Below are 136,179 nucleotides of genomic sequence, written 5' to 3'. Positions count from 1 at the left end.
CCAACCTCTCAGCACTGTGTGGTTCTGTTTGCTTCCAGCTGGCTGTGAAGAGCTGCCTGCTGCTGGGCAGGGCTGGGCAGGGCTGGGCAGGGCTCAGCTACTCACTGGTTCAAGTAGAAGCCTCTGGTGGAGGCGGTGATGCTGACGTGCCGGTCCTCCACCGTGATGACGTAGAGGTACATCAGGTCCCCGTGCATCTTCCGGTTACCGGGGGGAGGGTTCCAGCCACTCATGGTCAATACCTTCAGGCACTGCAAGGGCTGCAGGGGAACACAGCAGCAGCAGCAGCTTGGTCAGCAGGAGTGAAACAAACTCCCTGGAGTTCCAGAGCGTTCAGTGCTCCTTTGACCTCCTGCCCTCGGCTTGGTTCCGGGCCCGCAGCTTACAGCGCAGCCTGGGCTCGGGGCAGAGCTTTCCTCCAGCTGCTGCAGCTCTCTGACCCCCCTGGGTCTGCTGCCTTCCACCCCACAGGACAGGGGTGGAAAGAGGCACCCTGGGCCTCTGGGCTGCAGAGGGCATGGGTTTCTTGCTGTACTGGTTTTCAAATGGCAGCTTCTGAGCTGGAGTCTAAGGGGGAGGCTATGGGCAAGCCCAGGGTAATCTGTGCCGGTGTGCAGATCCTGCCTCCAGCACGCTGCAGAGCAGCAGAGCTCTGCCCTCCCTGCCACCCCTCCCACCACAAGTGGCCATCTGACACCCTGCAAGTGTCCAGAGTGGGTGTCCAGTGCTCTGCACACAAGCTCTTGGACTTTATTCCTTTGGCTGATCCGTGCTGGCCCAGCGCTCATTAAGCACCAAAAGCAGAGCAACTCCCAGAGTCCAGCGCAGCCTGCAGGCCCTGAGCACCACTCTGCTGCAAGGAATGTGCCAATAGCTCTTTGAATGACAGAGGAGAACTCTACCTTCCAGTCTCTGTTCTGGGGCTGAAGGGCACACAGGGGTCTCTCTTTGCTACCTGGCAGGATATGTTCAGGAGGGGTGCAGTCAATTTGTTCCATTTCGGTACCTTTCTTCTTCCTTTTGCCACTGTCTGCAAGGGGCAGAGACAGACAGACAGTCAGTGCTGCCAGACACAGCACTGCCTCCCCCAGCGCTGCCCCAGCAGCCAGCCAAGGAGCAGCGCTCCCAGCGCTCCTCTGCAGGCCTGAGCCGCGTGGGACGGCCGAGCGCTGGGACCAGGCTGAGCCCAGCGGGGAGCCGGGGGAGGGAGGGGAAAGGAAAGGCTGACCGCCCCAGGGAAGCCTTTCAGCTCCATACCTCCAAGGTCTCCTTCAGTGAAAACACTCAGGAAGGAGAGTGAGTTGCAGTCCACACCATTGAAGGCGTCGGAGGGGTCGAGGCTCTTCAGCAGGTCCCGGATGTGGCGCACGTGGATCCTGGCCTCCCGCACCGTGTAGGGCTCTGGGGGGGCAGAGGGAAGGGGAGAGGCTGGAAGCTCACAGCTGCCTGCTCCTCTGGCTCACAGGGCTCACAAAGGAGGAGGGGGGAAAGGGCTGCCAGGTGGTCAGAACCACGCCTGCCCCCTGCCCCCCTGTCTGCAGGGACTTGCCTTCCACCACTTTGAGCAGCGAGCCCTCCTGCAGCCCTTCGATGGTCTTCAGCTCGGCAAAGTTGTCCAGGACGTTGCCATCCAGCTGCAGGGAGAAGCAGGTCCTGTGGCAGGTGTCCTCACGGTCCATCAGCACTTGGTGGATCTCCTGCACCATCTCTTGAGGAGAGACCTTGAGAAGGGAAGGGCCCAGGCAGTCACTCCCAGTCCCTGCCAGACTCTGCCCCTCCGCCGCAGGCTCAGAACACCTCTCCAGGCTTGGGAAGGCAGACTGCAGCTCCCCCTCCCAGGAGATGCCTTGCTGGGGGGGCAGGGTCACAGCCTGGCACTGTGCCAAGAACTTGCCCTGGGTCAGAGGTGGCAGAGAGGGCAGTGAGGGAACAGTGAGTGGCACTGCACACCTGTGGCGAGGCTCCGAGCGATGCCCACGGCCAGCAGGCCCCAGCGCGGTGTGCCCCTGCCTGTGCCAGCCCTCCAGGCCGTGCCACCAGCCAGCACGGGGCTCCTGCGAGGCAAGAGCTGTGCCAGAGGGGCTGCTCTCCTCCCCCTGTGCTCCAGCAGCAGGGGCACTGCTGGGCTGGGAGGCCTCAGGGTGGTTTACATAAGCAGCTCTGGCCGCCGCGGGCTGCTATTATTAGCTCATTAACACCAACAGCCAAGGGGATTAGAGGGGAGCAAAGCTGGGCTGTGGTACAGCTCCTTCCACGGGGGCTGCCACTTGGCACTCTCTGCCAGGCTTGGGCAGATAAGGCTTCCCACTGGGTTTAGCTCCAGATGCCTCTCCCTGCAATGAGAGGCACTTGGTGCCCATGGCTTCCAGGGCAGTATCAAGCTCCATCAGAGTATCAGCCAGGCGTGCCAGAGCCCGTCCTCAGCTGCCAGCACAGCCCTGTCCACATGACACATGCAGAGGGGGAGCAGAGGCAGCATTGTTTCCTTGAGCTTCAGCCTGCTGCCTGAGCTCCCTGAGCTGTGCTGGCACCTGTGGTGGCTCCAAACCCAGGCTAGCCTGGAGCAGCTGTCAGGCCAGAGGGATTTCCCCTTCCTGAGACCCAGGGAAGCAGCCCAGGCACGGGAATGTCACTTGCCCTGTGCTCAGCTCCACACCTGAGCCCCTCTGTGATGGGCAAGCAGCTACACGTCAGCCAGCTCCTGCTCCCCTTGCTCCACAGCTGGGACCTGGAGCAGAACACCCTCCCTGTCCCTGCAGAGCCTCTGCAGGCTCCTGCTCCCCTTGCTCCACACCTGGGACCTGGAGCAGAACACCCTCCCTGTCCCTGCAGAGCCTCTGCAGGCCCCTGCCCCAGCCTGCTGCTCCGTCTCCTCCTCTCCAGAAGCCCCTTGGCAGGCAGCATCTCTCCCGCACCCTCCAGGCTTCGCTGCCTCCTTCCCCACTTCATCCCACGGGGGGACGGCCGGGTCAGGGAGCTGGGAGCAGCCTGAAGGTGCTGCCCAGAGCAGAGGGGCTCCCTGGGCGCAGCTGCCTGCCCCCCTGGCTGGAGGGGGAGCGCTGTGTGTGGCCTGGCCCAGCCCCAGGGGTACCTGCAGGGAGAAGGGCTCTGTGCCCGGGGCGCAGATCTTGACGGTGAATCCCGTGTCCTGGATGACAATCACCTCCTGGTCGTTCCCCTCTTCTCCTGCCTCAGCCTCCTCGTGCCCATTCTGCCTGGCATCCTTCTCACCCTTGAGGCTCTCGTGTGGGCCGCTGCCATTCATCAGTGCCAGGCCAGAAGGGTGCTCTGGGCAGGGAGAGAGAGGGTCAGAGGAGGCCGGAGCCAGCCGCCGGCCCCTTGGTGCGGGCAGAGAGATGCTGCTGTGGACCACCTCACCACCCCCTGGCCAGCCCCAGCAGACAGGCCTCTACAGGTGTTTGACTCTGCACTGGGTGTCTGTCAGAGCCAGCAGTGCCAAGAGCTGCCCCTGGCAGCACAGCTGAGGCTGGGGGGCTGGCATCTCCCCCAGGCCCAGGCAGAGAGGGCAGGGAGGACGGGGCAGGCTGCACCACGCTCAGCCCAGCACTAATGAGCACCTCAGCCAGAGAGGGGGTGTGGTGCTGGGCGGCCAGAGGCAGCTGGCACCTCTGCACCTCCACATTCCACAGCTCCAGCCCCTCCTGGGGGCTGCTGCCCAGCCAGGGAAGGGAGGCAGAGCCAGGGCTGTGCTGCTGAGCTCATGGCAGCAGCCAGGTTACTCCAGCAGCACACAAACAGCTCCCACGGCCCTGCCTGCTCCTGGGCACCCTCTGCACTTCCAGCATACCTCCTGCAGATGCCAGGATGCCAGGGTGAGGCTCTGCCCAGGCAGTTCTGCTCAGGAGAAGGTGCTGACGCTTCAGATGTGTCATGGGGAGCTCTCTGCACCTCCCTGGCTGCTCACACAGGGGCTTGGTTTCGTTTCCACTTAAGGTGGATGGTGCCAGAGAGGAGACTGAGGAAGCTGCAGGTCTCCCAGAGCAGCCTGCAGCCACCAAACCGGGCAGGGGAGCATGCTGCAGAGGAGACACTGCACTGCTGGGCCAGGGTGCTGCCAGGCAAGCTGGAGAGAGCCACTGGGGGCAGCCTCTGCGAGAGGGGAGAGAGCCCCTGGGCCCCAGGGTGGCAGCTGGGCACTGCTCTGACCTGCCCAGGCTGCTCTGACCTGCCCACCCTGGGCAGTGAAGGCTGGCAGGGAGCAGGGGCTGTGCCCCACCAGCTGTGTTGTTGGCACAGCTGTCCTGTCCCAGCCACCCACACCCTGGCACCGACCTCCCAAGCCTCTCCTGGTGGCTCCAGCTTGGTGCTCCCAGGCACCCAGAGCAGGCTGAGGCCTTCCCCCAGCACTGGGAACAACCTTTCCAAAAGGCTGCATGGGGTCAGGGCTGCTCAAAGCCAGAACAGTGCCCTGAGGCTGCCAAGCACCAAGCTGCAGCCCTCCAGCCAGCTCTGCCTGGCAGGACTCCTTCCTCCTCCTAGCAGGACACCAATCCCAGCCCAGCTGTGCTCCAGGGGAGCTGGCAGCTCCCCCCCATCACTCCTGACACACAGACTGGGGCTGCAGCTTCGAGACCTGAAGCTCTGCTGGCTGGCACTCACCCACCAGCCCCAAGTGCTCCAGCAGCTCAGAAAGCCACTGAAGAGCCAGCTGCAGTGAGAGCAGGGCTGGCAGCGCTGCACCCCCTGCACATCTCTGCAGCCAAGGGGAGGCTGCAGCGACAGAACCTGCTGGGGTGTCCCCAGAGGGTCACACACCACAGCTGGCAGCAGCAGACCTGCCACAGGGCCACTGCCAGGCTGGGTCAGGACAGGGGGGAAGGCAGGATGGAACCCCAGGAAAGCAAAGCTGCTCCACCAGGCAGCAGGTAGCAGCGACCTGAGCAGCCCCTCAGCAGCTGCTGCTCACCTCCCTGTCACTCAGGGCCTGTCCCCAGCACCAGCCATTCAGGTCTTTGACAGATGACACCAGAGGCAGGCCCGGGGAGAGGCCTGGCCCTGGCCCTGGCAAGCTGCAGGCACGCCAGGAAAGGAGGAAGAAAAAGCTCCACACAAACTTGCCCTGAGAGATGTGGTTCCAGCAAAACCACAGCATGCCCAGGGGGCTGGGGACAGCCCCGGGTCACACCCTGCAGCCAGCACAGCCACCCTCCTGGGCTGCCTGAGCACGCAGGGACGAGGAGGCAGAGCAGGGCGGCTGCTGCTGCTGCTGAGGAGCTGCTGCAGAGGAGCTACTGAGGCTGCTGCAGAGGAGCTACTGAGGCTGCTGCTGCTGCTGAAGAGGAGCTGCTGCTGCTGCTGCACCTGGGATCCCCAGCCTCACCAACAGGACAACTCAGCAGGCTCCCCAGCCAGGCTTGGCCCAGCCCCTGCCCGCCCAGCAGGGCAGCATCCCTGAACTGCAGCCCTGGTCTGCAGGCACACAGCACTCTTCCCCTCCCAGCCCTCCTTCCCCAGCTGAGTGCAGCCAGGGCTGGTACAGCCCTGCACTCTGCCAACAGCACAGACAAGTAGAGGCAACAGCTCCCTGCCTGCTGGTGCCAGGAGCTCCAGCTCCAGCCAGCACTGACTGCAGAGCAGGAGCCCAGGCCGAGGCCCAGCTGCGACCCAAGGGCAGCAGGGCTCGCACGGAGCGGGGCAGCTCCAGCAGCCTTCTGTTCCCAGCCCAGCCGGTGGCACCGCAGGGAGCTGGGAGCTTGCCTGCTGGGTGCTGACTCACGGCTTGTGCTCTCCCTGCAGGGCGCAGGGCTGCACCCACCCGCCTCAGAACTGGGTCACCAGCGCCCGCTGCCCGCCGCAGACCGGCTGCGCCGCGGCTCAGCGCTGCCGGCAGGGAGAGGGAGGCAAAGCCGCCAGGCAGGGGGCGGCAGCGTGGCCAGGACGGCAGAAGAGCAAAGGGGGCGCCTGGCAGGCACCCGCAGAGCCCTCCCTGCTGCCCCTCGCTCTCAGCTCAAGCCCCAGGAGCTGCGTTCAGCTGTGTGCCGCCCGCAGGAGAAGCTGCCGTGCCCCGGCTGTGCCCCGGGAGGTGGCTGAGGCACAGGGCCCTGTCCCACCCGCTCCTCAGCCAAAGGCTGTGACCTGCAGCTCCCCCCAGCGCCCCCAGGGATGTGCCAGGCACCCAGCAAGGACCCTCCTGCCCCCGGTGCCCGGCCTGTGCCCGCGGGCACGGCGCAGGCTGCCGAGCGGCTGGCTGCCAGCCCGGCTGGGACACCATGCTCCCAGCAGGCTCCCGGCACAGCCTCAGCAAGCCTCCAGCACGGGCAAGGCCCAGGCAAGGCAGAGCAGGGCTGAGGGGGCACAGCACCCCCTGCCCCCGGGCATCGCCCCGCGCCTGGCAGAGCATCAGGACCGGGATCGAGTTTGCTCTGTGCCCCTGCACACACCGAGGTGCCAGCCCCTGCTCCACGCACACCTCCTGCAGGGCTGGGGGCACCTCGAGCCCAAGCAGCCAGGCCCCTGGCACACAGGAGGGTCCTCAGCAGAACCTGAAGGCTGCTGGCTGCGCCCCCCGGCAGAGCACAGCTCAGGAGAGCCTTTGTTAATGGCTAATTGCCGCCCGGGGGCAGCTGCCGGAGCCCAGGCAGTCACCGATCCTCTCCTCAGCCCAGCAGCTCCGAGACAGCCACGGAAGCTGCCGTGAGCTCAGCTGCTCTGCAGGGCCTGCTCTGGGGATGGAGTCTCCTGCCCTGCAGTCAGCAGCGCTGGAGGTGCAGAAACCCCAACCCCTTCCACCCCTGCGCTCAGCACTGCTCCTGGCCAGCAGCTCCAGGGGCACTCTGCGGCCCCAACTCTGCCCTCCTCTCCTCAAAGGCACTTGGAATTCTGAGCAGCAGCAGAGAGCTCCTGCAGGCTCCCACCCAGCTGTGCCTGCAGCTCCAACAGCTGCTGCTGGCACAGGGGAAAGCAGCGAGGAGCTGAGGCAGACAGCGAGCAGGCAGCTCAGGGCTGTCTCCCTGCACATCCCCAGCCAGAGAGAGTCTGGGGCCAGCACCCAGCACTGCACACAGCAAAGGGAAACAAAACCTGGTGACAGACAAGGCAGAGACTGACCTTGAGACTTACAAACCCAATAACCTGAGCTTCTCACAGCCCAGAGTCCTGCCAAGGACAAAACCCACTCTGTGTTACCATGTGGTGGCACACTGCAGAGACTGGCATGGGCTGCAGCAGTGCTGTGCCAGCTCATGGAGGAGGAGAGGAGGAAAGCAGGATGTGGCCCAGCAGCTGCTCCCCTTCCACACCACAGCCAGGGCCCCACTGTCCCCACAGCTCTGGGAAGATGCACGGAGAGGAGGAGGAGGAAGAGCTCACCCCTGTGCCCAGGGCAGCTGCAGAGCTGCTGCATCCCCACAGCCTGGGCATCTCCCCTGACCCGTGAGCCAACACTGTCCCCCACTGCTCCCTGCCCTGGCAGGGCCACCCCCAGCCCCCAGGGTCTGTGCCTGCAGTCACAAAGCAGAAGGCTTTGCCTGGTGAATTAAGGCAAGAGCCAGCAGAAGCCTTCGAGCTTGCTTGGTAAGGAGGGCAAGGCACAGGCAGCTCCCTCCGTGCTACACACCCTGGGGGGGGCATCTCACCACCTTCCTCCTCTTCCTCCTCCTGGGAAGCCAAAGCATCACCTCCTGCCCCCTCTGTCCCTCCTGCTGCCCCATCCACCGCCAGCCACCCACCCCCAGCGCGGGCACACAGTGTCTGGCCACAGGAAGCACACCAGTGCCAGGCTGCTGAGCACCTAGAGGGGTGAGCTTCTTTTTCTTCCTCCTCTTCTTCTGCTGCTGCTGCTGCTGCTGCTTTGTGGGCAGTGCCAGGGCCGGAGGGGCAGGATCAGAGCCCGGCCTGCCCGCGGGGCCTGCGTCCTGGGGCGGCACAACTTCCCTTTGGGCTGGGGAGGTTTTCCCCACGCTTGCTGGAGGAGCAGAGGAAGGTGTCCCAGGGCTCCCCAGGGGGGCAGCGGCACCCCCCCAGCTCGGCACCCTGTCCGGTCCCAGCCAGGCCGCTCGTCCCTCGCCGCGGCCCCGGCCGGCTCCAGGGGCTGCATCTCCCCCACCAGCTGCAGCCACCTGCCCGTCCCGGCGGCAGAATCCGCGGTCCGAGCCATCGGCCTCAAGTTTCAGGCAGCTCCGGAGCGACTGAGCATGATCGGCCCCAAGGTCGGCTGGAAGGGCAGGCGCTGCCCGCCGGGGAGGGCCCGCGCCGTCGGGGACGGCTCCCGCGCAGACAGCCACGGCTCCCGCGCCGTCGGGGACTGCTCCTGCACCAACAGCCACGGCTCCTGCACCAACAGCCACGGCTCCTGCACCAACAGCCACGGCTCCTGCACCAACAGCCACGGCTCCCCCGCCGCCGGGCACGGCACACACCGCCGCTGATCCATCAGCCTCGGCCAGGGCTGGGATGTGCCGAGGGCACCTCTGCGGGCTTCCAGTCGCAGCCGTGCTGGGGATGATGTCCGGATACAGCCCGGCGCACGGCGCAGCTCCTGGCCCCTCGGGGCGGTCGGCAGGAGGCTTCGGCAGGAGCGGAGAGCTCTCCTCGGGCGAGTCGGAGCGGCGCGGCTGGAAGATCAGCTCGGTGACATGCCTGCAGCAGCTGGCGAGGAGGCTGTTCCCCATGCTGCCGGGCAGCCGGGCTGGACGGTCTGTGCCGCTGGCAGCGGGGTGCCGAGGTGCCCGGCGGGCAGGCTCCCGGGCGCCAGCCCTCGCCCTCCGCAGCCCGGCCCCGCTGGCCTGCCCTGGCGGTCCCGAGGCAGCTCCTCCTCGTCCCCAGGGCGGCAGGAGGCAGGGGCCCGGCAGCTGGCTTCGCAGGGCGCCCCGCACGCCGAGCTCGCCCCCCGCCTGCTCACCACACCCAGGCCGGCAGCAGCTCTCCCCGGCGCCCCCCGCTGACCTTCACCGCCTGCGCCCCTCCGCCGCCGGCGCCCCCAGGGGCTGCGGCTCTGCCGTGCCCGAGCCAGCCCGGGGGTGTGCCCGAGGGGCCGGCGGGGCAGGCCGGCAGGGGGGTGCCAGCCCCAGCCCTGCCCGGTTATAAATAGCCCCGGCCGGAGAGCAGAGCCGCAGCGGTGCACCACGGGATGGGCGCTGGGGCACCCCGGGGCTGCCAGCCCTGCCAGCTCCTCTGAATGCCAGGGCCTGGGCAGTTACTATGGCACGCCTGGGCCCGGGCACAGCCATCCATACTAAGCAGGCGAGCACAAAACAGCCGGGCAGGGAAAGCAGCCGGGCAGGGAAAGCAGCGAGCGGGCTCCAGAGGCAATTCTCTGTCCTCCGCCGTATCAGACACAAACCAACCACAAACCACACAGACAATCCCCCGAGGCCTCTCCTCTCCTCTCCCCACCTCCACTTGGGAAATCCCAGCAAGTGGAGCAGGGATTCAGGGAGCTGGAGGCTCCTGCAAGCACCGGGGAGGCCGCAGCAGAGCAGGTCACAGTGTGCAACCAGCCAGGCTGTGCCACGGCCACCAGCTGCCTGCCTCCCCCTGGCAGCACTGCCAGGCCCCAAGGCCCCACCAGCACCCCTCCACACCGACACCCCACTGCTTGGGGTGGCCCTGATTCCCAGGAGGCATGCCAAGGGTGGGATCTTCCAAACATGGGCTGTGATGTGCAGGCCCTGGCCCCGCTCAGGAAAGCCCTGGTGCCCGCTTGGCAAAGCTGAGAGCTGCCCCATCCTGGGCAGCCCAGGCTCCAGCACAGGCTCCCCTGGCAGGGCTCCCAGGCACTCAGCATGCCTCTGTGGATGGGAAGGGGCACAGCTCCGCACTGGGCAGGAGATAAATACGTGCCACATGCCCAGGACAGGATGTCAAAACTCAAAGCCAAGAGCACACAGCTCACGTGAGCCCTTGCTCAAGGCCAGCACAGCTCACGTGGGGCAAGGGCAACCCCTTCTCCCAAGGCAGCCCTGGGAAGGTCAGGAGCAGCCCCTGGAGCCCCCATCCCAGCAGGCCACCTGCCAGGAGAAGGGCAGAAAGCAGCTGAAAACCAGACAGCAGAAACACCTGGCTAGCTTCTGGTGTCCCTTGAAGGAGAAGAGGAGCCAGGAGAGGTCTCTCTCCCGCTCCAGCTCCTTTGAGTTGCTGTCCCAACAAGCAAGGGGCCCTGGGGTTGGCTCCTGGGCCTGGGAGCCCCAAAACAAGGCACCCCTGGGCCTTGGGAGCCAGCACCAGCTTTCAGCTCACATCAGCATCAGCACCTGGTGTTTTTCTGATGCCTTCTGAATGCCTTCAGAAGTGTGAATAGCCTCAGCTCTTCCTCCTGACAGAGAGACCTCTGAGAGCAGGTAAAACAATCTCTCCCTGGTCAGGAGGTCTCCTGAAGCCGAGCAGCACTTCCTCAGCTCAAGCCACAGCAGCTCAGAGCAGGGCAGTGCAGGCCAGCTCCAACACGTGGAGGCTGGTGGCAGTGGAGCCAATGTCAGCTGCAACTCAGATGAGTAACACATGAAAACAAACAGCCTAGTGAGGGTTGAATGAAGTGACTACACAAAGAGGCATCACCTCCAGAGGTGGCCCTGGTGGCCTGGTTCCTGCAGGACAGCCCAGCCCAGCCAGCAGGCAGCTGGGAGCCACGGCAGAGCAGCCTCCTTCCACCTCCTCCACGGAAACCACAGCTCCCCTGAAACCTCCAGCAGCCACAAGCACCTCTTCACCAAGCACCACAGGGACTCCTCAGAGCTGCTCAGGAAGCTCTGGCTGGCTGTGACCCCTCTGTGGGCAGAGGGACAGCACCACCCTTGCTTTCCAGTGGCTTCCCAGTGCTGGGGACTGGGCTGCAGTCTGTGGCCCTCAGCAGGGCCCTGGCACCCACCACCCACGGGTGCAAGAGAAGGAATTGCTCATTCTTAGCTCCTCTGCATCCAAAGTTTGGCTGGTACAGACTGAAACAGCTCCAGCCACATTCCAGCCTGCTCAGAAGCTTGTGGCTTCCCTGTGTTCATGTTGGTGCTGGACTGGTGCACCCCAGCTGTGCCCTGGGGCACTCTCAGGGTCCCACAGCTGCAGGCTCAGGCACTTACAGGCACCAGAACGCCTCCTGCTTTGCATCTGGCACCCCCAGTCACCCACACTGTGCTCTCCACACCTGGGAACTCCACTCCAAGCCCTGTGCAAGCTTCCTGCCTGCCCAGAGCTCAGCCCTGAAAGGAGCTGGCTGGGTGACCCTCCTCCAGCAACCTGCAACTCAAACACCACACAGGCTGGGAGCAAAGAGTAGGACCTAAGGCAAAGGGCAAAGATCAGCACCAACAAAAACATCAACTCTGCTAGAGGAGCACGTTTCCCAGAGGCCAGGAGAAGAGCTGTGAGGAGGGAGTCACACTTCAGACAGCAGGACGCGGCTGAGGGCTCTGCCAGAGGTGTGCACACCCCTCAGCTGCAGAAGGCTCCCCAGGAGAGCCCAAGACCATGAACTGCCCTGCTGGGCTCCACATGCAGCAGAGCATCAGGCCTGCAGACAGGAGCAGGCACAGCTGCAGGGGGTGCAGTGCTGCCCCAGCTTCACCCCATGCTGCCCTCCCCCCCTGCGGCCACAGCAGCTCCGCAGGGGACTCCGCGCAGCGCAGACCCTGCCAGACCCTCCCCAGACCTTCATGTGGCCCCCAGGACCCCCAGAGGTGACAGAGAGGGCTCTGGGTAGGGTTAGCAGGGCAGAGCTGATGGCTGTGATGTTGTGCCCAGCAGCTCTCTCTGCCTTCCTGCATCCTGTGGCACAGATGTGCCAATTAGCCCACAGCCTCCCACTCGGCCAGCCCTGTGCCAGCTGCCCACAGCTGCCCCAGGCCAGCAGCAGCCTGGGAAACTCTCTCATCCCACAGCAACATCTCTGCCAGGGACACTGAGCACCCTGTCCTACCTCACACAGTGCCACAACCCAGCTGGCACCACAGCCCACCTTAGCCTGCACACCGAGCGGTCAGGCTGGCAGAGGCTTTGGCACCTCTGGCAGCAAGGTGAGAGCCTTGCCCCCCACACCTGCATGCAGGGCACCACTGAGAGGCAGCACCCACATCACCACCCCCAGTGCCACCCAGCCACCAGGCAGCACCCACATCACCACCCCCAGTGCCACACAGCTACCAGGCAGCACCCACATCACCACCCCCAGTGCCACACAGCCACCAGGCAGCACCCACATCACCACCCCCAGTGCCACCCAGCTACCAGGCAGCACCCACATCACCACCCCCAGTGCCACACAGCCACCAGGCAGCACCCACATCACCACCCCCAGTGCCACACAGCTACCAGGCAGCACCCATATCACCACCCCCAGTGCCACACAGCTACCAGGCAGCACCCACATCACCACCCCCAGTGCCACCCAGCTACCAGGCAGCACCCACATCACCACCCCCAGTGCCACACAGCCACCAGGCAGCACCCACATCACCACCCCCAGTGCCACCCAGCCACCAGGCAGCACCCACATCACCACCCCCAGTGCCACCCAGCCACCAGGCAGCACCCACATCACCACCCCCAGTGCCACACAGCCGCCAGGCAGCACCCACATCACCACCCCCAGTGCCATCCAGCCCAGCAGGAGGGCAGCAAGGGAGAGCCTGGGAAGCAGGGCTGGAGTCAGGCTAATCCCAGCCCCAGGAGCTGCAGGCAAGCAGGGCAGGAGCCACCCTCCTGCAGCTTTATGTTGCTGGGCAGTAGCTACACAACAGTGCTCTGGGCCTGCAGCTCTGCCAACAGGTTGCAGCAGGGCTCTGAAGAGAAGGAGAAGGGCAAGCTGGGGAAATGGCTCTCACAGCTGAGCCATTAGTGTCATGTCACTGTGCTGGAGGGGACCTCCTCCAGGGCTTGCTTCACAGGCTTCTTCCCTCAGGACCAGGCAGGCAGCAATGAGCAGCAGTTATTTCTTCAGCCTGAGAAAGGAGCTTGCTGCTGCCAGCACAGAGGTCCCACCCAGAGGTGGGACAGGCAGGGCTGCTCACCCCTGTGAGCACATCCCTGCTGCAGTGTCAACAGAGTGCCAGGCAACCACTCCTGCCAGGCTCACTAACCTTCACAGCTGGAATGCAGAACAGAAAGTTCAGCTGGCAGAGGGGCGAGCTCTGCTGCACCAGCCACGTGCTGCTGGGAGCTGAGAACCAGGCACTGACCCTTGGACAGCCCTGCTGCTGCTGCAGGAGTGACCTGCTGCCCGAAGAGCCACAGCCACCTCCACCGTGCTCTGCTCATCAGCTGTGGTGCTCTGTCCAAGCACTGCCCCCGGGGCACTGGGTTTGGCTCCTCCAATGCACAGACCTTCAGAGCCCTGGGGAGTGACAACCAGCAGAGCACAGGGCAAGGGAGCAGAGTGAGTGCTGGGAGGCTGTGGCAGGACAGGGGTGAGATGCCAAGTCCAGCAAACCCAGGAGTCTCTCCGGAGGGCTGCCTCTGCCGCGCAGGAGGCAGTGCTGCAGGTGGGTTTATCTAGGTGCATGCTCCTGACCTACTTCCTTCCACTCTTCAGCTGGGAAGCCCAGGAGCAGGGCTGCTCAGGCAGAGCAGTGAGCTTCCAGCAGGAGCTCAGCACTCTTATCTCACCGGCAGAACCACCCCAGACACCATCCCCTGGGCTCCCTACCCCGTCCTGCTGCACAGACACTGCGTTATCAGGCTCCTTCCCTCTCCTCACCCTTGTAGCAGGGATCAGATTTCTCTTGCACAATGTCCCTCTGATTCTCCCCCCCGAGTGCCTGTTCAAACTGCACACTGAGAGCCCAGCTGCCAGCAGACCAGCCCTTTCCAGGCCTCCAAGGTCGGGCGGCACAGAGACAGCAGATCCCCCGATTAAGAATCAGCCTCCTGACCTTGCTCCCAGCGCACAGCCGCTCCTGTGCCTCCCAGCGGTCTCCCCCTGCCACCTGCACCCCCTGCTCCCCTGACACAAGATGTGGCTGAAGATAGGGGTGGCTGGGAGCACAGGGCCAGGGAGCTCTAGCTGGGAAAAGCAAATCTTTGGGCAGGTCAAGGTTGGAAAGCATCTTCTGGCAGCCAGAAGCACTGCTGAAGCGGCCTGGGAGACAGGCCTGTTCCAGGGCAGCAACAAGTGCAGGAACAAAACCAATCCAAGAGTGGCTGTGCCTTGATCTCCTGCTAGCTGATAAGGAAGGTGATTAAACCTGTAACTGCCCCCCCCGGAGTCACTACAGCAGCCCCAGCTGGCCCTGGTTTTGTCTGGCCCTGCACACAGCATCCCTGATGGTTTTGTCTAGCTTGGAGGTACAGAGAAGCACTCACAGCCCTCCCACCAGCCACAGAGCACAGCCCCAAGTCTCCAGGCCTGGCACAGCAGCAGGGTGCCTTCCCTCAGTGAAATGCCCACCCAGGGCCTGCCCACTGCCCAAAGGGTGCCCAAGCTGGGCGCTCCGAGAGCCGCACAGGCAGCACTGGGTACACCAGGGCAGAGCCCGAGCTGATGCCCCCTGCCTGGCAGAGCCAGAGCTGATGCCCCCTGCCTGGCAGAGCCAGAGCTGAGGCTCCCTGGCCGGCAGAGGCCTAGGAACCAGAGCCTGTCCCACCGCCGATGCCAGAGGACAGGCTGCCCCCAGCTCCAGTGCAGCACAGCACCTCTCTCATGCACCGCTCCAGCCCCAGGCTCCCAGGCAGGACAGGAGCCCTCCTCCCCCTCCTCCCCAGCCCCAGGAGGGGACTGAGCAACCCTGCAGGGCTGAGAGCCGGTGAGGACTTTCCCCCCTGCCCGCTCCCTCAGCAGCCTGCCGAGGCTGGCATGGGAGCACATCACTCTTTAACCCAGCTGCTGGCAGGGGCCGCCCGCCGTGCACCCAGCGCAGGGGGCAGGAGGCGCTCAGCAGCCTGCTGCCAGCTCCTCAGCGGCATCCAGCCCGCTCCCTGAACTTTGCTTCGGGTGGCAAACTCCAAAAACTCCCCCGGCCCCCATAAACCCCGGGGCGGGGGGGGAGGAAGTGGCAGTCACTCGCTCGCAGCTCCGCGTGGTGGCTCGGGCCGAAGGCCAGCCCCAGGCCATGCTGCTGCCACCCTTCTTTGCCTTGCACAGCAAAGGTCAGGGGAAAGAGCTGAGCTGCAGAGCAGCGCTCAGGACCGTGACCTCCCGAGGATACAATGCACCAAACTCAGACAACTGCAGAGCAGGCGATGGTCTGCCCTGGCCTGCACCCAAAGCCACGGAGGTGGTGCTGGACGGTGGTGCTGGCTGCACTTTGTCCCCGGTCTGAGCCACTCAGGCTCCGGTTTCAAAGGAGAGCAGGCAGCAAAACGGGAGTTAAGGCGAGCAGCTTTCAGCCGAGGGCCCGACCGAGCCATGTGCCCTTCCCAGGCAAGGCAAAGTTCTTGCTTTTGAGCGTTTCCCAGCGTGCCAGCAGCTCCTGCGCGCCAAGCGCCCTGGGAGAGCCAAGCTCCCTCCTGCCCCTCGCAGCGGGGACGCCAGCAGCGCAGAGCGGGGCAGTGCCCGCACCCCGGGTGCCCAGCGTGCCCGCAGCGAGCCTCGGGCCCTGCCCCGCACCAGGCCCCCCGCCCGCTCCCAGCAAGGGCCCCGCACGGTGAGCGGCACGGCCGCCGCTTCCCCGCAGCCGAGGCCCCGGCGGGCCCGGCCCCGTGGATCGCCCGGCCCGGCCCGGCCCGCAGCGGCGCCTGGCGGGCCCGGGCCTGGGCAGCGGCGGGGCCGGTCGGGGGAGCTGCGGGGCCCCGGCGCGGGCACTCCCCCCCCGCGGCCGCGCGGTGGTGCGGCCCGGTGAAGGTGACCTTCACCGGAGCCCGGGGCTCCCTGCTCCGCCGGGACAGGCCCGGCCGGGCCGGGGCCGCCGCACGCCGCGGCCGATCCCTCGCCGTTACCTCGGGTCCCGTCCTTCGGCTCGGCCGCGCCGGGACACGGAGGAGCTGCAGGAATCAGGCGTCCCGGCCCCGCTGCCAGCGCCGCGGCCTCGGGCCCTGGCAGCCAGCGGCCTCCCCCGGCACGGCGGCGGCCCCGGGGAGCGCTACGCGGAGCCTCCCTGAGCCGCGGCTCGGCCGTCGGGGCCCGACTCGGCTGCCCCGCAGAAAGCCCTGCGCCGGGCGGGGGGGCCGGGAAGCCGGCCCTGAGCGAGGCAGCTGTGCCGGGCCCGGGCAGCCCCGGCGGGGTCTCCCCTGGCGGGACAGCCCAAGTTGACAGAAGCGCCCCAGCTCCCCGTGACGGCCCCGCTCCCCGCTCCCCTCTCACCCCGCCACACCCCCGGCGGGCCCCGTGCGTCGCGGCGCCGGGAAGGGGACGGCGGCTGCGCCCCGCTGGGACGTTTCCCGCCCCGGGACGGGCACCCCGGCCCCGCCAGTCCACTCCGCTCCCGGCCAGCCGCGCTCCCGTCGAAGGCCCCCGTCCCGGCCGAGCCGCGGCGATCCCCTTACCGGGGCGCTGCTGCGTCTCCGCCGGCCTCCTGCCGCGGGGCCCCGGCTCCTGCTGCTCGCCGCCCTGCGCGGCAGCCGGCACGGCGGCCGGCGGCATCTCGTCCGCTTTAATGACCATGGGGCCGCGCCGAGCCCCGCGCCCGCCCGCCCGCCCGCCGCGAAGGACAGCGCCGCTCCGGCCCCACGTGGTGCGGCGGCCCCGCGCCGCTACGGCAGCCGCCCGGGACCAACCCGCGCCGCCCGGCAACGCCTTAAAGGGGCAGCGCCCGGGGCCGCGCGAACCGCCCCCGCCAGCGGGCAGCGAGCCGCGCCTGGCGCCCGGCCAGGGAGGAGGAAGCGGGGCTCGGGCAGGCCCCGGGGAAGGTCACCCTCTGCTGCAGCCGCTCGCTCCCGCCCAGCTCCCTGCGACCTTCCCGGAGGCCGCAAGGTCGCCCGGCGGGCCCGGGGGTTGGTGGCGCCCCGGCCGCAGGCGCTCGGGGAGCTGCTGCGGCGGGGCCCCTGCGCCCGGTGCCGCACGGCCACGGCCGCTTCTGCTTTCGCCGCAGCTCTGAGGGCTGGCCCGGGGCTGCCGGGGGGCTCCCGGGGCAGCGGGGAGCCGGGGAGCACGGCCCAGCCCTCTTCCTGAAGTTGGGGTCCCGAGGCAGGAGGGGCTGCAGGGACCGGGGGAGCGCTCCCGGGGGCTGTGGAGGGTGCAGTGGGGCTGCCCGTGCCCTCGCCAGGGCAGGGGCTTGGCCGCGCAGCTCTTGCTCTGTGTGAGCGGGGCTGGGCACGGACCCAGTGCCGGGCGCTGCTGGGGCACGTGGGCTCCATTGGCCCTCTGCAGCCCAGCAGCTCATAGAATGGGTTGCATTGGAAGGGGCCTTCAAGATCGTCTAGTTCCAGCCCCTCTGCCATGGGCAGGGACACCTTCCACTAGCCCAGGTTGCTCAAGGCTCCATCCAGCCTGTCCTTGAGCACTCCCAGGGATGGGACATCCCCAGCTCTGGGCAAACTGCTGCTGTGCCTCACCCCCCGGACTGTGAAGAATGTCTTCCCAAATATCATAGAATCAGTAAGGTTGGAAAGACCTCAGAGATCAAGTCCAACCTATCACCCAGCACCTCCTGACTCCTAAACCATGGCTCCAAGTGCCACGTCCAATCCCTTTCTGAACACCTCCAGGGACTCCACCACCTCCCTGGGCAGCACATTGCAATGGCCAACAACTCCCTCTATGAAGAACTTTCTCCTCACCTCAAGCCTAAACTTCCCCTGGCACAGTTTGAAACCACTACTCCTTGCCCCATCACCACACTCCCTGGTGAAGTTCCTCCCTGTCTTCCCTGTAGCCTCCTTTAAAAGGAGATCAGTTCTTTACAGGATGCTGTAAGCTCTGCCCAGAGTTGTGGAGCAGCTCTGGGTGGTGAGGCAGGAGTCAGAGATCTTTGTGGTGTGCGGTTTGGAGGTGCTGGGGCAGGACAGGACAACCCTGTGCAGATTTCAATCTCCTTTATTAAGAAAGAAAGGCAATATTACAACAACTCCTAAAAGTACAGCTCCATACTCTAGTCTCTGGGTACGGACAGGGTTGGGAAAGCACTTGGTTGGAAAGCAAAGTGGATGCTACCATGGGCCCGGCCGGGATGGTGACACGGAGTAAGATGAACATTCAGATAGAGCAGAGCAGGATCACACCTTTGGCATCTGTCCCACCACAGTGGCTCTCCCCAGCACGAGGCACAGGCTTCTGTTGTTCTCAGCTGAGCTTCACAAACTCAGCCAAGGAGAAGGTTTCTGCTCTGAGAGAGCTGCAGCTGCTCTGGGACCAGGGGAGCTGCACCCAAGGGCTGCTTCCCTCCCTGTCCCCCTGCCAGAGTGCTCCTCAGGGCTCCAAGCATGGCTCTGGCCAGGCAGAGGTGTTGTCCCCACCTAAGGAGGCCTCTCACAACCTTGGCAAGCTCTGGGATGACAGCAACCTTCTGTGTCACCTTGGAACGCCCAAGCTAACACAGATGGTGCCCACCCCTGCAGGGCTGAGGGGCTGTGGGTCTGCTGGGGGGGAAAGGGCCTCTTTGTTCAGCCATACAAAGATCTGAGGGGTTCCCATGGCCTGAGAGCTTTCATTCTCAGTGACAGGGGCAGGGACCTCTTTTGGAAGCCACAGGATCAGTGAACTCAGTATGAAAGAGGCTGGAGGCATCACCACAGCCTGTGGAGGACCGGGCGCCACATGGGCTGCTGTTGGGTGCAGCCAGGGGAGGCAGGGCAGCCGTGCCCAGCGAGGGGACAGGGCACCCTCATGGCTGCGCTCTCGCAGGCCATGCTGCATGCCAGGATCCTCGGCGGCTGTGCCCATTGATCCCAGGGCTGCCTTGCTCACCAGCCTGGCACGCTGGCAGTGCTGATCTTATCTGCAGCGTGAGGCAACCCACGGACAGCAGGGAGGGAGGGAGGGAGGGAGGGAATTCTCTCTCCCCTCCTATCGTGTTCCCTGCAGGACCTGGCAGCCAGGCGCCGAGAGTGCAAGAGGGTGACAAGAACAGACGTGCAGCGAGGCGGCCCTGGCGTCACTACAGCCAGACTGGCTTGTCAGGAAGCTGGGAATGCCAGGGCTGGTGCTCCCGGAGAAGGGCAGGATGTGGCAGCTTCACCAGGCCAGCAGGAGCCTCGTGGCAAGGCTGCACATGAAGACCTTGTGAGGTCCACCTGGGTCCCCGAGATGGAAGCCCATCGGCAGGCTGCTGATTGACCTTCCCGGCGGGCAGAGCAGCGCCGCAGTGCTGTCTTCCCTCTGCCTCCTGGGAGCTGCTTCTGGGCAGCAAGGGGAGGTTTGGGCTGGATGCTAGGGAGAAATTCTTCACAGAGATTGGCCATTGGGATGTGCTGCCCAGGGAGGTGGTGGAGTCACCATCCCTGGAGGTGTTTAGGAGGAGCCTGGGTGAGGCCCTTGGTGCCATGGTTGAGTTGATCAGATGGTGCTGGGGGAGAGGTTGGACTCGAAGGTCTTTTCCAACCTGGTTAATTCTGTTCTATGATTCTGTTCTAACTCATGCCTGGAGATGCACTGTGCAGAGCACAGCAACCCCTGGCCATGGCTGGCTCCAGCTCTCCAGCCACTTCAGGCAGATGTTTCTTGCTGTGTCACTGCTGGCTTTCCTGGTCACCCAGGAGAGACCACCCCTTGGCCCCTCCACGGTGGCTGCCCCTATGCAGCACCCAGAGCTGGGCTCTGCACCCAGCCTCCCCTGCACTGAGGGGCTTTGCAGAAAGCCTTGGGGTCACACAGAATCAACCAGGTTGGAAGAGACCTCCAAGATCTTGCAGTCCAACCAACCACCCAACCCTACCTAATCAACTAAACCATGGCACTAAGAGCCCCATCCAGGCTCTTCTTAAACACCTCCAGGGACACTGACCCCACCACCTTCCTGGGCAGCCCATCCCAATGGGCAAGCTCTCTGCCTGTGAAGAAGCTCTTTCTGGCTTGGGGAAAGCTGCCCAGGACAGCAGGATTGGGCTGTGCCAGGGACAGGCCTCTGTGCAGTGCTGGGGGGAGGCTGTGCAGCCCCCTGGGGTGTTCTGGGGGCAGCTTTTGCAACGGCACCCTGGCAGCAGGGAGCACCTAGGGTATCCCCAGCAAACACATTCAGCAAATATGGCTTTTTAATTCATGGAGGGGGGGGCAGGAGGAACAATCCCCTGACTGCTCTGCCCAGGGCTGGCATGGGCACAGCGCAGGGTGGGCAGTGGGCACGTCTCCTCCCCACCTGTGCCTGCTGTGAGGTTGCACAACGTGAGAGGTTGCTTTCTCAGACAGCATTAGGAACAAAACCAAACCAAACCAAACCCAAACATCATCATCATCATAAGAAGAAGAAGAAGAAGAGAGTTAGCAAACCAAAGACATCAAGTCCACGAGCCCCCCCAGAGCTGCAGCAGGAAGGGGGTGCAGGGGAGCGGTGCCCGGCTGCTGCTCTGTAGGCAGCAAGCCCCCAGCAGGTCGTGGCTCACAGAGGGGGTGGCACAGCCGAGCAGTTATTGCATTGCACCCACTGCAGGCTCCCAGCTCCACCAGTCCAGCTGCCACCTTGCTTGCTCCACACGAGGCTCAGAGCTGTTGGCAGGTGCCCACCTCGCTCTCTGCCTCTCGGGCACCCAGCACAGCTTGAGGCCCTGTGTGCCCTTTGGACTCTGGTGGCACTGCCAGCTCCCTGCTGCACCTCACAGGCCGAGGGCTGAGCCCAGGGGAGGGCTGTGAGAGCCCCCTCCCAGCCCAGGGAGAGGTGGGCAAGCGCTGGCCAGGCTCCCACTGCTCCCTGGGGCTCCCTGGGGCTCGCAGCAGCAGCAGGAATGCTCTCAGCTCTTTCATGGTTGTCTTCCCTCTTTTTGTTTTTTTCCCCTTTTTGGATCATTTTGATCCCTTTGATCATTTTATATAAATACAAAGATTAAAATAATTTATCTCAACCTCAGCTCTATTACAATCATACAGTGTTTTCCCTTCAAAACAAGTGCATGTCTCTGTGTATATATATATATATATAAGTGTATATATAATATCTCTAGAGCTTCCCCCCCCTCCCCCTCCAAAAAGCAGCAGTGACTGAAGCAGGTACAGCATGGGGGGGCCTGATCCTTCCCCCAGGGGAAGGGCAGGGCTCAGCCCCACAACTCATTTCCAAGCATTGGTGAGAAGAGGGATGCAGGGATGCTCCCCCTCCGCCCTGCTAGGAAGCGAGCCCCCCGCTGCAGGCAGCTCTGCCAGGGGGGCTCAGGGCCTGCCCAGCTGGCTGCCAGCACTGCAGAGCACTGGGAGAAGCCATGGGGGCACTGGAAATGAGATCAGCTCCTTGAGCAAGCTGCTAATTAGTGGTGGAGAGGGAAGGATCCTGCAGATCAACAGGGTTGCTTCATTTACGTACTAGGCACTAAAAATGATGATTGCTAGGCAGGTATTTACACAGAAGAAGGCTCATCCCTCCCCCTCCCCTTTCCAGTGCTCAGGTCAGTCGTGAACACCAGGATCTTACCCAGGATTTGATCATAAAAATGCCACAGACTCATCTCTTGGGATTGTCTGGGAAGGAGAGGGGAAGGCAGCTGTGCACACCACAGCTCAAGGGACAGCCAGACATTGCCCTCTTCCACGTCAAGAGAGCAGAGACAAATCCTCAGCAGCCCCTCTCTGAACCTGAGAGAAAAGCCACTTCCAGAGGCCAAGTGTCACCTGGCTTGTGTGACACCCCCGGGGAGCAGGTGGCCAAGGAGCTGCACCCCCAGGTGCTGCTTGTGCCATGCAGAACCAAGAGGAGGGAAGGATCCCACAGCCTTGCCCTGACCCAGGCTTGGGGCTTTTCTCCCTTGTGCCCCCACACCCAGGTGCTCATGCCCCAGCTGGGGGTTGCAAGTGCTGTGCTGCCCCTGCCCCCCACCTGCCAGGGCTCTGCAGCTTCCACAGAGGGTGACAGCTGGGGAGGGTCTCTGCTGGGTTCTGTGCTCCTGAGGCAGTGGCCTGAGGATACATCAGGGGCTGCAAAAGTGTCCTGCTAGAGCTTTGCCTTCGCCCCCAGGAGCTGCCCACTTCTGCTGGGCTCCAGGCAGGGAGACCACTCCCTGGGCCCTGGGCAGGCAGGACCCAGGCACAGCTTTGCTGGCTTCCTTCCCAGGTGTGCTTCAGAGACCATGGCAGCAGCAGGGGAGAGAGGGTGGGGGTGGGGGTCCCAAACCTCCCTGGGGGGAGCAGCAGGGGTCTTGCCTGCTGAAGCCTGACTATTCACATCACAGCCAAAGGAAAGGGACAAAAGCTGCTAATTTTCTGCCCTGCTAGTGCAAGTGCTACACATGGGGGTTTGGGTTGCCCCCAGAGCTGGCCTGGGGACTGCTGCTGAGAGTCTCATCCAAGCAGTTGAATGGAGGCTATAAATACTGAGCTACAAAAATAGACACCTCTGCCTGCACGGGCACGCAGCGGGGGCTCAGGCAGCCCCTGCCCGGCCAGCCTGCCAGCAGGGAGGTTTTGGAGGGGCTGCAAACTGAGAGGGAATGAAACAGGGCTTGATGCCGGCCCCTGGCATCCTCCCACCTGTGCCAGCTGCAGTGGCACAGCACTGGAAGCTGCCACCCACCCCAGCTGGGCATTGCCATCCCATCCTGCCAGGCCAGCCAGGGCTGGCAGCCAAACTGCCAGGCTGAGACCTGCCCCTCGGTGCCACTCAGGGTCACACAGGTCCCACCTGTACCTGAGCAGCAAGGCCTTTGCCCTGCCCAGCCACCAGAACCCTCCTCTGCCCCTTTCTGCTGCCTCACAACACCCAGGGCATGGATGTCTGAAGCTGGTGGCTGGGTCTGGGCATCAGGCAAGGCTGCCCTGGGGGGGCGAAGGCTGCGAGCTGTGTGGCTGTGGTGCCAGGATGCAGCAGGGGAGGACTGGAGGTCTGGTCAGGCCCTGGCTGTGGACATGACCAAGAACCAAGATGCTGGTGCCAGACAAGGCCTGGGCACGAGTCCAGCAGCACAGGAAGCAAGGCTGCAGCAGGCAAGGAGCCACAGGGGGTGCCCGGCGTGGCTGGCATTCATGGTTCATGTCCATCCACCTTGTCCAAGTGCTGGGTGTAAATGTAACACAGGAAGAACCCGAGCTGGAAGCAGCAGGGGAGCAAGAGCCTGAGCCCTGGCTGGCATGGCTGCACCATCCCCTTCCAGTGGGAATCCCTCCTGCATCCACAGCACCAGCTGCCATTCAGCTGCCTGCATCCCAGAGGATCTTTCTGCTGATGTCTGGGGTCCTTTCCAGCCCAGCTCCTGTTTGGGTGATGCCCAGGGCTGGAGGCCCAGCTGAGCTCACCTTGCTGTGCCAAGCCATGTGCCACACAGCCTGCTGCTTGCTGCTGCACACCCACCTCCTGGCATCCCTGGCCAGGGCAAAGACACCCAGCATCCGCCCTGAGGAGCAGGAGCAGCAGCAGCAGCAGATCTTCTCATCCCAGAAATGCCATCTTCCTTTCTTTCTTTCTCTTCCTTCCTTTCTTTCTTCCCCTGGAAGCTCTGGACAGGTGCCTGGACGTTTACCCTCCACAGCCCCTGTGCTGGGTTGCCTGTCTGCCCCATGGCACCCCTGGCTCAGCCCCTCGGGCAGGGAGGATCCTCCCAGGTCAGGAGGTTTGAGCAGAACATCCTCCTTCCACTGCCCCTTCCCCTCCGAGAGGAGAGGGCAAAGCAGCCTTGGCCAGCGCTCACTCCAGTGCTGCTGGGCTCAGGCCATCCCAGCCAGTCAGGCCATGCCAGCCACCTACTCCCGGGCCCGGGGGGCACCGTGGGCACCAGACCCCTGCCTTTTGCCGGGCTCGCCCTTGGCCGACCTGGCCCTGGCCACCGGCTCCTGCGTGGGCTGCCGTGGGGCCCTCTGCACTCGGGGGGCTGCGCTGGCACCGGCGGTGCCACGGGCCTGGGCGGGGGGCTCCGGCGGGGGACGCTGCGGGGCATGCGGCCGCGCCGTGTAGAGGAAGAGAGCCGGGTCGGGCATGGCGTCGTGCTCCTCCTGCACGGGGTCCCTGGGCCGGGCACCAACGTCCCCGGGTGGGCGCCGGGGGTGCGCCCGGTGGCCGCGGCGCCGGGGTCTGCCCTCGGCTGGGGGTCCCGGGGGAGGCTGCTCGGGGGGCGGCCGCCCGGCCGGCCGGGGGCCCGGGAGCCGCTGGGCCGTGGCGTGCAGCTGCAGGGAGAGGTAAGCGGCAGCCTCCGTCTGCTTCTGCAGCTCGGTGTCGAGGATGGTGACGCGGTGGCTCCGCCGCTTCAGCTCCTCCAGGAACCGGCGCTCCTTGCTGCGCAGGCTGGAGCGCAGCGCGGCCACCAGCGTCTCCTTGTGCTGCAGCTCCTTGCGCAGCTCCAGGTTGTCCTTCTCCTTCTCCTGCAGCTGCGCCTCCATCGCCCGGCACTTCTCCTCCAGCTCCCTGTCCAGGACATCTGCGGGAACGAGGCACAGAGAGGGCTCAGAGGAAGCCGCGGTGGTGGTGGTGGGTTCAGCCCAGCGCCAGGGCCTCAGCTCCCAGCAGGTACCTGCGTGCTCGCAGCAGGGCTGTCAGGGCACATGGACATAGCTGCTGGCCATTCCCTGGTGCCAGCACGTCCCAGCTGTGCCACTGAGGCTGCTCGAGTGCTTTCTGGGAGCTGAGGCAGGGAGAGGGTCCCTCGGCAGCCCGAGCTGTGGTGCTGTGGCAGGGTGTGATGTGTAACAGCCCGGCGCAGGGGCTGGAAGCAAAGGCAGCGCTGGTGCAGGACGCCGTTGCCATGGAAGCTGCCGCCTCTGCCTCGCTGCAGCCTCACGCTGCAGCTTAGCACTTCCCAGCTAACTCGGGTTTCACCTAACAGTGACTTGGAGTCTGTGCGGAGAGCACAGGGGAGCACACGGGCTGGAGAGAGAAGGAAACAGCAGGGAAATCATCAGCCCAGGAGGGGCTGTTGACCCCCAGCCCCGAGACCCCACAGCCTGATTGGAGACGATGGAGATGCTAATCCAGGCTTATGGAGGAGCCGGGGCCAGGCTGTGCTGGGCAGGGAGGGAGGAGTGGGCTCGGGGGAGCAGGCTGGGCAGGCCCCAGCCCTCCCTGGCTGCTGTGTGCTCACACCCAGGACCTCTGCTTTCTGTCCTGCTCAGCGCTCTGCTCCTGCCAGCGCCGGGGCGCGGACTGGACTTGTTAAAACAGAGGAGCTGCATCAGGGCTCCTCACGGCTCACATCACCTTCCCTTCCCACACCTCGACAGCTGATGGATGCCCTCCCTGCCCTTCCCACACCTCAGCAGCTGATGGATGCCCTCCCTGCCCCTGCCCTTCTGAGTCACAACACAGGCACCCAAAAAAGGATGGCATGGGCCCTGTGCACTGCTCCTGCACACCCTACGGCCAGCCTGTGTGGGCTCCTTCAGCCTGCAGAGGATAACACCTGACAGCCAGCCAGCCTGCCTGCCTTCCTTCCTTCCTTCCTTCCTTCCTTCCTTCCTTCCTTCCTTCCTTCCTTCCTTCCTTCCTTCCTTCCTTCCTTCCTTCCTTCCTTCCTTCCTTCCTTCCTTCCTTCCTTCCTTCCTTCCTTCCTTCCTTCCTTCCTTCCTTCCTCCCTCCCCACCTGCCATGGTGGCACTGGGCACACACCTGTAGAGCGGTTCAGCTGACAAAATTTGGCATTCCCAATCCATTCTGCTAAAGATGCAGGCAGGCAGGAGGAGGTGAGGGATGGAGGGGGAGCACTGCAGCCACACTGATTCATTTCATGGTGTCTGGGGGATGGGGCTGCTGGGGAAAGGGACACATCCCACCCGTGGGTGCGAGGCGGCAGCTGGAGCCGCTGGCACGGGGGATTGACACCACTGCAGCAAAGGGGCTGAGCTGTGCAGCTGTGCCACGAGCCTGGCATGGGCACACAGGGGGGCAGACTGCCCTGGTGCATCCCCCACTGCCTGCAGCCAGACTGCTGCCCCTGGCAGCGAGCTCCTGCGGCCAGCCCCTGGTGGGGCACAGGGAGGGGAGCAGATGCTCCCTGCCAAGGCTGGCAGCCACAGGCTCCCCCAGCCTGCCCAGGCCTGCTCCCATTGTCTGCACTAATCCTGCTTTTTACGATGAGGTTTGCAGCTGCCCGAGCCCCAGCTCCTCCTGCTGAGGAAAACGCTTTAGGAGGAGACCTCGGGGAGGCAGCTGCCAGCTGCAATTATTCCCTGAGTGGCATTTGCAGAGCAATCATTTGATGGCAGCTTCAATGAGGTGGTTGCCCCATAAGCGTGGCCAAAGTGGTGCTGCTCTGTGCAAGCTGTGCAGAGGCAGAGCCCCGTGGGTGGGACTGGCTGCACAGGATGGTCTGTGTCACGCTGCTGGCACCCACAAGCTGGGTGCCAGGTGCTCCCAAAAGCAGCAAGGCAGCAGCCTCAAGCTCAGCAGCAGGAGGGAGGTGAGGTGGGAGCAGGGGGTGGGCTGAGAGGGGCTTGTCCCCTCCTAGGGTCAGCCCAGGGGCTGAGAGCGCCAAATCCCTCTGAAGCTTGCCGTGGCACTGAGCAAGGGTGCTGCCAAGGGAGGAGACTGCTAATGGCCCTGGTGAGGGCAGCCCCATGCCCACCAGGCACTGCCCCCATGGCACTGCCAGCCCCTGCTCTGAGGATGAAGAGCAGGCTCAGTGCTAGGGACTGTGCCCAGGCAGCACCAGGGATGAGTTTCAGCTTCATCTCTGGGATAGAGGATGAAGAAGGGCTGGGCTGCTCACAGAGCATGTCTGGCAGGCACCACTGCCTGCTTATGCCTCCCCTGGGTGGTGTTTGGGACAGGGGTGAGTCACCTGGAGCTGTGTGGTGGCATCATGGCAAGGGTGGCCTCAGTGTGTGGCACCCAGGGATGGAGGCAAGGAGGGAGGCCCTGGGGACACCGGTGTGCACCCACTCCCCGCCGGGCTGTGGACAGAGTGAGGCCATGGCTGGCTGTGGGATCCAGGAAAGGCAACAGGAAGGGTGGATGAGCCAGGGAAACCCTCGAGGGAGAGCCCAGCTCCTACCTGTGGGCCCCACTGGCCAGAGTCCACCTCTCAGAGGGTTGCCCAACACAGCCTGCGGGCGCCAGGCTGGCCAGAGCCTGCTGCAGGGGTCAGGGGTGCAGGTGGGAGTGAGAGGCGCTGGGATCTGCCTTCAGACAAGGGGCTGAGGCACAGGGATGCTCAGGAGGGAGGGGGGCAGCAGGACGTGGTGTCTGAGGTGTCTCTGCTCCACTGGTGTGCCCGTGTGCAGGAGGGCACAGCTCAGCACACTGCCAGGCACAATCCTGCCTGGCTGGGCACTCCTTGCTGGAGGAGAGGCTGAAATCAGGGTCCTGTGTGCCTTGGCTTTCAGTTGAAACCCTGCCCTTGGCCATCAGGCTGCAGGGTGCATCGCTGAGATGCCAGAGCCCTGTGCCATGCTGGTCTGGCAGGAGGTGTCCTGCCTGTGGCAGCCTCGGGGGGGTGGGGAATTCCAGTTACCCCCAGTCCTTCCTGCCTGTGCTGGGCTCTCCAGCTGGGCAGGGCTGTCTGTCCCAGCCCCGGGGCTGCAGGACACAGGGACAGGTGGCCCCTAGGGACAGGTGGCCCCTGGGGACGGTGCACTGTGAATGCCTTTTGGGCAGCACTCTGCTGCCGGTCGCAGGCCGGCGGCGGTGCCTGGACCCCGCAGATGCTTTCCGTGCCCCAAGACATTTCTGGCCCTTGTTTTGGAACGTGAAGGATGAGCCTGTGGGCAGAGCTGCCTGCTCAGTGACCCAGGAGTGCTGGCAGGCTTCTGAGCGGTGTCTGGATGGCAGGGAGCTGGGGGCAGGGCAGGTCGTGTCCTTGCCGGCTTTTCCCTGGGGATGAAGGGTTTGCAGGCTTTGAGTCTCCACCTGGGGGTCTGTGAGCTGACCCCCCCGCTGGGTATCGGTGGGGCTGTGTAGGACCAGGAGCAAAGCCGACGCAGAGGTGCTGGCTTTCATGTGCAAAACCCTCCAGGGTGGCGGCCCAGGCATTTGAGAGGCTGCCAACGGGCTGTGAATGTGCTCACCGGCTTCCCAGCCCAGCCCTGCCCTGCAGACAAGGTCCACGTCCCCTCCTTGGGTGTCTTGATAGGGCCCCCTCCAGCTCCAGGCTCTTCGGGTGCCCCCTGCACCCAAACACACTCCCCCCTTATCTTATCTCTGCACAAACCTGTGCTCTTACCTTGCTGGCGGGCTTCCAGCTCCTTTATTTCCAGGTCATGGGTGAGCTCTGGAAGAGAAACGGCAGAGGACTGAGAGGGAGCAGCCCCCCATCCCTCCTGCGTGCTCCCCGACTCCCCCGGTGCCAGGGCAGCGACCACCACCGCGGCTGTGGTGTGGTCCCTGCCCAGCCCAGGGGGTGAGCGTGGCCAGCTGGGAGCAGCGGCCCCAGGCTGAGCCCAAACCAGATGATTCCAGCACTTTAGACCTTGTCGAGCAGCCCTGGGACCTGGCATCTGCCGTGGCACTTGCCCCCCGTGGCGTGGCCACGGTGGCGCCCGCGGGTCCTGCCCCGCGGGGCTGTTTCTCCAGCGCTGCCTTTGCTTTCCTAAGAGCCCTGCTGGACCGCTCCTGGGGCTTCAAAGCAGGAGAAAGAGCAGAGCCAGGGGCTGAAAATAGACCAAAGTGTGAGCTGCCACCCGACCTAGTTCATCATTTGCTGCTCCCAGGCTGCTCCCAGGCTGCTCCCGTCTCTGCCTGGCATGAGCAGAGCAGCCTCGGCACCCTGTGCCCGCGGGAGGGTCCTGCCCTGCTCCGGGGGCACCCTGCGCCTTCAGAATCCACTCTCAGCCTGGCACCGAGCCCCTGCCTGCCCGCTCGGCTCCAACACGCTGCCTGCTGCTGCCTGCTGCTGCCTGCTGCTCCCTGCGCCCTGCCGAGCCCCTGGCTACGAAACCAGCTCGCCGAGGGCAGCCAGGGAGGGAGCCCAGGGACTTTCCAGAGTTCCCTTCTGCAGGCAGCCTCTCCCGAATTCATCATCACAGCCCACCAAAGCTCAGAGCAGGACGAGAGCGCTGGGAGAACCGTTTAGTTGCTCTGGAGCTTCCATACCCCCCCCAGCCCCCCTCGCCCCGAAAATGAGTTCAAATGGTTAATCTTTGCCCTACATTTTTCTTTTAATCTGCTTTCATGTTGCCTCTAATCCTCACCACCCCATCCTTCTGCAACAGAGCGCTGGGCTCGGGCTGCTCTGCCCCGGCTGCCTGGGGAAACAAGCCTGCAGTGAGAGGCAGAAGTTACCGGGGAGGTAATGCAGCTTCTGGAAAGCTTTCAGCACCCTGGCTGCCCCCCTGCAGATCGATGGCTGCTGCGTTACGTTGCTCAAGCCAGAGTAATAGCTTTGGAGCCTCAGATGTGTCGCAAATGAAGGGTGAAGCTGATTCTGCCCTGCTGAGCGGGGATGGTGCACAGCCTGGGCTCCCAGCACCTCTGCTGGAGCCACGGGGGCCGGTGGGCACCTGCCCCACTTCCAACCCCATGAATCCTGAGGGGTGAATCCAGGGCAGAGCACCCACAGGGCTCTCAGGTAGTCCCAGCGCGGTGGGATGGATCCAGTCATGGACTGAGACATAGTGGTCTGTGTCCCCTGCCAGGGGCTGTGCCAGGCTGGTCTGTGTCCCCTGCCAGGGGTGGTGCCAGGCTGGTCTGTGTCCCCTGCCAGAGGCTGTGCCAGGCTGGTCTGTGTCCCCTGCCAGGGGCCGTGCCAGGCTGGTCTGTGTCCCCTGCCAGGGGCTGTGCCAGGCTGGTCTGTGTCCCCTGCCAGGGGCTGGGGCACATGTGTCAGCCCTGCAGCAGTCCCCCAGCTGTGTGACCCTCCTGCTGGTGGCTGTGTGCCCCTTGGAGGGGCCAGGTGCCTCTGGACAAACTAGAACTGGGTTTATCGAAGGCACAGCTTCTCTCCATGCTGCATTTCCCCCTTAGCTGCCTGGGAGGAGCCTCCTGGTGCCCCGAGGTTGCAGGGTGCAGAGGGGGCCATTGGCACAGCCCACCTGCGGGCTCCGTGACCCCCTGCCCCACTGCAGGGATCCCCCCGCCCGGCTCTGCTCCCCCCCAGCCTTCCCTGCACGCCCTGCTGGCGCAGCTGAGCAGGCTGAGCATGGCCACAGGGCCTGAGCTCATCTTCCAGGAAAAGGAGAAGGAGAGGAGTCAGGAACCCATCGCTATTTCTGCCGTGCTTGTACCTTGCAGATGAAACAGGAGTGGGAGGGAAGCCAGCCCTGCTCTGTAACGCCAGGCTGCTTCCAAGAAATGAATCACAGCACGGGGCTCTGGGCTCTGCCACCTTCCTGGGAAGCCTCCAGCTCGGGACACTGGGCTCTGGGCTGTGCTGGGGCCAGCTCTGCCCTGCCCTGCAGTCAGGGCTGTGGCACAGGCCCACAGCAGCTGCTTACCTTCCCTGCCAGGCTGTGGCACGGGGCACAAGGCTGCCAGGGGTCAGGGGCTCGCAGGAGCTCAGCACATGGAGGCTCCATCCTGACTTCAACTCTTGAAACCTTCCTGATTACTTGCTCCTTGGTGTTGGAGTCTCCCAGAACACTGGGAATTGCCCTGTGTCCAGGGGCAGCACATCTGGGGATCTGCTTACTTGAATAAGGTCCTTTCTGAACCCAGCTGCTCTGCTGCTGGATCCAGGCTGGATCCAAAGCCTCAGGCTTGCTGTGTGCCACCCCCGGGGTTCCATGGCACATGGCCAGCTCAGCTGCCCCTCTCTCAGCGAGAGTCTGGCACCTGGATGGAGCCTCTCAGGGTGTCAGCTGAGCAACAGAATTGCAGGAGGGTGACACCTCAGGGGACTGAGGGGATGGGGCAAAAGTCTAAGGCCAGCCAGCACAGCCCTGTGGGGCTGCAGCAGGGTATGTGCTGGGTCACCAACTCCTCCTGCCCCAACCACCAGCATCCACCTCCTGCATCCAAACCACCAGCAAATCCACCCTGAAACGAACCAGGGCTTGGTCCCCACCACTCCTAGCAGGAGGCACTGCAGGACCCCACAGCTCCCAGAAGAGGATGTGACTTGTCCAGGCAGACAGCGCTGGGAAGGAGGTCAGTGATAACCAACCGGGCAGCAGGCTCCCTTCTGCCCCTGGGGCCCCCAACCCCCCCAGTCTGACTCAGGCACCAGGACTCCGCTGTCCCAGCTACCTGGAGAGGCCACGGATGGAGCCATAGGAACAATGAAACAGAGCAGCAAAAGCTGGGAAAGGCTGGGGGAAGCCAAGCAGTGTTCCTGATGCAGCCATGCCTTTGTTTCCCGGGAACCAGGGAGGCTGCAGACGAGGAGCAATTAGCTGTGCCTGAATTATTGATGAGAGCAGCGGCACGAGCTGGAATGAGCTTCGGCGGCAGGCAGGAGCCTGGGGAGCTGTGGCTCTTGTGAGGCTGGCTGGCTGGAGGGCAGGGTGACACTGCTGTGTGGTGGGGGCTGGCTCTGTGCACCCCACGGGCAGGTCCCCAGGCCCCATGCCAGGCCTGTGTCTGTGCTTCCCGGGGGCTGGAAATGGGCAGACCCCCAGCGGGGGCTGCAGGGGCTGCTGTGACCCCGGGCAGCATTTGCCCTCTTCTTGAGGCTCCTGCTGACAGCCTCTCATCTTGGGCAAGGCTGGGAGGCTGCAGCCTCTGCAAGGGGCTGCTGGGGATGCCTGGCAGGGTCCCTCCCTCCGGAGCAGGGAGCAGCCTGGGACAGGGGAACAGATGTGCTGATGCTGCTGGCATCAGTGCTCGTTCAGCACAGCACAGGAACAGATTTCACCTCTCTGCGTGCAAGAGAATAAAGAGCAACAGAACCTAAGCAAGAAAATCACATCTCCTCCTCTCTAACGCGGCCTTGGCATGGTCTGATACATCCCCACTGCCAATGGTGTTCAGCCCTCCTCCTTCCCCGAGCCTGCTGGCACCTGGCAGCAATGATGAACGACTCTTCCATTTTCATAACCAAACCCCTCTGTGGGCACAGACCCCTGGAGGAAAAGGCAGGAGCACCTTGCTGGCTGAGGCTGGGCTTTTCCCTTCCCCCACACCAGTGAATGAATCCCTTGGGGCAGTGTCTGCTGCAGCCAAACCACTGCCAGGGGCAGGAGCACGCAGCCAGGCAGAGCACTGAGCTGCTGCAGCGATCCTTGTGCCCTGGGCATGGTGTGAGCTCAAGGCCTGAGCTGAGGAGCTGCCCACAGCCTCCTGTCCTATCGCCCCCCTGGAGAGCTGAAGTCCAGAGTCAACCCCCCCTGGTTCTTTGGAGTTGCAGCTGCAGGAAGCTGCTGGCACCCACTCACAGAGCAGCAATCTCAGGGTGCTGCATCCACACCAAATCTGGTCCAGGGAGGTGCTGGTGGCAGCTGGGCCAGGGGTGCAAGTCAGAGGCTGAAGGAGCTGGGGATCCCCTGGTCCCACACCGAGCAGGATCCCCTGTGTCTCACCGCTCACCATCTCCACCTCCTGCCAAATGCTCCCCCAGGAGACCATCCCTTGGGTGCCAGCAGCAGTTCTGCTGCCCACCGTGCTCCATGGGCACACAGCTGCCCCACGCCGTGGCCAGCCCGGGGCTCACCTGAGCAGTGCTTCTGCAGGCGGAGGATCTCCAGGTGCAGGTCATGGAGCAGCTCCATCTGCTCCTTCTTCAGGAAGGCGATGTGGCGCTGCACGCTCTGGATCTGGTGCTCCAGGGACACCGTCTCCATCGCAACCAGATTCACAGTCCAGGCCTGTGGGGAGCAGAGAAGGCAATGATCAGGCACACAGCAGCACCCCGGGCTCGGCTGCCCCATCCCTGGAGCCCTGGCTAGGGGCAGAGCTGCTCCCATCTACCCTTCCCGCAGGGAGGTGGCTGGGGGGGAGGCAGCTCCGTGCAGAAGATCCCCGAGGAATGGTCCCCAGGCCATGCCACGCTTGGCAGGGCCAGCTCCCATCCTGCCTGCTCTGGGGCTGGGAGGCTCAGGAGCTTTCTGAACAGAAGCTGCTGCTGCTGCTGCACGGACCCCAGCCTCAGTTCTGGTTTGAATTTGGCCCTGGGAAGTGTTTTGTCACCGAGCAGGATGGCATCTGAGACAGGACTGCTCCCCGCGGGCCCTGGCTGGGAGCTGCACCGGAGGGGAGCTTGGCTCTGGCTCGACAATCCCAGCAGGGCGAAGCAGTGACTGCAGTGAGAGATCTGACACACGGAAAATGCAATATGCTCTGTCTGACCTGATCAGCATGACGTGCCCAGGACAGTCGTGCTGCCCTCCAGAAGCAGGAACGCTGTCCCTGGCACCCTCCTGGCAGAGCAGAGCTGCTGGCAGCGCTGCGCCGGCACCACGCCTTCATTAATGGCTCCAGCGAGCTGCCTACCTGCGCTGCTGCACCAGGCAGACAAGAACAAACCGCTGAAGGAACTCCTAGTCCCGGGAAACACCATCTTGGGTGGGTGTGGATTGTGTCCTTCCTCCCCACGCTCAGCCCAGGAGCACAGGAAGCTGCGGCAAACCCAGGCGGTGCCAGAGGGCCAGCAGGCACCATCCTGGCCCTGGGAAGCTGCTCCTGATCCCTCCCCCATCACCCCCTGAGTCCAGGTTTCTGCCTGCAGAAGTTCAGGGGCAGTGAGTGCCTGGCTGCAGTGCTGGCACACCCAGCTGGCAGTGCAGGCGTCCTGAGAGGAGTCCTGCAACCAAAATCAAATCACAGCCCAGTTAAGCTCCGCTCCACAGCAAGAGATCTTGGCAGCGCCCCGAGCCCAGAGCCTGGGGCTTGCCAAGGCCTCTCCAGGTCCGTGAAGTCCTCCAAGCCAGCTCTGCCTGCTCCTGCTGCTTAATGGAGGGGGGGAGTAAGGTGAGCCTCCAGAACTGATGGGTCTGGGTGAGGGCACCACTGGCACTGCCAGGACCCCAGGGACCCTCAGTGCTGTGCATTTCAAAATGGAACCAAGGGGGTGAAAGAAAAGAAGTCCAGCTCCAGACTTAAGTTCCTCATCATTCCTCTTCTTCTGGGTGGAGAGCTGATGGCTTTCAAGTCCTGTAAGTCCCCCAACACTTGCTGATGACATCCTAGTTCATAGAATCACAGACTCATAGAACTGTCAGGGCTGGAAGTGACCTCAAGGCTCATCCAGCTCCAACCCCCCTGCCATGGGCAGGGACACCTCACACCACAGCAGGTTGCTCACAGCCACCTCCAGCCTGGCTGCAAACACCTCCAGGCAGGAGGCTTCCACCACCTCCCTGGGCAACCTGTGCCAGGCTCTCACCACCCTCCTGGGCAACAACTTCTTCCTCACATCCAATCTCAATCTCCCCACTTCTAGCTCTGCTCCATCCCCCCCAGTCCTATCCCTCCCTGACACCCTCAAAAGTCCCTCCCCAGCTTTCCTGTAGCCCCCTGCAGATCCTGGAAGGCCACAATGAGGTCTCCTCAGAGCCTTCTCTTCTCCAGCCTAAACAACCCCAACTGCCTCAGCCTGTCCTCACAGCAGAGGTGCTCCAGCCCTCTGCTCATCCTGGTGGCCCTAACAGACACAGCCCTGGCACTCACCCTGTGCACCACCAGAGCTGGCAGCGACGGGCATCGGCTAACGGCGCAACGGCATCGACTGACTTGTGCCAGCACAACAGCCATGGACGTGCCTGGCACCTGCCAGCGGGCTGGGGGCATCAATCACAGCATGGCACAGACCCTCTGCCAGCCCCAGCTGCAGTGTGCTGGGTGCTTGGTGGGAGCTCATCTCAGGAACCATCAGAAAGTAGGTTGGAGGGAGCCCGGGGGACATGTGGAGCTATTTTCAAGCACTTTGTTCTGCCTAGTTGAAATGTCTCTAGAAGGAATGGCTGCAAATTTTCCACTCAACTTTCCCTCCTCCCTGGGAGGAGGAGATTCCCTCCCCTCCCCCCTCCCCCCCTTTCTTTGTTTTTACCAATGGAAAGGTTTTCCCTTTAAAAACAAATGGTTGATAAACATCAAGCTGCAGAGGGAAGCCAAAGGAGAATCCTGGCACCGAGGTCTGTGTGTTGGCTCTGATTTGGATGATAAAATCCCTGCCTAATGTACCTGTGCCTGGTTCCAAGCTCACTGGGGGAAATCCCTGGTGGGTCTGGGCCAGCTTTGCCTGGCCAATGTGACTTCCACCCTGCCCCTCGAGAAACAGCTCTCAGCTGGGGGCAGGAGTGCCAGAGGTGAGGTGTCTGGGGCAGAGCAGGGAGAGCAGCTCAGCTTAGCCGCACATGAAGCTCCTGTCAGCACTGAGCATGATGAGGCAGGCAGGGGCAGGAGCTGCCTGCACAGAGGTGACAACAGGGATGTTGCTGGTGACAGTCACACTGCTGCCTGAGAGCACTGATGGGGAGATGGCTCCTGGGGCTCCTGTGCCTCTTGCAGGAGCCAGGGGAACACAGGCTGTGACCTGAGCCTGATGCTGCTTCACCACCCCAGGGGTGAAGGAGGAAGGTGTTTGGTGTCCCAGGCAATGATGCAAGAGCCAGGAGCTGTTACCAAAGCTGCAGGTTGGTGCTGAGGCTTCAGCAGCAGCTGCCTGAAGCTCTTGGAGCATCTCTAGCATCACCAAGGCAGGGGTTGCTCTCTTGCCTCACCAAGGCTGTGTTCACCCATAGCCCCAAGGCTCTCAACTGCTGGAATCTTCCCCCCTCTGCTTCTGGAGGCAGGTAGGGCTCACAGCAGCATTCTGAGCCCTCAGCTTGGGGTGTGCCTCTGGGCCTCTCATGCAGCACAGTTGCCTGGGAGCAGTTGGGAGCTGATAGGGATTAGCTGCTGCTGCTGCCTGACTTAATGATGCTTCACAGGGCTACCACATCTCCCAGCTAGTAATGCCAAAGCTCCCCATGTTGAGGGCTTCAAGGCACCCAGCAGGTGCTGATGGCCACATCTCTATGTGGTGAAGCAAGGTGGGGGCCCTCAGCCTGGGCCAAAGACACAACAGCCAAAGCACAGTGGCAGGGGATGCCTCTCAGGGATGCTGAGGAACAGCAGCTCCCCTCACCCTGGCCTCATGAGCACAGCTCCCAAAAGGATGAGACTGGAAGTGACCCTGCTCTGATCCCTGCCTTGTTGCTGCAGCTGTTGCTTTTCTTTTCCAGACTAGTTCCAACCTGCCCAAGCAACCAGTGGTGGCAGCCTTCACAGTGACCTCCTCCTCTGAGGAGTTCTGTGTGAGGCTGCAACTCCAGAAAGCATAATGAAAGCCAAGGGCAAGTGACAGTCCTCTGGAGCTGGAAGGATGCTCTGTGCCCTTGTGCTCCTGACAGCTCTAGGTACAGAGACACAGAGCCAGGGAGGAGGCAGTGGTCAGCTGAACAGTTGGCTCTGCCCCTGTTCAGAGGTGACCTCTTTGTCCTAAGCTGATCCTTGCTCCCAGCAGAGCTGTGTCTGAATGCTGCCTCAGGTTCTGGAGGGGACATCAAAGGGACTTTGCTCCAGCACTAAGAGCTTTCCAGGAACAAGCTTCCCTTGCTGGCAATCCACACAGGACACAGGACACAGGACACAGGAGTCCCAGGCCCCTCTCTGGAGTGGTGGGCCCCTCAGCAGGGCCCTTGGGAGCAGATCTTTACATTTAAAAATGCACTTTAAATACCTCAGTTCCCAAATTTACTCGGAGGAGCTGTGAAAGCTCAGCTCCAGAATGGGCCACAGAGTGCTGCTCCCTGCAGGGGAAGCTTCCCTGCTGTGCTGGGACCTCCCAGGCCCTTGGCAGAGGCTCTCCAAGCCCTCAGGAAGAGTCACAATCTCATCTTAATTGATCAGAACTCTTGTTCCACAAAGCAGCAGGACTGGAGCAGCCTCCTGAAATAGCTATAAGGAGTGACTTAGCCCCAAGTCCACGAAGAGTTTGATGTCCTTTGCACAGACTGTTTGAGAATCAGCTTCCAGACCTCTGCTGGAGTCTGTCACCGAACACCAAGCAGCATCCCAGAACTCTGCCCCCAGGGAAGCCCTCATCTCCCAGCGATGCCCTGGGAAGGCAGTGCAGGCACACACGGCCCAGCACAAACCCTGGAACGCCAACAGAATCATTTCCCCCCCCCCCCAAATGGCAAATTATCTGGGAGTCAGAGGGCACAGAGGAGGTTTGCAGGAGCAGGTCGATACTTCATCCTGCTGTGGGTGCCAGCAGCGCCCTCCCCATCAGACTGGGACGCACGCAGGAACAAGCACTGACACACCAGGCATCCATACTGCTCCCTGGCTATGAGCTCAAGCATCAACACAAACTTTGCAGCCACGCCAGGCAGCAGCTCTGCCTTTCGGCAGGAGGGAGAAAAGGAAGGCAGCAGGAAGCTGAGAAACTCGCAGAAGGTCACAGAGGGAGCGGCGGTGCCAGGAATAGAAACCAGAGGTGAAATCCCAGCCTGGGGAAAGTCACTGGGAAATGTCCTCTGATCCCAGCAGGGGCAGAATGACACCTGGAGCCCTGTCTGTGCTCACCATCCACCAGCATCTATTTAAAGGCAAATCGATGCAGACCTGATCATAAATGATTGAGTTTTGCCACAATTCCCTGCACGCAGCCGGCTGCCTAGCGGCCAGAGCCCATCGTGTGGCTGCAGATGCTGGAAGCAAGGCCACGCTCTCCCCTGCTGGCTCCCGGGGAATTAACCACGGACCCAGCTCTCCGTCGGGAGCAGCACTTGGCCCACCACCAGCACTCTGAATCAACCCTGCCCCTAAGTGGGTGATCCTCGTGGCGCCACCCTGCACTTTGGGAATTTTGCAGCAACGTTGTCTGGTCCCCAGCTGGGTCCTTCCGCTGGCGCTGAACTCGGCAGCTGCCAGTGCACACCGGCAGAGCCTTGCCGGACCTGGAGCTGCTCCCTGCAGCAGGAGGTGAACCAAGCCACGGGAGGAGAACCGAGCCAGGAGAGGGGAACTGAGCCATGATGGAAGAACCAAGCCAGGAGAAGAGAACCGAGACATGGGAGGAGAAATGGGCCAGGAGAGAAGAACCGAGCCAGGAGAGAAGAACCGAGACACGGGGGGAGAACCGAGCCGTACGCGGAATGAAGCAACTTCCAAAGAGCACGAGTGGGCAGCTCCCGGAGGACCGGTTCCCCCCGAGCCGCAGCCCCTTCCCCGGGCCGGTCCCCGCTGGCTGCGTAGCCCGGCCCCGCGCCCCGCTCCAGCTCCCGCATCTCCGCTGCTAGCTCCGCCGCCGCCCCGGGGCCGCGCTCCGCACCCGCCGCCGCCATCCCCCCGCGCCCGGCCCCGCCGAGCCCCGGTCCCTTACCTGGGGGGAGCGGCGGAGCCCCGCGGGGCGCCCGCTGGGCGTCATGGAGCGGACGGCGGGGCCGGGGCCGGGGCCGGGGCCGCGCCGGGCTCCCGCGCTGCCCGCGCTGCCTGCGGCGGCCCCGCCTCGCCCGGCCCGGCCCCGCCACCCGCCGCCCGCCGCGCCGTAAACAGGCGGCAACGTGACCGGAACTGGGGAGCTCCGCCGGGGCGGGCGCGGGCGGCGGGCGGGGAGCGGGGCGCAGACCCCCGCGCTGGGAGCACCTCCCCCGCAGCCGGGCTGGGGCTCCGCGGCCCCTGGCGGGAGCGGCGTTCAGGATGCGGCTCCGCTCCCTGGGGACTCCTTACCGAGGACGGGGCTCCGCGGCCAGGATTCGGCTCCCAGGGACCCTCGGTGGGACCGGGACTCCTCACCCCGGGGACCCCCACAGCCATGTCGGATCACCGGTCCCCAAGTCCCCGGTGCGGCCTGCTCTCGGCTCCCCGGGCCCCCTGTGCCCGGGCTCCGTTTCCCGGCCCCGGTGCCCCCGACCTCGGCCGCCGCCCCGCCGCTGTCCGCGGTGCTGAAGCCGGCCTGGCGGAGCAGCCGTAGCCCAGACCCTGGACCTGGGGTCCCCGAGCAGCGGGCCCGGGGAGCTCGGGACTTGCTGGGCAATAAGCCGCGCTCAGTCCCGGTGGGGGTTTCAGTGCTGGGGGGATGCGAGTGAAAGGGGGGCGGGGGCGATGCCTGCTCCGGGGAGGAAAGAGTCAAAAAAGAGACACCACCCCCCTACACCCCGTCCTTGGTGAGCAGAGGGGTGGCAGGGAAAGGCCGGGGCTCGGAGGTGTGGTGGGGTTTGCCGGGCTGGGCACCGACTACTCCCTGCCCTTTTGCTTTGTCTGTAGCGGCTGGGCCGGCTCCCCGGGCTGGCTGACCTCGCTGTGCCTCCTTCCCGGTGGGAACCTGGGGCTCATGGCTTGTTCCATGGCGCAGGGAAGTGGTAGCGTCCTCGCCGTCAGCTGACAGTCTGCTGATTGCCTTTCCCTCAACCCAAACCTGCTGCAGGCAGCGCAGCCTTCCTGTGCTGGTGCTCAGGGCACCGAGCTGCCAGTGCTGCTGCTGCTGCTGCTGCTCTGCCTGGCTTTAAGCTGGAAGAGGGAGGATTTAAACTGGAGATTAGGAAGAAATTATGTACAGTGAGGGTGGTGAGGCACTGAAACAGGTTGCCCAGGGGAGGCTGTGAATGCCCCATCTCTGGAGGTGCTCAGGACCAGGATGGAGCAACCTGGGCTAGTGGAAGCTGTCCCTGCCCCGGGCAGGGGGGTTGGAACTGTTGTAACCGTCGGATCAATGCTCACCAATGTGTCATTTGTCCCTTTCTTGTGCAGTGTACTAAGTTTGGGGTGTAGGGGGGGGGCTGGTTTAGTGTCTCTCTGGGCCTCCCCCAACCCCTAAGCTGACTTGGGTGGCAGTGAATTGCAGAGGGAGGGAGGGGGAGGAGGGAACGGAGGCTGCTGGGTGCATCATGTTTCACCAGGTTTGTACAACTGGCATTGATTTTCCACTGAATAAAAGGGAGGCCTGCAAACGACCAAGGTCAGGCACTCAGGGCCAGAGCTGCTGCTGTAAATGAGGTCATGGCTGCAGGACCCAGTGTGTGGGCAAAGCAGCAGAGCACAGCACATCCCCTGCACCCAGCATGGCGCTGGGTGAAGCCTCTGCAACCACTGCCTGGCGCCTGGGGTTCAGCCACCACACACACAGAGCACTGCCCACCTCCTGGCCTGCTGGTGCTCAGCCTTCCTGGTTTCACTGGCAGCTTTTTGCTGGGAGAGCTCCTCTCAGCCTTTCTGGCTGGGACATGAACCCATGGCCCCTTCGGTGATGCCTCCAGCAACCACCACGTCCTGGCGCTGCAGCTGTTCCTCCCTGCTGCCCCCTGGCACTGAGAGCCAGGAGCCACTTCTCTGAGGGCTCTGAGGTGGGTCCTTGATCAACGTAAGTAGCCAAAAATGCCACTGCAGCCTCGGGAGGAGCTGAGGGGTTCCTGCTGCCAGCCCAGCCCGGGTGGTGACCCAGCTCTGCAGGCTGCCAGGCAAAGTTGTACACCAGTTGGGAGACATCCAACCACAGCGACCTCCGAAAGAGGGCACCGACAGCACCCGTGGGTGCAGGCAGGAGATGAAGTGACAGAACAGCAATGGGGCTCGGGGGCTGGCAGCTGTAGGGGGGACTCTCCTGGGAGCCCTGGGCCCCGACTTTGCTGCAGATATCCTGCTGCAGCCCTGGGGAGAGAGCGGCGGAGGCGGCTGCGGGGGAGCTGCCGGCAGCCGCGGCTCCGCCGTGCGGGATGGGCGCGGGCAGCTGCGGCAGCTCCCGGACCGGCACCGACCTCTAGCGGTTGCGGCACCGGCAGCGGCAGAGGCAGAGGTGCGGGAGGCGGGACAGGCAGCGGTGCGGGCAGCGGGAAGGGCATCAGGACAGGCATCCTGCACAAGCTCCATCGCCAGGCTCGCTCCGCTTTAAGGGGCCAGTCAGAAAGCTGGGGACGCGTTTTTGAGCAGGAGGTGCGTTGACAGGACAAGGGGGGATGCTTTGGACTTAGAGGGGGAGATTCAGACTGGGTATTAGGAAGGGATTCTTTACAGTGAGGGTGGTGAGACACTGGACCAGTTTGCTCAGGGAGATTGTGGATGTCCCATCCAAGCTGGATGCAGCCTTGAGCAACCTGGGCTACCAGAAAGTGTCCCTGCCCGTGGCAGGGAGTTGGCATTAGCTGATCTTGAAGGTCCCTTCCAACCCAAGCTGCTCTGTGAGTCTATGGATGCCTTGTGTTGAGTGAGCCCAGCTCACATCCTGAGTGATCCCAGGGTAAACCAACCCCTTCCCCAAGGGACCGTGCATCTTGGTGTGCTCTGAACCCACAGCCTGCACCCTTCTAGCCTAACTACATGGAGTCCTTTGAGACCACTGCTTTCCCCTCCACCCACACCCCCACAGCCCCCCAAGTTATTTATTAGTGGAATGTTCACATTTAATTTGAAAATGAGTTTAACTTTGCCTCAGATATTAGTTTTCAGCCTAATTGAAATGGGGAGTGTGTGTGTGTGTGTGTGTGTGAGAGAGAGAGAGAGAGTGTGTGTGCCCCTCCTAATTGCTTTGGAGAACCTAATAAGCAGCTCCTTAAAGCGACAGAGGGCTAAAAGCTGGAAGGTTTTGATAAATTTAACATTAGCTTAACATTTCCACCGGGATTTGAAAGTCTCAGGCTCTCAAGGATGTTTGCCTGAGCTGTGAAATGCAATTTGTCCTTTTTCAGAGAGCTGTGGCCGTGCCCAGCTGACTGCAGGAGGGCTGCAGTGTGCTGCAGCCGAGCCAGGGAAGGACACAGGGGCACATGGCCCTGTGACACGGGCTGGTGGGGCAAAGCTTTGGCAAACACCAGGCCAGAGCTGGCAGCTCAGCTGGGACCAGCATGGTGCTGGCAGCACAGAGGCTATGTGAGGGATGCCAGATGCATCAGTGTGTGCTCTCCAGGAGCACTCCACTGTTCTGGAGTTCTCGTTGCTCCAGAGCTTTTCTCATTCTTTCCTTCCCTCTCTCCCTTCTTTCCTCCCTTCCTCCCTCTCTCCCTCCCTCCCTTCCTCTCTCTCTCCCTTCCTCCCTCCCTCCTTTCCTTCTCTCTCTTCCTCCTCCTTCCTTCCTTCCTTCCTTCCTCTCTCCCTCCCTTTCCTTTCATAAAAGTTGAGTTTGCTCTGCCAAACCCCATCTGTGTTCTGAGATGGGGTGGGTTGGTTCCTCATCTTCAAGGGTAGAGCTTCTGCCCCTCTTGTACCCACTTCTCTGGCCCCACATCCTCACAGGGTCCCACTGCTGCTTCCCACCCATGGCCTCTTAAGTGGAGACTCACCCATCAGGCCTCAGCCTCTCTCTGCTCATGAGAGTGAAACTCAGCAGGGCTCCCAGGCTCTGCAGAGCAGGGATCAGATGTTCGATCTGCCCTTGGCTCTGATCCTGATGGTCAGCAGCATCTCTCCAGGCTAAGCTGGTGCCTGCTGCAGGGCAAGCAGCTCATCACACAATGCTGCATCAGCCACTTCCTGGGCATGATTTCAGCTGAAGCACCCAGCTAAGGAGCACGCCACCAGCCCCAGGTGGCTGCCACAGCAGCACATGGCCACAGCCTCTCTGGGAGGTTCCAGCCTCTAGCCCATAAGGTGTAAGAGGTGACAGAGGGCAGGTAGCTCACTGCCCAGAATTTGGAGACACCCCCCTGCTGAATTCCCTCTTTGTGACCCTGGGCAAGGCTCTGCCTCTCCAGCTGACAGTAAGGCACCTGAGGAGGGGCAGCTGAGAGAGAGCTCACTCAATGCCCTTCAGATGTGGTTGGGCCCCCCGCAGGAGTGGGGCTCAGGTGTTACCAATGAGAGGTATTTACCTGGTAATTAACATCACTTGATTTAAGTGAAGCTGTGGGGGCAGCACCTGGCTTTGCTGAGCTGTGAAACTGAGCTCTCCACTGGCAGAGAAGTTGGGGGTTAGGGTCAGAACATTGCTTCTGACAAAGAGCTCTTAGTGTGGTTTGAGGCTCCCTGAAATAGCATCTAGATGTGCCTCCCCTGCGTTTCCTGGGCACTGCGGGCCATCCATAAATGGAATACACCTTTCAGCTCCTGAGGATTTTGGCAGAGGAGCCCCAGCCCGGGCTGGTGTCAGCTCTGAATCTACAGCAGCCTTTCCTGGCTACCTCACAGGCAAGTTCTGCTGGGTGCTTGCTTGCTCTCGAGGGTGAGCAAGGAACAGGAGCAATACCAGGTTCAAGGAGTGGGCTCCAGCCCCCCAGCCTGCACTGGTGTGGCTGTGCACCTCTCTGCAAGGGGAAGAGGGTGACTGGCAGGGGGGCGAGGGGGGGTGGCTGGCAGGACCCAGTTTCTGTGCTTATTTCCTCCATTAATGGTTCCCGAGGAACTTTGTGACACTGCCCAGATTTGTTCTGAGCGTTCAGGGGTGGAAAAGGAGCCTTTCCCTGCAGACTCCAGAGGGACCCAGCTGGTCGGAGTTTTCCCTCTCGCAGCCGGGGCCGGGGGCTCCGGTGTGCGTCGCACACCCTCCCCTCCACCCCCACCCCTCAGGCTGCACCCCTGCTTCCTCCGGCATGCCCGTGGGGGGGAGCGGCCATTGCATAAGGCTTTACATAACCGGGCACGGTGATGTGACCCCCACGGGCCGGGCCAGGTTTCCCCCGCCCGGGTCCTCCCCGGGTGCCGAAGGAGGCGGGAGCGCGCAGGAGCCGCCGCAGCCGCCCAGCCCCGCGGGGAGCGGTGCCGGTGCTCGGGCGCTGCCCAACGCTGGGACAGGTCGGAGACGGAGCGTGGTAGGGGGAAATCCCCCCTGCCCCGGCCGGACCGCTCGGCCCCCGCCCACCCTGCGGCAGCGCTTCCCGCCAGCCGAGCTACCGGCCCCGCCACCGGCATGGCCTCGGGCAAAGCGGCAGGGGAGCGGCGCTGGGAGCTGGTGCGCTGGTGAGTGGAGGGGGTCCGGTCCTGGGCTGGGGGTCCCGGCAGGGGAGGGGGAACCCCAGCAGGCGGCACTGGTGGGTAAGTTTGCAAGGGGGGCACCCGGCTCTGGTGTGGGGAGGGGGCGCCGGGGCGTGGCCCAGCCCAGGGGAAGTCCTGGCTGCTGCTAGGGAAGAGAGGAATTCCGACCGGGAGCATCTGGGGGCTGCTGGAGGAGACCTAACTCCGCAGCCTCGGGTCTCCGGGGCACTCTGAGGGTCGCAGTGTTGTCCTGGGTGTGGGGATCTGGGGGGGTGTCCCACTGGGGCGGCTGCTGCGAGGGGCACCCCGGCACTTGGGGTCCCGTTGAGGTGCAAGAGTCGAATCCCAAAGCCGGACCCTGCTGCGGGGAGATGTCCCAGCCCCGGAACGGGGGTGCAGCGGCAGCAGCGTGGCTCGGGCACTGCCGGGGTGCTCTGGGGACGCCCTGGTTGGCATCGTGGGGTGGAGGGTGCCGAGGTTGCCCCCGGCTTTGCCTGGGGACCTGCTTCACCGCCCTGGGGACGGGGCGATGTCGGTGAGCGGAGCGGCGGGGCCGGGCTGGCATTTGGAACAAGCTCTCCCTCTCTGTTGTCATTTTCAATTGTGCAGTTTGTGACGTCCGGAGCTTGTGACTTTTGAGCAGGGCGCTGTGGCGATGCCAGGCTCTGACTGGGGTGACTCCGGCTGCAGTGTGGGGCTGCTGATGTCAGAGCTGGGAGCGGGCCCGGGACTCTCCGGGGAGGGGGGAGCAGAGCCAGGCTGGACGCTGGGGCTCCCGGCTTGGGGAGGGATCCCTGCAAACACGGGGGAAGCAGCAGAGGATTGCTCTAAGCTTGTGAAGTCGCCTTTTCTTTTCGTTTGTTTCGTTTTCCCCCTCCTCAGCAGCCTGGGGAGATGTTCTACTCCCACTTAGAGCAAAACAGTTCCAATGGCTCCTTGGCTGCGCCGTTCTTGTGCCCCTGCACCCTCACCCCACCTCTTCCTCCCCAGAAGCCCTCCTGACTCTCCCGCCCTTGCTTTGTGCAATGCTCTCATATGCAGGAGCTGCAGGGGAGCGCTGGGGCTGCACTGTGCTTGGTTGCTTTTACCAGGAGAATTATCAGGTCAGTCTGTTCCAGGGAGGCTCAAGGAGCTTCTCAGGCTTCCTTTGCTGAGAGCAGCAGGTCCTGATTCGAGTCCTGCACTGCCACTGCCCCTGGTTCTGGCAGGACCTCATGCCCCTGGGCTGGGCAAGTTTTGGGTGTGCAGCAGAGCCCAGCAGCAGCTTGTCAGGGCTTTGGGGGGCCAGGAGCACTGACATGACCCCTTGGAGCCAGTGCAGTCAGACCCCTGCAGTTAATGTTGGGAAGGTACCAGCTGGGGCACCCACAGGCAGGGAAGAGGATCCCTTAGGCTTGGCCCAGCACTGGTTTGGGTTTGTGGGTGAGCAGCTGTGTGTGTGCCTCCAACCAGGATGAGAGGGGCTTTGAATAATTAATCACTTGCTGATGAAATTCCATGTCCAGAGGAGGGAGTGTGAAGTGCAGCTGCTGCTGGGACAGAGCAGGCAGCAGGACTGTTCTGAGAGGGGGATAAATGTGGCTACCCACGTTTTGCCCATGCTTCTCCGACCCCAGTGACTGCCATCGACTCACCACATCGATACTGCTTAATAAGCCTCAACATCTGGCCTGACATTCAGAACGATGTTAGAGAGGCATCAGCCTCCTGGAGCCAGTGATAATGCTGAGGGTAGGGCTGCTGCTGGGCAGAGGCCAGGTGGGAGCTGCTGGAGGCGAGCTGGGTGTGCCCGGGGCGATGGGGGCCACAGTGAGAGGGAGCACGGGTGGCTGGGAAGCTGCTGTCCCCCTCCTCTGGGGGATGCACTGGAAGGGACGCCCTGTCCCAGCCCTGGTCATGTGCAGTGGGAGTGTCTGCTGCTGACCGGGGGGGACGGGGACGTCGCAGGGATGCACATGGATGGGGCTGGAAGGCCAGCTCGCTGCTCCCGCTGAGGAGCACGCTGCTGCTGCTGGTGCTGGACGCGCAGCGCCGCCGGGCCAGCCGCTCCTGCAGCTCCCCCTGCGCGCTCCTGCGCTGATAAATATTTCAGTCTTCCCTGCTGTTATTTTTAGGTACGTGCGAGAGGGACGGTTCCGGATCGAGGAGAGGACGCTGACAGCTTTCCAGTGGCTGTACTCGCCCCACCAGCACCGCATCGTCAGCCGGGCGGACCTGGGCTCACCCAGCAGGTAAGGAGGGCGGTGGGCACAGGGCTGGGGGCCACGGGGAGCACTGGCACGTCCCCTGCCCATGCTGCCAGCAGCCTGCCCTGTTACAAGCCTCGTGGGTTTGGTGTGGGTGTCTTGAGCCTCAGCCTGTATCTGGAGCCCTACAAACATCTGAGCGTCTCGGGGCTCACTTTGAAGTGAGGTTCCTGAGGCAGAGCTTGCAGCTGGGGGCTGCCGGTGTCGCAGGAGCAGCCCTCTGGTGTAGAGCAATGGAATGGACGAATCACTGACTGCCTCCCCAGACTCTGACTTTTAAGTCCCCCAAGCACACAGCCTTGTGAGAACCTGCTGTAGGCAAGTGGCACACCTGAGATTTACTTTAAAAGCAAACTGGGAGCCAGGGTCTGCACATCTCCTGGCCACAGGGGACCTCTGGAGAAGATTTCTTCTGACACCAGGATTTCATTTGGTGTCTAAGCTCTCCCCTTAGCAGCCCCATGGGGATGGGAGCCACATCCTGGCCATGATACCCTGGGCACACGCTGTGGCTCTCCTGCTGAGGCTGGCATGCTGCTGTCAGTTCAGATCCCAGGCTTTGGTGACCAGGCCTTGTGGGCATCACAGCTCACACCGTGCAGTGTCTGCCCCCTGCCTGCTAAGAGCACTGAGACACGGCCAGGCCCCACGTGGCTGCATGGGTAAAAGCTTTTCCCTCTTTATTTCAGCAGCAGTCTTGCTCTGAGAGCCCTCAAAGCTCTGAAGTGTTTATCTGCTGGAGTCACATGTACCGAGCCCATGGCAGGAGGGAGGGAGAGCTGCCTGCAACCATGCCGCGTGGGGAACATCTCAGAGGCTCCCTGCAGGATGGGGAGTCTTGGGGAGGGGACGATGCTGCAGAGCCCCTGGGCTGGGTGGGGAGGACATCCACACCTTGAGGAGATCTCCTGGAGCAGGAGGGAGGTGTCCCAGCTCCCTTGGCAGGAGCCATGGTGTGTGCCACGGCCGGCTGCTTTCCCAGGGCAGCGATTCCTCCGCCTGCCACCGGAGAGGCTCTCCGAACCCTGGGATGACTCTGCTGGTCCTTGGCTTTAATCTTTGCAAATTGCTATCAAAGGCTGCATTCATCTCCCCCCTGCTGCACACACATCATGGCCATGTGGAGCTTCAACCTGTGTTAATGCCATTCATAATTAATGCCAAGTGCCACTGGGGTTAATTCCACTGGATTCGTTTGATTTCCCAGGGGGGTGCTGAGAAGGTACCTGGGAAAGTCTGGTGGAGGGTGTGGGACATCTGTGGCCTGATGGTGCCTGCATCCCTCTTACAGGGATGAAATCTTTACCCAGGTTGGAAGTGGGGCTCCCAGAGCAGCCCAAGGGCAAACTCCAGCTCAGCAAGTCCTGGGTTTGCCTGACTCTAGAGCAGCCAGGGGAAGCAGCTGGCTCGGGGAGCAGAGCTGCCGGCCTCACTTGGGCTACAGTCCTGGAACCATGGAATCATTAAGGTTGGAAAAGACCTCGAAGGTCATGAAGTTCAACCATCAACCCAAAGCCACCATGTCCCAGGGGCCAAGCCATTTGCTTCAGCAGCTGCTCCATGGGACAGGAGCAAGGAGGAAGCTGCACTGGGGACCTGGTATCACCTTTAAGCTCCTTGTCTGCCCTTGGCAGCAGGGAGGTGTCCTGCAGCCTCCTGGCCCTGCGTGTTCTCGCTGGTGGGTGAGGAGCAGGGCATGGCAAGGGGACAGCCATGCCCACACCCAGCACTGATGCTTGTTTTGGCTGTGGCACATCACTGTGGAGGATTCAGCTTGGGGATGTTGATGTTTCAGTGCCCTGGGTGGCATCCTGACACGGGTGCTCTGTGGCATTTCAGGCTGTCACATTATTTATCTGTCACATTAATTGGATCTCTGTCGCTGTTTGCACTTGCTGCTTTTCCTCTGGGTAATGGTAGTGACAGAGCTGAGCAAGAGGCTGCCTGCCCTGCTGGGGAGGGATCCCACAGGGGGGTGGGAGTTTGATTAGTTTCAGTATTTATGGACATTCATGTGCTCACTGGTCCTACCTGAGCAGCACTTTCTAGAAGGTTTGAGAGCTTGGCTCCTGCTTCCCACAGCCAGGTTGGTTTTGCTGTGGTCCTACACACAGTGTTCTGTCTGGAAGCAGCAGCTGCTGTGGGATGAGCCTCTCCTGGGGCTCAGAAAGGCTTGGAGCAGCTGGGCCCTGCTGCTGGGGACAGTGTGGTGCCCATGGTTTTCTTCTTACACCAGGTTTGCCCTGTGCTGCAGCCTGGAGGGTTTGGAGCTGCGCGGCTGTTGGTCACCTTGTGCCACGTGAGGTGGATGCCCCATGAGTCAGAAAGAATAGGCCTGATGGTGGGGATGGAGCCTGGGCCTGATCCTTCCCTGGGTACAGATTTTGGCCCTGGAAGCTCTTCTTTTGTCTGGTCCAGGCTGTATTTGCCTTTACAGGCAAAGGGGCTCACATGCAAGACCAAAGCCTGCTATGAGGAGCAGCTGAGGGTGCTGAGGTTGTTCAGCCTGGAGAAAAGAAGCCTGAGGCTTCTTCTGAGGCAACCTTCTGGCTCTCTCCAACTCCTTGAAAGGAGGCTGGAACCAGGTTGGGGTTGGCCTCACCTCCCAAGGAACAACTAACAGGACAAAAAGGAATGACCTCAAGCTGCCCCAGGGAAGGTTTAGGTTGGACATGAGGAACAATTCCTTCCCCCAAAGGGTTGTCAAGCTCTGGCTCAGGCTGCTGAAGGCAGCGGTGGAGTCCCCTTCCCTGGAGGAGTTTCAGAGCCTTGTGGATGTGGTGTGGAGGGACATGGTTCAGTGGAGAGCTGGCACTGCTGGGTTAATGGCTGGGCTTGGTGATCAAGTCTTTTTCTCAGCCAAACCGACTCTGATTTCCCAGTTATTTGTTCAGTAATCGTCTCCTTCCCTCGAGAAGCCCCAGGCAGGTGTCATGGGCAGGAGCCTCACCTTTCCTGGTGGCTGTGGCTCCAGGGATGCTTCCCAAGTCCCCGTGGTCTATCTCGAGCCTCATGCTCTTCCCTTCAGCCCCATAAGGGAACCCAGTCCCAGTTTTCAGTTTGCTGACACACTTCACCCGAGCAGCGCTGCTCTCCCTCTGCAGGGGTGATGCGTAGGGGGGCAGGCAGGGCAGGGCTGGGCAGGCAGGGCTGGGCAGGCAGGGCTGGGCAGGCGGAGGTGTAGGCAGGGCAGAGCAGGCAAGGTGCAGGAGGCGGCTCTGCCCCCCGGCAGCCTCCATCTCGGCGCTGTCGTGGCCGGGGCTGCCAGCTTGTCCCCGCCGGGGGTCGCGGAGCTCCGCGGGTGCGCAGCGGCAGGCGCAGGCTCAGGCTCCTCCGCGGGCGCGGAAGCTGCGGGGCTGGGTCCGCAGAGCGCAGCGAGGAGCGGGAGGTAAGGGGCTGCGAGCTGCCCGAGCCCGGCTGCGGGCGCGACGCACGGAGGGGTCTGCATGGCGGGGGGCGGCTGGGGGGCGGACGGCGGGGGTGAGGCTTCGGCAGCCGAGGCTGAGGTCCCTGGTTGTCCTTTTCTTTCGCCTTGCCTGGGCGCTCTGGATGCAAACGTGCCGTGGAACCGGGAGCTATTGTTGGAACGCTTGGCAGTCCTCAGCTTCTCTGCTTGCATGTAAATACGCGGTGGGGGCTCTGGGCATGGGGGGGCTCGGGGACAGGGACGTGGGGGCTGTGTTGGGGGGGCTCGGGGACAGGGATGTGGGGGTCTGTGCCCTGCTGTTACTGATGTGGTGGTGGCCAATGCTTCTGGGCAAATAAGGAAGATTCGAGGAGGCAACTTCCCAAGCTCTGCCCCTCGCCCTGCTCCCATGGCTGGGGGGAGTGGGGTGTGTGTGTGTGTCTGTGGAATTAGGGCTGTGGGGTCACAGTCCTGCCCTGGGAGGGCACCTCCTGTGCTGGGGAGTCCCAGATTTCGGCATTTGACAGAAGCAGGGCACAGAGATGGTTCCCAGCACCCTGTTTACTGGGGTGATCCCCTCTCGGGAGTGAGATTGCAGCCTGTCTGCAGGATGTCTGCTCAGCAGGCTGGGCAGAGCAGAACATTCCTCTTCACCCCCGCTCTGGTGCGACCCAGCGTGAGCCCACGGAGCTGGGAATGTGCCACCGGCACCCCCGGCAGACACAGGACCCGAGCTGCACCCTGCCAGGTGCTGCCTCCTCTCCTGTGCACCCCCCTGTTTATTTTAGAGCTCTGGTTGTTTGAGCACACAGGGGAGGTGAGAGCTGTCCCCCTGCAGGATTTACTGGGCTTGGAGGCAGGCCAGGGAGTCTCAGGTCAGAATCAGCAAGCAGGGTGACCCCCAGCCAGCTCACCCCAGGTCTAGCAGATCTCTCATCCTCCTTCTGTTGCTAGTTCCCTCCAAGGGGCAGCTCACCATTAACCACAGCAGCAAAACTGCCTTTTGGGGTTTGTTTCCTTCCCCCTTATGTTTGTTTTATCATCCTTCCTCCTTCTCCATCCCTTAGAGTATCCATATGGCAGCAGGCTCCCAGGGGCTGCTTGCAGAGCCCCTCTGCTGCTGCCTGTTGTGCACCTGAAGTCAGACTCTGCTTGTTGTTAGTGGCTGCTGTGGAAACAGGAACAGGACTTCAGCAGCAACAGTAGGCAGAGACATTTTTTCCAGGAGCTAAAAACAGCTCATTCTCCCCAGACCTCTTTCCAATTTCATGGGGGCAGATGAATCCCTGCTTAGAGCTAACATCTGCCTTCCAGTAGGATGCCAAACCAGGGAGAGCTGTCTCTTGGTTCTGCTTTCACTCTAGCCCAGCTCCTGCAAAAGCCACCCAAAATGGTGGAAAAATACAGGTGATCTTGGCAAGATGTGCCAGGGCTGCCAAAAGCTCCAGCCCCAGACCTGTGTGCCTGGTTTGCAGGGTTGGGAGGGAGCCACGCACGAGTTTGGCCTCGACTCTGAGCCCTGGTGCCTGCCTAAATCTATCCCACGCCAGCTCTTCTTGGCTGCAGCAGCCACTGCTCACCCACCTGCTGCTGGGGGGGCTGGGGAGTGGGGCACAGCATGGGGGTGCCACCCAGCCCTGCTCCCTGCTGCTGTAGCCACCAGCTCCTGTAACCCCTTCGTGCTGAGCATCACTTAGGGTTTAGGTTTTTTTCAGGTTTCTTTTCCTTTACTTCTGTTATTAGGAAACAGTTCCAGAGTCTGTTTGTATTAAAGATTAGGAAGCTCCTCGTTTCCAGCCAAAGCATGCTCAGGTCTCTCTCATGCCAGTGCTTTCCTGCCAGCCCTGGGTTTCAGTTTAAAGCAGATCTTTCTCTGCCTCCCCGGGCTGCAGTCACGTTCCCCCGGTGTCTGCTGTGTGAATTGGGCCAAATGCTGCCCAGCTCCTCTGCTCCTGCTGCGTGCCAGCACCAGCAGCAGTGGGGCTTTGGTGGGGTTGTGCCCAGCCTCTTCCCTCCACCAGCCCCTGTGGTGCCCAGGCCAGCAGGCAGTGAGCTCCTGCTCCTCTGGGCTGCAGGAGCAGGGCAGGGTGGTGTGAGGTGCATGGTGGATGTGCAGGTAGCCATGGAGACGGTGCTCAGGGACCTGGCACTGGGCACGGCCAGCTGCCTGCCTGCTCACCCTCGTGCCTGGGACCAGGCTGTCTCTGGAGCATCCTCAGCGAGGCAGCCTTGTGTGTGCCACAGCACAGAGACACCTTGGTGCTGGGTCCTCAGGACAGGCACGGTGTGTCTGCTGGCTGCAGCATCCTCTGGCTCAGCCTGCATGGGGAAGGACATGGCTGGAAGAGGGGAAACAGAGAGGGCAAAACCAGCGTGCTTGAGCAGCTCTTCCTAAGGGAGAGAGCCTTTCCCCCCCTGCTAGCAAGACAAGGCAGTCAAATGGGTGGATCTGAGAAAACAAGCAGCTCTGCACCTTAAACCCAGAGTGGGCAGAGGAGAATTGCAAGAGGCTGGAAGCCTGTGTGGAGGTTTTGTGCTGTGGTCAGACAGAGCTGTGTCACCTTGCAGTAAACAGCTGGCTCCTGTGATGCTGGCAGCAACCAGCTGCTGATGGATGTGAGGCTGCATCCCTGCAGCATCTCCAGAGCCAGGGACTACAGCCTGGGCAGGGCTGGTACCCATGGGCCTTGGGGCTCCCCTGGAAACCCTGCAGGAACCAGAGCTGTTAGCTGCAGGGTCACAGTGGCTGCTGGCTCCTTGCAGGAGAAGTGGTGGATGTGAATTTGCACTGCTGCCCACTGCTGCTGTGCTGCAGGTCATCAGCTGCATAAAACCTCCATTCCCAGGATGGGCACAGTTTGCCCTGTTTCCCAGGCATGCTCAGAGCACTTTTTCTCCCTGTTTTCTGCTCCTCAAGTTAGGAGCCCCAGGAGACTTTCTGAAGGAGGCTGTTCATGCTCTGAACTTGTTTTTTTTCCTGGCCAGCTAAGCATTTTCTGGGATGAGATCTTCATTTCTGGGTGGATGTTTGCAGCTCTTGCTCTGTTCTGCAGCCTGATCCAGTTAAGGCTCATCTGTATCAAGCCCTCCATAATGAGTTTAAGGAGCTGTAGATAAGCAGCTGTGTGGCTCAGCTCTGCACCCCATCCCTCCCTGAGGAGCAGAGCCACACAAATCAGGCTGTTGAGAGGAGGTGGACAGGGAGTGCCCTGCAGTGAGCAGCCTCTGGCCTGAAGGAGGCACGGTGTGGATTCTGGAAGCCCCCCCCTTGGCTTTCCTGTCCTTCTGCTGACAGGTGATGGTGTTCCCCCTCCCCAGGGCCACGGCTGGGGCTGAGGGAAGCTGGGTGCTGCAGACCTGTTGATTCCTGAGCAGTAAAGAGCCACCCTGCAGGGCAGGCAGGGAAGCTGCTTGTTTAAGGCACCGAGTTTCTCACTTCGCTGTAGTTCAGCAGCCTGGGGAAGGGGAGAGGATGCTGTGAAGAATATTCCATGCTCTGAGTCAGAGTTAATTCAGACACTGTTTGCCTTTGCTTTATACATCGAGGCTGATGATATGCACAGCCTGTTCTTCCTGCCAGGACCAAATCTAATCTTTCTGGGTGCCCACAGCCTTTCCTTGCCATCATAATGGAAAGATGAATGCCCTCAGCTCGCCGCATGCAATATTAAAGCACTAATGATGCAATCAGTCTCTCTTAGCCCCAGTAACAAAGGAAAGAATTACTCTGCCCTTCCTGGGCATGATTCTGCTCTGCAGTGTGGGCTCTGACTGCTGCCTACCTGCTGCAGCCCCTGCCTGTGCCTGCTGCCTGTCCCTCATCCGTGCCAGGGGCTCATGCTGGAGCACCCCATGGGCAGGTCACCTTTGCATGTCTGCCCCAAAGGCTGGAGCCTGCAGCAGCCCTTGGGACTGGAGCAGTGAGTACCACTGGCACTGCTTCCTTGTGCTGCTGGGGGCTGAACTGTGCCTGTGTGCCAGGGGCTGGTGGCCTGGCTAAGCCATCCTGCAGCTGGCATGTTTGCAGGGGGCCAGACTGGCATCTTCAGCTGCCTGGGAGGAACGTGTCTTTGGACTCTCCCTTTCTCTGCACCACTGCCTCCTGCATCAGCTGGTGCTGTGCTGCACAGACCCTCAAACCCCTGGGTTTGGGTGGCCACACTGCCAGCTGTGATGCCAGGGGCAGCTGGAGCCCTGTGGTTCCCTGTGAGGAAGTGATGGCAGAGCTGAGTGGGGGCCGGGCAGAAGGAGCTGCTTGCTTTGGTAAACAGAATGGCACAGTTGGTGCTCATTAGGCACTGCTGGCGTGTGGCTGGCAGTGTGCTGCTGCTGCTGCCCTGGCTCCTCTCAGCTGTGCCTGACTGGGGGGGCTGGAGCTGGGCACCTCTCCCCTGGGCTGCCCCAAGGAGCTGCAGGTGCCTGCTGCTCCAGGGCACTTTGGCTTTATTAGTTAGCTGTTAACAACGTGCTCTGTGGCACCACCTCCCTGGTGTCACCGGTGGGGCTGCTTCTTAGGGGGAGGAACACAGCCAGGGTTGGGCTGATGGGCTCCTGGGTCTGGCAGGGAGCCCTGGCAGTGTTAATTTTGGCTGGTGCAGATGGTGCCAAGGAGACATCCTCCCCCAGGCCTTTGTTTCTCCATCGTGGCTGATGGGTTCTGGGCTGTGCCTGCTCTGAAGGCAGGAGGCTGTTGGTAATTTTTTCCCCCCCCCTTTTTCTTTTTGAGTCCAACTGTGAAATAACCTCCAGGGGGAAGTGAGAAATGTCATTGCAGACAAACTATTTCTGGATGTGAGGTGGTGCTGGGCAGGCACTGATATGGTGCCCTGGAGCAGAGGGAGGCTGGGGGTGGTCTCTGGGGACCTGGAGTTGGGTCCTTGGTGTGTTTTTGACCTTTGTTTGTAGCCTGTCTCTGTGGTGGCCAGCATGGCTCTGGGGGGGTGGGGGAAGGCTGCTGGACTTGTAGGGGTGGAGAGCAGGGGGAGATCTGCTTCTGTTCCCCCTGGCCATGAGCATCCTGGGTGCTGGTCCTGCTGGGGAGGTTGGCTTCACGTGAGGGCTGCCTCCTGCCTCTTCAGGGCAGGGGGAATGGAGACAGGGCCTCTGTGGCTGCAACCAGCTCCTGCCCCTCCTGGACTCTGAAATCCCAGGGGAGGTCCACAAATCACCCCGAGGTGCAGCAAGGACCTGCCAGAGCAATTCTGACCCACTGTCTGCTAGGAGCTGCAGCGGAAGGGGGGCCTGGCCCTGTCTCCCTGTCACCCCCTGTGCTGCCGCTGCCTCCAGCAGCGAGTTCACCTCAGGCCTGGAGCAGCAGAGCAGGACCTGATGCTTGCAGCACCGCCAGAGTCAGCGCTTCAGTGGAGAGCTGGCTGCCGTCCTGGGGCTCCCCGGGTCGGCCCTGGGGTGGTGCCAGATATGCATCGATCTCCCCGCGGCTGCTGCCTGCCAGGCTGGAGCTGCAGCAGAGGGCTGCTGCTCGGAGAGCTCAGCCGTGCTGGGAGCTCCCTGCTCCCGGTCTCAAAGCCCAGCGAATTGTGAGCAGCTCGCTGGAGCCGGGCAGGAATCAACTGGTGCCAGTGTGAGAAGGATGTGACCTGGGGGAAGATGAGGCAGAGGATAACGTCACCCTGCTGCTGATGCAGAGCTGGAACGTGGAGCATGCAGGATACAAATGAGCTGCCAGCAAATGTCTGCTTCCAAACGTTTCATGGCACCTGAATTGTGGCTTTAGAGCCTGCAACGTGCTTGGGGTTTTTTCTCTCCTGCCCCCCCTCTTCAAAATAATGTCCTTAAGAGCTCTAAAATGCAAAGGATTCTATCATTTCTTTAAGGAGAGAAGGCTGTGGGCAGGAAAGTAGGAGTTGAAATAGCTGGATTTCAATCCAAGCTTCTTCACTGGAGTTGAGTGATTTCTCTCTCCAACTCCCTATCCCACCACTCCCCCCCCTTGATTCTTTCACACATCAGACAGAGTCCAAATGTCTCAGTTTTAAAGCTCTTGGGTGCTTTTGGGATGAGAGTCTGATTCCTGCAAGTGCCAAGCGCTGGGCTGAGAGCTGCCTCCAGTCCCCGGGAGCTGGGCAGTGCCCGGTGGTGCTGAGTCCAGGGGATGCCCTTGGTGTGCTGCAGGTGCCACTTCAGCTCATGCCCACGGCAGGAGGTGAGTGTTCAGGGAGCTTGAGGGCTCCCAACCTTCCTCCTCACTCTGACCACCCTGCTGCAGCCCACTTGGTGGACACTTGGTGGCTGGTTTGGGAAGATGAAGGGTGGGAGGCCAGGGTGGCTGGAGTGGGGCAGGCACCGTGCCCAGCCTCTCCATGGGTTCTGCTTGGCCTTGTGGAGCCCAGGGGCAGATGCCAGGGGGTGATGGCCTGTGCCCTTGGGGCTCTGTGGCTGATGGAAGCTGGTCAGCTAGAGGTCAGCATTTCCATGGAAATGGGATTTCTGGAGCCTGGCTGGGGAAGTCCAGGGGGCTGTGGTGGTGGCCAGGCTGCAGAGCCACATTTCAGTGTCATGAGGCTGCCAGGAACCAGAGGAGAGGAAACCCTGAGTGCTGCAGCTGTGCAGGGGCAGGGTGGGAGCTGCCTCTCTGGGGATGTGTTAGCCTGCAGGACCAGGGGATGGGATTTTCACTCGCTGAGGTTTGATGCTTTTAGTGGGGTGTCCCCTGGCATGCACTGCGGGGGGGTCCTATGGAGAACCCCCTCCCGGGGAGCCAGCCTGGTGCAGTGAGCACAGCCCTGCCGTTTCGGGGGCAGCTGGGGCCAAAGGCAGACCGATGACCCTCTGCAGCAGCACCAGCAGCCAGCTGGGCTGACAGGGTGGGGGCAGCCCTGTGGCACGATGGCTTCCGTGCCCCCGTGGCTCAGCCCCGGTGCCCGTGGTGGCCGTGCAGGGCTGCCCACGGCCCCAGCCCGTGGGAGAAACGCGCCGTTTGCAGCGGGAGGTTGTGAAAAGCCTGGGGCCGCACACACACCAAGAGCCCAAACCGAAGAGGAAATGACTTTTGCTGGTGGTTGTGTGCGCCTGTGCAGGCTGCTGCCCGGGGGGGCTGCCCGGGAGGCGCTGGGGTCCCCCTGCCCTGGCACAGCGCTGGCAGGAAGCGCCTGCCGTGGCCATCCGTCCTCTGCCAGCTCCGGCACAAGCGCGCTGCCGGTCCTGAGCTGCGGCTGCCGCCGGCCCCGGCGCCGTGCCCCGCATGGCCGGAGCGTCCCGGCAGCACCGGGCTGCCACCATGTTCCAGAGGAAGCGCAGCGTCTCCTTCGGCGGCTACGGCTGGTGGGTGCCTTTCCTTTCTAGCCTCCCTCCGCTTTGCTACCAGCGGCTTTTCGGCCCTCTGCAGCTCCGAAGGAGGAAGCACCGCGGTGCTGTGGCGTGGTGCCCTCAGCAGAGCCCTTCCTGCTGCCCCATGCCAACAGCATCGCGTGGGAGTTGGGAAGGACTTTCTCCCCTCATGCTCGTGGGGATGTGCCCTTCCAGCTGCTGTGTCCCAGCCATGTCCCTCTTGAACCCCACGGGTGCCCACTGGTCTTGCGGTGGTCTCCCGTGGCCACCAACTGCCTGTGGCTCTCCCTGATGCCTTTCTCTTGCTGCTGGGGACCTGCTGTCTGCTCCTCTTCTGCCTGGCTTGTGATGCTTGCAGCCACTTCTGGCAGACATGGTGAGGTCCCACCTGGGCCATGGCAGGTTCCTGGTTCTTCTCCTGGCCCTCAGCAGAGCTCCACACCTGCTGCTTGCAGTCTGGGTTCTACAGGGCTGCTTGAATCTCGTGTCCCTCCCCTCTGAGAAGTGCTGAGCTATAGGGAAGCAGCTGGAGAAAATTCCATGGCTCTCCCCTCTCTTGATGCCATTTTCTTTGCCCATTCCAAGCCTGTGCTCTCTGGCTGTGTGGGAGCTGGTGGTCAGCTTGGCAATCTTGTACCGGTTTTGGCAGTGGGGCAGAGGGGGTTGCTTTGCTTTCCCTTCCCTGTGTTACGGTGCCTGGAGCTGGGGAGCCCTGGGGGCTTTGGGAGCAGCTCTGTGCTGGTGAGCTTGGAGCTGCTTGAAAGCTGCCGGGGGAAATGCTGAGTAACAGAGACGGTTGTGGGAGGGCAGGGAAGTTGTTGAGGGTTTGGGTGAATCTCCTGGGATTTCAGTGTGCACCTTGCTGAAACCAAGGGCTTTATCTCAGCTGGGATCTTTTTGTTCTTTGCACAGAATGGGAAGGAAGCAGTCGGTGAGAAACTTTTGCACCAGCACGTTGGGTGAAGGGGAGGGCAGAGAGAAACTGCAGCTTGGGGGCAGGGGCACAGGGGGCACAGCAGGCACATCCTGGGGGCTGCTGCTGTGGAGCACAACCCTCAGCCCTTCACAGGGGCATTTGAGGCCAGCTGGGCTTTGCTTGGCTGTTTTCCTTCTGTGCTCTGGCAAAGGTGCAGGGGGAAGATAACCAGGAGCTGGGGAGCCGCGCAGGAAAGTGCGGTTTGTGGGCTGCTGGGGGCTGTGCTGCCGTTGCAGTCGGGGCTGGGGGGACTGGGGGCGCAGCCTTTCCTTTGAATGCCAACCTCCACCTCTGCAGAGTGAGGAGAGCAGATGAGGAGGTACGGGGGGAGCCCTGTTCTCTGCGCTCCCGTGCAGAGCTTCCGAGGGGAGTTAGTGACAGGGGGTCCCTGGGGAGGACACCCCCTTGCAGTCGTGCACCATGCAGGGTGGTTGTGAGAAAGGAAGGGACCTGCCACAGCCCTGTACCTGCAACTGCATCTTCTCACAGCCGCCTCACGGGTGGGTGTGGGCACACCCTTCCTGTGGGCACCCTGCTGGGGTCCGGGCACACCCAGCCGCTGCTCGCTGTGGCCACGGTCGCTGTTCCCAGCCCCTGGCTGGGGTTTGGTGGTTGCCTCTGCCACTGGCCAGGGCCCAGGGGCGTCCTTGTCCCGGCTCGGCCACTCTTGGTGCCTCCCCCTGTAGGCTGTGGGATGCAGGCTGCGGGCGGTGCGGAGCCGTGGGTGTTTCGCATCGCCCCAGCCCGGGAGGGGTCACAGGGCAGGGCCTGGCCGAGCGGCTCCCGTGACTCAGCCGCGGCGCAGCTGCGGTTTCCCGAGCAGAGAGCTCCTTTCTTCCTTTCTTCCTTTCTTCTCTGCTGCTTTTGTGTGGCGTTTTTTCCCCCTCCAAACTCTCCCAACGGACTTTTCTTCCTGTGGCTCTGGCTGGAGCTGCTCGCTGCGGCTTCTCGCTCCCACACAGGTCCTGCCCCAGCCACCTCCTGCCCTCCCCCATAGCCCAGCCGCTGAGTTTAGCAGCAGCCATCGGCACCAGGGGGCTTCGATGTCCAACCTGATGTAGTGATCAAGGAGCCCAGCAGATGGGCTCGTTAAGCGTTCAGTGACATCAGCAGGTGCCCCAGGTCTGTTTTCAGGAGCAGGAGCTCCAAGATCAGAGCACAAGGAGCTGATGGTTTGGGACATGCCTGGAATGAAGCACTCAAGGCTGTGGGGGGGCTGTGTGAGCTCAGTGTTGGCCCAGGAGAAGGGTTTCAGGGAGGTCCTGGTGGGGTGGGGTGGCTTCAGCCTCACCCTTGGGAAGCAAGGACACCCCATACAGAATTCCTAATGGTGCATTTGGGATCTGGTGTGCCAGGAATCCACCCCCATGGGTACAGCCTCCTGGTGATGGAGGAGTCCAGGCTGGCAGCCTGGATGGGGAGGCAAGCAGAAGAGGGGAAAGCTGCCTTTCTGCAGCCTGGCTGCATCCTCTGTGCCCGAGGTGTAAAACAAAGGGGGGGGGACGGGGCTTGGGGGTTGTTTGATGTTTGCCTTCCTAACGTTGTTGTGTTGGAGAGCTGTGGAATTCATTCCAGGAGGCAGACAACAAGCAGAGCATTCACAACGGCTGCCAAAAGGCATCGGTTTGCTTAGGGAGGCATTACAGTGATTTGCATTAATTAATATGAGGATGGCTTTAAGCACAGTGATTCTGTGCAGATAGGTGCTTATTATGGGTGCCAAGTCAATACATGAAGTCGCTGGGGGCTCCCAGCCCCCTGTGAGCTGGCAGGGACTGGGAGGGATGGGACAGCTCTCTGTTCCACCCCTCCATTCAGGGCTCTGGCTGCGGGTGAGGGAGAGAAGCAAAGGGCAAGCCAGCAGCTGGTGCCCAGGCAGGGATGGTGCAGCCCTGCAGGGAAGAGCCTGAGCTCAGGCAGCGAAGCAGCAATGGTCCAGGCATGAAAATCCTGCCCCTGGCTGTATCCTTGTTCCTTCCCCACTGGACTGGGCTCAAGGTCGAGGTTGGGGTGTTGGGCACCTTCCTGGCATGGTGGATCTGCCCTGGGTCTGTGCTCTCTAAACATGTGTGTTGTGGGAGGCGGCAACAGTGTGCTGGAGAGGGGAATGCCCTCCTCTGGTGCTCAGTTCACCCCTGGTGTGTTGGCTCAGGAGGCAACAGCCCTCCACTGGTCACCAGCAGGACATACCTGGGAGGGGTTTGGTTTACTGCCCACTGGGCTGCACTTGGGGTTGAACTTTGGTGATTTGTTTGTTTCCTGGTGAGGTCTGTCTGTGGTGATTGTGGTGCCAGCCAGACCAAAGGAGATGCTGGAGCTGGGTTTGCCAGCAGCCCTGGGTGGGGAGGAGGGAGAAGCCCAGATCCCCCTGCCCTGCAGTAACCTGCTGCTCTGCTTTCCCCCCAGGATTGACAAGACGATGCTCGCCAGCCTGAAGATCAAGTGAGTACCCACAGCCTGCTCTCCTGTGGTGGCTCTCTGCAGTGGGTGGTGCTGGGGGGGTGCTGGCTGTGGGGGGATGCTTTCTCCAGGGCTGGGCTGTGTTTCCAGCTCTGTGCTGCAGTGGTAGAGCAGCCAGGAGTGCCCATTCCTGGAGGCAGCCTGGTGCCTGTCCCACAGCTCCTTCTCCTGTTGGAGTCCAAGGTGCTTCAGGCACTGGGTGGTTTTTAGCAGCCCTGTGAGCCAGGGGCATGGGTGGTGCAGTCCATGGGGCACCAGCTCTGCCTTGGGGAAGGGCAGGATGGGCCCTACTGAGCTTCTGGCTGTAAATGTGTTGAAGTCTGGGGTTTGGTTTGGTTTGGTTCTGGCATTGTTCATGAATCTTGCAGCCTGGAAGAAGGGTGGGTGGTGGTGGATTCATGGCAGCCAGTGTGTGCCTCTGGATGCTGCTCTGGAAGGAGTGAAGATGCTCCCTGGAGGGCCTGGGAGCTGGTGCTGTTGCTTGGTGGGTCTGTCTTGGGTTTGCTGTGGACTTGCTTGAAGGCTGTCAGCATGGGTTGTGTGGTGCCTGGTGAGGCAGTTGCTGGGCCAGATCCTGCCCTGTGATGGAGTGAGGTGTGTGGGGTCACCACCCCTGCTGGGAGATGCTATCAGCTGGGTGGTGCAGAGAGGTGAGAAAGGGCTGAGTGGGTTGTAGTGCTAACAGGCACTCCCAGCTCTCTGGGACCTGCTTCCCATTCCTGCTGGACCTTTGCCTCCTGGCTATGGGACCCGGGGGGTGATCCCTTCCCACCCCCTGTGGAGCATCCCTGGCTCTGGATAAAGTCCCCGTGCTGGGAATCAATCTCTCAAGCACGCATGGCTCCGGTGTTGCTGGTGTAACCGTGTTCTGCTGGGGCAGAAGTGTCCTGGCCAAGCCTCCCTTGAGCTCAGGGAGCAGCCCCTGCGCTTCCCTCTCTAATCACTGCTTGTGCAAATGACTCATTAAGGGAGAAGTCGACAGAAAGCCTCAGGGGTTGTCTGAATGAGCCTGCCCGTGCCCCTTGTGAAGAGCACCACAGGCAGGGGCTGCTGAGCTCATTGCTGGGGATTTTGCTGGACTAATGAGAAGTTTAAATCGCTGCTTACCACCTCTGGGAGCAGAGAGAGGTCTCAGTAGACTTCCCTTTTCCCTTGGAGCTGAGAAGGGTTTCGCTGCTCTTTGTTTGCCCAGCTGCAGAAATGTCATTTCCCCTCCTGCCCCCCCCAGTGCCAGGCAGTCAGTGCCACGCTCAGGGCCCAGTGCTGGCGCCACGGGACGTGCTGCTGTGCCAGGATGAGGGTCTGGGGCCGCGTTTCTCTCTCCCTCCTGCTCTGAGCCGAGGAGCAGGTTTGCTCAGGGTGTCTGATGAGCATCCTCTGGAGCTGGTTTATCCTCACTTAATGCTTTCCACAGCCTCCTAACGCTCCTGCTTTGTGGCCAGATTGCTTCGTTAAGTGGTTCTGTACTTGGGGCCCAGCCAGAGCCACTTTGGGTATTTGTTATAGGCTTTTAAAATTTAAAATAGATATAGTTTGGGCTTTTCTAACTCCCTCGCGACTGCTGCAGCCTTGTTAACAAGCAGGCAGCTGCTCCCCGTGAGCCGAGGAGCCCCTGACCCCAGCCCTGTGCGCTGCAGCCAGCAGCACTGACCTGCAGAGGCCTGGCGGGGGAGGAGCAGGGCAGGGTGCTGGATGTGGCCCCAAGGTCTCTGCTGCGGGGGGGGTCACAGTGTGCCGGGGGGCTGCAGTTCCCATGCCTGCCCCTCCACCCCAGGGACCGAGGCCAAAGGAAGTGTGTGTGTGTGGGGCGCTGCTTTTGGGGACAAGGTCCTGCGCAGGGATGGTGTTTGGTGGGACCAAGCGTGGTGCCAGGCTGCAGGCTGCTCCCTGCCCGCCGCTGTCGTCGTTTGTCACCGTAAGCTTGCACACACAGGTGGCACTAGAGCTTCAAAGCGGTTTCCCCTCTGCCTGTCTTTTAATTTGGTTTCATTAGTTGCCATGGTAACCACGGACATGTCTGAGGGACTCACCGGGGAGGGAGAGTGGAGGCTGCGGAGGGGGAGTGCCGAGGAGAGGGGAGGGATGGATGGAAAGCCCTGGCGGCACGGCCAGGGGCTCGGCTGGCCCCGGTTGGTGACGGGCACGGCGCGGAAGGGACCGGGGCTGCACTCGCCGGGGACGGTGCCGCAGAGGACCCAGCATCCCCGGGCAGCCGCTGCTGAACGGACTCGCTCGCTGCTCAGCCTCCGAAATGCCCAGGAAGCCCTGGTGAGTTTGGCTCTGCCTCTGGGGCTGTGCCCAGGTCCTGGCAGCGGCGGCCCCTGTGCGCCCAGCCCCACCACATCGGGTTTCAATACGTGGCTGGCAAAGGGCCACCCTGGCTCTCACAACCTGCTGCTCTGGGGTGGGAGCTGAGTTTCTCGCTGCTGCGGGGAGGTGTGGGCTGCTTTGGAGAGCCTGGGCACGGTCCCACCTCTGGGGGATGTTCTTGGGAAGCTTTCAAAGCTCCTAAAGGCAGCCGATGGGGGTGGAGAGTCTGGGAAAGGGACTGGGAATGCTCTGCTCGCTGGTTTGAGGGATGCAGGTGGCAGCAAGAGCTGGGGCTACGAGGCCTGGGTGCCGGGAGAGGGGCCAGGGCCGCTGACAGCCATTGGGACTGGGGCCAAGGTGGGATGAGGTGGAAGCGATGGACCAGTGGAAACCCTCCTCTGACGGGGATGAACCCGTGGGGACTTTCCTCTGGCATCCAGCTGGGCTTCTTGGGGAGGAGCTGGTCAGGTGGTGGCTCACCCCGGAGGGCAGCAGCCCTTTGCCTGCTGCTGGCTCCCCAGCCCTCTGCGCTCTGGCATCACTGGGGGACATGTGCTGAGAAACCACGAGGTGTTTAGAGGGGGGGTGGGGGGTGGTGAAATTTCAATCAATCAATAAAAGGGGGGGGTGGGGAAGTCTCTCCTTCAGGCAGAGAGTCATCTCTTGCCTTAGCCTTGTACGGCAAAAATAGCAACAAAATAATCACGTCTCTGTGGACACAGGGAGCAGCCTCTACACCAATTACCCAGAGTCAGCATGTGTGGGGCTAAAACTCAGATGAAAGAGCATGTGATGCTCATCTGATGGTGGGAACAGCAGTGGGAGATAAAGGTGGGAAGAGATGAAAGGCTCCGCTTGACCTTCGTAAAATGAGCTGTGTCCAGGCTCCAGGCTCTTTAATATTTGATGGGCTGGAGCCCGCTTAATGGGAAGATGTGGGGATGATTTAGCAGCAGCTGCACTGGCCTGGTGCAGTAATCTTGGAGGTCTGCACTTGGGTCTTGTGAGGACAAGGTCTGGAGAGCAGATTGTGCCTTAAATAAATCCCTGTGACTTTCCTGGCACCTTTTGCAATGAGTAATTGCATGCAGCGGGCTGGTCTGCAATTATCCCTCAGCTGTAGCAGCATCACACCGCCAGGAAGATGCTCCAGAGCCTGGCAGAGCAGCCAGCAGGGTGGGCAGGATGGATTCTCACCTCTCTGCGTTCCCAGCTGCTCATCTCCAGGGTTGTTGTCTCAGCTCTGGTGCAGGAATGCGAGAGCAGAGCTGGGGGTGTGAGGCTGGGGAGCAAAGGATGCACTGGGACTTGGATCAAACCTTAATGTCAGCTAAGGGCACTGCTGGAGGGGCAGAATGAGGTGTGGGCTGGTCCAGGCTGCCAGCTGGGTGCTGGTCTGTGTGCTGGGTGAGTGTTGCTTGGGTGCCCAGGTGAGGGGAGGGTTGTTCAGTGTGCATCCCCCCCCCAGCTTGGATGCCCTTCTTGCTCTGGGAGATGCCACTCCCTGCCTGCCCCTGCTGCTGCCCATTGGTGCCCATGTGGCTCATCACAGCACATTCTTCTGAGCTCTTCCTGAGCCATTGGTGTTTTGGTTTCCTGACTCTAGCCTCTCCCTGACTTTCCCCTAAAGCTTTGCTGGAGACTCCAGCTGTCTGTGATGGGTCACGAAGCAGCCCTCCCCTTGCCTGTGCTCATGCACAATGAAGAGGCAAAGTGTGCCCTGCCCAGGGATGGCCCTTCCAGCAACGGTGTGACCTCAGCTCACCTTGCTGAGCATCTCCCCAGCTCTCCCCCTGCTCCTGGGAGATCCTTGTGGCACCGTGGGCATGTGAGGCAGTGGCAGCCTGGGGGGAGGTGGCTGGACATGGCATTCGAGGCAAAATGAGTCCTTGTGCCGGTGACAGGTCTTGTACCCAGGTCCCTGCTGGGACAAAGTCCCTGACGAGAGCCAGGGAGGCTGCAGGGGGAGGCCGGGGCTGGTGACAGGTCCCTGCTGCTGCCGCGGGCTCTGGCTGACGCCGTCCCCGCTCGCCGTCTGCTGTCTGCGAGCTGCCTCTGCCCTGGCCAGCGCCGGGGGACCCGCGGGATGCTCGGATAAATGTCAGCGCCGAGGTGACAGCTCTGCCTCGCAGGAGGCTGCTGGCACTGGCACGGTGAAGCACCTGCCCCGCGGGCTCCCGGGGCAAACGGCTGGCATATGGCTGGAGCTGCTCCTGGCTTTGGCCGCCCGGGCCCTGATCCGAGCCCCTCAGTGACACAGGGATGTTTGCTGTTGCCCCAGGATCCACTCTGAACAGGTTTGGGGGCATGTCCAGGACCAGGCAGCACGTTGGCTCCCCCTCCCACGGGCTGGCGTGGAGGTGTTTCCCAGTCCTTGATCGCAGTGTGGATGTGAAGAAGCAGGAGAGGCTGAGGAGGGTCACTGCTGAGCAGCACCAGCCTGGGACCTTTCAGAAGCTCCTTCTCAGCCTGGCTGCGGCCCCTGGCTGCTCGGCTGGGCTCCCACCCGGTCTCTGGCGATGCTTCCCTGGCTGGCTGGAGCCTCTTCCAAGCCGTGCCGGCAGTCGGCACACGAGCGCTTGGCTGCTGCTGCCGCTTGGTCCTGCTGTCAATGCATGCAAGAGAGGGGACCCCAGGCTTTGCTGTCGCGGTCCTGCTGCCCTGGGCCCGTGCACCGAGGGGCTTCTGTCTGATAGTCCCTCCCTTCTAGGGGGCTTCTGTTAGTGACCAGGCTGCTGCAGGTTCTATCACCCTGCCCTTGCTGGAGCTGTGGTCGATCCCCTGTGCTCTGGCTGCAGGGGATGGGGCACTGCTGAGTGCTCTGGAGAAGAACAAGGACCAGGCCCTGGCTTTTGCATCCAGGGGTCCTGCCCAGGAGGTTCTGCTCACTGCTGTGCCCTGGGGTATGCCCACAGCAGGTGCTGCTGGTCCCCGTGCCACTGCTTGTGCCACCCCCAAGCTGGAGAGCTTTAGCAGGAGGTAGCAGAGGCAGGAGCCAGTGATTTAGAAGAGGAATGGGAAAGTGGCAAAAGGAGAGGGGAAAGCGTGGCAGCACCACCCATGACAAACAAGGTGACAAACGAGGTCGTGCTGGAGACATTGGCTGGGAAGTGGCAGGGTGCAGGTGCTGCCCAGCCAGGATGCTGGCCCTGGGAGAGCAGCAGCGGTGGCAGGAACACAGCTGCCCTGCCTTGGCCAGCCCCGGAGCTGCAAAATCCAGCCGGTCCCAACGTCTCTGCCCTATCTCCAGCGAGCAGGCAGCGGCCCGGGAGGGCGGCGACCGCCCCGGCCCCCTGCAGGCGCCCAGCCCTGCCCCCTGCACCAGCCTTGCCGCACGTTTCACAGCCTGCCTGGGACGGAGGAAGTCTTCCCAGGAGGAGAAAGGGGAAGTCAGCCTTGGGGACTGTGGGGTCTTTCAGCCACTTAATCTGGTGAGCCTTATCGCTGGGAAATCCTTGGGGGGAGGCACTGGCACAGCTCTACTGATGTTCCTACCCTGGGAGACTTCCCTGGAGAGGCTCAAGGCCAGGCTGGATGAGGCCTTGAGCAGCCTGGGCTGGTGGAAGATGTCCCTGCCCATGGCAGGGGGGTTGGAACTGGATGACCTTTAAGGTCCCTTCCAATCCAACCCAACCCATTCTAAGATTCTATGGTTTGGCCAGGCTCCTCTCCATGCCTGCTGCAGCTGCTGGGGTTTATTGGGGGGGGTTATTGGCCCAGATGTTTGGGTTTATTGGGGGAGTTATTGGTGCAGCTGCTGGGGTTTATTTGTACAGCTGCTGGGGTTTATTGGGGGGTTATTGGTGCAAATGTTGGGGTGTATTTATGCAGCTGCTGGGGTTTACCTGGGGGGTCACTGGTGCAGAAGCTCCAGCTGCAGAGGGGAGGCAGCAGGCAGGGACCCAGCGGTGCAGCCACTGCTCTGCCATTGGCGGTGGCACCGCTGTGTGCTCTGCCTGGTCCCATATGCTCAGTGGTTGCTGTTGCTGTCAAAACAGCCTTCACATATTCCAAGCCAGATTATCCACAATTACATCTGCCCAGAGGATTTAGCAGCCCCACGTGGGGCTATTTTTAGCTGTCTCTCAGAACCAATGCCCTGCTGTGTCCCTTTCCTCCAGCCTGGCAGAGCAGGAGCGGTTTGCAGGCCATGGAGAGGTGGCTGCTCGGGGGAGTATTCTAAGAGCAAATCTTCTTGTGGTAGGGGGGAGGGAGCCTGATGGCTGGAGGGGTGGAGATACCACCTGCCTGTGGGTGCTTGCTCCCAAATGCCCAGGGTGCCAAGGATGTGCCTGTCTGCAGGAGCTGCAGAGTGCAAGGTCCCCTTTTGTCTGGTGAGTGCCAGCAGCTCAGAGGGGCTTTGGCCCCCCTGTGTCAGCCTGCTGGGCTCCCCTCAGCTGTGTGCCTGCTTGCCACAGGGGTGGGTGCGGTCTGGGGAGCGCACTCAGCCTCAGCTCTGCCGAGCCAAGGAGCCCAGAGCAGGTAAGGAGCGCTGGCACAGGAGCACAGGAGCTGTGCCAGGGGCCTGTGGTTTGTTCCTGATGATAATTTGGTTAATTACTGCACTGCTCCCTCCGGCTGTCGCTTTCCCTTCTGGTCACTGCGGTCCTGGCCTCCCGACGGCACCCGGCGCCGGCGAGCCCTGCGGTGCTGCCAGGGATGGGCAGCCCCTGGCACTGTGCCTGCTGCCTGAGAGCTCTCCAGCAGCTGGTTCGGTGCTGGGTGGTGCTGGCAGGACCCTCTGCTGCCTGTCTGCAAAAGGCCCTCTCCATCTCTGGTGGTGTGTTTGCAGTGGGGTTGGTGATGCTCAGCAAACACCAGCGCTGGTCCCGTTGCTGTCCATGGACCTCACATCCTCCAGAGCTGGTTGTGGAACCCTGCCCTGTCCCAGGCTCCCACCCAGGACAGCCTTGTGGAGACTTGACAGGAAAAAATGGAATTAGGTAGATTCAGCTTGGATGTGAGGAAGAAGTTGTTCCCCAGGAGGGTGGTGAGAGCCTGGTACAGGTTGCCCAGGGAGGTGGTGGAAGCCTCCTGCCTGGAGGTGTTTGCAGCCAGGCTGGATGTGGCTCTGAGCAACCTGCTGTGGTGTGAGGTGTCCCTGCCCATGGCAGGGGGGATGGAACTGAATGATCCCTGAGGTCCCTAACAATTCTATGATCCTGTGATTAGGAAGTCTCCATGGAGACTCAGAGGTCAGTCTTTTCAGACACCATCCTGTCTCATTCCTCTCTAAGGCTGCTGGTGTCGTGCAGGGGACTGTGACTCTGCCTGAGGTGCCCCCCTGTCCCCACATCCCTCACAGCATCCTCAGGATTGCTCATCACTTGGCTGAGGTTGGAGTTTGGGCCTAATCCTGATCTTCCCAGCTGGATGCCGATGGCAGTTGGTTGCAATGAGAGCAGCAGGGCTGGACTCTGGGGAGCTGAGGGGGGTGCTGGAAGTGTTGGGCGTGTGGCTGGCGCTGGGTTGCTGTGCATCCTGAACCTGGCTTCATTAGTGATGTTAATGAGAAATGATGGCATTTAGCTCCCTGATTTGCTGGTGAAAATCAGAGGATCTGCTCCTGCTGTAAAGACTGATTTCCTCTGCTGATTTGATCTAATTTAATTGAGCCCTGAGATCCTGGGAGCTCATCTCTCCAGCGTGTCCCTGTGAGGGCAGGCTAACACCCCCAATGACCAGGGATGCAATTCCCAGCTAACTGTGGTGCTGTCACAGCCATGACTGCCTCATGCTGTCTTTAGCCACCACAAGTGATCCAGTCACTGCAGGAACACACTGGGCAGTGGCTGGCTCTGCACCCCAGCCCTGGGGCTCCCTGCCCACCCCATGGTATGATTCATGCCCACCCTGATTCACTGCCCAGCTTGATGCCTCTCCCTGTGCCACCTCTTTCCTGCCCACAAACCACCTCTGGTTTATGGTGGTGCCCACTGGCCCCACAACGCACCAAGGAGCCAGGGCCAGCCCTGATCTGCTCTGCTCTGCCCTCTGGCTCTGCAGGGAGGGCTCAGCACCGAAACGTGGCTCTGGTTTTGAATTCCCAGCTGTGTGTGATGGGAAGGTGCTTTCCAAGGGCTCCTCAGCAAAGCTGTGCCTCTCTGGAGGCTGCTGAAGGAGGAATGGTTGCAAAAACAAACCCAGGAGAGCATCCAGGTAGGCATCTAGGTGCAGGTAGCCAGATCCTGTGGATGTGGAGACAGAAAGCTCTGCATGAAGCAGATCCAGCTGCCTGAGCCCCCTGGACTGGCAGAGATGGTTTGATCCCCAGCTCAGAGCAGGGAACAGAACGTTCCCATCTGCCCCTGTGTTTGCTCTGCAGTGTTGCTCAGCAGCCCTGGATGAGGAGCTTTGCCCTTGCTCCCACAGCCCTGCTCAGCTGCTGAGGTTTCCTTTGCAGGTCTCTGTTAGTTTGGGTAACCTTCCTGGGCTCGGTGCCCGTGGGCATGGGGGGCACGGCAGGAGTTGGGGGGAGGGGGCATGGTGCTGGCTGGTGCTGGGGAGCAGGCAGGAGCTGTGCTCAGATCCCAGCAGCTCTCGTGCCTGAGCAAACAGCCTCTGGTTTGACCTCTGCCAGCCCTGCCAAGTGGGCAAATATTTGCTGCTTCCTCCTCTCAGCTGCTCAGCGGAAGGGGAAGGGAAGGGGCATCTTGCCTGATGCTTTGTGGGCAGGTCCCGTGACCTGGCTGTGCCATCACTGATTCTCTGGCACAGGTCACCTCTCTGGGGGTACAAGCAGGCAGGCTGTGGCACCCCCTGCCAGTCTCTTGTGCTCCAAGTGCTGCTGCAGTGAGGCACGAAGGGGTTTGCCATGGCTGTGCCAGCTCAGGGTGTGCTCTGTCTGCTGCTGCAGCACCGAGGGGACCCTCCTGCAGGGGAGCCTGGCTGCTGGGGTCTTTTGAGGGCTTGGCCTGTTTGCTGTTGGCTCTTTATACGTTATTTTAAAGTATTTGTAATCCAGCTGCCTGCTCTGAGGTGCTGAAGGTGCTTTCAGTGCATTCATCTCCCCCTTCTGTTGTGCAAAAGCAGCGAGGGGATGGCCTGAGATGCAGCAGCAGCTCTGCCCTGCTTCCAGTGGCTTGTGCAGGGTGCAGCCAACACCAGGCTGGGAGCTGCTGAGCCCCTTGGTTATTTTTAGGTGGTTTCTTTGTGTGTGATCACTTCACATAACTGAGATCTCCCTCACTACAGGGTGGGTGCCCACATGCACCTGTGCTGCTCTCTGCCCATCCCAGCCCTAACAGATGCTGTCTCCGCCAGCCCCCCAGCAGGGCCCAGTGATGGGCAGTGGTACCTGGCTGAGCTTTGCTTCTCTCTTGGTTTGCTCATAATGGATTTTTCTTCTTCCACTGCAGCTCTGATTGCTTTCCCTGCCTGTTTCCTGGGAGGGCTGCTAATTGTGCCAGGCAGATGGGGCATCACGGGCTGAGCTTGGCCCCAAGCCTGACAAAAGGTCAATGTCTGTGTGCACAGGCAGTGGAGGCAGGGATCATAGAATGTTAGGGGGTGGAAGGGACCTCCAGAGATGGAGCCTGTGGCACTGGCTCCCTCTCAGGCTGGGCAGATAAATGTCTTTCCTCACATCCATCCTGTGTGGCTGTCCCACGGCTGCAAGGAGCTGCCAGGTTTGGGCTCTGTGATGTGGTGGAGATGCCTGGCCAGCAGTGCCAGGCTGGGGGGGCAAGGAGCTGGGTCTGCCCCACACCTTGGCACACTTCTATCCTGCTTCTTATCCCTCTGAATTGCTGAGGTGCTGAGGCTGCTGGCTGCACACCGTGCTGGCCTCGCTCCCCCTGCTCTGCCTCTGCACCTCCTGCACGGAGGGGGCCAGCTTTGTGCTTTCTTCATGTCTCCTCTGAGTCTTTCTGACTGAAGCCATGAAATAAACCTCTAATCAGATTACTCAGAGCTGGGGGTAACATCATCTAAAGCTCTACTTCTTGTGATACCTCTTCTAAAACTGGGTGCCCTCTTATCCTCCTGCCGCAGCACCGTTGGGAGCGCTGTAATCGCTTCCTCCCCAGCTCCCAAATCCTTTTCTTCCCCTGCCAGGGAAATGGGGATGTGGCTGCTCCTTTGCTGAGAGCCAGCTCCTATTTTAGTCTCTTGGTCACACTGCTTCAGCTCCTTTTGTTCCTCCCTGGCTGCTGGTCGCTGGTGTCGGCACCGCTGCCCAATCCCAGCGCTCCCACCGGGGCAGTGTGAGTGCCCATCCCCAGCTGTGCCCTACCTGGGTCGGGGGAAGCACCCACGGGGCAGGGGGTCTCCAAGTGGGTGCTTGGTGGGGGTGGGGAAGGGATTTGAGTGGTGGTGAGGAAGGGTCCTAAAGGCAGCGGGGAAGGGTCCTTGGGCAGCGCTCCTGGCTGTGCCTCCAGCCCAGCCGTGGCAAATGCCTGGCATAGCTCAAGTATTTCTGGCTCTGCCCCTCGTGAGCGAGGGAACCAGAAATATCTCTTGCAAAGGGAGGTGCAGAGGGTGTTGGGGACGTATCCTGCACCGTGTGACAAGGCAGCACCACAGCTCTGGCTGGAGAAGCCCTGAGTCACTGATGCTGGGCTCGGCTGTGCCCAGCGCTCAGGTGTGAGCCAGGGGGCCAAGGGGGCCCTTGGCTGCTGGCAGTGTGCCCGCAGGCAGCTTGGGAAGGTCGATGAGCTGCTCAGCCAGGGGTGATTGAATCTCACTGCAGCCTGAGCACAGCAGTCAGAGTTGTTCCAGGAGCGTTAGGGCTCCGTAATAACATTAACAGTGTCGTTTGTTCCCGGGGGATTGAGGAGCGCCGGGGCTGAAGGGCTGCTCTCGTTCAGGGGCTGGCATTTTCAGATCCTTCTCTCACAGCAGAGTGTCCAGAAGGAAATGCCAGGCTTTGCAGAAATGAGTCAGCTGCCCAGGTGATTGATTAATCACGGTGTGTAATTGTCCAGCCCCTCAGGACCTGGCTTCCCAGGTAGCGGCAGAGCTGCTCTCTGAAGCAAAACCAGCAGGGCACTTCTAAGGGGATATTTATTCCTTCATAAAGCAGGGGCAGCTGCTTAGCTTGGAGGTTTAGTCACTGCAGAGGTGGCTCTGGGTGTCTAAAGGAAGGAGGGAGACTCAGAGGAGCCCAGGAACACCATGAGGGGAAGGAGGGATCTCCACAGTCTCCGGCCCAGGCTCCATCACAGGGCAAGATGTGGCTCCTGCAAGCTGAGCTTGGGAAGCCTTTGTGGGTGGAGAGCTGGCAGCCCCTCTGGGGACTTCTTCCAAGGCCTAATCCAACCTCCTGAGTTTCCCTCATTTCCAGTCTCAGTCCCTCAGGCTGGAGCATTCTGTCCTTTGGCCTATCCCATCTGTGGAGACACCAGCTGGAGACTTCCATGGGTGCTGGCCCCAACAGGGTGTTCTTCCCTCAACCCCCCAGGAGGGTGATGCTGGTGGTATCACTCTGGGCTTTGGGGCATGGCCAGAGACACCTCAGCTCTGCAGAGCTGGGGGATGAGGCATGGGGCTGGTGGCTGCTCTGCAGAGGTGTTTCTGAGCTGACAAAGATGCAGGCAGAGTGCCCTGCCCCTGGCTGGGACCAGTTGAGGAGATCCTCTCCTGGGGAGAGTCAGAGCTGAACTGGGGCACACACCATGGCTGGTGCACTGCAGCAGCCAAGGACACTTGGCTCTGCTCCTGGGTCAGGGTGCCCCAGCAACCCACAGCTGTGTGCCCATGCAGTGCAGCTCTCCATGCCTGCCCTGGCCATGTGGTGCAGCTCACTGTGCCCACCCTGCTGTGCCCACCCTGCTCCTGCTCACGCCTTTGGCACACCGGGATGATCACGATGTGCACAATGAGCTGTCCCTTTGCAAGGCAGAGCACTGGGAAGGGCAGGCAGGGGCTGTTCAGATGCCCTGCTGTCTGCTCTGCTTCCCTGGGCATCCCTGGTGTCCAGCCTGTCCTGGAGCCTTTGGCAGAACCTAAGAACTACAGGGCAGCTTCTTCAGGGCCCCATCCCAGCCTGTTGTGCAAGAGGGTCCATGGTGTGTTGGGGCATGGCTGCAGCCTGGGTACTGAGCTCCCATCCCACTTTAGGAGAAAATTCTTTGCTTTGGAGGTGACAGAGCCCTGAAGAAGGCTGCCCAGAGAGGTGGTGGAGTCTCCCTCTCTGGAGAGGTTCCAAACGCCCCTGGGCAGGTTCCTGTGCAGCCTGACTTTAGGTGCACCTGCTTTAACAGGGGGTTTGGACTCAATGATCTCCAGAGCTCACAGCCAGCTCCTACCAGGCTGTGATTCTACAATCCTTCCCCACCCTGCCAGCCCTCCTCCAGCCCCCTCACCATCCATTCCCTTGGCCCTCCTCCTGTAAACGACGAATCAGCTGCAACAGAGCCCAGGAGCATCTGAGGAGGGTGAGGGAGCCTTGCCGTGTTTGGGTGGAGGAGCAGCCATGGCTCAGTGTCTGCCTTGAAGGGTTTCTCTAGCTCCAAAGAGGAGAGAGCTGAAACGTCTTTAAAAATCAATACAAAGCCACTTCAGCATAAAACAAGAGGAGATTAATACTTAACTTGTCTGGGGAAGGGGAAGGGAAGACAGTGGAAGACGTCTCCAGAGAGAGAGAGAGAGACTCAATGAAATTCGAGTCTGCCTGTTTTAATGTGAGAGGTAAAAAGGTTGGAGATTAAAACCCCTCCCCCTCCATTAACTGGCAGCTAATGAGGTGCTGGAGAATTGGTGTAATTTGGCATGGAAATGGGTTCCAAGGCTGCTTTTTTTCTCCCCCCTTTCTCTCTTTTTTTTTTTCCTTCTTTGCTGTGCCTGAGAAATTTGTCAGACAGATGATGTCTGCTTGAAAGGAAGCAGCCAGGTATTTGCTGTGAGAACAAAGAGATTTGTTGCTCCAACAGAAAACTTGATGGGAAGGCTTCCTCCCAGGGAGTTACAGCTGCCAGGGAGGCTGAGGGCAGCCCCCAGCTCCAGCAGAATTCCTCCCCCTTACCCACTCCTGCTCTCCCAGCCCTCCACACGCCGCTTGGCATCCTCTGCTGCTGCAGAAATGGGGGGTTTGGGGCTTTTCCTTCTGGGGAAAGGGAGACCTCGACCCTTGTCTGATGGAATTACTGTGCTGGAGGGACCTGCTGCTGCTGCTGCTGCTTCAGCCTCCCCCGGGGGCCTGCCGCGATCTGCTGGAGCAGGAAAACGCTCATTTGGGAGTTTTTGGTTTGTTTCAGGGTGGACCTTGTTTCTTTGCAGAGCTACACGTGCGCTGGGTAGGTCAGTGAGGGGTGGTGTGGTGACTGCTGAAGCACCAGCAGGTTCTTCTGGGGTGAATTAATGTGGCATGGTGATAAAAATAACCCTGCACATGTTTTATCTGACTTACAGCAGAATGCATAAAGAGATTACGCTGGGGAGGCAGGCGGGGAGGGAGGGGGGCGGGCAGGGGGGGTAGCTGCTGAGTTTGGAGAATCCATCTGATTAGAGATCGTGCTGAAAGGTTCAGATAGCAAAAGGGCAGAGCCGCAGCGGTGTCGCTCACCTCACGGTGGCAGGAGAGGGGCGGCAGGCGCAGGGGTGGCAGCGAGAGCGGCTGCTGGGTGCCAGATGTGGCCTGTGGCCTCCGCGGGCTGTCGGCTCCCGAGCAAACACATTTGTTATGGACTTTGCCAGGGGTGCCCCACGCCCTGTTAATGATTCACTGCTCTGGGGGGGTGTGTGTTTCCAGCGGCTCCAGCGCTGTGTCTCGATGTGTCCCCATGGGGGGATGGCATCCCCACTGCGTGAGGATCCCAGGGCTCTTCTCCCCAGCTGCTGAGGGGGTGCCCCACTGTGTGGAATGCTGGGGTGGCTATGGTCAACCCTGCGGCCTGTGTGAGCCCCCCAGCAGGCTGCCTGCCCCTCCACAAAACCCTTGACGCGTGGTGGTGACAATGTGAGGAGCCACTGGTGGGGGTCCTGCGCTCCAGGGGCAGGGAGAGGCTGTGCTGTGCCTGCTCTGGGGCAGGGGTGGTTGACACAAACCCGGCAGAGCACCTCCACAGGGATGCAGCAGCAGTGGTGCAATGTCTCTCGGGGTGGTTGCAAAGGTGTAGGGGGGCACGGGGTGGTTGGGGGCAGGTGCTGCTGTTTTGGTCCTGGGCAGGGCTGGAGTTTCAGCTGCATGTTCTCATCCCTGCCTGCAGCAGGGGCTGCAGTTTTCATCCCTCTAACCAGGAACAGGCTCCAAACACTGGAGCTGGTCCTGTGCCTAATTCCTGTGAAAATTAAACTCGCAGAGGAGGAAGGTGAGATACTGGGGGGGGGAAGGAGCAAGAGAGACCCGGGTGTTTTATCACCATGGCAACAAAGACTTCTAGGGAAAGGTGCTGAGGTTGTGAAGTAGATCATTTACAGTTTACTTAATAAAAAAAAAGGGGGGGGGGGGGAGAAGGAAAAAAAAAAGGGGGGGGTAGGGGGTGAAGAGTATTTCCTGTAAGAAGCTGTGTGCCAGCTCTCCTCCTAAACAGCAACGGGGGAGCTTGGGCTGCTCCCAGGCCTGGATCTGTGCTTTCAGAGGGAGGAATGGGTGGAGAGAGATGGATGGATGGTGAGGGATGGGTAAAGGGCTGGATGCTCATCCCGGGTACCAGCCAGGCAGAGGCATGGTCCTGCGCGGAGCCATCCTCTGTGGGGAATGTTTGCTGGTGCCTCAGAAAGGCAGAACAACGCAGGAGGCGTCAGAAGAAGGTTTGTAGGGCAGGGATGGATCTTCCCCCCCCCCAGCCCTAGTTCTGGGTTTTTTTTGGGGGGGGGGGGGGCACTCTGTGAACCCGCTGTAGGGGGGGGGCAGTGTGGGGCTGCTTTCACCCAAAGCCCAGCGCCGGGGTAACCGTGTCCGTGGTGCGGGAAGGCGAGGTCCCTGAGCCGGGATGTTCCCGGACCCGGCTGCGGGGGCTAAGGGGGGGTCCAGGCGGGAGGGGACGGGGAGGGGACGGGGCGGGGATGGGAGAGGAGCGCGGCCGCCATTCCGCGGGGCTCCCGGCTCGGCCCTGCGCTTATCCCCGCGGAGCGCGCAGGGAGGCGCGGGCGCGGAGGCGGGCGGGGACGCGCCGCCCCCACCTCCTCCCCCCATCCCGCTGTGCCCTCCCTCCCCGCAGGTGCGGCGAGGCCGGAGCGGGGCCGGAGCGGGAGCGGCGATGTCCCGGCCGGGCGGGCGGCTGCGGTCCCGGCGGGCGGGGGTGCGGGCGGCCGTGGTGCTGATCGGGCTGCTGCACCGCTCCCGCAAGCACGGCGCGGAGGGCAGGTGAGCACCGCTCGGTCCCGGGGCGCGCTCGGGGCTCCTGGTGTTGGCTGCTGGGTTCGCAATGGTCTCTCAGGCGCTCCCGGCGCTCACTCGTGTTCGCGGTGCACGCTTGTGTGCTCCCGGTGTTCACTCGTCGACTCTCGGTGCTCCTTTGCGGATGCTTTCGTGTGCTCCCGGTGCTCTCTTGCTGATGCTTTCGTGTCTTCCCGGTGCTCTCTCGTTGATGCTCTCCTGTGCTCCGGGGTCTTTCCCGGTACGGGCGGCAGAGCCGAACCCCGGTGCTGCTTGGCAGCCGCGGTGCTGGCCTGGGGCGAGCGGGGGACACTCTGGCCGAGCCGTTGGAAGTGCTTGGGGGGCCATGGGGGCCATTATTTGGATGGACTGGATGTGGGTGAGCTGGCAGCGCTGCCCCAGAGCTGGACAACGGGCACTGGGATAACGGGGAGCAGCTCCTGGCATGTACGTCCATACACATATGTCTGTCTGTGTGTGTGTGCAGGGGTCTGGCCTGCCCCCGTCGGTTTAACCCCCCAGACTCATTCCCCCTGCAGCAGAGGACCGGGAAGGAGCGGGGCAGGAGCGTTCTCGGTGCTCCCGCAGGGATCGCCGTGCAGGCAGAGCTGTTGTGATTCGGGCCGGCAGCTTTGTCCCCTCTCCGGGAACAGCTGACAAATGCTTTCGTTCTCCCTTGCCTGAGCCGCACACTGAGCTCCCAGTTCAACTTTGTGCTGGGAGGAAATGGCTCGTCTGGAATATCGCGGAGCTGGCATCTCTCTGCCGCCGCAGCTCCGCTTCCCCGGCGCCTGGCCGGGAGCTGCCGGTGGATCCCCCTGCGCCGATTCATGCCGCGGCCCCGCTCGAGGGCTTCTCCCTCCCCCAGGACTCTGCTGCTCTGGCAACTTTGTTGTTAAAAATAGTGAGGAACAGGCACCCAAACCTTGGCGGTGTGCACGGTGCGGGCTCGGGGAGGGAGCGCCGCGGGCACTGCTGCAGACTGAAGGGGTTGGGGTTTTGGTTCAGTTTGTGGGTTTTTGTACCATATGAATGAAGAATTGGCAATATGGAACCTTTATTCCCCTCCCCCCAGTCTGGGAGACCCAAAAATTCTATCCAATGACTGGAGATGAAGCTTTAGCTCTTCACCCACCTGCAGTTTCAGGTCACAGGCTCCATACCCACATTTTCAGTGCTCCTGCCATAGGTGCTTTGCCTTGGGCACCCAGGAACCCTCCTGAGCAGGGTGTCAGCTGTGCTCTCATGACTTAACAATGGCCTTCCTGGGTAGTTCAGGTGTTGCTGGTGATGGTTTGGGCTTTTTTTCCTCCCTCCTTTGCTGGGTTTTCCAGGTAGATTGTCAAAGCTAAGCAGGTGGAAAAAAACTAACCCACAGGTCCTGAGGGTCCTGGTTGAGGAGCAGAGGTGGGTGCTGACCTGTGCTGAGGCCCACCATGGCTGTGCCCCCTGTCCTCATGTCTCACAGATGTGGGCACCCTTCTTTCTGTGCCACAGCTGTGACCCCTGTCCTCCCCTGTCTCAGCTGGGACATGGGCTGTGGGGGCTGTGTGCTAGGCTCAGCCCTTCCTGTCCCCACTGCTGCCCCTTGGGTATGGTCTTGTTCAGCCAGTCCCTGTTGGGGCTCTGCCTATGGGCCTTTGGAGTTCCCACCCGGCCTGGGGACAAGCCAGGGCCCCCGTGCCCCTTTGGCACTCCATGGTCTCTTCTTCCACTGTGTGTAGGGACATCTGGATCCCTAGGTGCTCCTCTAGCACTGACCCTGCTGCATGGCACTGCCATCCTGTGCTCACCTCAAGGTGTGGCAGGAAAGGGAGGGGCTGCTTTAAACCCAGCCACGGCGAGCAGGACTCTTCCCAAGCAGTCATCTCCTCCCTGGTACTGGATTTCTGTGAATGAGCCTAGTGTGGCACTGGAGTGCTGAGCAGAAATCTGGCTCTGAGCTCTCCCAGAAATCTGCCTGGTGATGTCTGGGTCTGTTTTGGTTGCTGATCCCCCCCCACTGCCTTGCTGAGCACAAGCCCTCCCAGAGCAGCTCTTGCCGCGGGGTTTACTGAGGACAATGAGAGTCACGCAGACATCTCGAGGGGAGGACCAGACCCTGAGGAGGGTTTTTTTTTGCTGTCTGCTGTGGAGTGAGGAGCCTTCATGGGAGCAATTGCAAGACTTCAAGTGGTGCTTTACGGTGCTTGCTTCGTCTTATGCAAGCTGCCAGGGCCATCAAAGTGACATAAGCTGCAGGAAGAGGAAGGGACTGCGAGCAGCATCGTCAAAAGGGACTCTGTTCCTCCACCTGCTCCTATTTTCCTTTTTTCCTCCTACATTCAGTCTTTGTTCTGCCTTTGCAGTTGAGTTTTGCTTTCCACGAGCCATATGCAAGCCTGGCAGGATGGGTGTCAGCTGCAGAGTCCCTGGGGGCTGATGTCCCTTTCTCGTTAGCAGTCCAGCAAAGCGCAGCACAACAGACCGAGCTCCCCTGGCAGGGCAGAGGTGATGCTCACTGTGTCCTCTCCATCCATACCTGTCCTGTGCCTCGACCCAGAGGGGATGGCAGCAGTGGGCACAGCTGGCTGGGCCTGGGGGGCTCCTGTGGTGAGTTTGGGCTCTTTTGGCTACTGTCTTGCTTTGGAGCTGCGTAGTTTACTCTAAAGTGGTTTTCCTGAGTGTTCCATGAGCAATGCTGTGGTGGCCATCCTCTTGTGGGGTGAAGCTAGTGGGGAGTGCCATGTGCCCACCAGCCCCAGCTCCAGTGCAGGCCGCTGGGCACAGGGCAAACGTCTTTATCTCTGCTGTGCTTTACTCTTTGGTGCAGCAAGGGCTGCTCGTGGTCTCCTGGAGCCACTGAGTGAAATCTGTGTACTGCTGCTGGCAGCTGGATGCCTGCTTGTCTCAGTGGGACACTCACGACAGCAGTGTCCCCTCTCCCGCCCCGGGTGTGGGCACCCAGGCAGGCACAGCCTCCCTTCGCCCTTCGGCTTCCGCTCCAGCAGCGGCTGCAGACTCTGGCTTCTGGGAGCTGCTCTCTGCAATTTGCAAATTATTGAATCAGCTCAGAAGCTGCTGCCCGAGCTCCCTGGCTCCTGTTTGCCAGGAATCGGCTCAGACGAGCCTTCTGCTCTGGAGAACTCCCAGCGCCTTGCCTGATTGACTCAAAGCTGCGGGAAGTCGCCGCTTTCCTCCCCTCCTGCGAGGGAGAGCAGCCACCAAAGCTGGGCAGGGACAGAAACCTCTTCCCAGCCTGATTTCTACATCAAGCAGTGCTTGCCCAGCTAGGGCCAGGGCAACTCTGTGGCCAGTTGGAGAGAAACCTGTGTCACTGGGTTCTGGGAAAGAACTCAGGGTGATTCATGGCAGAGCCAGCCTGGGCAGCAGTGACTCACAGAGCCTGGGCTGCACTGACCCCCAGCGCCAGGCCAGGCATCAGCGACCCCCAGCGCCAGGCCAGGCATCAGCGACCCCCAGCGCCAGGCCAGGCATCAGCGACCCCCAGCGCCAGGCCAGGCATCAGCGACCCCCAGAGGCAGGGCATCACTGACCCCCAGAGCCAGCCCAGGCATCACTGACCCCCAGAGCCAGGCCAGGCATCAGTGACCCCCAGAGGCAGGGCATCACTGACCCCCAGAGCCAGCCCAGGCATCACTGACCCCCAGAGGCAGGGCATCACTGACCCCCAGAGGTAGGGCATCACTGACCCCCAGAGCCAGCCCAGGCAGCACTGATCCCCAGAGGCAGGGCATCAGTGACCCCCAGAGCCAGCCCAGGCATCACTGACCCCCAGAGGCAGGGCATCAGTGACCCCCAGAGCCAGCCCAGGCAGCACTGACCCCCAGAGGCAGGGCATCAATGACCCCCAGAGCCAGCCCAGGCAGCACTGACCCCCAGAGCCAGGCCAGGCATCAGTGACCCCCAGAGCCAGCTCAGGCAGAGGTGTCCCCCTGAGCATGGGACACTCCATGCTGTTCCCAGCAATACTTATTCCCTGTGCAGAGGGATAATTAAAGCTAAACTCATTTGCAGTTAAATGTCACCTTGCTCTGAGCAGGGCCTGGGCTCCTGCTCGTGCAGGCTGTGCAGTGGGGGCTGCACACCGATGCAGGCTCTGCCATTCACAAGCACTGAATTGATTGCAACAGACCCAGAGCAGGAGCTGCTGCTCTTTGCTGACTCTCAGGCTCCACAGCAGGGAGGTGCTGGGCCAGCCTGAGCTTCATTTGCCTCCTGGTACATCGGTTTGGAGGGAAGCTGCTTCACGGTGGGGGGGCTCTGCCCCTGGAGCAGTGTGGGTGCAGGGGCTGCCACCTGGGTCTGGGGTGGCTGCACAGCTTGGGGCTGGCTGAAGCTAGTGGGAGCCCTGCAGCAGTGTGTGTCCTTTGCAGGCGTCCTCCCGGTGATGAGTGATGATGCAGCGAGATCTTGCCTGCCTGGAGTCCCCAGATTGGATGGGAGCTGCTCAAAGTCAGGGAAAGGTGCTTCATTAGGGCACTCACTGCAGGTTTCCAAGTGCAGGCTCTCAGGAAGGTGCCTTTGTCTGTGTTGCAATAATAATAATTAAGGAGGGGAAAAAAAAAGGTTTGGTTGAGGTTTTGTGCAGTTTGTGAGCAGCTGGCTGAGGGCTCCTGGGGCATTGGCAGGGCCTCAGCAGTGTCCTGCGAGCTGGGGCTCGGTCCCAGCCTTGTGCTGGTTGGGATGGGGGATGGAGAGGAGTCCCCCCACAAAGGGAAGGCAAGCAGCCAAGGCTCCAACCCATCCCAGGGTAGTGTGAGGGTGAAAAGCAACACAGCACAGCCCCCTGTGAACACTTAAGACACTGGGCACTGAATATTAAACAAACTAAAGAGGGAGCAGCTGGCAAGGTGCTGCCCATCAAGGGCAGAAAAGTGATGAGTCCCAAAATAGAGGCTGCTAATTGACAGGCTGAGGGTTGCTGCCCTTCTCAAGGGTACAGCATCCAGGCAGGCTGCACTTGTTGCTGCAGGAGTTTTGCACCTCCTTAGGCCAGGTTTAATCTGCAGAGGTCGGGGCGGGGGCAGAGGCAGCCTGTGGTGCCCTGCGTTCAGGATGGGCACAGAGGCAGCCTGTGGTGCCCTGCATTCGGGGTGGGGGCAGAGGCAGCCTGTGGTGCCCTGCATTCAGGGTGGGGGCAGAGGCAGCCTGTGGTGCCCTGCATTCAGGGTGGGGGCAGAGGCAGCCTGTGGTGCCCTGTGTTCAGGGTGGGGGCAGAGGCAGCCTGTGGTGCCCTGTGTTCAGGATGGGGGCAGAGACAGCCTGTGGTGCCCTGTGTTCGGGGTGGGGGCAGAGGCAGCCTGTGGTGCCCTGCATTCGACTCGCAGCGTAGCACAAGGCAGAGCTCACTGGGGAGTGGGAAACGTTTCCCCGGGGCAGGGAATGTGTGGACATCTTCCCTGCCCTCGTGTGGGGTGCAGGGACTCAGCCTGTCCCTGCAGAGCCTGGCTGGTAAACCAGAGGAGCAAAGCAAGAGGGTGGCCTGCATCAGAGCTCCTTCGCTAGGCTGCGGGAGGGGAGGTGTGTGCTCGGCAGCCGGGGTTTGGGCCTGGGGGGGATCTCACAGCCCTGGCTCGGTGCCCATGGGATGTTTCCATCAGGATTTTGGTCTGTTGATGGCTTTGCCCAATGAATCAGGGTATGAGTCTGTGGGAGCTTTGGGGGTGTGATCAGGGATGCTCTAAAGACAAGAGAAAGGTTTCGCCTGCCCTTGCTGTGTCAGGAACTCAGGCACTCAAAACAAGGGGGGAACACAATCCCCATCTGTCCCCCTCTGGGAGAAGCAGGGGGAGCAGCCCTGGCTATGGGGGCTGTGCCTGCCTGGTGGCCTCTGGGGCAGTGGGGTCCCCCCTTGAGCTCAGCTCCACAGCCCCAGGAGGGGGACAAGATCCGTGCTGGGATGGCAGGGCTCTCTTGTAAGATGCCTTTGAGCACTGAAAGGCCACCAGAAGGTCTCCCTGGAGCTTTCTCTCCTCTAGGGTGAACAATTCCAACTCACTCAGCCTGGCCTCACAGCAGAGGGCTTCCAGCCCTCCCGGCATTGCTGTGGCCTCCTCTGGCCCTACTCCAACAGGTCTCTGCCTGTGCTGGGCACTCCAGAGCTGGACCCAGCACTGGAGGTGGTTGTCACAGCAGAGGGGCAGAATCCCCTCCTTGGCCCTTCTGCCCACGCTGCTGGGGATCAGCCCGGGATGCTATTGGCTTTCCGGACTCCTCGCTGGAGGAGCTCTTCAGACCTTTGCTGTCGTCTGGGGTCCCCTGGTGCCCGCTGGGGTCCGGTGCAGGCGTAGGGCTGCCGTGAGCAGCCGCCGGCACCGGCGTCAGGAGAGATCCCGGGGGGCTGCCTCTCCGTGTGAGCACGGAGCAGGACGTGCTCATCCTCCTCATGATTCATTTACTACCCCGGCGGGGGGGAGGATCTGTTTGGGAGCTGGGCTGGTGGCCCCTGGCCCCGTGTCTGGCGGCAGGGGTCCCTGGAGCCCCTGTCTGTGGCTTTAGCTGTTGCCAGCACACGGAAGCCGACGGCGCGGGGTGGCCGTGGAGGTTCTTGCTTTGCTCTCCCTGGAACTGCAGGAGCAGTTCCAGCAGTTTGGCCCCAAAGCAGCAGTCAGCATGTGAGAGAGGAACACGTTGTTAAGTTGTCTGAGTGATTTTATAATACTTGGACTATGATGCTATGGCAACCTGCTACAAATCCCAGATCAAATACATTTGTTTGTGTGCATCCCTCCAACTTTCATCTTTGGGAAGTCTGAAACGCTTGCTGCCTCTGAGGGCCACGCTGCAGATTAGTGCAGAGCTGGAGGTTCAAAGCAAGGGGAGTGCAGGGTGAGTGGTTTGCTGCAGATCAGGCTGTGCTGTCCTGTCCTAGAAAGTCAGAGAGCAGCCAGCCAGGATCTGCCGTCCTCGGCGTGCTCTCAGCGGCGGAGTCGTGGTGAGCTTGTGGAGAAGAGAGAGGGAAGGAGCCTGACAGAGCAGATGGGCAGGACCTGGGTTCTGCTGTTGCCCATAGGCTATCCCACAGGGTTCTGACTTATTTCTTGCACTGAAGGGCTGGAAGATGCTGAGAGCTTCCATGAGAGGTGACGACGTAAGGCAGGTGTGACCTGCTCTGGTTTCAGCACAGGAAGAAGCAAAGGTGTAGACTGATGTCAAATGCCAGTCCTTGGCCTGGGCTCGAGTTTGGGCACAAAGCACTGGGTGTTTCCCCTGCTGCACAGGCTGGGCAGTGCCAGGGTCCTTGGTGCCATGTGGTGGGGAGGGGACAGGTCCTGCTGGCCCCACTTTGTCCCTTGCAGTGTGGGGCAGCTTTCTTCTCAGCTCCTCCTGCTCTGTGGCACTGCAGCCCACAGGCCACTGAGTCCTTCTTGCTCCTGCCTGCAGCTGTTAATGCCCCAGGAGGAGCCTGGCAGGACCCTCAGCTCCAGGAGAAATAGATCCTGCCCTGAGAAGTGTAGCCAGCAATTAATTACCACTACCAGAGGATTTGGTTTAGTGGGTCCCAGGGGTCTGTGAGCCAAGTCCCCGCATGCTAGTAGCTGGTCTTGGCTGTGGTGTTGCCTGGCACGGTGGTGTGCCACCTTGTCCCTCACCATGCTGATCACCCTGTGCCATTCCAATCCCCTCATGCCATGCTGATCGTCCCCATGTCCCACCTGGTCTGATCTTCCACCTCTGAGGCATATTATGGGCTTGAGCCCTAGCCCTGGCTTTCCTCCAACATCCACCCAGTGTTCTCCTGGCTACAGCTGAGCTCCATTGATCCTTGTTCCTTGGTTGTTGACTCTGGATCCGTGTCCTGCTTGTCCCTTCCTTCCTGTGGTCACATGCACCACAGCTCCCTGCTTCTGCCCTGTCCAGATGTGCCAGCACAGACTGCCAGCCCCCCAGCCACATCCATCATGCCAGCTGCAGGGACACAGTGTCCAAGGCAGCTGCAGGCCTCTGCCTGTGTGTATCTGTACCTGTAGGTGTGCTTCAGGGGCTGGAGTCAGGTCTCAGCAGGAGCAGTCTGTGGGCAGGAGCAGTTGTGCTCACAGGCAGGAGGAGCAGGAGCTGTGCTTCCTCAGGCTCTGCTTCAGCCTCTTGTCAGCAGGGATGCAGCCCAAGGGCTGCTGCTTTGCTCACAGAAGTGGTGCTGGGGCCTTGCACTCCCTCTGGCATCAGTGTCCTCGGAGAACACCTGCCTGCTGTGCCTTCTGCACCCCACTGCATCCTGCCCCATCCCCACAGCACCCCCGCGGTGTGCAGGACCCTGCATGTGGTTGTCACCTGCTGTCAGAAGAGCTGAGGCCTGGTGGCAGAGGGCAGGAGCCCGGGTGGAGAGGCTGGTGAGGAGGGCAGGCGCTGCAGGTGGCCAGTGCCCACCCCCTGGCAGAAGCTGCATGTTTTGGAGAGGGCCTGGGTGGGTGTTGGTGCCCGGCTGCTGCGTGTGCCACGCTGTGCTGTGCCATCCCAGGGCGGGCTGCCATGGGAACCAAACCTCCTTCCTGCAAGATAAACAGTTGGGCATTTTTGGCCCGGTTTCTGCAGGACTAACCTGGCAGGGACGAGAGGAAGCAAATTAAACCTCAGATTTTCTGACTCCCGGGGGAGCATCTGGTGGCGCTGCTGCGAGAGGCAGCCTGGTGGTCGTGTGCCTGGGAAGCTGCTGGGCTGAAGGGAAGGGATGCTGTGGTCAGCTCCTTGCTGGAGGGCTGAGGCTGTGCCTTTCCCAGGTTTAGGGGGGCTTTTGTGGGGGGCTTTGGTGGCAGGTCCGTGGTGCAGGGGCTGCTCCTGCTTCCCTGGGCTCGTGTAACCTGGTGATGCCTCTCCAGCCTCCACGTTCAGCACCAGTGTGACTGCTCTGTGATCATAGAGGCCCTTGGCTGGGCCTTGCCAACCCCAGCCGGGGTGTCCCAGGGGCTAACGCTGCTGTCACCGAGCTGGACCCCTCCTCTGCCATCCAAGGCTGCTGGGAGACCGATGGGCCACACATCCTGCCCAGGCAGGGATGGTGCCAGATGGAAGGACACCATCTGTGGGGATGGGTTGTCATAGAAACCTATCCCTGCTGTCCCAGCACCACCACACCAGCACCACATCACTCCACACCCCAGCCCCGCGGCCAGCCCTGGCTGGGTCCCGGGGGCACAACCCAGGCACTTGGTGGGGCAGTGAGGGGTCCCGACCCATCCCGGGCTCGGGGGCTCTGCAGATGGCTTTTGCCATCTCTTCTCTCTGTCTCTTTTGGGTTTCTCCCAGATCCAAGATGCTGCTTCTCCAGCAGCCTGCCCGCCCGCGGCTTTGCCAGGGAAGATAAGCTCTTCTCTGCCGCCTGGCGCTGCTGCCCGGCCGGCACGGGGGGAAGCTGACTCCTGCCTTTGGTTTTTCAGGAAGCAGGAGCTGCTGAACAGCTCAGATGTGACCGTCCCGGAGCGGCCGCTGTCCCCGCCGCTCACCGCCCCGCCGAGCATGAAGGTGAGTTGTGAGGGCGCTGCCGCGGTGGGCGCACGGTCCGGCTGGGCTGCCAGGTTTGGAGCTGGCACGGAGCGGCACTGCCAACGCAGCGGCTGCCCGGAGCCGGGGCTGTTCCCGCGGGAGCAGCGGTAGGCGGTTTCTGGAGCCCAGCCTGCGGCGCGGTCGTGCGTGCCGGCGGGCCCCATCCTGCGCTGCCGCTCACGTTACGCAACCGCGGGCGGCGGTGCCAAGCGGGGTGCAGAATCCCAGAGCTGTTATCCTGCGAGCAGCCCTCCCTGGGCGCCGCGGCGGGCGGCTGCTTGCCAGCTGGAGGCAGACGGCGCATCCCCCCCCAGCGGGCAGCGCTGCTGGCACGGCCTGACCCGGCGCTCCCTCCTGCCAGCACCGCTCGGCCGCTCGCTTTGGCCGTGCCGGGGGACCCGGTGCTTGCCCAGCTCTGCTCCCTCTGCAGCCTTCCCAAACCCAGCGGGAGAGGGCTGGGAGCAACCTGTTGAGACCTGGGAGCTGGTCCTGGCCGAGCTGGGGTGGGACTGGGCTCTGCCACAGCTGCCAGCTTGCAGTTACCTCGCTCAAACAGTCTCAAGTGAGCAGGGTGTGTGCACCCCTGTGCCAAGGAGGGCGATGCAGAGGACAGGGCAGTGCCCTGGGGCAAAGCACCTGCCTCCTGAGGGCTTCTGCCTTTGCCCTCAGCAGGTTTTCAGGGAAATTCTGCTTTTTGAGGAGTCTGTGAGCCAGGCAGGCTGAGCCTGACTGTGGGTGCAGAGGTGGCTCCCAGTGCTGGGGTCTGCTCCATGCCCAGGAGGGAATATAGGTGTCAAGGCCCAGGGCACACTGCGGGCAGGGAGGAGGACAGCTGTTCCTCAGCTGGAGCCAGGGTGGTGTGGGACAGGTCAGGCTCTTCAATGATGTTCAAACGTTAGCCCAATGCTTCCCTCACCTTGGGAAGCCTGGCAGGGAAACCTGTGGGGAGCTTGGCGTGGGCAAGGCGTGTGGATGCTGCTCCAAGTGATGCAGGCCCCCCAAAAGCAAGGGCTGAGGGCTTTCTCTTCTGGCCTCTTCTCCTCACATGACAAGCTGGGGCTGTGGCCAGGGGAGAGGCTGGTGGTGGCTCTGGCTGAGGGCAGGCAGCGGGGACCAGGCTCAGTGGGCAGGGCTGGAGGCTGCTGTTTCACTGCTGGTTCGTGTCCTTAAAGCAATTAAAAGGTGATTAGCGACTCGTTCTGCTTTACAGCAGGATTAAAGGCCTCCAGAACCTTTTGCAGATGGCACAGGTTGTCCTCTCAGACAGGGGAGGGAGAGCTGGGAGCCCTTGGCACCTGCTCCCTCCCTCCACCCTCAGGCCCCGCGGCGTTGGCAGAGCTGCTGCGGTCGTGGCTGCCTGTGCTGGCACCGCAGCTGGGCAGTGGCACAGGAGGATCCTGGATACTGCTTTGCCAGGCACAGGGAGCTCCAGAGGTGCCAAACAGAGATGAATCCTCGTGGTCTCCATGGTGTGGGGGCTGTTTGTGGACCACTGGGTTGTTTTCTGCTCGTTTGGAGCTTCCCCGTGCCCCTGCTGCTGCTTTGGTCTCGGCTGCATCGGCTCTTGAAAGGTCAGGGTTGGTGTGGGCTTGCTGACATTTAAGAGATGGAACTGGAGAGGAGATGTCAGGGGTTAAGGAGCCATCAGCTTGATGAAGGGAAACCCAGGGTGACGTGGTGGTGGGAGGCAGAGACCTGGTCCTCCTGGAGACGTCAGCTTGGTCCCCTGTCCACCACAGGCTGTGGGGGATGCTGGACACTTGCTCAGCAGAGCCCAGCTGTGATGAGATGCTGCCCAGCAAGAGTGCACAGAGTCGATGTCCTCAGTGCTCATCCTGCCCTGCTCTCCTCTGGGTAGGCTTTAAGGTGCTTCCCAGAGGTCTGTGCAGGACTTACTGTCACAGAGAGGGACAAAAGGCCCTGGGAGCGTGGACAGGAGGCCTTGGTGCTGTTAGTGCCTAATCTGCATCCTCTGGGCCAGCAGATTGGGGTGTCCCAAGGAGACTCTTGAGAGGGTGTAAAGATGGGAGTCACTCAGCTCCTTTGGAAGGGCTGTGGCTTTTTTGTGCATACAGATGCCAGCTGGAGAGGTTGGGGGTTCTGCCTCCTGCCCCAGAAGCCTGTTCCTGCTGCATCTTTCCCAGGCAAGTGCTCTCCTGAGGGGCACAGTGCATCCCACCGGGGGGTCTGTGCATCCCATCAAGGTGCCATGCATCCGAGCAGGCGCCTGCCAGTCCCCTGCAAACCTTCATCCACTTCCTGCCCAACCTGTTTGGGGCACTTTGCCTCCCAGGGGAGCCACCCTTTGAAATAACAAAGCAGCAGAGCTGCCTGCCTCTGCCTTGGAGAAACATTAACGAGGGGAGGTGTGGGGAGGGATGCCCGGGCTGGTGCTTGGCTGCTGGCACCAGGACCCCTGAGGAGGGCCGGTGGTGGCAGTGCCTGTGGCTGCGTGGCAGATGCAGGAAGATGGATTTCTTGTGGGGCATGCTGGTGAGTGCTGTGCGACCTGGGGAGCTGGGCTGAGCTCTGCCCTGCTCTGCTCCATCCTTGGTGGCCCCTGCCTGGGGCAGGGCTTGCTTTCTGGCTGGCATTTCCCTGGAGAGCTTCTAAGCAAGCTCTGGCTGCACTGCAGCTTCTGCTCTGTTCTGCTTGTCCCCGGGGTGCTGGGTGCCTGAACAGCCACCCTGTGCTGTGGACCAGGTGCCTGGTGCTGGCAGAATGGGACCATGGGCTTTTCTGGGCTGTCCATCCCCTCTCAGGCTGCTCAGGGGTGAGGGTGAGGGCAGGTGAGCAGGGAAGGAACGGCAGGTTGGGTATTCTGCATTTCTGAGGCTGTCAGGACACGAAGCTGGCCAGGTTTGCCTCACTGAAGATGGGCAGAGCTGCCTGCTCTGGTGATGCCTTTGGTGGCACTGGGGAAGCAGGGGCAGGTTTGGTCTGGAGCAGTGTAACCATCGCTGCTGCGGTGCCCTGGCAGGGCCATCGCTTCCTGCCCAGCGTCACAAGGCTGTCATTGTCTCCACCTAATCGCCAAGATGTTTGTGTCCCTGTGCAGCCGGCTCTCGGCATGCAGGAATCCCTCGGGGGTGCAGGCTCTGCTCCTGGGAAATGCCTGGATGCTTTTCTGCTGGAACCTGCCCCAGCAGGTGGATCTGGTGCTGCTGCTGCTGTGTGGTTTGGGTCTCTGGTTCTGGCCCCTGGCAGAATGGGACCTGGGAACAACTTCGATGGACTCAAAGAGCCTTTTGTCCATCGCGGATACGTGGAGATGAACTGGAATCTAAGCCGAGCTCAGAGTGTGGAGAGGCCTTTAGAAGTGCTATGGGCACAGAGCTCTCCTTCCCCAGGGTCTGATGCTCCCCACAGGCGCAGTGGATACCTGCTGGATGGGGTCCAAAGCCAGGCCAGGGCTGCCCTGAGCCACGCACTGCCTGCCTGCGCTGCCCGCGGCTCTCCTGTCCCCGCTGCTGTCACCCGGGGCAGCCACTGGGCTGCTCCTGCTGTAAACCCAACCTTTGCTCACCCCATTTACTGAGAGAGTCTCCGAGGTTTTCCTTGGCTCGTTTTAATTCCTTCATCTCCTCTGGTTTTGGTTTTTTCCCCTTCCCTCTTACGTGCTTTGAGAAATCCATTTCGATTGCTGGTGAGTGGCAGGGAGCAGGGGGGCTTAGAGGAGAGGAGGGGGAGGGAGGACGAGGAAGAGGAGGGAGGGGGCTGCTGCCTCCTGCCTCCAGAAAAGCCATTCGCTGGGAGTGCCCCGGTGTTTACAGCTGTCGCTCCACTCCATAAGCCATTTGCATGTGCTTGAGGAGCCTGCCGAGGATCGGGGCTGTCCAGCCGGGGTTCGGTGGCTGCCGTGCCGATGAGGTGACCCTGCCCGGTGTCTCAGGGGGCTGCTGTGTGCTGGCAGAGCACCAATGGGATTTCCCGTGGCTGTGGGTGGAGCAGTGTCTGAGCTGGTCAAACCCAGGCTTCTGCAGCTGAACGTCACGGCAGGACCCCGGGGGAAAGGTCCCAGAGCAGCTCGGCGGCACCGGGACCCTGCCGAGCCCGGGACCCTGCCGGCGGTGCAGGTTGATCAGGGCAGGAGCAGGGTTTGTGGCTGGGCTCTTCCCAGCCTGGGTTTGTCATCCCCAGTCCCACCGTGTGAAGTGTTCCTGAAGACCCAGGATACTCCTGCTCTGTGTCCCAGGTGTGCTGCAGTGGCTTGGAATGCTCGTGGGGATGCAAAGCCCCAAAGCCCCAGCAGGGCTGGGGACGAGGCAGAGCCCCCGGGCTGGGCACCAGCAGGGCTGGGGACGAGGCAGAGCCCCCGGGCCGGGCACCAGCAGGGCTGGGGACGAGGCAGAGCCCCCGGGCCGGGCACCAGCAGGGCTGGGGACGAGGCAGAGCCCCCGGGCCGGGCACCAGCAGGGCTGGGGACGAGGCAGAGCCCCCGGGCCGGGCACCAGCAGGGCTGGGGACGAGGCAGAGCCCCCGGGCTGGGCACCAGCAGGGCTGGGGACGAGGCAGAGCCCCCGGGCTGGGCACCAGCAGGGCTGGGGATGAGGCAGAGCCCCCGGGCCGGGCACCAGCAGGGCTGGGGACGAGGCAGAGCCCCTGGGCCGGGCACCAGCAGGGCTGGGGATGAGGCAGAGCCCCCGGGCCGGGCACCAGCAGGGCTGGGGACGAGGCAGAGCCCCCGGGCCGGGCACCAGCACTGCTGGGGGAGCAGGACAAGCTCCCTGCTGCAGGCTCAGGCTACTCTGGAGCAGGCAGGCAGCGTTTTTAATCGAGTCCCAGCTAATCTCTTTAGTCCATTTGGCAAGTAGGGCATTAACCCTGCACGGGCAGCCTGGCACTGGCACTGCTGATGTGCCCACGGCCGGTGAAGGGCAGAGCCCAGGGCCTGCATCTCACAAGGTAAGGGGCATGGGGCTGCTGGTGGTGTCCCCTCTGCCAGGGCATTGGTTTGCTTTTCTGGATCAATCACTCTGGGCCTGATCCATGTCAGAAGGAAAGAGGTTTGCTGCTGGTTTGTGTGCCCAGACCCCCTCCTGCCAGGGCCTGGCAAAGCAGCAGCAGGACTGCAGGGATGAGGGCACAGCCCTCCCCATCCCTCTGCCCGTGTCAGGACCAGCTGTGGTCCACAGCCCCAGCAAACACCACACCTGTGGCACTGCTGGGCACCCTGTGGCACTGCTGGGCACCCTGTGGCACTTGGCAGCCAGCTGGGTGTTGTTTCCACCTGGTCCCTGAGGTCAAGCAGCACATGGCAGGGCAGTGGAGTGTGCCTGCAGCAGATGATTGCTTTCCTCTTTTCCCTTTCCCCTCTCCCACTTGCTCCACGGGCAAGATCACTCTCCCCTTGGCAGCAGTGGCACAGGCTGAAGATGCCAAGAGACCCAAGAGACCTGACTGCCAGGGCACACGAGGCACCCAAGAGGGCTTTCTGCTCCTGCTGAGGGCCAGAGTGCCTGCTATGGGGTGTGGAGGGGTGTGGGGGCTGGTGTCCCTGCCTGGCTATGCCTGGGGCTCACATTTGCTGTCAGCCACCAGGAGTTCTTCTTCTTCTCTCTTTCAGTCTGCAGAATTCTTCGAAATGCTGGAAAAAATGCAGGTGAGCAGCATCCCTGTGCAGGTGAGCAGCATCCCTGTGCAGGTGAGCAGCAGCCCTGTGCAGGGGAGCAGCAGCCCTGTGCAGGGGAGCAGCATCCCTGTGCAGGGGAGCAGCATCCCTGTGCAGGTGAGCAGCAGCCCTGTGCAGGGGAGCAGCACCTCTGTGCAGGTGAGCAGCATCCCCGTGCAGGGGAGCAGCATCCCCGTGCAGGGGAGCAGCATCCCTGTGCAGGTGAGCAGCATCCCTGTGCAGGTGAGCAGCATCCCCGTGCAGGGGAGCAGCGGCCCCGTGCAGGGGAGCAGCACCTCTGTGCAGGTGAGCAGCATCCCTGTGCAGGTGAGCAGCATCCCTGTGCAGGGGAGCAGCAGCCCTGTGCAGGGGAGCAGCAGCCCCGTGCAGGGGAGCAGCAGCCCCGTGCAGGGGAGCAGCAGCCCCGTGCAGGGGAGCAGCAGCCCCGTGCAGGGGAGCAGCAGCCCCGTGCAGGGGAGCAGCAGCCCCGTGCAGGGGAGCAGCAGCCCCGTGCAGGGGAGCAGCAGCCCCGTGCAGGGGAGCAGCAGCCCCGTGCAGGGGAGCAGCAGCCCCGTGCAGGGGAGCAGCAGCCCCGTGCAGGGGAGCAGCACCTCTGTGCAGGTGAGCAGCAGCCCTGTGCAGGTGAGCAGCAGCCCCGTGCAGGGGAGCAGCACCTCTGTGCAGGGGAGCAGCACCTCTGTGCAGGGGAGCAGCACCTCTGTGCAGGGGAGCAGCAGCCCTGTGCAGGGGAGCAGCAGCCCTGTGCAGGGGAGCAGCATGCCTGTGCAGGGGAGCAGCAGCCCTGTGCAGGGGAGCAGCACCTCTGTGCAGGTGAGCAGCAGCCCCGTGCAGGGGAGCAGCAGCCCTGTGCAGGGGAGCAGCAGCCCTGTGCAGGGGAGCAGCAGCCCCGTGCAGGGGAGCAGCAGCCCTGTGCTGGTGCCAGGGCTCCCTCCCTGCCCCTCACAGCCCACAGCTCCTCCTGCACCCGAGGGGCTGGGAGGCTCCTGCCTGACTCTGTCGTGCTGTGGGTTGTTGGGGAAGTCCCCAGGGCAGTGTGGGCCCTGCTGAAAGGAGCACAGGAGGTGCCTCCAGCCCAGGGCACGCAGCAGAGCTGCACAGGAGCAGCCAGCACAGCAGGGAGAGCAGCAGTGGTGCTGGCAGCATCCTCCCCTGAGCTGCCCCTGCAGCGTCCTGAGCAGGTCTCTGAAGGGAGGTTCAGAGCACAAGCTGGGGCTGGCACTGCCTCAGCACCCCGGGGGCAGGGCAAGGCAGGCTCTTGTCCCACACCAAAACACATCAGGATGTGCCCCAGGAGCAGTGCCAGAGCACCAGGGCGTGTGCCTGCTCCCCACAGACCATCAGAGCTGGGCTCTCTCGTGGGGGATCTCACCCTGGAGGAAGGAAGGGGAAGCTGGGGGTGGGGGTGGGGAACTGATCATCCCTGCCTCACCTTTAGGGACTTTCAGTGTGGTGTTGCTGTGTCCCAGGGCTTGTCCTGCCACAGCAGGGGGTGGTCCTGCCTCATCCCCATCACCCATTCTCACTGTGCTCAGGTGGGGTCTGCCCTGGCAGGGGCAGCTCTGTCCCCTCCTCTCACACCCCCTGGGTCACAGTGTTTCCCATGCAGTCAAACTCCCTCATGGCTTTGTGTGGTTGGAAACCTCTTCATGACCCCATCCATCTGCTCTGCTCCCAACAGGCACCCAAGCTGGAAGAACAGAGAACTGGAAGCCAAAAGCACAAGGTTGGTTGGATTGTGTCTCTGGTGGGGATCCTCTCAAGTGCCCTGCCCTGGATCTCAGGGCTTTGCAGTGTCTGGTCAAAGCCAGGCCCCCAAAGGGCTCCAGAGGGTTTAATTGTGGCTAGAGACAAGGCACTGATTGAATTGCAGAGGAGGGAGAGGCTGTGCCTGGGAATCCTAACCCAGCTTTAGCCCAAACCCCAACCCCTCTGCTTCCATGGGGAGCTCTGTGCAGGGGGCAGGGGGGGTTCTGCCGTGGACCTGAGGGGCTTACACCCATAAGGAGGACCCCTCTGACCCTGCTGTGGACCATGAGTGGGGAAGGGTGCCAGGCTGGGCCCCAGGGATGTGGTGGCATCGCTGCCAGGGCTGGTCCATGCCATGCCCAACACAGCATCACTCTTCTGTCGGTGCAGGGCACTGGGGACAGGAGGGAGCAGGGCAGTGGCTGGCAGTGCTCCCTGGGTGGCATGTACCAGGCTGTGGTCTCAAGGGGCAGCTGATGGAGAGCAGGTGGTCACAGGTGGTGTTTCCATTCCTTTTTCCAGGAAGACTACATCCCATACCCCAGCATCGATGAGGTGGGTGCCCTGAACCCCCCGAGTGCCTTTCCAGAACTGCCTCCAATGGAACTGGTGGAGCTGCCCACAGCCCATGCCCTCTGCCCACAGCCCATGCCCTCTGCCCACCTTTGTGGCTGCAGCTCTGCCTCAGTGCCCTCTTCCTAGGGGAGAGAGAAGAGGTTCCAGTGAAGGGCTGGATTTGCCCCCACGGGGCCAGGGCTGGGGGCTGCTGTGGGAGGGGGCAGCGCTGGGGCAGAGCACAGGGCAATGAGCTCCTGCACCCTGGTCCTGCCCACCCCCTCATGGGCACATCTCTGCAGATCCTAGAGAAGGGCAGCCCATACCCACTGATCATCCTGCCCCAGTTTGGGGGGTACTGGATTGAAGACCCGGAGAACCTCGGCACGCCCACCTCGTCTGACAGCAGCATCTGCGAGGAGGAGGAGGAGAACCTCAGCCCCAGCACCTATGGCTACAAGCTGGAGTGCAAAGGAGAGGCCAGAGCCTACAGGAAGCACTTCCTGGGGAAGGTGGGTGCCCCTGCTGGGGGGCAGTGGGCAGCTGAAAGTGGCACACCCAGCCCCCCAGAGGAAAAAGACATTCTGACAGCTGTGGGCAGCATGGGCACAGGCCACAACTTCCCTGCTTGCAAGGAGAGGAGGGGAGACCACCGTGGCTGGGGTGGCCACACATATGGCCTTGCTCCTGCACCCACCCTGGGTGGGCACTGCCAGCTTGGAGCCCACCCCATTCCCTCAAGGACCCTGGGTGGGCACTGCTGGCTCTGAGCCTGCCCCATCTGCAGGGGCTGGGGGCTGGGGGCTCGGGCAGACTCGGGGCACCTGGCAGCAGCCTGCTGCCCACTTGCCCCCAGCCTGATAATCCTCTTTCTGCTCTGCTCAAAGCTGGGAGCAGGGTGTTGGAGTCCACAGGCAGAGGGATTAAAGGCCCACGAGGAGGGGTGAGGGTGTGTGTCCCTGAGGTGTCAGGGATGGTGTTGGGCTGGCTCCTGGGCAGGGTGTGGGCAGTGCCATGGCTGAGCTGCCCCCCCTCCCCCCCACTAACACTTTCTTCTCTCTCTTTAGGATCATCTCAATTTCTATTGCACAGGCAGCAGCCTTGGGAACCTGATCCTCTCCATCAAGTGTGAGGAGGCAGATGGCACAGAATATTTGAGGATTATACTCAGGTAAGGGGGGGAGGGGGGGAAACAAAGCTTTGCTTAACAAAACTTCTCTCTGGGGGCCCTGGTTTGGCTTCCTTGCTGGAGCTGGGCTGGCAGCACATGGAGGGGCTCAGACTGGGCTGGGGAGCAGCAGCAGCATCTTCCTTGGGCTGCTTCTGTCCCCCACTGATGGGTATGAGGCTTGGATTCAGTGCTGAGCCTGCTGGCACTGGGTGCAAATGGTTTAGTTGATTAGGTGGTGTTGGATGAGGGGTTGGACATGATGATCTCGAAGGTCTCTTCCAACCTGCCCTGTCCTGCCCTGTCCTGCCCTGTCCTGCCTCTGTGTGACCCAGGGTGGCACCAGGCCCTGCAAGCCATCAAGCCCTGGTGTGTCTGAACCCCTCTGTCACTTCCCTCCAGAGGGTGAATGCTGTAGGAGCAGCAGAGATGAGAGGAAAACCAGAGGCTGTGCAGACCCCAACAGAGGCTGCAGTACCTCACCAGGCTGGGTGGGGGGCTGCAGCTGGCACCTCTGCCTCGGGCACTGCCTCACAGCTGCTTGGTTCTGTTCCCCTGCCAGGTCCAAAGTGAAGACACTGCACGAAAGGATCCCCCTGGCAGGGTTCAGCAAGCTGCCCAGCATCCCCCAGATTGCAAAGGTGAGGTGCTGAGCTGGGCTGCCTGCAGCAGAGCCCACGCTGCTCTGCCCAGCACCTTGGGCAGCACTGGGTGGCATTGGGCAGTGTTGGATGGCATTGGGTGGCATTGGGCAGTGTTGGATGGCATTAGATGGCATTGGGCAGAGTTGGGCAGCACTGGGTGGCATTGGGCAGTGTTGGATGGCATTAGATGGCATTGGGCAGAGTTGGGCAGCATTGGGTGGCATTGGGCAGGGTTGGGCAGCATTGGGTGGCATTGGGCAGGGTTGGGCAGCATTGGGTGGCATTGGGCAGGGTTGGGCGGCATTGGATGGCATTGGGCAGTGTTGAATAGCATTAGGTGGCATTGGGCAGTGTTGGATGGCATTAGATGGCATTGGGCAGAGTTGGGCAGCATTGGGTGGCATTGGGCAGGGTTGGGCAGCACTGGGTGGCGTTGGGCAGCATTGGGTGGCATTGAGCAGTGTTAAATGGCATTAGATGGCACTGAGCAGTGTTGGGCAGCATTGGGTGGCATTGGGCAGTGTTGAATGGCATTAGATGGCATTGGGCAGCATTGGGCAGGACAGGGGGGCTGCTCCATGTGCCCAGGGACCCAGCACTGACTGCTCTTTCCCTTGCCCCCAGGCCTTCTGTGATGATGCCTCTGGGCTGAAGTTCAGCCCCGTTCTGTACCCCAAGGTGAGGCAGCTTACCCCCCGTGGGTGGTGCGTGGCACAGGGGTGCTCAGGCAGGGTTAGCTGTCCCCTTCCCCTCAAGATCCAGAGGCTGCTTTGGCACCTTGTGTGTGGGTGCTTGTGCTGCACCTGCCAGCTCCCAGCCTTTGCCATGGCTGCACAGGGCATGTGAGCAGGGCCCTGGTGGTGTGCAGTGAGCATCTGGCAGCAGGTCAGCTCATGGCCAGCTGATGGCACCTGTGGGCCACCAACTTGTTGTGCCCATTGGCCACCAAGGCCTGATGGCACTTTGGTATTAATCTGCCCTTGGAGAGGGAAGAGAGACCAACTGTGGGGTGTAAACCCAACAAGGGCCTGGGTTTGGTGCCTTAAACTGTGCAAGAAGGGCTGAGCCTGTGCTCAAGGAGCTGTGCAGGAAGAGATGCAGGGGTGGAGAGGTCCCTGCAGGGCACAGAGTGCTGCAGCTGGGTGGCAGTGCCCACTGGTGATGTACCCAGACTCACTCATTGCCTGCTCTGGGATGACCTCACTTGTGTGCCACGGTGTGTGCCAAGGGAGCTGAGAGCCCTGGGCAGGGTTGGCTCTCCTGATGACTGTGTTTGGAGCCACCAGATGACCTAACTCATCTCCTGCAGGCCTCCCAGATGATTGTGTCTTATGATGAGCATGAGGTCAACAACACCTTCAAGTTTGGTGTCATCTACCAGAAGTTCAGGCAGGTGAGTAATGCCTGTGCTGCTCCCCTGGAGCATGGCCTGGGGCTCTGGGGCTCTCAGTTGCAGATTTGGTCCCACAGCTGAGTCCATCCTGTGCAGGCAGGGACACCTCACACTACAGCAGGCTGCTCACAGCCACATCCAGCCTGGCCTTCAAAACCTCCAGGGATGAGGCTTCCACCACCTCCCTCTCTCACCACCCTCATGGGGAACAACTTCTCCCTAAGGTCTCATCTGAATCTCTCCTCCTCTAGCTTGGATCCATTCCCCCCAGTCCTATCACTACCCAACCCCCTCAAAAGTCCCTCCCCAGCTTTCTTGTAGCCCCTTCAGATACTGGCAGACCACAATGAGGTCTCAAAGCCTTTTTTCAGGCTCCCTCCAGATACTGGAAGGCCACAATGAGGTCTCCCCAGAGCCTTTTTTCAGGCTCCCTCCAGATACTGGAAGACCACAGTGAGGTCTCCTCAGAGCCTTCTTTCAGGCTCCCTCCAGGTACTGGAAGACCACAGTGAGGTCTCCTCAGAGCCTTCTTTCAGGCTCCCTCCAGGTACTGGAAGGCCACAGTGAGGTCTCCTCAGAGCCTTCCTTTCCCTGCCTCATTAAAAAAAGAAATGAGACATGAAGTGGCTGAAAAAAGCCCTTCGGTGTGGAAGTCGGCCCACGAGCTGCCGGGGGAAGTGGAAGTGGCTTGGAGCAGGCGTGGTGCTGTGATCAGCCGCCTGTTTAGGCAGCGGGAGGCTTCTGCCTGTCTCGGGGCGCTGCGGGCTCCGGGGCCGGCCGCGGGACTCCGCCCGGCAGCGCGGGGGCAGCGCAGCCTCCCGGAGGGGCTCCTGACAGCCGCTCCCCGGTGTCTTTACCCAGTGCATCGCGGGGTGGGCTGAGCAGCTCGGGCAAGACCCTGATTAAGGTCTGGTTGTCCTGCAGCAGCCGGGGGATGGTTGAGGTTGGGGTTTTCCGACGGAGGCTGCACTCCTGCTTTGCTTTCCTGAGCATTGTCCTCAGGTCCTTGCTGTTGGCCAGGAGTTGCTCTCAGCCTCTTCACCCCTTGCTCAGGAGATGCTCTCAGCCCCTTCACCCCTGCCTCAGGAGTTGCTCTCAGCCTCTTCACCCCTTGCTCAGGAGATGCTCTCAGCCCCTTCACCCCTGCCTCAGGAGTTGCTCTCAGCCTCTTCAACCCTTGCTCAGGAGTTGCCCTCAGCCCCTTCACCCCTTGCTCAGGAGATGCTCTCAGCCTCTTCATCCCTTGCTCAGGAGATGCTCTCAGCCTCTTCACCCCTTGCTCAGGAGATGCTCTCAGCCCCTTCACCCCTTGCTCAGGAGTTGCCCTCAGCCCCTTCACCCCTTGCTCAGGAGTTGCCCTCAGCCCCTTCACCCCTTGCTCAGGAGTTGCCCTCAGCCCCTTCACCCCTTGCTCAGGAGTTGCCCTCAGCCCCTTCACCCCTTGCTCAGGAGATGCTCTCAGCCTCTTCACCCCTTGCTCAGGAGATGCTCTCAGCCTCTTCACCCCTTGCTCAGGAGATGCTCTCAGCCTCTTCAACCCTTGCTCAGGAGATGCTCTCAGCCTCTTCAACCCTTGCTCAGGAGTTGCTCTTAGCCCCTTCACCCCTGGCTCAGGAGTTGCTCTCAGCCCCTTCACCCCTTGCTCAGGAGATGCTCTCAGCCTCCTCAACCCTTGCTCAGGAGATGCTCTCAGCCCCTTCACCCCTTGCTCAGGAGCTGCTCTCAAAGCACCATCAGAGCTGGGGCAGGACAGGTTCCATTCTGTGTGCTGTGGCACTTTTGGGGACAGCATGGGTGGATGGTAAGAAGATGCTCGAGAGGCCTTGAGCACAGCCCTGTGAGGAGAGGCTGAGGGAGCTGGGGTTGCTTAGCCTGGAGCAGAGGAGGCTCAGGGGAGACCTTCTTGCTCTCTACAGCTACCTGAAGGGAGGTTGTAGCCAGGTGGGGGTTGGTCTCTTCTCCCAGGCAAGCAGCAGCAGAACAAGAGGGCACAGTCTCAAGCTGTGCCAGGGGAAGTTTAGGCTGGAGGTGAGGAGAAAGTTCTTCCCAGCAAGAGAGATTGGCCCTTAGGATGTGCTGCCCAGGGAGGTGGTGGAGTCCCCATGCCTGGAGGCATTCAGGAGGGGATTGGATGTGGCACTTGGAGCCATGGTTTATTTGTCAGGAGGTGTTGGGTGACAGCTTGGACTTGATGATCCTTGAGGTCTTTTCCAACCTCGTTGATTCTATGCTGAGTTCAGGCAGCGTGGGGGCCTCTGTGGCTCAGCTGGACAGAGCTGTGGCCAGAGCCTCCTCCTCCCCCTGGCCCCAGCCCCGGTGGGCACTGCACAGCTGGTCTGGCTGCTGGAAGCAGGCAGCCCTGGGGCTCACAAAGGTGAACCTTGCGTCCTGCAGACCCAGGAGGAGGAGTTGTTTGGCAACAATGAGGAGAGTGCTGCCTTCAAGAGCTTCTTGAGTTTCCTGGGGGACACCATAACGCTGCAGGACTTCAAAGGGTAAGTTAACTAAACTGAATGATTTTTACCAGTGCCTTCAGCAAGGGCCCCTGGCGTGTGTAAAAATACCCACGGGTGAGAACAGAAGCTGGGGCTGTGCAGAGCAGCAGCAAATTTAGCTTTGGCTTTGGCTTGGCTGGCAGAGCTGGGGGAGTCTTCCAAAATGGGAGGAGAAAAAAAAAACCAACCTGGAGATGCCAGGAGAGAGAGGGGGAAAAAAAGCCTTCCTTGGGTGCAGCTTTGAGGTTGTGAGAAGATCTGGCTCTGCTCGAGCCACAGAGGAAAGGAGCTTGGGGTGGAAATGTGCCCAGGCTGGTGTGCCAGCCTGTGGGGTGGGCATGGGGTTGGGCAGAGACTCCCTGGGGCTGGGGAAGGCTGTGGGCTGGCAGGTGTGGGCACTGCCAGTCCCCTGGCTGTGGTCAGCCTGGTGGTCAGCCCAGCTGGGCTGCACACCGTGGCTGGTGCCTGGCTGTGGGACGGGACGTGGGGGTTGTGCTTTCCAGCCATAGATTCATGGAAGGGGTTGGGTTGGAAGGGACCTTCAGGATCATCCAGTTCCAACCAGGGACAGCTCCCACCAGCCCAGGTTGCTCAAGGCCTCATCCAACCTGGTTTTGAACACCTCCAAGAAGGAGGCATCCACAACCTCCCTGTCCCAGTGTCTCCCCACCCTCCCTGTCAAGAATCTCTTCCTCATCTCCAGCCTACATCTCCTCTCCTCAGGCTTAAAGCCATTGCCCCTTGTCCTAGCACTACAAGTCCTCCTAGAGAGTCCCTTCCCAGCTGGATCAAGACACAATGAGCTGCTTTGTGCTGCTGCCTGCCCCCTGACAGCTGGCAGTTGGGGTGCCCTCGTTAACGTCCCCTCCTTTCTGCCTGGCTTCGCCCTCGCCCGCAGCTTCCGCGGAGGCCTGGATGTCAGCCACGGGCAGACGGGCACGGAGTCGGTGTACACAGTGTTCAGGGACAGGGAGATCATGTTCCACGTCTCCACCAAGCTGCCTTTCACGGAGGGGGATGCCCAGCAGGTAAGAGAGGAGCTTCCTGGCGCAGCGGTGTCCGAGGCGCTGTGCGCCGGCTCTGCCCTGCCCAGTGCTGCCGAGCCCCCGTGCCAGCCTGGGCACCTGGAGCTGGTGTGTGCTGCTGAGGGAGCAGAGCCCCCAGCTTAGGATTTCCTTTCCCCCCACTCCACACAGCTGCAGAGGAAGAGGCACATCGGCAATGACATCGTGGCCATCATCTTCCAGGAGCAGAACACTCCCTTCGTGCCTGACATGATCGCCTCCAACTTCCTGCACGCCTACATCGTGGTGCAGGCCGAGAGCCCCGCGGCCGACAACGCAGCCTACAGGGTGAGGAGACCCTGCTGCTGCAGCTGAGCAATGGAGGGGGCTGCCTGGAGGGGGCTGCCTGGAGGGGGCTGCCCGGCCGGGACCCTGCCCCAGGGCACACCCAGTGCTGCCCCTGCCTGGTGCGCGGATGTCTGCAGGAGCAGTGTGCGGACTGGGTCTGTGTGGGAGGTGTGACAGCCCTGGGGCCAGGCTGGGCTGAGCTGGGCCAGGCTGGGCTGAGCTGGGCTGGACTAGGCTGAGCTGGGCCGGGCTGGGCTGAGCTGGGCTGGGCTGGGCTGAGCTGGGCTGGGCTAGGCTGAGCTGGGCTGGGCTAGGCTGAGCTGCCTGGAGCTGGGCTCTGCAGGGCTGAGCTGGGCTGGGCTCGGCTGAGCTGCATGGAGCTGGGCTCTGCAGGGCTGGACTGGGTTGAACATTGTGTCCCCCAGCATCAGCACCATCATCTTCCTCCCCCCCAGCATCAGCACCACCATCTCTCCCCCCCCCGCCCAGCATCAGCACCACCATCTCCCCCCCCCAGCATCAGCACCACCATCTCCCCCCCCCCAGCATCAGCACCACCATCTCTCCTCCCACAGCATCAGCACCACCATCTCTCCCCCCCCAGCATCAGCACCACCATCTCCTCACCCCCAGCATCAGCACCACCATCTCTCCCCCCCCAGCATCAGCACCACCATCTCTCCCCCCCCAGCATCAGCACCACCATCTCTCCCCCCCCAGCATCAGCACCACCATCTCTCCCCCCCCAGCATCAGCACCACCATCCCCCCAGCAGGAGAGGGCCACCTCTGGGGGCTGCCCTGCTGCAGCCCTGGCAGTAACACTTCTCTTGGCTCTGCAGGTGTCAGTCACGGCCCGGGAAGATGTCCCCTCCTTTGGCCCCCCCCCTGCCAAGCCCACCAGTGTTCCAGAAGGTGAGAGCTGACACGGGCAGCCCCTGCCCAGCCACCAAGCAAACCGCCACCTGCGGGTCTGAGGTGTTTGCAGCAGGGCTGTGCAGGGCGAATGAGAGCTCTGGAGACTCTGGGCACTTATTTCGCCTCCTAGTGCGGCCCCTGGGGCCTGTGGCAGGGCAGGAGAGCAGAGCCTGGTGCTGAGGGGTGCTCTCCCCCTCTTGGCTCTCCCCCTGCAGGGCCCTGAGTTCCGGGAGTTCCTGCTGACCAAGCTCATCAACGCCGAGAACGCCTGCTGCAAGTCCGACAAGTTTGCCAAGCTGGAGGTAACTCTGCCCCTGCCCAAAGCCTGCCCCTGCCTCAGCTCACCCCAATGGCTGTGGGACCCTGTGGGGCTGCCCACAGGAGGGGGACCAACCCCAGCTGTCCTCTGGGTCGGTGCCATTGTGCCCTTCTCCCCTGCCCAGGACAGGACACGGGCTGCCTTGTTGGACAACCTTCACGACGAGCTCCATGGGCACACCCAGACCATGCTGGGCCTGGGGCCTGAGGAGGACAAGCTGGAGAATGGGGGTCATGGAGGCTTTCTGGAGTCTTTCAAGGTAAAGCCCTGTCCTGTGCCAGCAGCAGAGTTGAAGGGCGTGAGGGGTGGGCAAAGCATCTTCTAGTGGCAGAGGTGGGTGAGCAGTGTGGGGGATGAGAGAGGTCCCCTGAGAGCTGAGCAGTGGCAAGGGGGTAGGAGCTCACTGCCCTCAGTGCTTGCTCAGCCAGCTAAACACCTGCCCTGGTGCCAGTGGGCACAGGCTGGCATGGTTGGTGGTGGTGAGTGCCAGCACCAGGGTGATGGCTGCAGGCATGGCTGGCAGGAGGGCTGCAGAGGGGTGAGCTGCTGGAGGGGGCAGGCTGGCCCTCCTCACAGCCTCCTTCAGGAGGTGGTGGTGTAAAAGAATGACTTTTTGGCCTGCTTTTTGTGTCCCAGAAGGTGGACTTTGCTCTCTTGGCATTGCAGGGTGTGCCAGGGCAGGTGGTGGGTGCTGTGCTTCAGGCTGGGCTGTGGCTGCCTGGCCACCTCAGGACCGTGCTCCTGGGCTGCCTCCTGGCATATGTCCTGCACTGTGTGCTGCCAGAGTGACCAGGGAGGTGGTGGATGAGGGCTGGAGAGGGGCAGGACCCCATCCCCATGGGGTCTTTCTGCCCAGTGCCTCCCACCTGTGACCCAGCCTGCAGCCCCTTCCTCCCCAGCTGGTGTCTGCTGAGCTCTGAGCAGGTGAGGGAGCTCCAAGGGGGTCAGCTAGGCTCTGAGCAGCCATCACCTCCTCGCCCTGGGGAGAAGAGCCAGTGGGCAGCCCCTGTGGGACAGGGTACTGGGATGCCCTGTGGCCCTGGCAGCCCCAGGCAGAAGCCCCTGTGTCTGCTTGGCCTGAGCCCTGCTGGAGCTGCACACACTGACTCTGTATGACTCACAGACCCCAAATAAAGGAGGACTGCTGGACTCTGGCTTGCTGTTTGTTACTGGATGGGCAGGAGGGGACAGCAGGGACTGTTGGGTGCCTTTCAGTCACCAGCATGGGCTGGGTGAGAGCTTGGGGCTGTAGCTCCTGCCCACTCCAGCTCAGGTCAGAAACCTCTGGAGCCAGCAGCAGTCCAGTGCCTGTGCACCATGGGTCTGGTGCTGGGCACCTCCAGAAGGTTGTCCCTTGGTGCTTTATTTCATTTACACTGAGCTGGGGTTCTGGGGCTGGAGGAGAGGAGAGGTGGCCATGGCCAGGCAGGTGGCACAGCAGCAGTTGAGAGGAATGGCTGTGAAGAGAAACTTGCCTGCAGTTGGCACTCTGGCATCAGAGTCCAGTTTGGGCTCCTGTTGCTATGGGGACTGCAGGAATGAGAATGTGGCTGTAGGTTGATTCAAACTTGAGCATTTCACTGCTGCTTTTCATAGCCTGTGCCAGGCTTCCCAGGCATCTCCTGGTTGCCTTTTGCTAAGTGCTTGGGCCAGCAGCTGAAGCAGAAGGTTCACATCCACTGAGCTTGGGGATGTGGCTCAGGCAAGGGCAGCCCAGGGGGAAGTGTGTCCAGAGCCAGGGGGTCCCACGATGCCCACTCTGGTGGGCAGAGGGAAGGAAGGGGCTGCTTGGCTGGGAGGGATGGAGACTGAAGGGAGAGCCTGTGGCTGCTGGGGGCATGAGGCTCTGCTGCTGTCTCTGGGTCTCTTGCAGAGGTGGAGGGGCTGAAGCAGCAGCAGCAGAGCTTTTGGGCTCTGTGTTTTGCCAGCACAAGACTGCTCAAAGGCAGAAGTTCTGTGGTGTGGCTGTGAAGCTTCCAGCTGTGGGGAGGATTTGGGGCAGGTTGGGGAGGTCTGCTGGCTTGCAGGAGAGATCCATGCAGGACCACCCTCCCTGAGTCCAGGGAGAATCATGGAGGTCTGCAGCCAGACACTTGGCTTATGGCTTGGCTCTAGTTGCGGGGTCTGGGAGGTCATCAGGCACTGGGCAGGAGGCTCTGGGGTGTGTTTGGTGCTGCTGATCCTGTAGCTGCAGTCCTCAGCCTTCACACCCAGAGTTGTGGGGGGCAATGGGGGAAAATCCAACCCTGTTCTGGCTGTGGGGCTGCTGCTGGGGCTGCAGAGAGCAGTGGCAGCTGCTGTCACTCACTGTGGTGTTGCTGCTGTGCGCCAGCCCTGGAGGGAGGACCCCACAGGTCCCACCCCAGCGTGCCTGGGGGGGACTGGAACTGGAGGGGAAGGGTTTGGGGTTGGTGGCCCTGCAGGGCAGTGGTGACCTGGTGTCCCCTGTGCCCTGTGAGTGCAGAGAGCCATCCGGGTGCGCAGCCACTCCATGGAGACGATGGTGGGCAGCCAGAAGAAGCACCATGCTGGTGGCATCCCAGGCAGCCTCAGTGGGGGCATCGTGCACAACAGCAGCGAGGTGACCAAGACCACCTTCTCGGTGAGTGCCTCCTGCTGGCCCTTTGTCTGCCCCCCTCCCCCAGCCCTGGCAGGGTGAATGTGAGGGCCAGGAGAAGAGGTGAGCAGAGTGTGGTGGTTGTCAGTGCTGTGTTCAAGGTGGCTTTTTGTCCTGTGGAAGAAATGCAAATTGGCCTCCTGGGGCTTTCAGCCCCCAAGCACCAGGGAGGTAGGAAAGAACATCTGGCACTAGGGGTTCTCTGGGGGCACAGGCTGAGTGAGGGTGGTGGGCAGCATTGTGGGATGCTGTCCTGGTTCAGGGAGCCTGCAGGAAGGAGCTTTGCTGCCTAGCCTGGGCTGTTCTGTGCTTTCAGCCCCCAGTGCCAGCAGCTGCTGCCAAGAACCAGTCCAGGAGCCCCATCAAGCGCCGCTCGGGGCTGTTCCCTCGCCTGCACACCAGCTCCGAGAGCCAGGCCGAGAGCAGGACAAGGTGGTGAGTTTGGCAGTGGCCTGGGCACCGAGGTTGAAAGCCCCTTTTGCCTGTTAAAGAGTAGAGGAGCTGTTGGTGGGTGCTGGACACCTTGCCTGGGGCGCAGCCTCCGCTTTCCAGGCAAGCCGGAGGCCAGAGCGTGTCCGAGGAACGGAGCCTTGGATCCCCGCTGCAGAGCACAGTGGTGGTCCCCAGAGCATCTGCTGCTCACCACCCAGCGTTGTGCTGTTGGGGACTGCAATTTGGCCACCCTGTTTGAATCCCTTGTGCAACTCCTGCAGCCTGCCTCTTTGTGCCCTCAGTGACAGCGTTTCTGGAGCCCAGAAGACTCCGGATTTGGGACATTCTTCCCAGGAGATGAAATCTGAGACCTCATCCAACCCCAGCTCCCCTGAAATATGCCCCAACAAAGACAGGTGAGCCAGGAGGGGCCCTGTCCTCCCCTGACAGGAGCTCAAGTCACCCCCCTAGCTGGCAGGCCGTCAGGGGCTTGTCAAACAAAGCCATCCCCAGGTTTTTACTATAAATAAGTCTGATATTGAGGGAGGAGAAAAAGCTTCTGGTGATTCACAGCACAGCTCCTCTGTGGGCTGAAAATAGTCATCTTTAGAGGAGAGGAGGAAGAGCCAGGAGTGGTGCTGGGAGAGAATTTGCCCAAACCCTGCCAGCACAGGAGCTGGGGAGACCTGTGGTGCCCATCCTGCCCGCTCCCCCTGCCAGCTGGGGGTCAGCCTGGCCCAGGGGTCTCTGCTGATGGCACCCTCCAGCCCCTGGGGATGCCACTGCCTCGTGGTTAGCACCTGGGGAGGTTCATCTCCATGGCAGCAGCCCTGCTCCGGGAGGGGGGGAGCACGGGAGGGTCTGTCCCCGCTGGTACAGCCCGGGGGCGCCTGGCTTGGCGAGCCACAGCCCTGAGCCCTTGGCTTTGTCTCCCCTCCCCTCCTAGGCCGTTCATTAAGCTGAAGGAGAACGGGAGGTCGAACATCTCCCGCTCCTCCTCGAGCACCAGCAGCTTCAGCAGCACGGCAGGGGAGAGCGAGACCCTGGAGGAGTACGACAGCGTGGTAGGTGCCGCCCCCTCCCCGCCCTGTGCCTGGCGCCCCCGCCGGGAGCCTTGCCGGGCAGGCTGCGGGGCAGGAGGAGCTCTGCCGGGGGGCGGGCGGGTGGCAGGGGTCTGCCGGGCAGTGGGTGTGGGGGAGCAGAGCGGGGTGCCCGGAGCTGGGTGCCCGGAGCTGGGTGCCCAGGAGGTAGCCGTGCCCTGGTGTGTCCCCCCGCAGGGCAGCCAGCCCTCCACCGCCTCGCCCTTCAAGCAGGACGTCTTTGTCTACAGCGCCTCGCCTGGCAGCGACAGCCCCGGCATGGGGGCTGCGGCCACCCCTGTCATCATGAGCAGGAGCCCCACAGGTGGGTCGGGGGGGTCCCAGGAGGACGCCAGCTCAAGCCCTGCCCCTCGCTTGCTCCCGAGGCGTGGGCCCCGGGGGCCTGGTTGCTGCGCTCCCCGGGGGGAGTTTGTGTCCCCGCTCTCGGCTGGGGCTGTTCCCTCCCTTCTGCCCTGGCGGGCGAGCGCGGTAGCCCTGGAAACTCGAACCGGCTGTCTCCAGGGCCCCAGCCATGACTCACCAATGATTTAATAACCCAGCAGCTTCCCCTGGCCTTGGCTCCGTGCTGCTGCCGCCGCCAGCTCCCACCTTCCAGTCGGACCACTTGCAAAAGGAGGCTCAATTCGGCAGGGCAGCAAAGGCTGCCGGTGCTGCTGCCTCTGGTGCCAGGCTGGTGGGGCTGGGGGCTGTCAGTCACCTTGTGCCCACAGACCACGGTGGCTTTAACCTCCTCGTGGGGCTGCACTTCTCCCTGGGGGACACCACAGCCCTGGTGAAAACACTCGGTGTGAGCTCAGGAGCCTCTTGTGAGGCCAGGGAGGGGGACACAAGGGCAAGTCCCACCTTGAAAAGCACTCTGGAGGGGCAAAGCCCACCTTGAAGAGCGCTCTGGAGGGGCAAAGAGCGCTCTGGAGGGGCCAAGCCCCAACCTGAAGAGCGCTCTGGAGGGGCAAAGAGCGTTCTGGAGGGGCAAAGCCCACCTTGAAGAGTGCTCTGGGGGGGCAAAGAGCATTCTGGAGGGGCAAAGCCCACCCTGCAGAGCGCTCTGGAGCGCCCAAGCCCCCCCTGAAGAGCGCTCGGAGCAGGAACCGCCTGGGAGGAGCTGGGCTGCAGAGCAGAGCCCGCCTGGCTCTTTGTGTCTCAGCACCCCACAGGTCCTCCTCCTCCTCAGCTCCTCAGGGATTTTTTCTGAACTATTAAGCCAGCCCCTTTTTTAATGTTTCCAGTGTTTATTTTGTGTTTTGCCTGCCAAGAAGAGGGGAATCCACCCATACATTATAGGGATCAGTCACTGCTCGGAGCCTTTTCCAGTGGCATTTCCAGTCGAGAGGCTGCGAGATGCAATTAAGCCTCAATTGACTCCATCAAAGCCACTTAATGTACAGCTTTAGGGGGGGGTGAGGGGGGGTGGGGTGTGTGTGTTCTCCTGTTGGGGTTTTTTTTTTTGGCCAAACACTCAGCCAAGACAGATGAAACGTTGGTAGGAAGTGCCTGGCTGTCAGGCTGCTCCGGCACAGTCAGCTCCGCAGCTGCCGCAAATATTTGCCTTCCCTGATGGTTGTTTTCGTTCCTTGCTTTCCCCTCCCCTCCAGCAGATGTCAAGAACAGGAACTCTCCAAGGTCAAACCTGAAGTTTCGCTTCGACAAGCTCAGCCACGGCAGCTCCAGCTCGGTAGGTGCTGGTGCCTGGTGCTGGGCGAGGTCCCTGGGGGGGGCTGCATCCTGCCCTGCTCAGCTGCAGCCACGTGCCGGGGACCTGGGGGTGGGGGGGTAGTGGGGTGGTGGTTCTGGGTCTTGTGGGGGCTGCAGGAGGCATGCAGAGAGAGAGGCAAGGGATTCATGGCTGCTTGCCCCTTTGTTTGCAACCAACCCATGTTCTGTTCTCCACTCAGAGCCACTAGCAGGAGGAAGGAGTCATGAGCTGGTCACAGGTGAGTGGCTGTGAGATGGGGGCCTGCAAAGGGCCCTGTCCCCCCTGTGCCTTGCAGCTGCTGGCACTGCTTACTGCTGCACACCTCCTCACTAACATCCCTGGAAGCATCCTAAAGGCCTTGGCAAGGTGTGGGACTCTGAGGAGCACTCAGCTGCCTGGATGGGGCTGTGAGCAACCTGCTCTGGTGTGAGGTGTCCCTGCCCATGGCAGGGGGGGTTGGAACTGGATGAGCCTTGAGGTCCCTTCCAGCCCTGACAACCCTGTGCTTCTAACTGCTGTGCAGCTCCCTGTTCCTCCTACCTGGAGGTGCTCCTACAGTGCTTCTTCCACCCACTCCAGGGACCACAGGGCACAGCTCCATAGAGTTTGTTTGTCCCCAGTTAAGCCTTGTGAAGCCTTGTGCCTGCCTCTGCAGGGAGGGGGAAGCTGGCTGGGCTGTGCCCTGTGGGGGGAGAAGCAGAGCAGCCTCCTTACCCCCCCTCCAAACTCCAGCTGGAAACAGCCAGGTGGAGTTCCCAGGCAGAGGTGAAGGGAGAGAGCAGCAGGGTTCGCCTGGGGGCACTTGCTGCCCGGGGGCATGGCTTGTCCCCACGAGTGGCTGCCCCCACTTGGGAGGCCCTCTCAAGCCCCAGGCAGGCTATTTATTGGTTTTTCTCACAGGCTCCAGTTCCTGGAGTCCTCCTCTGCCATGGAATTGGGGGTGTCATTAGGAAGCCCCTAGCTGAGCAGGACAGCCCACCAGACCTGGAGTGAGGGATCTCCCCCTCCCAAAGCATAGCTCTCCAGATGCCTTCATCTTCAGCTTCCTCCTCTCCCAGCCAGGGGGGATGGGTGGCTTGGTGTGCTGGGGTGGGCACTGCCGTGGCACTGGGCCCCCCACCTGGCACCAGCAGAGGGGATGTTCTCCTGCCACAGCCCCTGACATGCTTATCCTTTCCTTCTTTGCAGAGGATTTTTGGTGGCCCGTGGGAAGAGGCAGGCCCTGGCCCTGGCAGCACGGTGCCCTCGCCCTGCGCCGGGGAGAAGCTCTCACCCTGCTGCCATCCTGCCCTGGCAGGGACCCAGCCACCTTCCCACCGGGTGAACCCCTCCCAGCAAACACCCTGCACCCCTCCCTCTGTGCCTGGGGCTGGGGAGATCATCTCCCACTGCCTGGCACCCACCTGTGGCTGGAGGCTGTGTCCCCTCCGCGGTGCTGTGTCACCCTCTGGGCACCTGTGTGTGCTGCAGCTGGTGGGTGCCAGGCGGGCACCACCTATCCATTCATCCCCTCCTGGCTTGCCCACCGGCTCCTCTGGGGCAGAGGGAAGCAGGGTGAATGCCAGGCCCCTCCATGCTTTGTTTGCAGCTGTCAGTGGGGAAGCAGAGGGTCTGTGTGTGTGTGGGCAGGGGGTGGGCAGGGCACCGAGGTGCCTGCTTGGCCCCACCGCTTGCTGTTGCTTTTCTCAGTTTGGAGGAAGTTTGTTTGTCCTCAGTTAAGCCTTGTGAAGCCTTGTGCCTGCCTCTGCAGGGAGGGGGAAGCTGGCTGGGCTGTGCCCTGTGGGGGGAGAAGCAGAGCAGCCTCCTTACCCCCCTCCAAACTCCAGCTGGAAACAGCCAGGTGGAGTTCCCAGGCAGAGGTTTGGAGGAGCCTCCCCCCGGGGGGCTCTCCCTGGGGCAGGGGGGCTGCAGCAGCTCACCAGCTGCCCCCTTCCAGCCCATCACTCACCTCACAGAGCCCCTGGGGTAGAGCAGCCTCTTACTGTGTGCTCAGCTTCTGGCACAAGAGGAGGGTTGGAGCGGCCCTGGGGGAGCAGAGCCGCTTGCCAGGGCCGACTCAGCCTCTCTTGGCAGCCTTGGGAATGGTTTCTGTGTCCTCCCTGCTTTTCCCTGCCTGAAGCTCTGAGCACAGGCCTGGAGAAGGTTAACCAAAGCTAGAGCTGTAGGAAATCTACAGACCAGAGCAGGGACTCGGAGGGAACTCACCTGACGGGCTCTGCTTTGCCCTGTGGTTGGATCCCCAGGCAAGAGCTCTGGAGATCTGGGGGGCAGTAGGCTGCTGCCCCCTCACAGGGTCTGTCCTGCTGCTTCTCAACCTGCTTCTGTTTGTTTTGAAAGACAAGGGTTAGGAATTCTGCAAGGGAGCATCCCTGCAATGCCCTTCCCCCCCCCCCCCCCCCAAAGAATACCTCTCTGAACATGCCAAGAAATCCTCCTGCTCTTCACTGGAGCTTTGCCTGAAGCTCACTGAACTCTGTCCGTGGGTTTCCCCCTTTGCTTTCTGACACTGCAATGCTGCAGACATTCCCTCCCCTTACCACCATGGCCAAAACCCCATGAAATGGGTTCTGGACCTCATGTGACAGCAGTTCTCTGAGCTCCTGATCCCTAACGAAGACAACTTCCAGTGCCAAAGGTGACTTGGTGCAGCTGGAGCTCCGAGGGGCACCAAGTGCCCCACAGCCACTCTGAGGAGGCAGAGGCAGAGCTGCATGCCTGGAACAGCCCTGGCAGCGGCTGTGGTGCTCCCCAGGGATGCCTCTCTCCGAAGGCAAGTGCTTGTAGAAGCAAACCATCACCTCTCCTCCTCCTGCCACCACCCCCAGGCCAGGGCCAAGCCAAGCTGGGCCAGACTGGCTCTGCGTGGCTGGCACCCTGGCCTCACCTAGGTGCTCCCACTTGTGTGTGTGTGTGATCCACCCTCTGACAAGGCTGCAGCCCTCATGGGGCAGGAGTCAGATGAAAGGAGGGGACCTGGTTGTGGAGAAGGTGGAGAGCAGTCTCCCAGGCACCGAGTGTGCTTTGTGGGACCGGTAAGCCCCAGTGACCACCAGCAGGGACCTCCCCTCCTGCTTGCAGCGAGCTGCACCTCAACAGAGTTTGAACCTGGGGGTTTTCTTTGCAAGAGGAGAAGCAGGGTGTGCTTGGCCTGTCCCTAGCCAGCTCTGGATGTCTCAGGTTCCACAGAACTTTGCTGTTCAGCACTTCTGTCTGATGATGCTTTGGTTGCACTTTCCAGCCCCCTATCCCCCCCCAGTTCTTCCCCATTGGAGCTTAGGATCTGTGTTCCTTACACTGACTGCCACGACCTGCTTCAGGGGCTGGCCTTGGCTTGCTTCCCTTGCTCCCACAGGCATCCTCCTTCACCTGGGTGTTGATCTCCATGAGATCTTTCAGCAGAAGGTGTCAGTTGGGCTCTTCACTTTTGGTTCTTGGGTTTTGGTTATTTTTGTGTTGGTGGTGGTTTGGGTTTTTTGGTTGGTTTGGGTTTGGTTTGGTTTTACTTGGAACTGACTTTCCTTTTGGTCCTAGAGTGGTTAATAAGAGTCATTAAAAGGGACTGACAGACAGGCAGGGCAGTGGGAAGCTTCAGGGAGACAGTCAGGGTGTGTTGGGCTTGCCTGTGCCACACCAGCCTGCTGGAGAGGCAGCAGGGCCAGGAGCTGGGCTGGTGGGGGGCAGCACTTCTCACAACAGCTTGTGGAGACCCAGTGCAGCATCCCCCCTGAGCAGCTGGGCAGCTCCAGCTCCTGCCCTGCCAGGCTGTGGTGTGGCTCCTGGCACTGCCCTGGGGTGTGCTGAGCCGTCCCCAGGGGTGCTGGGACTGGCTGCTGTGTGGCAGCTCGGAGGTGTCTGCGCTGCCAGCAGAGGGTGAAGGTGTCCCTGCAGAGGCATTGCAAACTGTGTTTTGTGCTTACCAGTGTCTCCCTCTCACACATCCATCTGTCTGTGGCAGTGCTTTTCATGTATGTCCTGGGAAGGATCCTTAGCTGACCCCAAGCTTCGTGGGCAGTGCATTTTGATCCCCACTGTTTCCATGCCCATAACCTCTACCAGACTCAGAGGTGACTTGGCACAGGCAGCAGGAGCTGACAGGCAGGCTGGGGAGCAATCAAGGGGACTTGATGAGGTTTCAGACCCCCAGCTGCTCCTGCTGCTGCTTGGCTGGGGCCAGTTCATGCCCTTGGGGATGGGCAGGGTGGGTCCAGGTCTCCAGCGCTGGAGCTGCAGGCTCTGAGTCCTGGCAGCGGGGCGGAGGGAACCCTGCTCCCCACCCCCCAGCAGTGCCTCCTGCCTTGGTGGCCCTGGGCACTGTCTTGCCCCTGCAGAGCTGGCAGTGAGCTGCTGCTGCTGCTGCTCCTTCTGGGTCGTTCTGCAGGAGAACACTGAGGACCTGTTTGTGTCCTCTCCAAATGCCACAAAGTCAAGCACAGGACTACACTCAAGCACAACCTGAGAGTGCTGTTTTCTTCTGAGCAGCAAGAAGGGATCCTAAGCACAAACTCAGCTTCTGTCCAGAGCTCTGAAGGTCTTCAGGAACAGCAGCTGGAGGGAGCAGGCTGTACTGATGTGGGTGGGCATTGAACTAGGGCTGAAGTTCCTGGGCTGCAAGAGGTGCCTCAGGCTGGATGTGAGGAGGAAGTTCTTCCCCATGAGAGTGGTGAAGCCCTGGAATGGGTTGTCCAGGGAGGTGGTTGAGGCCCTGTCCCTGGAGGTGTTTAAGGCCAGGCTGGATGAGGCTCTGGCCAGGCTGATCTAGTGTGGGGTGTCCCTGCCCATGGCAGGGGGGTTGGAACTAGCTGATCCTTGTGGTCCCTTCCAACCCTGACTGATACTATGACAACTGCCTTTAAACCCAGAGCTCAGCACCTCCACAGATGGCTCCTGGCACTCACCTGGCTTTAAGGCTGCTCTCCCAACCTCAGCTTGGTCAGGAGCCTGTCCCCCACCCCCTCTCCCCCCTCTCCCCATCCCCAGAGCATGCTTTCATTACCCTCACTGAATGTAGCACTGCCTGTGTCCTGCAAAGGGAGATGCTGAACTTCCACCATTAGAATGTGAAGAGGGTTTGGAGAGGGAAAGCCAAGCAGAAGCCAAGGCAAAGCAGCCCCCCTGAAGGCGAAGATGCAGCCTGGCAGAGTTCCCTTCTCACGCAGAGGCAACGCTTTGCAGCTCCTGGTGGCCTATGTCTGGTGTAAATACTGTACATTTAATTTATTGCTGTGGTAAGCAGGTTGTACTTGTTCTGTATAAAAGGAAAGGGTCACAGATTGTATATTTTGTTGCTTAACTGGTGTCTTTGCCAAAGTTCACAATAAATAACATATTTTGTGTCCATGCTGCTGCTGCGCTGGCTGTGCCCATCGAGCCGGGGGGGCACCCGGAGAGGGGGAGCTGGGGGGGAGCTGGTGGTGCTCTTGACAGCAGCAGATGGCACCCATGGGGTGGATCTGCTGAGGAGGTGTTCAAGAGGGGGTTGGAGTAGCACTTGGTGCCATGGTTTAGTCATGAGGTCTGTGGTGACAGCTTGGACTTGATGATCTTTTGAGGTCTCTTCCAGCCCTTGGTGATTCTGTGGTTGGCAGAGGGCAGGAAGGGGGGGGGTGGGGGTGGGGAAGGGGCATTTGGAATAGGTTGCAGAGAGGTGGTTGAGGATCCATCCCTGGAGGCATTCAAGGTCAAGCTTGATGGGGCCTTGAGCAACCTGATCTACTTGGAGATGCATCCAGGTCTGGAGCCTCTGTGCCAGGAAGGATCTGGAGGTGCTGGAAGGTGCCCAGAGAAGGGCCAGGAGGAGGAGCAGAGGGCTGGAGCTGCTCTGCTGCGAGGACAGACTGAGGGAGTTGGGGTTGTGCAGGCTGGAGAGGAGGAGGTTCCCAGGAGACCTAATTGTGGCCTTCCAGGATCTGAGGGAGGCTACAAGAAAGCTGGGGAGGGACTTTTGAGGGTGTCAGGGAGGGATAGGACTGGGGGGGATGGAGCAAAACTAGAAGTGGGTAGATTGAGATTGGATGTGAGGAAGAAGTTGCTCCTCAGGAGGGTGGTGAGAGCCTGGCACAGGCTGCCCAGGGAGGTGGTGGAAGCCTCCTGCCTGGAGGTGTTTGCAGCCAGGCTGGAGGTGGCTGTGAGCAACCTGCTGTGGTGTGAGGTGTCCCTGCCCATGGCAAGGGGTTAGAGCTGGCTGAGCCTTGAGGTCACTTCCACCCCTGACAATTCTCTGATTCTATGTTCCTGCTGAGAGCAAGGGACAAGATGACCTTGAAGGGTCCCTTCCAACCTGATGCATGCTGTGATCTCTGCTGGGGCCAGGCTGACAGAGGAGGACCCAGCTTCTCTTCTGTGATTTTAACCAAGGGACCTGTTCCAGCTGAACTGGAATCAGTGCCCCATAGAGCTCAAGGCAAACTGGTCCCTTGGTGCAGACACCAGGCCCTGGCAGCAGGCAGCCCAAACCAGGCCCTGGCAGCAGGCAGCTCAGCTGCTGAGGAAACAAGCAGGCAGCAGCTCCAGTCTGCCTGAAGCAGCTCAGCATACCTTGGGTCCTCCCCCTTGGCATCTTGGCTGCCTGTGCAGGCTCCGTGAGCTAACTATGAAATTGGATTTTCCCTCTGCAGCTCCCCAGGCTCCTTTCACAGCCCCTTAATTTCCCACAGCTCTTCCTCCCTGGACACCAAGGGAAAAAAAAGGCTGTGATTGTTTGGAGGCAGCTTGTTTGGAGGCAGCTTGTTTGGTGCCTTCCCCCCCTCCCCTTGCTCAGCTGAAGCAAGCACAAAGCTGTGAGCCAGTGCTGGGGTTTTAACTCTCTGTGACAGCAGCACTGGAGGCACTAATCTGTACCCCAGGGGATAAAATCCTGCCCTCTGCCAGGGACATAATGCCCCCCCCCCAGGAGCAGTTTGTTCACCCTCCACAGCGCAGCAGCCTGGCTCAGGTGGGTGCAGAGCCCACGCCAGAATTGGCACCCAGGGGATGCTCCAGCAGGGCAGGTCACAGCCCAGCTGTGGGTGCCTGGGGATGGCTCAGGTGGGGTCCTCCTGGGCTGAGGTGGGGTCCTGGTCAGGTGCTGGCTGCAGCTAGGGGACACAGGCTGGGTTGGTGGTTGCTCCCACCCAGGGGCAGCAAAACCAAGCACAAAGTGCCCAGGAGAGAGGCTTGAGCTGCCAGCAGCGCTCGGGGAGGGCTCCCCAGCTTCCTCCCAGGGCTCTGCTCAGGGCTGCACTCTCCTGCCACGAGCAAAGTGTGAGCCATGGGGCTGTGTTCATCAGAGCCACCAGCTTCCACTGGCAGATGAAGGACAACCCCAAACCTCCAAAGCTCTGTTTCCTTAACCAATCTTGACTGGTGTAGCAGTTACCAGACCCAAGCCCTGCCCTCGTGCCAGAGGGTGATGAGCCAGTACTGAAGCTCTGGGTCACCAGAGCCCATCTCAGGCCAGAACAGAGTCCAGCCCAAGATGAAGCCACTTCTTTCCTCCAGCTGTGGTCACGTTGCTGTTTCCTGAGGAGAACAAAACCAGTGAGGTGAGCACTCAGAGAGAGGTGGTGACAGCCAGGGCACCCATCCTGTGTGGGCACACAGCTAGGGACTGGCACTGGGACTGGGCAGGAGGACCAGAGGTGGGGGTTGGCAAGGTGCTGGAGAAAACTTTCCTCTCTTGAGTGTTTTTCTACTCACCTGGCTGGCACTGGAGGTCCTGTCCCTGGTAGGGTTTGGGCTGGAGGGTAGAACAGCAGTGAATCAGTGGAGGGCAGAGTGGGGATGAGTGGCTGCATTTCAGGTAGGAAATAGGGCCCAGGAAGCTGTGCTCCTCACCAGGGCAAGGAAGAAGGCAATAAAAAGAGACTGTGACCAAAAGAAGCCAAAGCATGGCCTGCCAGCACGGGTACCCAGGCTGCTGCTGGGTACTGGGGAGAGCCATGGCCACCCACCACGGGGATGCTGGCACAGCAGCCCCACTTGAGGAGCCTGGAGGGGATTTTGCCTTCCTGATAGTACCAAAGGGCAACCATGAGACTCAGGATGAGGAGCAGCAGCAGCCAGGCAGTGAAGGTAGGTTCTGCCCATGGAAAAGACAAATGCCAACAGCAGAGAGCTGATGGCTGCAGTGCCTGAGCCCAGCCATGTGCAGGGATGGGGACAGCAGCAGCTGGTGCAGGAGTGAGGAGCAGCCCCATGGGTCTGTGGCCATCCTGCTGCAGCAAGCAGGCTGCAGGCTGTGTTGGTGGAATCCAGTGGGTTAAAGGTCGAATTTCCATCTACCCCAAATGCCCTGGCACAAGGATTCCCCTGGTGCTTGGTCTGAAATGGTGCCCTCATTTGAGCCTCTCTGCAGAGGTGATCTCCTCTCTTGCCCAAGACAGAGACTGTCCCCTTTCAGAGGGCTCTCTGTGCTTTGCTGAGGGCACCTGGCAGCTGCCTCAGGAGACACAGACCCTGCTTGAGCAGCAGCCCAGGCCTGGCCAGGGGCTGGCTGCCCTGCTCGGTGGGCACTGGGGGGCAAGCCCTAAGTGTTCTGCCTCATCCATTCAGTTTTGAACCAAGGAGTCACTTCCCTTGCTGTTCATCAAGATGGCAGAAAGGCTGATAAAGAAATGGGCATTTGGGGGGGATTTATTTTGGGTGTGGGTTGGGTTTGGGTTGGGATTGGATTTGGTTTGGGTTGGGTTTGGGATTGGGTTTGGTTTGGGATTAGGTTTGGTTTGGGATTGGATTTGGTTTGGTTTGGGATTGGGTTTGGTTTGGGTTTGGTTTGGGATTAGGTTTGGTTTGGGATTGGGTTTGGTTTGGGATTGGATTTGGTTTGGTTTGGGATTGGGTTTGGTTTGGGGTGGTTTGGGTTTGGTTTGGGTTTATGGTTGGTTTGGTTTGGGTTTGTGGTTGGTTTGTGTTTGGGGTTGGTTTGGGTTTGGTTTGTGTTGGTTTGTTTGTGTTTGGGCTGGGTTTGTTTGTGTTGGCTTTGGGTTTGGTCTGGGTTTGGTTTGTGTTTGTTTGTGGTTGGTTTGGGTTTGGTTTGGGTTTGGGTTGGGTTTGTGTTGGCTTTGGGTTGGGTTTGGGTTTGGTTTGTTTGTATTTGGTTTTTGGAGAAGAGCAGTGGAAGGAGAGACTGAGAAAAGGGAAGGATCAGTGGGAAGCTCCCCCCAGCAAATCCCATGGGGTCAGAGGCACAGGGGACAGGGTCCCCAGGTGAGCAGCCTACCTCTCACCTCCACAGTCACACTTCTGCTGATGGGGGTCTGCAGGCTCTGGTGGTCCACCAAGCAGGTGTACCTAAGGCCATCATCCTTCAGAGACCCTGAGCAGGAGGTGTATGGAGGAGCTGTTGGTGGACACTGCTCAGGAGAACATTCTTCATGCTTTCAGGGACTCTGCAGGGGTCCTCTGGCTCATGGAGCCACCCAGCCTGGATGGTGTGTGGGTAGCAGTGCCTCGTGGTGCACACCAGCTTCTGCTGCTCACCTCCCACCAGCGACAGGGAGGCAATGCTGGTGGTCACTGTGGGCTTCTGTGGTGAGTGAGCAGGTGCTGGGCTGCTGAGCCTCTCAGCAAGTGTCTCCTCCATCACCCCAACACAACCCAGCTGTGTGTCTGAGCACTTCCCATCAGGCAGCCCCTCCCCACCTGCGAGTCCCTGCTCTCACCTGCGGCTGGCCTGGCTGCTCTGCAGTGAGGGAAGCCTCTGGCACCAGGCACAGGTAGATTCCTTCACCTCCCTGTAGCAGAGAAGCCTTTCCCTTGGGGATCTCCTCTGGGGCCACTCAGCCCGAGCCACCTGCCCGCCGGCTCCATGGTAAGCAAGGGGAGCTTCCTGTACCCTCCTGGCTGGAGCAGCACCCCCGGGACGCTGCCCCCTGCCCGCCGGCTGGTGGAGAAGCTGCAGCGCAGGAGGACATCGCTGGCCAGGGCCCTGGTGAGCAGGACGGGGGCGGTGGGCACCAGGAGCGGCGCTAGGAGGGGAAAGCCTCGGCGAGGGGCTGGCACCGGGCACCGGTGGGCACCAGTTGCCATCTAGTGACCTGAAGCTGTACTGCAGACCCTGGAGTGGATCTAGAGCAGGCTTTGGGGAAGAGAGGTTGGATCAGGCGATCCTTGAGGGTCCCTTCCAGCCTGGAATTGCATGAAGCTTAGGACAGCCTGAGCGAGGGGACCCTGGTGGTTTGTGCTCGGCCCGGGGACAGGGCAAGGCTGGGCATGAGGCTGTGGGAGTCAGCAAGGTCTAAGGCTGCCCAGGAGTCCTTAAATGGGCCCACAGGGCAGGTGGGGAGGGACTCTTCATCAGGTGGTGATGGGACAAGGGGTAAGAGAGTCAAACTGAGAGGGGGAGCTTTGGGTTAGGTACTTGGGAAGAAATTCTTCCCTGTCAGGGTGGTGAGGAGCTGGAACAGGTTGCCCAGAGAGATGTCCCCTCCCTGGAAGGGTTTAAGGCCATGCTGGACAAGGCTCTAAGCAACCTGGTCTAGCTGGAGAGGTCCCTGCCCACTGCAGGGGGTTGGAACTAGCTGAGCTTTAAGCTCCCTTCCAAGCCACCCCAGTCTGTGGCTCTATGAAGAGACATTTTTATCCCTTGCTGTTCTCCTGGCCCTGAGCTGCTGCCAGATCCTGCTTTGTTGCCTCATTTTATGTCACCCAAGGACTGGTGCAGCAACTTCTCCACACCTCTCAGTGCTGCAGGGGGTTTACTGAAGCAGCTCCCTGCAGCAATGTGTGGTGGTGCTGGCTGCCTGCTCGCAGGGTGTCCCTGACCTGGGCAGAGCTCTGCTGGGGAGGCTGCCTGGGGGTGCAGCTGCTGTGGCCAGGCCACCATGTCACAGGCTGCCTTCACCTCAGTCCTCTTCCTGCTGTCCTTGAGCTGCACATCTCCTGGTGAGGTGACACCAGGTCCCGGGGCTGGGGGGGTTAAGCATTGCAAGCTGTGGCCTGGAGGTGGGAGCTAGGGCTTTGCTTTCTTGTCCTGACCCTGACTCGCAGCTGGCACATGCCAGCCGACCAACCTCCTCCGGCTTCTTCACCCCAGGCTCCTCCCTCGCCATCGGTAAGCAGCTCAGGCTGCTGCTTTCCACACAGACGCCACCAGAGTGCTCTGTCTGCTGAAAAACGGAGAGAAAGCTTCGGGGGCTCGGCTGTGCCACAGCTGTGGGGCTGCAAATGCCGGCTGCTGGGGCTTTCGGTGGTGGTGTGGCATGGAGGTGTGTAAACAGGAGGCAATTCTGCTCCTGAGAAGCTGTTTGGAAGCTCTTGGCTCCTGCAGTGTTTGCCTGACCCTCGGCAGAAGGCAGGACCCCCACTCTGTGATAAAAGCCTCTTGTCCCCCAGCCTCACAGAGGCAGCTGGAGCTCTGTGAGCCTGGGAAGGGGCTTTCAAAACACTCTGAGGTGCACCATTGCAGGAGCTAGGTGTTGGGAAGGGACATGGGGGTGACAACTGCTGCAGTGTGTAAAGCCAGAGCAGGGCTTTGTCACACACTGGTGTGGGTGGGGAGGAAAAGGCAGGTTGCCTCCACAGGATCCTCCTCAAAAGGTCCCAGTTTGGGTACAGCTGCAGTGGAGCTCTGGCAGCTGCTCACCAGTCAGCTTTTGGGAGTTGACCCAAAAGCATTTGGGAGTTAACCAAGTGCTGAGGGTGTGTGGACACTTTGCCTTTGAAGCTGCTGATGCCAGGAGCTTGGGGAGCACTGTGCAGAAGGCCAGCTATGGACCCTGCTGTGTTAGAGGCTGGGCTGATAGAACACCCCCAGCCTGGGGCCAAGTGGGAAAGACTTGGGGCCAGTGCTGGGGTAGGCATCAGCTCTGGTTACCTGCCTGAGCTAGGAGAGGTTTGAAGAGTTGAGCCTTAAAATGAAGCTGTGAGAGCCAAAGGTGCCAGTTACAGGCAACCCTGCTAAAGGGCAGGCTTCAGAGGACCTGAGGGGCAGTAATTGAGCTAAAGCACCACTTTCTGTGCCCAGATGGGCCAAATCCTTAAGCAATGTGCCTGAAAGCACTTGGCTGCTGAGGCTCTCCCTCATGGGGTGAAATCCAGACCCCAACACCTCAGAGCCTTTCCCGAGAGGTCCCTGAGCTCAGCCTGATCTCCAGCTCAGGGCTCAGCACTCTGGGCAGGAGGCTCTCCCAATTTTAGCTGAAGAACCTCCTTCAGCTCAGCCCTGGACTATTTCAGACACTTCCCCTAATGTATTCCAGCAGCAGTTGCAGTTTTGATGTGCTGTGTACACAATTTCTCCAGCTCAGCCTTATTCCATATAATTTTGAACTCGATGCTCCAATCAGGATCCTAATTCTCTGGGCTCTCTGTAGACACACACATGATGAGTGGCACTTTGAAATGCTGCTGCTGCTGCTGCTCCTTTTCTTGTGAGCTGCAGAGAAGCCAATCAAGCATGAATCCAGGGGAATATAAATAATCATTACAGCATTTATCTCCTAGGGGTTGATAACCAGATCCTGGGCGGGGTTGAGGCCTTTCCCCTGGACATTCAGCTGCCCACAGCCTGCAGGGATTTTTCTGACCTGGAAGCAAACTTCCTTCCTTGGTGCTTTACAGGGCATTAGTGCTTTGCTTGGAGTTCTCAAGTCCCCTTCCTGCTTTCCACAGACCCAGCTCGCTGCTGGGGAGGAGCAGCCCTCCATGCACAAAGGCAGAGCTGAGAGCAGGGTGGCCCTTGCTTGGCTGTCACCTGCTTGGAGGTGACCACCAGGCTCTGAAATGCTGCCCCAGCCCAAATGTAGACCAACACCTACTTAAGTTATCTGCCTTCAGGGGCAGCCTCTTGCTCAGAATTGGCCTTAAGGAGCAGCCTCTTGCTTACTACCTGCCTTAAGGGGCAGCCTCTTGCTCAGAACCTGCCTTAAGGAGCAGCCTCATGCTCAGAACCTGCCTTAAGGGGCAGCCTCTTGCTTACTACCTGCCTTCAGGGGCAGCCTCTTGCTCAGAACCAGATTTGTCTGTGGCACAGAAGCCATTTAAGGGTTGCAGACCCTTGGTCTGATTTTTGACTGCAGATCAGCATTGGGGAAAACCCCAGCTGGCCCCTAGCAGAGCTTGTGTGTGGCCTAAGTGGCAGAGCTAGCTTGCCCATCCTTGCCTGTTGCACAGAGACTTGGTTTCATGTCTGCAATCTCCCCCTGGGGAGTGGGAAAGTGTCATTTGTTATGTTTGCAGATGGCCTTAAACAGCCTCAAGGGGCAGCCTCTGGCTCCCTACCTGCCTCAAGGGGCAGCCTCTTGCTCAGAAGCATAGAAACACAACCGAGGACTTTCGGTGCCCAAGCATCTCCCACGCCTCTTGTAGCCGTGTTCCCTGTGCCATGGACTTCTGGTTCTGATCACAGAAGGGAAGAGTTTTGATCCTTCAGTCGCAGGAGCAGTTACAGACACGAGGAAGGCTCTGAGAGCTGTGTCACTCCAGCCCCAATTAGCGGCGGGTAGAGGTTTTAAGGCTGCTCCGAATCATCTTCAGAGCTTATCGGATCTGGCAGAGCAGCACGGTACAGCTATTAGGGGAGCTGATAAGACCTTGTCTGTCTCTCTAATGAAAGCCTCTGTGCAGCAGATAATCGTGCTGAATAGTGCTCCTTGGAAAGCCTCCCGACCGTCATTTATCAAGTAATTTGCTACCCTCTGTCAGAAAGCAGAATGAAGAATGAAGTCACCGAAAGGTTTGGGGCAGAGGAGAGCTTCAAAGATCGTCATCTCCAGCACCCCCCCTTGCCATGGGCTGGGGCTTCTTTCACTGCTAATGAAGGGGCACCTCTGCTACAGCCTGGTCCAGACCCGGCTCTGATGGGTGGCTTTGTGTGGCCTAAGGGGCCATCAAGACAGCTGCTAATCAAAAGCAGGCTTGGTCTTAACATTGGGCTTTGGAACCCCGGGGCAAGAAAACCCAGGCTAGGGATTCTTTCATCCTCAGCTTGGAAACACAAGTGGCGTTGGAATGCACCAGGGAATTCAAATCCAGTTTGGTTTGGAGGCTTTTTCCTCTCTCAGGCAAACAGTGACAGAAGGAGAGGACACAGTCTTGAGCTGTGCCAGGAGAGGTTTGGGCTGGATGTTAGGAAGAAGGTCTTCCTAGACAGAGAGATTGGCCCTTGGGATGTGCTGCCCAGGGGGGTGGTGGAGTCCCCATCCCTGGAGGTGTTTAGGCAGAGCCTGGATGAGGCCCTTGGTGCCATGGTTGAGTTGATCAGATGGTGTTGGGTGAGAGGTTGGACTCGATGATCTCAAAGGTCTTTTCCAGCCTGGTTGATTCTGTATTCTTTCCCTGTGTTCTTTATGCCTGGGAGCTCTTGCTGTGATCAGTTTGTTCTTACTGTGTCCGTGTGTAGGTGCTGGTGGGGCCAGCGGGGCGTTGCAGGAGGTGTCACTCCCAAAGCCCTGCAGCCCCAAGGCAGCCTGGTGAGGCTGAGAGCCCTTTCCCACCTTTCCCAGGGGGAAGGCTTGGGATAACAAAGAGACTAAAGCCGACATCCCTCTTCACACGCAGCGATTAGGGTCCTGTTGAGTTCATTTAGGAAGAGGCTTTGATATTTATAGCCGGGCTCAGGCTTCGGTTTGCTTTTCTGATGGTAATGGGTGTTTGTTTCCCTCATCCATCCCATGTCATCCCAGACACCGCGGGGATTTATGGCAAACACAGAGCGAAGCTGCTGTACGTGCTCGGTAAAATTAGACGGCTCTTTGGCACGTGTGGGTGTCTGAAGCACACAACTCAGCCTGCTGTTGAGCTCCCCAAAATGTAAATCTTTGGGATTTAGCTGCAGCCGTGACTCTCTTCCCGCGTGGGTGGGGAAGAACTTTCCAGCTTCGTTCCTTCGGAGCTCCTCAGGCTCGGAGGTTTCCTGCTCTGCACGGAAGGTGGCACTGGAAACACAGGAATGAAGTGGGATCCCTGGGCTGCCGGGACAGAAGGGGCTGGGGCGAGGCACAGCTTGGCAGGGGCTTGCTCTCACCTGCGTTCCGCTCCCGGGGGTCCTGCTCAGCCTCTCGCAGAGGATCCATTCACAGTGTCCCTGTGCTCAGCACTGGTCAGGCCACACCTTGAGTCCTGTGTCCAGTTCTGGGCCCCTCAGTTGAAGAAGGACATTGAGACACTTGAAGGTGTCCAGAGAAGAGCAACAAGGCTGGGGAGGGGTCTGGAGCACAGCCCTGTGAGGAGAGGCTGAGGGAGCTGGGGTTGCTTAGCCTGGAGAAGAGGAGGCTCAGGGGAGACCTCATTGCTCTCCACAGCTCCCTGAAGGGAGGTTGTAGCCAGGAAGGGGTTGGTCTCTTCTCCCAGGCACCCAGCAGCAGAACAAGAGGACACAGTCTCAAGCTGTGCCAGGGGAAGTTTAGGCTGGAGGTGAGGAGAAAGTTCTTCACCGAGCGAGTCATTCATCATTGGGATGTGCTGCCCAGGGAGGTGGTGGAGTCATCGTCCCTGGAGGTGTTCAAGAGGAGATTGGATGTGGCACTTGGAGCCATGGTCTAGTCATGAGGTCTGTGGTGACAGCTTGGACTCGATGATCTTTGAGGTCTCTTCCCACCTTAGTGATGCTGTGATCCAAGGTGACTTTGTGCTGACCTGGGGTGGGGGATTCTTGAGGTGCACACTAAGGTGCTCTGGGGGGTCCCAGCCCAAACAGCAGCACAGCTGCTTGGTTCTATAAAATGGTGGTGGGTTGGGGTTGGGTTTTTTCCAGCTCAGAGAATCAATGAGGTTGGAAAAGACCTCAGAGATCATCAAGTCCAACCTGTCACCCAACACCTCCTGGCTAACTAAACCACGGCTCCAAGTGCCACATCCAAGCCCTTTCTGGACACCTCCAGGGATGGGGACTCCACCTACAGAACTTCAACACGGAGCTAGAAAGGTCGGTGGAAGTTACCTCAGACCAAACCAAAGCTCCACAGCTGTTAGCATCCAGTGTCAGCTGCCGCAGCCCCGCAGGCTGCGGAGCCCAAGCCCCAGGCGGCAGCGGCAGCTCCTCGGCGCCGCTGTTGTGTTTGCCTAGGCAGCATTCCGATGGTAATTTGATGTCTCTCTCTCTCTCGCCGCGCATCACTTCTCTTGTTTGAACGGTGCCTTCCGCATGCATCCTGCTTCCCAGGTGCCAGACCGGGCCCCGTCTGCACAGAGCTCCTCCAGCATTAGGGATGCCCAGGCCTCCCGATTTCTGAGGCTGACTCCCTCTGGTAGAGGACCCAAGCAGAGGGCTGCCCCACACTAGCTGGAGCTGGCCACAGGGATCCCCACCCAGATGCAGAGAGAAGCTGGCTGAACAATTTCTGTGCTTCCAAAGTTGCCCCACTCAGGTCTGGCCAAGGCTCAAGGGCTGACTAAACATCTGGCAGCTCCCCTCCTCTTGCAGCCACTGCCATGCTCTTTCATTTCCACCGTGCTGCTGGCCATATTTCACCTGGCCAATAGGAGAGGAAAGGCTGGAAGGGGAAAGGAATAGATCTGTCTGAGCAGGCAGGGTGCTGAGACTGAGACAAATGGTGCAGCTCTGGGTGCTGGGCAGCCTGATAAATGGTGCTGCTGCATTAGGCTCTGCCCTCCAATCCATCTCCCCTTTTGATTCCCACCCCACCTTATGCTCCCCCCTCCCCCCCAGTTTCCATCAACCTCATTTGGGGGAGGAGCCCACACCCCCTGAGCTGCTATAGAACTCCCTCCCTTTCACCTCCCAATGCCTGAAGCCAGAAGTTGGCTGCGATGTGGAGTGTAGAAATGGCTGCTGTGGGACCCTCTGCTGGCCTGGTTTCTCCAGCAGGGGTGGTGGTGGTGCTGCTGCTCTCTGCTCTGCTGCACTTTGTGGAAGTCAGGTGGAGCAGCAGGGGCTGGGCTGTGTTTGGCAGCCTCCATCCTCCCTCTCTTTGCTTGAAGCCTTCCTGGGGGATTTTATTATTATTACTAAAGAAATGAAATGTGTTGGGAACAACCCCCCCGGGTGTGCCAAGGCTCTGCTGCCACTGACACCAGTGGGGACTTTTAACCATCAGTGTGGGGTCCAGCACTGCACCCAGGTCTGGAGCCTCTATTACAGGAAGGATCTGGAGGTGCTGGAAGGTGCCCAGAGAAGGGCCACGAGGATGAGCAGAGGGCTGGAGCTGCTCTGCTGTGAGGACAGCCTGAGGGAGTTGGGGGTGTGCAGGCTGGAGAGGAGAAGGCTCTGAGGAGACCTCCCAGGATCTGAAGGGGGCTACAGGAAAGCTGGGGAGGGACTTTTGAGGGCATCAGGGAGGGATAGGACTGGGGGGGATGGAGCAGAACTAGAAATAGGGAGATTCAGCTTGGCTGTGAGGAAGAAGTTGTTGCCCATGAGGGTGGTGAGAGCCTGGCACAGGCTGCCCAGGGAGGTGGTGGAAGCCTCCTGCCTGGAGGTGTTTGCAGCCAGGCTGGAGGTGGCTGTGAGCAACCTGCAGTGGTGTGAGGTGTCCCTGCCCATGGCAGGGGGCTTGGAGCTGGCTGAGTCTTGAGGTCCCCTCAGCCCTGACAGTTCTGTGATGCTGTGAGGTGAGTCCTGTGCTGGGGGTGTGTCTGCCCCTGCAGAAGCCAGCAGGTTTGTGGGCAAGCAGGATGGCTCTGCTGGGCTTTGTTTGCATGGCTCTTGCAGGAGTAAAACCCAGCTTGCTTTCCATCTCTGCACTGTGAGGAGCCTATTGATTTTTCCTCACTTCTGATTGTTCACATCACTGGATTGCTTTTAAATAGTTGACAGAGAGCTCACTCAGTTATTTTTCCCACACCTCCCCCCTGCCCCAGCATATCTTTTTCAGCACTTTCCCTGCTTTACCTGGGAGGGGTCCCCCAGCTGTGCATCATACTGATTGCCTTTTGCAAACTGCAGCCTGGGCAGGAGAGGAGAATCTGTCCCCCTGTGGGGGGCTTTTGCTCCTTCCCTTCCTCCTCCTCAGCAGCTTCAATGTTTGCTTTTCAAGTTCCTGTCTTGGGAGTTGGGGGAGGGTGAGGTTCAAGGAGAAACCTCTGAGCCAAGGGAAATAAGATGGCCACGGATGAATCCAGGGGAAGTTTAGGCTGGAGGTGAGGAGAAAGTTCTTCCCAGAAAGAGTTGTTAGCCATTGGGATGTGCTGCCCAGGGAGGTGGTGGAGTCCCCATCCCTGGAGGTGTTCAAGAGGGGATTGGATGCGGCACTTGGAGCTATGGTTTAGTTAGTCAGGAGGTGTTGGGTGACAGCTTGGACTTGATGATCTCTGAGGTCTTTTCCAACCTGGTTGATTCTGTGAGTCTATGAATCCATGGAGCTGCAGGAGGTGCTAGTGACAGCACTATGGAGTGGCCACTTGTCTTTTGTCCTGGTGGGAGTGTTGAGTGAGGGGTGTGCTCTCTGGGGCAGTGGTGAAGGGTCACCCAACAGACACAATGAGGAAACCTCTGGGCAGCATTTCAGTCCAGAGTCCACCAGGTTCTGAAATGCTGCCCCAGCCCAAATGGAGATCAAAACCTAGTTAAGTTATCTGCCTTCAGGGGCAGCCTCTTGCTCCCTACCTGCCTTCAGGGGCAGCCTCTTGCTCGGAACCAGCCTTGTCTGTGGCACAGAAGCCATTTAAGGGTTGCAGACCCTTGGTCTGATTTTTGGCTGCAGATCAGCATTGGGGAAAGCCCCAGCTGGCCCCTAGCAGAGATGTGTGTGGCCTAAGTGGCAGAGCTAGCTTGCCCATCCTTGCCTGTTGCACAGAGACTTGGTTTCATGTCTGCAATCTCCCCCTGGGGAGTGGGGAAGTGTCATCTGTTATGCTTGCAGGTGGTGATATTAAACCCCAGGTCCCCTAAGATATGCAAGCTCGGCCTGCATGGAATTCGTGTCTGTCTCAGCAGGAGCTGCAGATACCACACAAAGCTTTTGCCCAGGAAGGCTAAAACCATCTTGTCTGTTCAGCAAGTCTGTGATTGAGCTAGAAATAGTTGGGCTGCCTGGGGCAGGAGATGGTGGGGGAGCAGCTGAGCCACTGGGTGAGTGGAAACAGAACCAGAACTTCTCTCTTGTTACAGTGAATGATTTTCTTGGCCCCTTGGCTTACCTTCTTTTAGCTCTGAGTGTGGAACAGCAGGCTTGGTGGAGAGGGATCTTTACTCCTCATAGCTCTTTGCACTGGGAAAATGATGGGGCCTTTTAATGCTCATCTGAGCTGTTATTAACATTGATTAAAGCAGCATTACTGCTACCAATACAGAGCAGTGAGAAGGTAACCCTGGGTACACAGCGCCTGCCTCGCCGCCTGCCTGTGGGCAGCAGCTCCCCGTGGAGGCTGGGCAGAGCTTGCTGCCCTGCCTGTGGGCCTGGGCAGCCTGGGCAGGCTGGGTTCACATTGCCTGCAGCCTGGGCAGCCTGGGCTCACGCTGCCTGCAGCCTGGGCAGCCTGGGCTCACGCTGCCTGCAGCCTGGGCAGCCTGGGCTCACGCTGCCTGCAGCCTGGGCAGCCTGGGCTCACGCTGCCTGCAGCCTGGGCAGCCTGGGCTCACGCTGCCTGCAGCCTGGGCAGCCTGGGCTCACGCTGCCTGCAGCCTGGGCAGCCTGGGCTCATGCTGCCTGCAGCCTGGGCTCACGCTGCCTGCAGCCTGGGCAGCCTGGGCTCACGCTGCCTGCAGCCTGGGCAGCCTGGGCTCACGTTGCCTGCAGGCTGGGCTCACGCTGCCTGCAGCCTGGGCAGCCTGGGCTCACGCTGCCTGCAGCCTGGGCAGCCTGGGCTCATGCTGCCTGCAGCCTGGGCAGGCTGGGCTCACGTTGCCTGCAGCGTTGCCGAGCTCCATTCCTGCCGATTCGCGGCACAGCTGACCTGGCAAATCGGCGCCAGGCTTTCCTCCGCCTGATTGATGCCTTGGGGGTAGCTCCGGGATGGAAGGGATTTATAAATGGGATGGAAATGTGAGTTCTGTAGCTTGCAGGGCATCTGCAGTGCCATGAAAGGCAGAAGCACTCAGCAGAGAGCTTGTTAACCAATTTGGAACGGGGAGCAGGCTCGCACAGCTGCGGTGCAGGGTCTGCTGTTTGGGTGTCTGGAGGCAGTTCTGAATCAAAGCTTTTGTTGCTGGAGGCGAGAAACGTCCTCCCCAGAGCAAGGGGCGGTGGTGGGGAGGCTGTGTTCCTCCTCTCTCTGCAGCAGCTCCCCTCCTGTCACCTAAATGATGTCTCTAGACCTGTCCCACCACACACCTTCACTTGAGGAGTGTGGACTGAAGTTGGGCAGGGTCCCATGTGCTCCATGTGCTTCTTGCCTTGCCTCTCCCAGCTGTCTCAGCCAGGTCTTGTACCACACAGAGAATTGTTAGGGTTGGAAGGGACCTCAAGGATCATCCAGTTCTAGCCCCCCTACCATGCAAACAAACCCCAACAGATCCATCCTGCTTGCCCACAAACGTGGAGGTTTCTGCAGAGGCAGACAAGCCTCCAGCACAGGACTCACTTCACAGCATCACAGAGCTGTCAGGGCTGGAAGGGACCTCAAGGATCAGCCAGATCCAAGCCCCCTGCCATGGGCAGGGACACCTCACTCTAGGGCAAGGACACCTCACACTACAGCAGGTTGCTCACAGCCACCTGCAGCCTGGCCTTCAAAACCTCCAGCAGTGGTGGCTCCCTGGCTTGGGCACAAAGCTATCAGCAGCTCAAGGTGCAGGCTCTGCACCCAGGAGAAGTGTTGCCTGCCTTTGAGGGGCTGTGTTGGACATGGGGATGGTCTAACCAGAGCAGGAAGCAGCTGGGAGGTTGGGGTGGCTGTTGTGCATGAGGGTGCAAGGCAAGATGTAAAGGGTTTTGGGGAGTGGGAGCTGAGAGCTCCCATCCAGCAGAGAAGGCAAGAGAGCCTTCAGCCTCACAAGGGCTGCTCTGTGGTGGGGTTGGTTCAGAGCTCATAGGTGCTCAGCCTGCAGCAGCTGCCTTCCCTGGTGGCTAACCCAGCCCCTCTGTGCACATCTCTGTTGGAAAGGAGGCACAGAAGGGTGATGAGAGAGACGTTGGCTCTCTGTGGAGGAGAGGAAACACCCCCAGGAAACACTAAGTGCACAAGGGGAGGTGAGAAGAAACCACACCCTGAGGTTTCCTCCTGCAGGAGGTCAGCCCTCTCCTCAGCTCTGCCCCAGAGGGGCTGGAGATGATGCTGAGACATCAGCTTGTCTCTTCACATCCTTCCCCCTGAACCATGCAGCCCTTTGGAGCAAGCAGCGTGGCTGCTGATTTGCTTACACAGCACCTAAAGCAGGGGGCTCAGGGAGGCCTCCAGGCAACAGGACAGCAGCACTAATCATGAGGATTAATAATTCATTCAGCACTTGGCTCTGTGTGGATAATCTCCAACAATCAGGTGCAATTTGCTGCTCTGGTGAGTGCTCTGAGGGTAAACAGAGCTGGGAGGATGAGCTCACAGCAGTGGGGACCCCCAGGTGAAAGTGAGAGGGAGAAAGATGGTTCAGAACTGATTAATTTGAAATCAATCAATCCTAATCCCAAGGAATGCTTGTGCAGAATCCTCTGCAGGGCTTGCCCAGCTCTAGAACTGGCCTGGGTAAAGCAAAAAGGGTGGGAAGCAGAAGAGGATCCCAGAGCCACAGAATAGATCTGGCTGGAAGAGACCTCCAAGCTCATCCAGCCCAGCCCTGAAGGCTCAACACTAAGCCATGTCCCTGAGCTGCTGCAGTTATAGAACCACAGAACTGTCAGGGTTGGAAGGGACCCCAAGGCTCAGGCAGCTCCAAGCCCCCTGCCATGGGCAGGGACACCTCACACCACAGCAGGTTGCTCACAGCCACCTCCAGCCTGGCTGCAAACACCTCCAGGCAGGAGGCTTCCACCACCTCCCTGGGCAGCCTGTGCCAGGCTCTCACCACCCTCCTGGGCAACAACTTCTTCCTGACATCTAATCTCAGTCTCTCTATTTCTAACTCTGCTCCATCCCCCCCAGTCCTATCCCTCCCTGACGCCCTCAAAAGTCCCTCCTCAGCTTTCCTGTAGCCCCCTGCAGATACTGGAAGGCCACAATTAGGTCTCCTTGCAGCCTTCTCTCCAGCCTGCACAACCCCAACTCCCTCAGGCTGTGCTCACAGCAGAGCAGCTCCAGCCCTCTGCTCCTCCTCCTGGCCCTTCTCTGGGCACCTTCCAGCACCTCCAGATCCTTCCTGGCACAGAGGCTCCAGCTCTTGCTGTGGAGCTCCATGTCCAGCTGTGTGAGCCCAGCAAGGAGCACGGGGTGGGCCAGGAGGTCTTTTTTCCCCTTCTTTAACTTCATTTTGGGGTGAAGAAAGTGCAGGAAGCCAAAACTGCTCACTGCTGAAGCAGCTGGCTGGGAGTTCAATACTCACAAGGGCCAAATGTTTGGGGCATCCAAGTGCCCCATGCACCTGGAAGTGCAGGGAAAACCCCAGCTCCACGTGGTGCTGTGTTCAGCACAGCTAAGGGGAGGGATGCTGGTGGTGTCTCCCTGTAGCTCCCCAGGACGACCAAACTCACTCTCCCCCTTTGCTCCTGCCCTTCCTTCTCCTGTGGTCCTCAGATGGCTGATCCCTGGGGCTGGGCTGCTTCCTGCCTGGAAGATCCCAGCCCCTTCCCTCGGTTTGTGCTGCTTGCAAGGCTGCTGCCAGCAGCGTGGGGCTGCGCCGGGCTCTGGGGGCGTTACTGGCAGCTGCTGGGACCCCGACTCTGTGACCAGCTGGAGCCTCTCTGCAGCACAGATTCCACCGGGATGCTGCTGCTCGGTTTGCAGCAGGGTGTGTGCCTGCTCACATCGGCCCTGGCTGATCTGTGGTGATGGTGCCCGAGTTCATTTCACCAGCCTGGGTTTAAGGCTTCGGGAGCGTTTCCACCCCCTCCAGTGGCAGCAGCAGCGACGCTGATCTCCTCTCCAGAGGAGCTGATGGCACTGGCAGGAGTCACCAAGCTTCTGTTCTCATCTAAATCTCTCTCTCAGAGTCTCCGAGCTGGCATTCCTGCGTGCAGGCAGCATTGTTTGCTGATAGCAAACCGTTATCTGCTTCCCCCTTCGGTCCTCCCTCTCCTGGCCACCTTTCCAGCAGATCATTTGGCAGATGTTGCTCTCTCCTGCTTTGCTCTCTTACATCTTTGTGGCTGGTTCCCCACCCCCCCTGCAGCAGCATTCACACATTTCACTTTCCTTTAGACCACCAATTCCCACAGCTTTCAACTAGAAATGTCATCCCCGGGTGCCTGGGAGGCTCTGCTGCTCGGGTTCCTGCTCAGCTCTGGCAGGCAGCTCTGCTCCTCAGCCATGCTAAACCCATGAGCCTCTGATCTGCAGCACCATTTGCAAATCCTCCCTTGCAAATATTTCTGGAGAGATGAAGCGCAGTCAGAAGCCAGATGCAGCCTTGATCCAGAGGAAAAATGGGTTTGGAGTCGAGGTAAGGCTTGCTTTTATGCTCAGTGTGATCAGAGAGGCTCAGGTTTCCAAGGCATGTGAAGAGTAAATCACCTAATTCTTGTCAGATGCTTTAAGCCTCTCTGAACATGACAGGCACAAGCCATCATCTTCAGGAGCAGCCAGGCTGTGACCCAGGGTTTGCCACCACAGGCTGAGGTCTGTGCAGCTCTCTTGCTCTGCTGCACACGGAGCTCAAGACACGTTCATGGGGAAAGTCCCTCTGGAGTTTTCCTCATTGCCTGCTCCCTTGTAGCCTGCTCCTGTGCAGGTCAGAGGCTCCCTGTGCCCATGGCTGGGGGTGGTCAGCAGGCTCTGGGGGTGCCCATGGCTGTGAGTGGTCAGCAGGCTCTGGGGGTGCCCATGGCTGGGGGTGGTTGGCAGGCTCTGGGGGTGCCCATGGCTGTGAGTGGTCAGCAGGCTCTGGGGGTGCCCATGGCTGGGGGTGGTCGGCAGGCTCTGGGGGTGCCCATGGCTGGGGGTGGTTGGCAGGCTCTGAGAGTGCCCATGGCTGTGAGTGGCTGGCAGGCTCTGAGAGGGCCCATGGCTGTGGGTGGTCGGCAGGCTCTGGGGGTGCCCATGGCTGTGGGTGGTTGGCAGGCTCTGAGAGTGCCCATGGCTGTGAGTGGCTGGCAGGCTCTGAGAGGGCCCATGGCTGTGGGTGGTTGGCAGGCTCTGGGGGGTGCCCATGGCTGTGGGTGGTTGGCAGGCTCTGAGGGTGCCCATGGCTGTAGGTGGTTGGCAGGCTCTGGGGGGTGCCCATGGCTGTGGGTGGTTGGCAGGCTCTGGGGGGTGCCCATGGCTGTGAGTGGTTGGCAGGCTCTGGGGGTGCCCATGGCTGTGGGTGGTCTAAGCCTTTAGCTGCTCATTAGTTCTACTAGCAACCAGGTTGATTGATTGGATCCTTCCAAATCAACGTTCAGCCTTGCACACTCTCGAGTGGGGTTGGCACTCCTGGTGCCAGTTGATGCCCTGTGATTCACAGTGCCTGACCCAACCCTTCACAGTCCTAATGAGCCCCCAGTGGTGCCCACTGTGAACAAACACCAGCTCTACATCTTGTGGGCATCTCATGAGACTTCAGGAATGCTTCTGGAGTGCTTTGAACCGCTTGGATGACAAGCTGGCTAAAGCACTGCCGCTCCCCAGGGAGCTTTCCCCTTCGGTGAGGGACCTGGGGCTTTGTTCAGCTAACAGCGCTGGCTGAGGGCAGTGCTGGCTGAGGGCAGTGCTGGCTGAGGGCTGCGCTGACCGCGATCCTTTCCGAGGCAGAGCAGCAGCAGCACAGTCTTGAGGCGCTGCCGAATTTTAAACACACTCCAGTTTGCCACCGAAATCCAGCAGCGGAGCAAAGAATCCTCCTTGCACCCCTGCAGCAAGCCTGACCTGAGCCTCTGCCTCCGGAAATTGCTCTACAGCTCGGTGCAAAAGAGGCACAGGCGGAGATCCGAGAGCAGAGGGAGCAGGTTCAAGGGGTTCTGCCTTGGCTGCCTCGGGCAAAAACCTTCAGAGCCAGGCAATTCGCCTTTCCTGCAGGAATGCCTTCCCTTGCCCTCCGTCCCTACGATGGGCACTGATGTCCAATCGCACCTCGGGGCGAGGTCCGGGGCAGCTCGGCGGCGCCGAGGAGCTGCGCCGTGCTACTGCGGGGCATGCCGAGGTGCCAGGTTTGCTGCCCTCCCCGGTGCCACCCGTGGCAGCAGGCATTTCCCGGGGCGGGAGCAGGGGGCAGCATTGAAGCCTCTTCCTTGCAAAAGGAGCTTTGCAAGGACAGAAATCTCTTCAGAGGTTCACCTGGCTGATGCCTGAAGCGGTGCCAGGGAGCAGGGCAGGAGCCAAAGAAGCCTCCAGGAACTCTCCCCGGTGAAACGATCGCTGGGGCGCTGCAAACGGCTGGGCTGCAGCCCACGAACACATCCTCCCTCCCCTCGGAGCCTCAGCTGCCAACTTCTGCCAGGGCTGTCAGCTGCAGGAGCATCTTTCCTCCGCAGGAACGAGACGATCAGTGTGGTACCAAGGCTGTGCCCAGCCCGGGCTGCCCAGCGGGCGCCGGCTGTGCGGGGAGGGGGCAGAGACAGCATCTCCCACTGAGATGAGCTGAAGTGACAGCTCCCCTGCCTGGCAGGGTGGCAGTGGAGCTGCCTGGTGTCAGCAGCCTAGCAACACCGAGTGGCATGACAAACCTCCCCTGAAAGGCTCTGAATGGCAGCATCTTGCTGTCACAGGGCACCTGGCAGCAGGCTGGGGAGCGTCACAGGCGATGTGCCGGCAGAGGCTTTCCCCTGCAAGCCAAGAGTCCTCCTCCTGACAGCTTCACCTCTGTGGCAGCACAGGCAGCCCCCCTGGGGTGGGTGGGTCAGGGTCCTCAGCCCACCCCCACCCCCCTGCACAGAGCAGGGACCAAGAGCCTCTGCTCAGAAAGCCCTGGGTGATGCCTAAGCAGAGTCATTTACTTGTGCTGTGCCTTCCTCCCAGAAATGGTCCCAAAAGGAAAGCCTTGCTGGCTAGCCCAGGGTGTATGGCTCTGGTCCTTGGTCCATCCACCTCTGTGGGTAAGCTCCCAGGTCAGCTCAGAGGGATGGAGCTTCACAACTGTCCCATCAGGCCAGCACCAAGCCAGGGACCTCTCTTCTGGCCAAGCCTGGTGTTCTCAGCCTGCAGCTCACAGCTGCTTTGGCATCTTGGCTCAGAACTGGCCACTGCAGCCAGGCCAGCTCTGCTGCTTGGTCTGCTTTCCACCCTGGCCACGGAGCTGCTCTGACAGCCCTTGTTTTTCATCACTATCAGTTGCCTTTTGGGCTGTTCCTTGGTTATTTTGACCATGGGCTTAGCTGAGATGTAATCTAATCCTGAATCACTGACAGACAAGAATCGTTTCAGCCTCGGCCCTGTGGGCAGGCAGACGACTCTCTGGCAGGTTTTGATTGCTTGGCTGGTCTGAAGAAAAGCCTGGTTTGGGAAGGGCTGGAGCTGTGCTCACACCGTGCCCCTGCCTGTGGCACAGCTCTGCCTGACCAGCAGCAAAAAGCTGAGTTGGGGAGGGCAGGAGTGTGGGAGACCCCAGAGCCAGGGGTCCCCGGCTGAGACCACCAGATGCTTTGTGGCTGGGGTGAGAGCAGGAGCCCTTAAGCCTCCCAATCCAGCCAGGGCACTGAGCAGGGTGCTGGAGGAAGGACATGAGTTGGAAGAGAGAAACCCCAGTGTGCAGCTGAAGGGGCTTTAGGGGACAGCTACTGAGCTCAACACAAGCCCTCTTTGCCCTGTTCTGAGGAGCTTAGTGTCTGTCTGACCAGCCCAAGCCCCCTGATGGGCCCAGTTATGTCTGGCTGGAGGAGATGAGCGATGGGCACCACCCTCCATGAGCGGCTGGGCTGCCACAGCCTGCTGCTGGGCACAGGAAGGGGCAGGGCGTGCAGGGAGCGTTGCCCACCCGCAGCTGGCCCTGCCAGTGCCCCGTGGTGCTGCTCAGCCCACGGCATGTTGGCACAATACTGTTAATCAAGAGCCACAGCCGAGGGCGTGTGCCCGGCACGTCCCTTCGAGCGGCAGCAAACACCCCGCCGGAAACCCGCGGCGCTGAGGCCACCTCCCTGATGAGTGCCAAGTGGGAGCAATCAGCCAGAGCCTGGAGAGCAGTCGGGCACTCAGCCTCCCCGCATCTGCACATGCAAATTGAATGAGCAGTAATGAGCGTTACCTCATTAGTGCGCACTGCTGCGGCGTCCCAGCCCCGCCCGGGCCACACCTTGCTGCATCTCAGGGCTGTAGTGGCTGCCCTGAGATGATTGCGATCCACCGAGGGCAGGGAGGGAGAGAGGGTCCTGGCTTGGGGCAGTGTGGCTGGCAAGCTGGCTGGCAGAAAGGGGCCTGGGGGGGTTCCAATGGACAGGCAGCTGAGTGTGTGAGCAAGCAGTGTGCCCAGGTGGCCAAGACAGCCAAAGGCATCCTGGCTGGGATCAGAAGTGCTGTGTCCAGCAGGAGCAGGGAGGGGATTGTCCCCTGGGACCTAGCTCTGGTGAGGTCATACCTCAAGCATTGGGGCACCTCAACCCAAGAGAGATGTGGAGGTGCTGGAGCTGGTGCAGAGGAGGGCAAGGAAGCTGGGGAGGGCCTGGAGAATTAATCTGATGGAGAGAGACTGAGGGACCTGAGGCTGTTTGGTTTGAACAAGAGGAGGCTGAGGGAGAGCTCATTGCTGTCTGGAATTACCTGAGAGGAGGTTGTGGAGTGGTTGGTGCTGGTCTCTTCTCACAGTGACAGAACAAGAGGGAATGGTCTCAAGCTACCACTGGGGAGACTGAACAGTAGGAAACACATTTTCCCATCAAGAGTGGTGAGGGATTGGAATGTGCTGCCCAGGGAGGTGGTGGTGGAGTCACCAGCCCTGGATGTGTTTAAAGGTGCTTTGGATGTGGTGCTTGGGGATGTGGTTTAAGGGTGACCCTTGTAGAGTAGGATTCTGGGTTGGACTTGGTGATCCTGAGGCTCTTTTCCACCCTGAGTGTCTCTGTGATTTGTGAAGGTGTCCCCTGCAAATGCCCTCGGCATGACCTAATGCAAAGAGCTCCCCAGCAGTGAGCCAGCTGAGTGCTGGTGCAGCACAGGGGGTTGCAGTGTGGGTGCTCTGCCACAGGGTCGTTGGTGGCTTAGCAGCAGAGACTTTGCCACCGTGCAGTCAGCCCTCAGTGAGCTCTCCAGCACAGAGCTTTGTTCCTCGGTTTGGAGGGGGATGGGGAAAAGCTGTCTCAGGGAGCTGTGTTTGCCCTCTGTGGCTCATTCCTTTGGAGCAGGAGGCTTTAGGCTTTAGCCCTCCCCAGAGGTGGAGCTCTCTCATTTCCAACCAGCCTCCTCAGAAGCAAAGCTGCCTCCCTCACCCCAGCTCACAGGTGGGGAGCTCTGCTTGTGCTCAGGCTCATGCTGTCCCTAACCATACTCCACAGCAGCAACATCTGTCTGCTGGGGTGACCATGCAGAAGGCTTTTCTCTTGCATTGTCCAACACTCCTGATGGTTTGAAGCTCCTGGCATGGAGCTGGAAAGCAAATGATAAATGATTCAGGATCAGCAGCTGAGAGCTCCTGCTCTGGAGCAGCCCTCAGCTCTCCCCAGCAGGGTCTGAGCTGGATGCACACACTGAGCAGCAGCAGGGCTTAGGAGGTTCTGACTCACTTGTGACTCAGTCCTGCTTGCCTTTGTAGTCACTTGTTTACTTGGAGAGGCTGGAGCTTCCCTCACCTTCAGGCTCCTGGTAAGAATCCCATGGAAAATGGCAGATTCCAACCTCCCTGCTCTGACCATAGGGAAACCTGACTGTTCTGCCCAGGCCCTGCAGCTGGGTGGTCAGAACTGGGCTGTCCTGCCCCAGGACAGTCCTCCCTAACAGCATGTGGAGGCACCCAGGCTGACCCACAGCCACTGCCTGGGTCTCTGGTGGGAGCTGCTCCAGCTGCAAATCAGCTCCATGCATTCCTCTGGCTCCACTTAACCTGCACAGAGGCCAATCCCCTTTCACAGGGGAGAGCACCTGGGGCCAAACCCATGCCCCAGCCAGTGCCATGGAAATCCATGGCAGGAATTTGGCCACAGCAGCATTTCAGGCAAGCCTTGTGCCTTTCCCACCTTCATGTTCAACAGGATCTGTCCTTGCTGCAGGGATCTGTGGTGGCCCTGCAAGGGAGGGTGGTTAAATATTGATGCTTTAGCAGCTTATGCTTCTAATACTCTTTAAATTATGCACATTTTGGAGGTTCATC

The 136,179-nt window shown here is 60.9% G+C and overlaps 3 protein-coding genes across 5 annotated transcripts in view; 1 reads left to right on the top strand and 2 right to left on the bottom strand.

Moving 5' to 3' along the window:
- CLUH (clustered mitochondria homolog) overlaps positions 1-16,517 on the bottom strand; it is a 42,075-nt gene extending 25,558 nt beyond the window's left edge. Inside the window, exons 1-6 of one of the 3 annotated variants that reach the window (XM_068154887.1) lie at positions 16,369-16,517; positions 3,092-3,288; positions 1,550-1,721; positions 1,258-1,401; positions 903-1,030; positions 106-260 (exon numbers count right to left, since the gene is read on the bottom strand). In XM_068154887.1, coding sequence (XP_068010988.1) covers positions 106-260; positions 903-1,030; positions 1,258-1,401; positions 1,550-1,721; positions 3,092-3,288; positions 16,369-16,486 — 914 coding nt within the window. In that variant the 5' untranslated portion in view covers positions 16,487-16,517. Of the gene's footprint in view, positions 1-105; positions 261-902; positions 1,031-1,257; positions 1,402-1,549; positions 1,722-3,091; positions 3,289-7,750; positions 8,687-15,822; positions 15,906-16,368 lie in introns of those variants that run through there. The other 2 variants (XM_068154888.1, XM_068154886.1) reach the window with 2 other exon arrangements.
- Positions 16,518-17,839: 1,322 nt separating this feature from the next.
- On the bottom strand, positions 17,840-38,153 carry CCDC92B (coiled-coil domain containing 92B). The gene is made up of 4 exons (XM_068154885.1): positions 38,062-38,153; positions 32,404-32,557; positions 28,042-28,089; positions 17,840-24,306 (listed from the first exon to the last, which is right to left on the bottom strand). Exons 1-4 carry the CDS (start codon positions 38,104-38,106, stop codon positions 23,636-23,638), a joined length of 918 nt encoding a protein of 305 aa, XP_068010986.1. The 5' UTR covers positions 38,107-38,153; the 3' UTR covers positions 17,840-23,635.
- Positions 38,154-43,399: 5,246 nt separating this feature from the next.
- On the top strand, positions 43,400-112,393 carry RAP1GAP2 (RAP1 GTPase activating protein 2). The gene is given in 27 exon segments (XM_068154884.1): positions 43,400-43,562; positions 45,692-45,808; positions 59,899-59,934; positions 84,898-84,982; positions 90,570-90,605; positions 92,314-92,358; positions 92,904-92,936; positions 93,239-93,448; positions 94,004-94,107; positions 94,667-94,745; positions 95,373-95,426; positions 96,058-96,141; positions 98,536-98,636; positions 99,535-99,664; positions 99,833-99,988; positions 100,830-100,868; positions 100,870-100,902; positions 101,121-101,207; positions 101,349-101,483; positions 103,689-103,826; positions 104,158-104,276; positions 104,576-104,689; positions 105,220-105,337; positions 105,551-105,677; positions 106,969-107,045; positions 107,266-107,304; positions 108,255-112,393. Coding segments are annotated over 26 exon segments (2,316 nt in total). The 5' UTR covers positions 43,400-43,512; the 3' UTR covers positions 107,275-107,304; positions 108,255-112,393.
- The last annotated feature ends 23,786 nt before the right edge of the window (positions 112,394-136,179 follow it).

The sequence above is a fragment of the Melanerpes formicivorus genome, unplaced genomic scaffold (assembly GCF_026170545.1).
Source record: "Melanerpes formicivorus ecotype bairdi unplaced genomic scaffold, bMelFor1.0.p_v2 SCAF_29, whole genome shotgun sequence".
In the NCBI taxonomy this organism is placed as follows: Eukaryota; Metazoa; Chordata; class Aves; order Piciformes; family Picidae; genus Melanerpes; species Melanerpes formicivorus.
Note: the sequence above shows the minus strand (reverse complement) of the source record. Positions and strands in the feature narration are given on the sequence as shown.

Bases quoted from the DNA above. Each gene is read 5' to 3' on its own strand.
- CCDC92B (XM_068154885.1), bottom strand. From the start codon at position 38,106: ATGACGCCCAGCGGGCGCCCCGCGGGGCTCCGCCGCTCCCCCCAG. The intron at 32,558-38,061 runs GTAAGGGACCGG...TGCTCCCCACAG, and splicing joins GGCTCCGCCGCTCCCCCCAG to GCCTGGACTGTGAATCTGGT. The intron at 24,307-28,041 runs GTAAGAGCACAG...TCGTTCCCGCAG, and splicing joins GCTGGAAGCCCGCCAGCAAG to ATGTCCTGGACAGGGAGCTG.